General features: G+C 40.4%; 1 protein-coding gene across 12 annotated transcripts; it reads left to right on the forward strand.

Annotated features, from left to right (window-relative positions):
- The first annotated feature begins 2,974 nt into the window (after nt 1-2,974).
- On the forward strand, nt 2,975-97,320 carry dysf (dysferlin, limb girdle muscular dystrophy 2B (autosomal recessive)). 12 transcript variants are annotated; one of them, XM_051400032.1, is made up of 57 exons: nt 2,975-3,272; nt 15,535-15,590; nt 16,170-16,261; nt 18,474-18,579; nt 20,200-20,323; nt 20,414-20,670; nt 21,534-21,662; nt 21,748-21,810; nt 21,922-21,972; nt 22,474-22,504; nt 22,674-22,789; nt 23,109-23,235; nt 23,324-23,427; nt 23,550-23,618; nt 23,705-23,748; nt 24,146-24,228; nt 26,430-26,462; nt 26,708-26,823; nt 28,004-28,117; nt 28,215-28,392; nt 28,738-28,862; nt 29,278-29,384; nt 30,109-30,304; nt 30,589-30,735; nt 30,844-30,975; nt 31,191-31,357; nt 31,958-32,072; nt 32,308-32,413; nt 32,506-32,648; nt 33,381-33,554; nt 34,099-34,183; nt 34,331-34,408; nt 40,264-40,445; nt 40,561-40,701; nt 41,428-41,457; nt 41,560-41,595; nt 42,069-42,110; nt 43,242-43,343; nt 43,559-43,720; nt 48,240-48,414; nt 48,511-48,584; nt 57,732-57,791; nt 67,741-67,839; nt 74,845-74,973; nt 75,899-76,054; nt 76,263-76,354; nt 78,177-78,347; nt 78,597-78,739; nt 82,660-82,799; nt 82,935-83,023; nt 83,789-83,884; nt 83,981-84,122; nt 89,905-90,004; nt 91,593-91,765; nt 91,981-92,090; nt 92,182-92,329; nt 92,448-97,320. In XM_051400032.1, the coding sequence occupies exons 1-57, from the start codon at nt 3,185-3,187 to the stop codon at nt 92,502-92,504; spliced, it is 6,405 nt and encodes a 2,134-aa protein (XP_051255992.1). In that variant the 5' UTR covers nt 2,975-3,184; the 3' UTR covers nt 92,505-97,320. The 12 variants fall into 12 exon arrangements, with proteins under 12 accessions (XP_051255992.1, XP_051255994.1, XP_051255998.1 ...); XM_051400034.1 differs by having other exon boundaries at nt 33,384-33,554; XM_051400035.1 differs by lacking the exon at nt 2,975-3,272 and adding an exon at nt 8,784-9,306.
- Nucleotides 97,321-144,179: the final 46,859 nt, after the last annotated feature.

Raw genomic sequence — 144,179 nt, forward strand, 5'->3', positions numbered from 1 at the left:
CAGGGGTTTATCGTTCGGTCATAGTTTAGTATAAAGCCTCCTTGTTTCTGACCTGCTCCAGTTTGCCTTGTTAACTGTTTGCTATTACATTATGCTGTTCATACAAACTCAACAATTCCTGTATCCCTTTCAAATTAAAAACCCTGTAGCTCAGTGGATAGACTCATGTCCAACCAAGGCTTTTATTGTGAAACATTTGCAGGATTGTGTTGTGAAAAATTAAAATAGCTGTTGCCACCTTGTGGCACTTGTACGTTACTACAAAATGCAGTTTGGCTGGGAAATAATGAACACGCATACACCTGCAGTGGCTGAAACAGGATCATAACGCTTCAGATGAGTAATCCAGAACAACAAAGTTTTGAATTTGAAAAGATTCAAGCATGTGTTTCTGATTATGTTTGAACTGCAGACTGTGCCTTTAAGTCAAACATACCTTAATAATCAGCATTTGTGTGTTATAAATGGCCTCCTCGTCAATGCTCATGCTTTCCTTCAGGCATCTTCCGTCAGCTCTGGAGTCATTTGAGAGGAAATTCGATTACACCAGCGTCTCCGGAGAGGAACATTTATAGGATCAATAGCCTCTAATTGATATGATGGAAAGCACTGTTGTAATGCATGCAGTATCACTAAGACACCAATTTTTCTTTTTTAAACGCTAATAATAAATAAAAGTCAAAATGAAAGTAAATGAATAGATAAAAACAAGGATGCACAACTGTATAAGCACAAAGTCCATGTGACCATTTTAATGATCACCTTCTGTATATAATTTGGCATCAGACTGCTGGGAAGGACAAGTTCTCCACATAATCAATAAAAGGATGCCAAGTTTTGTTACATCTTTTAAGTGATCCACTCAGAGCTGACACATTATGACTTCCTTGATCCACTGTTTTAATTAGGGGGGGACATATTTGGATTAGGATCTATGGTGTTGTTGCTCTACGCTTGAAATATCGAGGTACAGACCAGACCAGCAAATACACTTTGGAGGTGCAGTTTACATGAACACACACACAATCGAGTCCACCGTCTTATTTTTACTCCCCTTGCCCCCGGCAGCTTCTGAAATTAGCATACTTCCAGTAAGTGCATACACACACACACACACACACACACACATACACACACACTCACTCTAAATATGTAGTTGACGTGACCGAAGCCCAGTGGGTCATACTATAAATAGAAAAGCAACAGAAATCACCACATCTGCTCACAGCTTTCACTTATTATTGACCACGTACGACATCTCACTTCTGTTTTAATAAGTTCCCTTTCTTAGTTACAAATCGGTGTTTGAGGATTAGCAGTTGAGGAACCGTGAGAGATGAAACACAGATTTAAAAGTCACATGAGTTTGAGCATTTCAGATTCCTTCACTGCTTTGTTGCTCTTTTGTCTGCCAGAACACTTTGTTTAAACCTTTATTCGTGTGAGGCAGAGATTGGTTTTAACTCTCAGTCACATGAAGGGTCTTAAACTCAGGTTTCATTGTGTGTGTTTGAATGTTTATGTCACTTCAGATCAACTTTATACAGATAAAAAATTAAAGTAATACAAGTTGATGAGTATCCTTTCCATCAGAGTCAACAAACCTGACATAATTGTTGTATTGAATCTCATATTTCTGACTTCTGTCGCTTTTTCCCGTCATTTAGACACTTCATTTCTCTGTTTCGGTTTCCTTTTACTACAAGCTGAGAGAAGTAGAAAACAGGTCCACTTCTTACATCCCTTTATGCTGTTTACAAGGTTCATTAGGTAAATGAATTTATGTGAATTATTAAGGTTAAAATACCCTCCACAATGTCAAACCAAACTGTTTTATGGTTGGGACATATTTTTTTACAGTAATAACTTTTCTGGTTCGCTTTGACCTTCAGTTTCAATTGGCACACGTGTAATTTAGTAGCATCATTATTTAACTTGCACATATTGACTGTCCCACGATTTACCATAGGTTCTGTCCAAGTCAAGTCTGAATCAAAAGAGGTTCAAAACCAGTTCGAGTCCAAATCAAGTCAAGAGGCAGAGCCAAGACCAAGACAGGAAACAACAGGATGAGTTTTGGCAGCTAGGCATATGATTGAATGTAACCATAGCTACCAGGTAGCCAATGTCAATGCCCACTCTCTATGGATTATGAATTAGAGGAATTGTCGTTTTCTATACGAGCGCGTTTCATTAACAGGTTTTGATTTGAAGGAGGAAGTTTGATAATATATATAGAATATTTGGCGAGACCAATGGCCCAGTCCGACTGCAAATACCAAAGAGTCCAAGACAAGTCCGAGTCAACGGATTCAAGTACTGCAGCACCAGTGCACATACTTGCACAATGAAAATGACTGTGGCGGGGTCGTATTTCCATGGCCACCAGTGTGTGACCACGCCCTTAGTCACATCTTACTGTTCGTCTGCTGATGTGTTTTCGACCATGTGATTCATTCATTCACATCTCCCTGTATGTAAAACCCCCTTGGAAATAACACCATAACACCTTGTCTTACATCGTTGTCTCTTTCTCTCTCTGGCTGCACAAATCTGCATCAACAAGCACATTTTCCCCTGACACACTCCTGCCCTTTGTCAGTGTGTGTGTGTGTGTGTGTGTGTGTGTGTGTGTGTGTACGCCCCACGTGTGTTGGTTTAAGTTGGCAGAGTTTGGATTGTTGATTGTGTGCAGGCATGTGTGACCCGAAAATAAAGGCCACTGTGTGCCTCTGTATGAGTGTGTCTGTGAGTGTGTGTGTGTGTGTGTGTGTGTGTAGGTGTGTGTGTGTGTGTTTGTGTTGCTGGCCCTTTAAGCCCGTTGTGATTGAAGGGACAGTGTGTGTGTGTGTGTGTGTGTGTGTGTGTGCATGAGTCAGCCAGTGCACCATGCTTGCTCTGTGTGTGTGTGTGTGTGTGAGAGAGAGAGAGAGAGAGAGAGAGAGAGAGGTAAGGGGTGAGAGAGACAGCTGAGAGCTGCTACCCAGTCCCTATTCGTCTTCTGTGTCTCTCGTCCACTCTTTCTCTGTCTCTCTCTCCCTCTTTTGCACTGTTATGGCTCTCCCCTCACTTTAAGGATATTTTTTTGGGGGATGAACTGACGCCCATATATGGACCTCACGCTGTGTGTCGGTGGGATTTAACAGACGTCTGCTGTGTGTGTGTGTGTGTGTGTTTGTGAGACATGCTGCGTGTGTTCATTCTGTGCGCAGAGCGTCTGCATACACCGGACGATGACATCAGCGATGCCTACTGCACCGTCACATATGAAGGTAGGTGTGGGTGAGTGTGTGGGTGAGTGTGTGCGTGAGCGAGCGAGAGAGGGTTGAGACACCATGAGAGGAAGAAAAGAGGAGATTTGGGTAAGAAGGGAGGGAGAAATTGGGGTAAAAGAGATAAAGTTCATGTACAAATTGAACCCCTCCTCCCCTCTCTAACAGCTGAAGTTATTATTGGAAAGACTCCTCTAGTCTTCTTTCATGGCTTTCACTCTGTTTGGGGTGGGGCAGAGAGAGAGAGAGAGAGAGAGAGAGAGAGAGAGAGAGAGAGAGGGGAGAAAGAGAGGTGATGTAGGGGGGAAACTGAAGCTTATCCTCTGGGGTCATCTATCTCTCTGCCTCTCTCTCGCACTCTGGTGAAGAGACCCTCACTCCAATACCACACAATACATTTGGTTCAGTTATAGAGTTGTATATTATTAGGATGTTCAGATGTTGCACCTTTTGCAGTATTCAAAACTGAAAGCGATGCTGCCGTGGTTTGTGGTTACTTTATTTATCGGGCTCCACGTCATAGGGTGTTAGAGTGGTCTAACTGTATTGGTTTTATCAATTAATGGTTATCAAAAATTAGAATTATCAAAAGATAACAGAAAATGACTTGAATTAATATTAAAGATCCTCGGGGCACCACCCATAAATAAGGGAAACGATAACCAATAATCGATTGATCAGTCTCATAAAAATACACTAAACTATTGATTCAGAAATCAGATTAACAATTAAATTAATAACTATAACCAAAATCATCGTATTAGGATAGAAGAGGTTGGTATCACTCACTCTTGTACAAAATTAAATAGGTCAGCATTTGTAAACCCAAACATTTATTAACCAGATATAATAAAAGCAAACAGAGGAAAATACACTACACTAAAATACAATACAAACTTAAAGGAACTAAGCTAGAGGAAAAAGGAGTGTGTGTGTGTGTGTGTGTGTGTGTGTGTGTGTGTGTGTGTGTGTGTGTGTGTGTGTGTGTGTGTGTGTGTGTGTGTGTGTGTGTGTGTGTGTGGGTGGGTGGGTGGGTGGGTGTGGGTGTGTGTGTGTGCGTTTATGGCCTTTGTCGTCTGACCAGATTTTCCAGGGTATGAAACACGTGTTGGTGAGAGACAGAGCATGAAGAAGCGCGAGGGTTTGAATCCCTGCCCTTGTGTGTGTGTTGTCTGTGTGAAGCATTAAACCAACATCACCTTAGCACTGTCTCAAAGACTACAGTTACTACAGTAACCTCAGTTAATCCAATCAACTTCACAATACCACAGTAACTTGAATAAAACACATCAGCAACATTAACAGTAATTAAATAGTCCTTGTTTAGCCGTTAACTCTGTTGAGCTATCGGTCTATGCCCAGTACATTACCAACGGTCCAAAGGAAGATGAAGAAAAGTTGCGGGTGAGCTGCGTGGGTCAGCTGGCGGTCCTGTAAGCCAGGCTGATCAGAATTAGTACGCACAGGTAGATTTGGTTAAAAGACGGATAATGTAGCACCACCAGCTGGTCAAGATCTTCACTTATCCGGTGAAATATCTCAGCCTCTGCTCTATGGATTGGAAACAAACATATTTTCATGGTACCCAGAGGATGCACTTTACGTTAGAGCCCTCTGGTTAGCAAAAACTAATTCTCTTTCATACCCACTGCCATTTTTCTGCTCAACTCTGCACAGTCAATGCGTACTTGACCTTTTACTCATGTATATATGTGGTTTCTAATATGTGTAGTTATGTATAGGTGGCCTTTTTTCTCTCGTTTTATCAGTAAGTCTCATCCTGTGTTGGGGTTGTTGTTTTGGGACAAATAAAGGTCTTGAACTTTGTCCCACCAGCTGGTCAAAATCTTCACTAATGAAGTGAATTCTGAACATCTACTTTATGGCCCGGAACAAAACTACCTTCAAGACCTTCATGGTTCCCAGACGATGTTTCCTGTCGCACCACCGTGATGTTTTTTTGGAGAAACTTCTTGAATTGGATTGATTGTCATGAAATTTGCTGCACACGTTCACGTCCCTCTCAGGGTTAACTTAAGGGATAACTTTGATCAGGTCAAATTTTTAGTTTGTCCAATATAAGGCTCAGCTGTTCTTTGTGTTTAGTGCTAAAGAATGACTAAATTGTAAACATGATACCTGATGAACATCAGCATGCGACTGTCCTTTCTTAGCATTTTACCATGCTGATGTTAGCTTTTACCTCAAAGCACTTCTGTGTCTGACATCCTCCCAGAGCTCTTGTTTATAGCATATAAACTCCCCTTTCCTGTGCCTCTGAGTTTATTCACTACCAAACTTAACTGTTTGTGATTGAATTTACTCTTAAACATGCAGATTTACAGTATCAGTAAATCTTAGTGGAGGCCAGTGAGTTCTTCTGGGAGTCAAGTTCATTTTCAGATTCACAGTCAAAGTCCAGCTATCTATCTATTTATCCCTTTTGTTTGTTTTTTAGCTCTCTCTCCACATTTTTTTCTCTTTCTCTTGCACTGTGTCAATTAGACTACAACCGACTACAGTAAAATACAGCAGAGTACAACAGTAGAGCTCAGTCTGTCTGTAAAGAAGAAACTGAACTGAGTTTTCTAACTTACAAAAAGTGTGTCATGAACTCATGACATTTTTTGCAGCACAAAAGTTTCCCTGTGTAATATAGGGCAGTGCCTGCAGTGTGTCAAAACACACACACAAACACACACATACACACACAATCAGTAACGCTAGTTGATCAATTTCATGAATAGTTCAACTTATTTTTTGCTAAGTTGCTTAAGATACCAGTGTTTTTACACTCAGGTCACCGTCTTATCAATAATACATCCCAAATGAGAACAAGCATAATAACTTATCCATTATACAAAAATCATGGACAAAGCAGAAGCTGTTTCTTCCCTCATTTACTCTATTAGGAGAAATCAGAGTGCATTACAGTGTTCATCATGGCTATAGGCAAAACATCATCAACAACATCGTATTTTTGAAGTTAGTTGGTAATGTGGTGCAAAGCAAAAAATGTAACAGTGTTAGTTGTGATAAATGTGTGCTGTTCCCCTCCCTCTATGTTCAGGCACCCGAACCAACAGGTAGAACCAGTTCCAGTTATTTTGGAAACATTTAATCTGAGGTTGACGAGATTGGGGAGCACATATTGTCCCAAAAAATAACAGTAATGGCTGACTAGTAGTAATGGTATAATGGGAATAATATACTCCATCTTGTGCAGTTATGAGCAATAACGCACCTGTAATTTTGCAGCGTGATTAGCCTGTGTATGTATGTTATTTTTCAATAACTGCACAGCCTTTGTTTGATTATCCCTAATTAAGAACTCATTCAAAATGTCTCTCATCCAACCTCTTCACAAAACAGACGTATATATTATACTAATTTGAAATTTGCTTTGAGAAAGTTCATGTCATCCAGAGGTTGAGTAGGATTAAATGTGAACCATATAAGGGTGAAACAAAACTACGAGTCTTTATTACGTCATCTGTCTTCCAACATTTCCTTTCACTCTTTACTGTCTACTGCTTTACTTAAAGCCAAAATATCAAGAGTATTTCCAAGAGAGTTCCAGAAATAAAAAGATAAAAATCCAGTGTTGTTGTCAGGGTGGAAAAGCCCCCATTGCTGGCGTTAAGTGGGACATAACACAGCACAGCTGAATAGTCTCTGCAGGTTTCATCAACGTCTCCTCGCTGGCTGATGTCTGATATTTAATCTGTTTTAACTCTTCTGCTGAAAGCTCAACGCTGCCTCTGCTGTGTCTGCTCTTAAAAACTGCTGCGTCATTTCGTCTATTCAGAGCTCATCACATTTAAAGGCTGTTAAAGAAGAAACATCTCGAAAGATCAAAGATTGAAAAGGCAAACATGGAGCAACATTGGCATTCATTTGTCGTTCTTTCTGTCCAACTGATTAATGTAAGCCAGTATTCCCTCACTTTTAGCTCTGTCTTTAGCTTCCACCAACTCCTAAAAGAAATATATGTCTCTTTAGCTGTTAAATGCTCCACTGTGTTCACCAGCTAGTCTTGAACTGTGGAGGTTTGGTGCTGAGCAGGTAGAATAAAAATGAATTGATTTGCAGCCAAAATTAGACACATGTCAGTCAATCCACTTTCACAGTGTACAAATCCTCTAGTCACAATCACACAAGATATGGTCCAAGGTATGATCCTTATATATTGGGCTGTATTGCAGTATAATGTGGGTGCACAAGATATCCATAATGTTCCATTTGATGTATAACTGTGAACAACAGATTTAATTTCAACAGCTGCACAGTACATATGGGAATAAACATAACATTTAAGCCACCTAAAGGGGAAATTTCAGGTTTAAATTTAAGGTTTCAGATGTCTGAAGAGGACAGGAACCAAGGCTAAACTAAACACAATCAGAAACCATACAAAACCAAACAACAGGGCCTTTCTCATTACTCTAATCTGTGCCTGGGAGGAGAGGAAGCGAGGATGTACAAACTGGGAAACGAGAATGGCCTGTGGAATCACCCAGTTTATAAAGGCTCCAAGCAGGTGACACCAATCCTTCAATGAGGTGGGAGGATGCAGACAGATCAAGGAGACCTGAAACAGGAAAACAGTGGCAGGCCAACAACACATACACTGTCCCAAGGCCCAGGGCCGTCACTGTACGAGTGTGTGACAGGATTTATGTCTGCAGGTGGCGCTCTCTCGCTGTGCTTGTGTTGTCATTCATACATCCGTGTACACTGTGTGTGACCTCAGTGCCCTCCTCCCCACTGGATCCTGGTTTTGACTCATATTCTGAGACCCCAGAGACGACCAGTAGTTCAGACCAGGTCTAAAAATCCTTATTCCAATTCAAGAAAAATACATTTAGATCTTGATTTGATTTGTTTTTTATATGTGTTTTATTTGTGTTTGTAGTTCTTTCAGTCTGAAGAAAATCTTGGGATTTCTTGACCCGACTTGATCTTGAATGACACAGCAGGCCTAAATAATCATTGCGACCAAGGTTCACCACAAAAGAAGAGGGAAGAGTCTTTGAAAAGTCTTTGAATTTGATGTCCATGTTGAGCGTTCCTCCTTTTAAGTTTTGGAGCCACTTAGACTTTAGACTGATTGTCTTTTAAACAAGCATTGATTAATCCGTAATGCACATTTTTGTAGGTTCTATAGAGTTTTTAAAGGCAGTTTTTCCCAAAATAATCATATTAAAAGCTCACCTTTGTTGGCAGAACTGGGCTTCAGAGACTTTGACAGTTTACTGAAAACACCAGATTTAAAGACTAAGGCACAAACAGAGATCGACCAAATGAGATAGAGGGATTAGAGGACAGAGAGAGCTGGAGGGCGGTGGAGAATGTTGGAGAGGCAAAGATGTGGGCAAGATAGGGAAACAGCCAGGAGACAAGAGAGGAAAAGAGAACAGGAAATGTTGAGATTTCCTCTGGATGTGAGGTGTGTGTCTGTTCCTGACATGCTCGCTCGATGCCCTCGTTCCCTCCCAGTGTGCCAGAGAGAGTCAGAAAGAGAACGAAGCCGGCTTTGTGAAGGCACTTGGGGGGGAAAAAAGAGCTTTTATTTTGTAGTTTCGGTTTGGATTATTTGTTTTTCACCATGTTTTTGTGATGCTGGGACTTCCATTTTTGCCAAGTTACTAAAAAAATCCTTTAAAATAGCACAATAACTTGATTTAACTCTCTGAAAGAGTTGGTTTTACTTCTTTCAAGCAGTGGATATCGTTTGTTTTGCTAAGAACAGCTTTTTTTACACACTTTCTCCCCTATTTGCCATTGGACTTTGTTAGTCTTGGTGGTCAGGCACACCGGTGGTCATGTAACCAACCGTCCCTTCAGCCCTGGATTGCTCTCACCTGGTGAACTGAATCACCTGCTTCCTCTGTCTCTGAGCGAGTCCTTAGAGCATCGCGGGTTTCAGGACTCGGCTGGACTCGGCTGAGGTTTTCAGCCATGTTGCGTTGCGTTCTTCAGCGAGCCAACAATCTGAGACACTCTGACCCCCTGGCTAGTGTCACCTTCAGAGGTAAGAGGATCGTGAGACATTCAGGGGCTCATTACCTGTGCGGCAAAATCAGACATCGTTGAACCCTCACAGTCATGGGTACCAGGTGGTATGCCTGTTAGGTCTGTAGTTGTCAGGATTGTGGAGTAGCTCAAGTAACTTTAGAAAAAGAAATTAGGATTTGGCAAAGAAAATACATTGTGTTTGTTTTTTGTTGTTGGATTACCAGTTAGTTTGAGGCTGAATTTTAGTATATTTGCTGTTATAAAAGTATAAAAGTTTTTTAGCCAAATACAAAGCAATGTTTTTACCAAATTTAAAGTACGTTTCCATCATTTACTGTTATCAGAATATCTGGAGAATTCTTTTCCCTCCGCAGCCAAACATAAAAACTTTGTTGTGACATTTTAGGACGTTTTTCTGTTTTTTTTGCAACATGCAGTACAAATACAGGCTTCAACTGCAAATATCGACTAGTTCAGGATGACTCCCAACCTTTTCCACATAGCCCTTCATTGAACACTCGTCATTTTCCCAATTGTGTTCATTAGATTTTGAAATGGATGTTTTGAGACATTATTAATTGAATGAACACTGATATTGTTACCATGTATTTAAAGACTTGGGATCCTGGAATTGTCTGTTATTAGGTTTCAACCATTACTTTTCAACTTCATGGTTAGTTTTCAGGTTTCGTTCAATCAGTACTCAAAGTTTTATGATGTCTTTGCTTTGAAAGTCTCATCACGCGAAAATCTGGCTTCGCTCTCTGTGCGAACACGCTAATTAAGGTGTTATATCTGACTCAGGTTGGTGTGGTTTATTGGTTCTTGTGACAACTGACACACATCACTTTGTCATTCGATTTTAATCTATTCTAAATCAGCTGTACTCCAAAATCTTCTTGGCAGCTGCAGAGGTATCCTCCTGGACAGTGGTGTAGTGCGGGGTATACACATGTTATGTTTCAGTAGGCATTGGGTATACAAACCTCTCTATTGCTCATCATTCAGTAGTGATCTGCCAGCTCTTTTTTTCTTTCCCAGGATGGCGAAGGCATGACATAGTTGACCAACTTAACTCAAAATGTGTAATTATGTAAATGTGGTTGTTTCAGCCTTTAGTCTGTGGGCCAGTATTGATCTTCTGTGGCTAATTTCATACTGATTGAAGTCAAGCAGCATATGTTAAGTGACAATGTGCAAATACTACTGGTCCATTCTTGGGTGAGTGAAATATGCAAGAGTAGTCTCATGTCACTGTTTACATCACATCCATAGCTGGACAGGTGCTTTAATATCAAAATTTGGGGCTTAAATTAAGAGTGTATATCTCCAGGTACCACTTAACCTCTGCCCCTCGAGTACCCCTGGTTGGGAGTCAGTGTAGTAGTGTGGGCAGGTGTTCAAGTCCAAGTCAGGTCTCAAGTCTGTCAGAGGAAGTCTTATTGTTCAGTGACAATGAAGTCAAATAGTTTTCAGGTCAAAACTTGAGACTTGAACTCGAGTCAAATCTTTAGGGAGTCAAGTCAACTAAGTTCAGCAGCACTCAAGTCCAAGATGAATGTCTGACGTCCCCTCTGGATGAGCATCTGGTTTAACTCAACTGGAGACAAATGGCACAAGGTGAAGGTGACTTGGCTACCTGGTCTTGTTTTCCATCAGTTTGTTTTTGTACTTTCCACGAGTCAGTGTCTGCCTTCTTAATGAGGTGAGCTCTGCTGTTAACTTCCTGCCTTTGTCCCGACTCTGTTTCCTGGTGCCATCACACACATGCTTGTACTTCCATACTTGTTGTGAGGAGCAGGAGGCACAAATTAAATTGTAAAATGTTGAACCATAATGTAGATTATATTTGAAATCAAACGCCATCTGCATGTTGGTGAAGTGCTATGAAATGTTCAGGGTGGTCTGGAGAAAATGTGATTTATTTGTTTATTGCTGTTGGCAATAATATAGGCAAATGGGAAAGTAATGATCAGTCAACTTTTTCTCAGTTGCAACAACTTAAGGAATTTAGAGCAGAGAGAGAGAGAGAGAGAGAGAGAGAGAGAGAGAGAGAGAGAGAGAGAGAGAGTTTCCTCCCCGCCAGAAGACAGATACCATGTCCATTTATAGAAATTACAGTTGATAAAAAAGCAAGGAAGTTGTGGGAGGAGAGAGAAAGAAAAGAGAGACAATGTGATTGAGAGAGAATGCATGGTTCAGTATGCAACTTGTACAGTGTGATGTAGAAACTTGAAGCCACTAGTGCACGAACACTGAGAATGGACTTTACAATGAAGCAGACATCTTGTGTCCAGCAGGAAAACTTTGCATATTTTTAAGGATTTTAATGTAGAAATTATACTTTTTTTGCAGAAAAACATTGGACAGATTGAATGTTTTAGTGGAAGTATTGTAGGAAACTGGGGAAACTATAGAGCTAAAAAGAGTTGACTAGTAGTTGTTAGTAAAAGTTGATTAGTCACTGCAGATTTATGATATTAATTTAATTATTTAAATGGATATATATTTATAACGAGGAAACAAAACTCCCCATGCACAGCCGACAACTGTCAGGTGCTTGTAGGTCGTAGTTAAAATTCTATATCAACCACCGTTGAATGACTTCACTGTGATTTATTTTCACCTGGAGCTTCCTCAGGTTCGCTCAGCAAAGATATTCATCTCTATCTATACATACATATAAATTTATATATTATCACCCAGGTCCAGTTCTGGTTCTCATTCTCCAATTGCTAGTAGTGTAAACAAACCTCCCCCTGTCCCTCGAGCTCCCAGTCCAGGTAGATACTGTGTTACAATACCATATTAGAGCAGATACAGATGAGTGAAAACTTTTTCATTCACCTCTACATCATGTTTGTGGTCATATGTCCCCGCAGGTGTAGGTAATGACAATCATGTGTATGTGATTAAATGTGACAGCATGTAGGGTGTCCTCGCTGCATGTCTTTCCCTTTCTCCCCCCTGACTCCCTTTCTCTCTCTCTATCTCTCTACTCTCACTTTCCAAATAAAGTGAAATGCCTTAATGGAAAAAACAAACAAAAAAGCCTGAAATGTGTTTGCGCGCTGAGGGAAGGATTTCCGGTCAAAGTGATGTTGTTAGAACAATAAGTGTTCTCCATTAAAACCAGAAATAATAACTGGCCACTTCATCCCAGACCTGTGCTAATTATAGTATGAACACACACTCACACACACGCACGCACACAGCAGTCTCGTATGAGCTCCTTAAGACTTGTTGAATAAGTGATAAAGCAGAAAGGTCCACTAAATTGAACGTCGTGCATCGTGTTTTTATTGAAAATGCTTCTACTGCAGTAACTTTTCTGGCTGTAAATCAGTTGACGTTATCAGGAAATTAACTTTTTTGTAACAAAAATAAATATTTTGTACAAATTGTGTGAGGAGCATATCTTTATATTCTTATAAATATATTTTAAAAACATCTACGTATACATATATATCTATATAATAAGCGGTTTTGCGTTGCATTGAACAATAAATATGTATTAGTTAGGCTTACATAATAGATAATTTAATGAATTAGTTTTTAATATACAATTTAAACTTTAAAAATGCTAATGAATTCATTCCTAAAGAGTAAAAGAAACACTCAAAATCAATATAATAAGAAGCTTTTAATGTTTATGACATTCCAGTTTTTCCTTTTGATCTATCTGCCTTTATTTATTTATATATTTATGTTATTCATATTTATATTTATTTATTAACTTTAGTCCCAACAAAGGCTCTGATTGGCTCAGTTGTTACCGATCGGGGGAAGAAGCCATAAACTATAAATATATATCAAGAAAGCGTCTTTTTAAAAGTGGGAACCAACCAAAAAAACTTAACTTCATACCTTAGATCCCTTTGGACTGGCCACACATACACACACACACACACACACACACACACACACACACACACACACACACACACACACACACACTCACCTACACACACACACATCTAAACTTAGCTTTCCCTTACGTGTTTCACTGCTCCGTGGGTCACAGTTTGTTCTATTCTCAGCTCATGACAGAAACTGTGCCAAGCTGAACCAACCGGGAAGTGAATGCTGTGCCACTTCCTGTCTCCGAGATGCGAGCTCTGATATCAACTCTTGGGAACCACACACACACACACACACACGCACACACACACACACACACACACACACACACACACACACACACACACACACACACACTCTTACAAGTCCACAAATACAGCCTGCCCTCTCGACCCCTCTGTGGAAGGGTGGAGGTGTTTTTTAAGATATCGTCCAAGAACGGAGGTACACTTACGTAGGTATTTGTGTGGGTGTGTTTGTGTGAGAACATACTTGTTTGTGTGTGTGTGTGTGTGTGTGTGTGTGTGTGTGTGTGTGTGTGTGTGTGTGTGTGTGTGTGTGTAAAGGTAAACTGGTGTGTGTGTTCTCACATTGGGTGATGACTGTGGGGAAAACAGGAAAGCAAACAACCATTCTCTGGGTGTGTTTAAGTAGAAGAAGAATTTGAGTGTGTGTGTGTGTGTGTGTGTGTGTGTGTGTGTGTGTGTGTGTGTGTGTGTGTGTGTTAATCAGCGAGTCTGTGGATGAGGCCTCATGTTTGTGTACCACCACTGATTTCTGGCAAAGTGTCAATTCCTGTTATTTCACACACTTTTTACTTTTTAAAGTAAATAATCTCCAGGCTGATGTTTCTATCAGTGATGTATCACGGTTGTTTTAGATATGTGGATCGGTTTTAAGATAAGATGTAGCCTTGTTTGATCACCAGAGTAAACATTTGGTTGTTGCAGCTGCACAAAGACAGAAAAAAGTACATAAAGATATTCATATATCTGTACTTATAGGTAAAAATGTGAAAATATAAGATGTGTAAGATGTTTCCCCAGTAAGGAAATTCAAATGTAGTACGAATACTGAAGAAAAATAGAATATAATGCCACAAAATACAATAAAATATAAACACTATAAACAGTAAAATACAATATAATAAGCCTGTGCAGTGAGTGTGTGAGTGCTTTCAGCCTCCCTCTCATCCACTTCTCTATAAACAGAGAATATTAGTAATAATAATAGAAATATATTATAGTATTGAACAGTTTAACATATCAACTCAATGTAGTATACTATAGTACAGTATGACAGAGTGGCTGGCTGCTCAGAGTGATTTATTAACCTTAAAGGTAAAAGGATCTGTGCCAAACGTTGCACCAATAATCCGTCAAATAAAAGAAATATTTCACAGCACAGACTGACATTGCCGGCTGGAACCACAAATCTCTGGGTTTTGTTCGCAGATTGAGATGCTTCATCGCGTCAAACAAACGTCCCGTAACTTCTGCAACCCTCTGACCACCGTGATGTTCAGATATTAATAACTTTCGTTTGGTTTCTGACCAAATTCCTGCGAAACTCAAAAACATTTAGTGCTATTAACCGAATGTTACTATGCTACATACCCGCTCAATACCATCATGTTACTGTCAGTGTGAGCATGTTAGCATGTTGCCTTAGCATTTACCTCAAAGCACCGCTGTGCCAGACCTCACAGAGCGGCTAGCATGGCTGCAGACCCTTGTTCGTCTATTCCAGACTCCGTCCAGTGGTCATTCCCTGGAAATTAATGAGCAGCTGCTAAAATCAGACAATAGTCATTGTCTCTGTTTCCGTTCATCTGGAAAGAACATCTCAATCTGTGTGTGTGTGTGTGTGTCTGCTTTTATTCCTCTTATTCATCAAAACCTAGTGGAAATGATGATAGTGGTCCTCTATGTGTGTGTGTGTGTACCTCATTCTCAGAGCCCTTAAGCAGCAACTGGTGAATCCTCATTGGTCCGTTTTTATACCCCACTTCCTGTCAGAGAGCCCGACAGACAGGAAATTTAGAGCTCAGAACTCCATGTTACAGGAAGCCACAGAAAGATAACACACACACAGAAAACTAATTGCTCCACTGTGTGTGTGTGTGTGTGTGAAAGGTCAAGTGGTTGCACATTTTATTTTCTGCTCGCTGAGTCATGGTTAGCCCAAGGATAGCTCCCATACCAGGACACTTAGCCGGATTTCTTTTTAACATTAGAATTGTAATTGAAACAGAAATTCGACATCCTTTACTTGCTGTGTTGCTGTTTATTATATTTGGCTCCAGAATAAAGACAGAATTTCTTTGAGGTCTTAATGTTTTACTGTCTAACTCTTGATGTTCCTGTTCCTCCATTTTTTTCAGGGTCTAAGAAGAAGACAAAGGTCATCAAGAACAACCCTAACCCTGTTTGGAACGAGGTACGTCCTCCTGTACACAAACTCTAGTTCATTTTTTGCCATTTAGACAGCTACATATTTGCATATTTTACTTTTACCCAGTGCCTGAATTGGACCAAAGAAGATGTCAGTACCCTATATGTAGTTACACACAACGCAGTTACCTCACAAGCATTGCTCTACACGGGGTTTTAGAAAGGAGAATATGCATCAAAGCATCAAAGTAAAGTTATTTTTAGGCAATTATTTCACAACTTTTATTGTATACCGCTTGGAGAAACTACCAAAGTCTGAAACCTTGGTCACCTCAGTGGTGGGTATGCTCACTGGAGCTCCTGGTACACCGTTAGAAGTAAAGGTTTCTACCGTGCTGGTTCTCATTACAGGCCCATTTCAGGCAGTGCTTTTACTAAAGGATCCGAATACGGCTTACACCAAGTGCCTCTTTTAGATAAATGCATTTACCTCACTTACAGTAAAATGACGACCCTTTCTGTTGGCGCTGTTTGGCTCCCTGAACCTCTCCACTGTGAAAACACATTTTATTTCTTGTAAAATCCATTTTCTTCTAATGCTGTTTGCTGTCCTGGTTCTGTTCAGGGATTTGAATGGGACCTGAAGGGGATTCCTCTGGACTCTGGAGCAGAGCTGCACTGTGTCGTCAAGGACCATGAGAAGATGGGGAGAAACAGGTATTGACTGCTGTGCGTGTGAACTTGTACATCCAGTGACTGCGTTGCAGTAAAAATACAGAAATGACCTGCAAATTGTCATTTTTATTGGACAAAATAAAACACACAAAATCATTTTTGACACATAAATGTTCTTTTTGTTAGTGAGGTCTACTACGCTGAGATATCTCAACAATTAGTGGATTGATTGACATGATTTTCTGCAAGCGTTTATAGTCCCCCGAGGCTGAATCATAATGGCCTTGACCCTGAATTTTCCTCCAGTGCCACCTTGAGGCTGTCATTGGTTGTTGAGTGAAATGTTTCGACAACTATTGGATGGATTGCTGTGACATTTGGTACAAATATTATTGTTCCCCACAGGATACACTTTATATATAACTCTGGTGTTCCCCTGAATCATTCATTGCACTTTCAAACCTAATGAGTTTGTTCAACTCAAACTGTTTGAGGAAACCTTTTAAGTTTATTAACTTTATTAACAATTTAAACCTGGGTTAAGTTAATTTGTACAAATTCCATTCAGTTAATTGAGGTTCTTTAATCGTCTTTATACAAATGTTACCACCAAGTTTTCTTCCACTAAAGCAAATGATTACATTACCTGTCAAAACAGCTAATGGACGATAAAAACAATGTATAATAAAATCTTTACACTTTGGGGGATTATTAAGAATTATTTGGATGCATAAATGGGGATATGATGATTAATACACTGAAATCCTGAGCTATACAGCATTATAGCACTGGCTTACATTTTGGTTAATGATATAACTGGAATTAAATCCCTAAAACTTAAAATACTGCACGATTTTAAGTGCACCTTTTTGGAGGATTACTTTACGTTAACTCTCTTTTATTGCGATGTGTTAGTTTTATCACTTCTGTTGATTTGAAGTCTAGTTATTTTGGTTAAACTTCCTGATCTCATCGGCACATTTTCATACATTCTTTCCATGTTTGCACTTGAATTGTCAATCGTATATAAATCCGTCGCAGAGCTCAGAGCGCACAGGAATTGAGATAAGAACTTCGGCCATTGTCAGACTGAGACGTAGCAGATGGATCGGACCAAACTCAGGACACAGACAGGGGCGTGGCCCACGAGTTGTTTGTGTTATGAAAAACACCCCTTCAGATGGTTATTTTTGGGTCGTTCCGCTTCATCAAGATGTCAAACATGTTGGAGTTCCCTCAGGGAGGAGGATGGGGGAGGGAGGGAGGGGGCAGGCATGAAAGAATCGGGTCATCCTCTCATTGTGGCCGTCCAGTATTTATTCACTCATATTTCCACCAATTGACCAACTGATGCGTCGATTGATTTATTGATCCATTCAGACCAGAGTGTGACCTCTTTGCTTTGGTTTGCTGCACAAGCATGAATGTATTAATATTGTTTGTTTATATTAAAGGTGAGTCATTCTCAGTGTCGGGATTAATGTGTTATAAAGTAGTGTGTTACAGTAATTCCACTACTTTTGGTGGTAACTAATTACATTTTTTAAATGAAATAACTCAAATACTTGTTACATTTGTCTTACCTGAAAATAGTGGACAACTGCAGCAGACAGCAGACGCATGTGAGCGTTGCCACGTTGATTTTCTGGTTTATAATCTAACGTCATCGGACCTTACGGTGGCCCGAGACAGCTCAGTTCATTCATCAATAACAATTATTTATTCACCAGCTAATGTAGCAAAGCTCGGTTAATGTTAATGTCCGTGTGGGTCTTTTTCTACTGAACCCTCCCGTCTACTAACCAAGACAATAAGTATTACTTGCTCGTCGCTGCCCTCTGGTGGTCTTGAGCTGTGTGCATTAATAAGAGAATTGGAGGAAACATTTAAAAGTAATGGAAAAGTTATTTACCTAGTAACTAATTGCTTTTATATGCAGTAATTGGTAAAGTAATTCCATTACTTTTGAGAGAAATAACTAGTAGTAACTTGCAAACAAGGGACCACATGCATGTTATGAATGAATCTCATTTTAACCTGATTATTGCAGAAACTAGAGTTATGTTATGTCCATATCACAAAAATAATCTGTATATATGATCAGAAGATCCCGATATTATTCCTATATTACAATACTGCACATGTGCTGAATACAATGTACTCATGTACCAAATACACACTTTTACGTGTGTGTGTGTGTGTGTGTGTGTGTGTGTGTGTGTGTGTGTGTGTGTGTGTGTGTGTGTGTGTTTAGGTTTCTGGGGGAAACCCGGCTGTCTCTCAGAGATGTGCTCAACTCTCCCAACTTCGCCGCCTCCTTCACCGTCTCCCTGCTGGACACCAAGAGAAACAACACAGGGGTGAGCTCAACACACACACACACACACACACACACACACACACACACACACACACACATAGATTTACAGTCTCATTGTATCATGAAGCAATGACAAATCATAAATCAGAGTTTCCTGTCTGGATCTTGAAATAGATCCAGACTTTCCTGAGTCAGAGCAGAATAACAACCACACACCTCTCAGTCTCTCTCTCATTTTTATCACTTTTAATCTAATTAAATAGTAGTAGGATTTATACTGAAAGTACAAAAAAATATCTGCCTTAACACAGTTATTCAACTTGTTCCACTGCTCTTTAATTCCCTTGTTTAAGTAGCTGGAATAAAGTAGTAAAATAAACTAGCTGAGATCATAACAAGAAAACAAAACACTTGATTCTATAAAAATGCTGGAACTCAGTTTGTTTGTTGGAAACAGTTGCACAAACATCACTTTGATATTTTAGGAACATTAAATTTAAGACTCAATTGTCTCAGCATCTGACCGCAGCGATCCCCTGAACGGACTGTGGTGGTTTTGAAAAGTATTGTGTATATACTAACTAAACAATTAAACCTCTCGGTTTTGAACAATCAAAGGTAATTAAATAGAAATTCTAACTCACATATGATACAATAATTCACAGGTTACACAGTTACATTCATTTTATACAGAAAAGTGGCTAACTGACAGAATAAGATCAACTTTATTTGTGGTCTTTCTTCCTCTCGGGGTGGATTTTGATTGAATCTGGCCGATCAGTAAGTGTTGGCATTGATCCGGATTTAGACAACCATTAAGTTGCATTTAACATGGATAATCTGAGTCAGCTGTTGACTGCTGCACATTCTCTCTATATAGCCCAACATACTTTGTGTTGGGCTGCCTTTGTACATGTTTTTGAAAAGAAATATGAGTGTTTAAACACTGCTTGTCTTTTTCTTCTTTTTTTGTTGGGTGACACCTGTTGTCATCTTCTGTTATCGAGCAGCAGATGAAACAACATTTTTTTTCCCATCCTCCTTTCCTGAACCCAAAACAAACACTTCCTCTCAATGTCAGAGTGGATCTTATTGATGTCACGCGCACACACACACACACACACACACACACACACACACACACACACAACACGGAGGATGGTAGTTTTAACTTAAGACTTCACTTCACGGGTTAAGTAGTTCTTTAAACCCAACACTTCACTCCACATGAGCTGCACGACGAAGAGTACCTGACTGTACCATAAACCTGTTGAACAGATATTGTGGCTACTGTACACACAGACTCTAATATCTTTGTTTACAGAAACATTACAGCATATCACTCAAGTTGCTTTTTCCTGTTAAAGGAAATTGCAGAAGACTACACCTTTTACTGGTCCACACACCCTGTAACAACAGTACACTGCAACTTCTGCTGAATAGTAGAGGATTGCTCAGGGTCAAGCGTGTTCCCAACTGAACTCAGTGGGAATTACTTTGGTAGCTCCATAATCCATCCACTTTTTGGAAACTATAGCTTCATGTAGAATCAAACAGCCCCGTTTTGTTGTCTGTTTCATACACTGAGCTCCTGTCCTTTGCTCTTTCTTTACCAACACTGATTTAAAATCATCACAACTGTGCTCTCTGTCTCCACTAGGCCACGCTCACCCTGCAGGTTTCCTACGTTCCTCCTCCAGGAATGGCTCCAGTCTTCCAGCCTCCTCACCAGCCAGAGGCTCTGGCCCATAACAACCCCAATGTAGAGCTGGACACAGTCACATGTAATATAATTAGTTTATAGTGGATTTGTATTGGCTTGTTCTGTATTTTCCTTCTGGGACGAGTTTCTGTCAACCTGTCTGTCTGTGCAGTGATTTCTCAGGACACTTTGGGTGAGGAGGATACAGAGAGTATGATGATGCTGGAGCCGACAGAGGACCAGGGACCCGATGACGGACGCTCCATGGTCATCATCGGTCCTCAGGGGCCCTCAGGCCATGAATCGCCCACTGCCCAGACACCTAAACGCTCGCCGCCATCCTACAACACCCACGGAGGGCTGAGGAAGAGGAGGAGAGGAGCCAGCAGTCAGAACAAACCACTGCCAAACAAACCACAGGACATACAGGTAGCATGCAGGGTCATAGCCTGGAGTTTAGAAACGTCATCAGTCCTACAAGAAGTTGATTTTTTTTTAAATAAGAAGTGTTCTTTTGCCACCCCTGAAATCTATCTTCACCTCTTTTATCCCACACTGCATTTCAGAGTAGGAGTGAATTCATGGACCATGTCATACTATCATGTTGGGAAGGGAGCTACATAACACTTTGGCTAAATTTTGCAGACGGCCATTTTCAAAGGGATCCCTTGATCTCTAACCTCAACATATCTGAATGAAAATGGGACACTTTATACTAATTCAAACAGTTTTGGGGCAAGAACCATGCAGTTTTTTTCTATGTGGTATAAATGTGTTATTTTATCCTAGTATATTTTAATATTTATGCATACTGGAGTCCATAAACAGTGTTGGAAATGCAGAACTGGAAAGCTGAGACACACACTTCATGTCCCGCCAGTCAAAAAAAGCCCCCTGGCGTTGTCTATTATTTTCTTCTCAGAGAAGCCTTATGGAAATGCTGCAGACTGTCATATCTACATGCATACAGCCTATTAATGATCAAATTTACATTATTAAAAAAAGGGAGAATAAAAATGGCTGGTTGAATGTGTCCCCCTACTGGTAAAGTATATGACAGTTTGTGATGTGCTGTCCTGTATTGTCATGAAAATGTCCTGGAAAATGATTTCTCAAACAGACTGGGAACCATTAAAACAGAGGCCTTCGAACACATCGTTACCTGATCAATTCATGATGATTATTCCAGATAATGAATGTATTGTCTTAGATACTACACACTTAATGTGCTGAATGTCACTAAAAAAGTTACTTTTATACACCTTATATATGCTTATGCTCTCCCTGTCCAGGTTCGTGTGAGGGTCATCGAGGGACGACAGTTGCCGGGCATCAACATCAAGCCTGTTGTCAAGGTAACGGTCGCCGGGCAGACCAAGAGGACCCGCATCAGAAAGGGCAACAACCCAGTCTTTGACGAGGTAAACAAGAAAGATCTGAAAGTTAAAATAATGTGCCAGACAACAGTGAGTGTAACTGAGTTAAATATCTTTCTCCGTCAAACAGACATTCTTCCTGAACTTCTTTGAGACTCCATCAGACTTGTTTGATGAACCCATCTTCATCACTGTGAGTTGGATTTTCTTTAACTTCCATTTTGTTTCTTTCATAATATTCCTGAGTGATCTTTTCCTGCTGTGTTAGTTGCTTTTGATAAAACTCTCTCTCTTTCCCTGACAGGTGTGTGACTCTCGCTCACTCAGAACTGATGCTGTGATCGGCGAATTCAAGGTAAACTTTCCAATCGACAAACAGATACTTTTCATGAGTAAAAGTAGCTATAAAATGTTCCCTGTCAGTGTTTTACTATTATATCTGATGTTTTTGGATTAATATTACAGCTACATTAATGTGTATGTTGCATTTTACTGCTGTAGATGTATAAAGTTAAACTACTTTATATACTTTTGGGTAGTTTAATCTACAGCCAATGCATCATATTATATAAGATCATCATATGTTTGAGAATTATTTGTCTCTAAAAAGTCAACTTCAGCTTTGCGACGATGCATTTTCAAGCTAATCCGAGAGGATTTTTAAATAGTTTATTTAGCTTAAAAAGTAGGAACATTTCTTCATCCTTCAGTATATCATAAACATTCAAATCAGTAAGTTTGATTATACCGACTAGTGCGCTGTTTGTTCTGTAATCAGGATTTCTGGGACATTCAGCCAAGAAAAGAAGCAAAATAAAAAGCAAAACAATGTAAAATCTTGTGATATTTTTTACAGTTGGATGTGGGCACCGTTTACAACGAGCACAGTGAGTTTACTTTTCTGTGTTTAATGGGTGATTTGTGGTGTTTGTGTGTATAGAGGACTCTAATTTTAATTTCTTAACTTCAAGTTCAGAGCTCAGAGAGTTCTTGCTTCCAGTACATTATTGGTTAGTTTGAAGGTCCTGAGTTTAAGCCCGCCCCTCCTCTCTTTAGGACACTGCTTCTTGAGGAAATGGCTGCTGCTGTGTGACCCCGACGACCTCTCTGCTGGGGTCAAAGGTTACCTGAAGGTCAGCCTGATGGTTCTGGCAGCTGGAGATGAGCCACCGGTGAGTTTGACTGGATGAAACAAGATTAGCGAGACAGCACCGGTGCCCCCGAAGGCCCGGCTTGATCTTGCTACCATTGTATTTTGATGAATATTGTGATAGAAACGTGAACCGCAATTATTTTGGACAAACTGTAAACAGTTTAACCAGTTTAAATGTGTTAACTTCAACAATATACAAAAAGACTTGAAACTTACTTACTTACTGGTCCCACCTCTGTTTTTTTACAGTATATTGTATATTCCATGTTTCTTAATGAATGCAGGTGTTTTTTGCATTAATATATGAAAGCATTTGTATCCGTGTGTGTGTATCCCAGGCTGATAAACGCGAGGGTGTGGAGGACAAAGAAGACATAGAAGGAAACCTGCTGAGACCGGCCGGTCTGTCTCTGAGAGGAGCCACTTTTACCCTGAGGATCTTCAGAGCTGAAGACCTGCCACAAAGTCAGTCTCTAGTGTGTGTTTATTGTTTATTCACTTGCTTAAAAGGCAAAGATTGAGAGTTTTTTAATGTTTCTTGACTTGTCTGCAGTGGACGACGCCTTCATGGATGGGATGAGGCAGATTCTTGGGTTTGACAGCAACAGGAAGAACCTGGTGGATCCTCTGGTGGAGATCCACTTTGCGGGCAAAACTGTGCGTATGACTTCCAACAACTTCCATCAAAGTCATTTGATCCGGACAGCTGTTCATCCAAAACTCAACATTAAATACAGAACCTAACCATTTAAGATGTATTGCCTTTTCTTTCTTTTCAGGTCTGCACAAAGATTCTGGAGAAAAATGCAAATCCACAGTGGAACCAGAGTCTGAGCTTGCCTATTAGGGTGAGACACACAAACAGTGAATGCAACATTATATTGTGCTACCGAGACGGACCATTATACATTTCATGCTTTCTTTTCTCCTCCAGTTTCCCTCCATGTGTGAGAAGATGAGGATCAGAATTCTGGACTGGTGAATTCTTGCTGATATATATCTTTATTTTGACATTTTGTTTGATCAAACTAACTAAATATAACAGCAACTTAGAGTATGTCTTTAGTTTAGAGCAGGGGTTTCCAAAGCCTGACGAGATCAAGACAACTGCATTAAGCTGTGGTCTACAACTTTGATTTGAACAAGATTTGTTTACATTCTGGCACCATTAAAAGTATGCCGAATTAGCTATTAGCAATTTCTGGTTGTAATGTATCCATGAATGTACGGACAACTCCTCCTTCAACTCTCCCACGGCCCTCCTGGGCAGTTTGAAAACCTCTGGTTTATAGTGCTACATTTTAATTCATGTCACCATTTGGCTTTAAAATAATCTGTCCGAGCTTTGGGTTTTTCTCTTACTTCCTCCTTCCAGGGACAGAGCCAGTCACAACGATGTCATCGGCACCACCCACCTCTGCATGTCTAAGATCTCGGCACCCGGAGGAGACATAGATGGTAAGTAACTAGTCGAAACTGGTCTGAACTGGACTGGACCCGACCAGGTTGATTTGGACTGGTTTAGACTAGAATTGGCTGGTTTTTGTCTCGTCTGGTTTGGTTCAGTTTGTTAATTGTTAAAACAAACTGGATTTGTGAAACCAAAGTCACATGAATCCAAGGGTAAAGATTTATTAGTTTACATTTGAAACTTTCAGTGAAACTCCAGACTGGTTGGTAGGTCGGTAAGTTACCTTTCGAGTCTGGAACACGTTGGATTGATCTCTACCTGTTCTGTAGCTAATGCTAACTAGCAGCTGTCTGCAGATGTCAGGCGGATGTCTACAAACACAACCAACCAGAGCCAATGAATTCGAGTGCTGACATTTCTGATTATTAAACTTAGCTAAAGCATAGCACTGACAGTCCAGCAGGTCTTCTGTTAGTCTTGCACATGAAAAATATGTTTCAATCATGTTTTAGGTTTTGGAAGGAAAAAAACCTGATGAAAGTCGTGAGCCAACTCAAAGAAATCGAGGTTTTATCTTTTTGGCGATCAGCCTCTTAAAGGGGAATTTGGCAACTATTGGATGGTTAAGTGGCCTGTTCCGGTGTTAATGGTGACTTTCCCCGCTCCCCCTAGCGTCCCCAGGCGGAAAACCAACCTTGCAACTTTGGGACTACTGTCCTGTTAAGTTGGAAATAGGAAGTATTGTGAGAAGCGAGAACGAGCGAGAAACACAAACTGCTTTACGGCAATGCCACATAAACGCAATGTTCTATGAGACTGTGTATAATGTATTACCCACCTCAGTAGACATTGCTCCACACGAAAAAGTTGCCAGGCAACAAATGCACATCAGCAGCGGTAGAAAGGGGGAGGAGGGTGCCGCAAGTGAGTTTTTTTACGACAGTTTTGTGAAATATACGTCCCAGAGCTGTAGGGGGAGCTCGTTGAGAAAGGATGCGATGACAAAAGTGAAAACCAGCGAAGAAATGACTAGAGTTGCCAAGTTCCCCTTAAAGTTGCTGTAAATTCCAAATGTATCTTAAGTCATCAGTTTTGAGTGACTCTGTGTGGTCAAGGTTGACTGCAGACTTTGTATTTTGAGCTGTGTGGTCCTAGAGTGTTGCTTTTAATTAGACCAGTCTGACCCAGTTAAGCTCACAGAACAGGACTGTACTGGTGTGATATGGAGAACAGAAACAGTTCAGATAAACTCAGTGTGCATCCATTTGCAATTCAATAGTTAAAGTCTGTGCGCACCATGTCTGTTTTTAAATTTAAATCTGTGATCCAATAAAAAACTGAGTCGTCAAGCAATGAGGATAATATTGTGGTCCTCTCACTTGAAAGTACAAAAAGGAAATATTGGGTACAAGGTGTCAAGAACAAGGAGAGTTTCACCTGCTGATAAAGGAGCTGTCTTCTCCTGCAAGACCTCCTTTTCCTCCAGAAAATCAAACCTGTTCCTTTAGTGACCGACAAAGGTTTTGGAAAGAAAATACAGACTTAGTGTGCAGTGCCCTTTAGTGATGAAGTCTTGTGTGAGAACTGAGAGTTGGATTTGAATCTATAAATCTCAGGTGTTGAACCAGCAGACGGATCTGTGGTTTCAGGAACATAACAAAGCATGGAGTTTCTACTTTTCAGTGACGTGCATGAAGACTAACTTGTTTGGGTGCTGAACACTGACGCTGCTTGAGTTTTCGGTCCTCACAGTCTTTTGACCCATTTGAAGACGGCATGCATGAGTTTTGCTCACTGTGTGTGTGACATTTCTTCTTTGTCTTGGAAACATCTGGCAGCTTTATTCAGGGTCACCGTGGCCGAACAAGTAAGAATAGGTCTTTAAGTTGTATTTTGATTGGATTTTATTGAATGTCCAACACAAACGAGAGAGAATGGCCAATAATAACCCGTATTTTGCTGATTTGGTGGCTGTGTGGTAACATTAAAGTCCAAAACTTAAAGGTGCAACATGTAGTATTTTTTTTAAATCTTAAAGGGCCTCACCAGTTTTAGTTTTTCAAAGCTTTAGCTCCTGAATTACAGAACAATTCACATACTTCACATGTAACTTAGTAACTTACTTGAAACAAGTACGAGTATTCAGGGTTTTGTGTTGAGTGCATCTGTTTGGGATTGAGTGGTCGTTCAAAGACGTCTGTTTCCTTTCTGTCTGACTCTGAACCATCCTTCCTCTCTACGCATTCAGATGACTTGACTCCACGGACCGTCCATTCTGGCAGTACGTCCACCATCCTCTCTTATTTTCAGTGAAACGGTCAAAATTCAACTGTTTCACTTCATTTTTGTGATGTTTCCACTCACCTTTAAACTCATAACTGTTTCCATCTTGGCTTAATTCTGATGAAACTCTCTGAATCTGAATTTGTGAACATAATTTTAATCAATCAATCAATTAATTAATTTTCTTCATTTTCGTCATTCATTTTTTTTTTGTTTGTAATTGAATCTATTGTGTCATTGCAGTTGATGACAGTCTCGGCTTCCTGCCCACGTTCGGTCCATGTTTCGTCAACCTGTACGGCAGCCCCAGAGAGTTCACCGCCTTCAACGACCCACACGAAGCTCTAAACCTCGGAAAAGTAACTTCACTTCATTTGATTTTCACTTTCACTTTGTAACCATTTTAACTCATTCTCGTTCAGTGTCATTGAGTACCATGAAATCAGTCATCAACTTAAATTAAAGGTAGAGAATATTTTGAAAGTAAGAAAATCCTCCAGAACTCGATTTTAGCATGGTTTGTATATTATCATTAATATGAACATAATATAATAATGTCTACTCTTACGACTGCAACTGATGTTTATTTCCCTGTTTGGTCTACAAAACGTCAGGAATTACTTGTATTGTCTAACCAATGATTGACCCAAACTTTACTTTCACATAAGACAAAGAAAAGGATCAAATCACCAAAGCTGTGAAGCTTTAGATGGATAATGTGGCTTGGAAAATTATTAATTTCCCATCTTTTAACCTGTGAGCTTTCACTGACTGTCTTCACCGGAAACTCTCTTTGTGCTGTAAAGCAGCACGGATTTCTTTCCATATCTGACCGAGTAGAAGCTTTTACAGGCTTCTCACTTTGTATTGTATGTTTTGGTAATAGTACACTAATGTCTTTAACTGATGGTGGCAATAATAAATTGACATTTTATTGATTATTGCACCTTTCAGATGTAAGATGTGTCATTTCTGCCGCTAGTGACATCAAAACAATAACAAAAGGTAACAACAAATACATTTGATGATGTTGTGAAGTAGCGTGGGATCATGGGAGTTATTGTCTTCTTCACCACTGCAGTCAGATTAAGTGAAAATCTGTGTTTCTCCGACGCTGTTGGACAGACAAATGACGTCCCGGAGGGGCTGCGAGCCAAGCTGCTGCTAGCGTTAGCTCAGCTTGTTTCTCCGATAACTTAAGATCCAGACGTCCGATGACTAAAATCCTTCATCCGGTTAAAATATAGAGTTGAAAACCATGAAAATCTAAACAGTTGATGGTAAAAATGTGGCTTAACTGAATAAAAGTAAATGTATGACAGCTTCTGGTAGACAACCAAAATGCATGCACAAAGGGGTATATGGCGATCAATCAAATGCAGAACCTGAAGAAAACGACTGATTTCTGTGAGTTTGAACATTTTTGGAAACAATAACGGAGGTACACAACAAAATATATAACACAACCCTACTGTTTTTAGACATTTTAATGCAGAAAAGCCACATATTATATCCTAAAGACGTCTCTCTGTCTGTCAGGGCGAGGGCGTGGCGTACCGAGGTCGAGTTTTACTGGAAGTAACCACAAAGCTGGTGGACAAACCGGAGCAGAAAACTGAAGACATACCATCAGATGACCTGCTGGTGGTGGAGGTGAGAGGGAAGGACGACATAAAAACACTTGAACACACGAAGAAAAGGTATCATCCGTCCTTCATTCATGTCTCAAATCTTCTCTTCCGTCCAACAGAAGTTCCTCAGGAAGAGGAAGTTCTCTCTCTTCGTCTCGTTCTACTCGGCCACGCTCCTCCAGGACGTCGACGACGCCATCCAGTTCGAGGTCAGCATCGGTAACTACGGCAACAAGTTCGACTACACCTGCCTCCCTCTTGCCTCCGCCACCCAGTTCAGCAGGGCCGTGTTTGACGGTGAGGAAAAGGTCTAAAACTTAGAGATCAAAGGTGACTTTATATGTGTAATAAATCCAGGTACCTGTACAGCACACCTGTGTAAATGTGCAATTAGTTGAGATTCATGTAGCAGGTTCAGGTCATACCTCGGTCTAGGAGTGATGGTTCGGTTAATTTTCGGTAACGGCTAACGGTATACGGCTAAAAGTTTCCAAAAAACTCAACATTACCCCCCAGAATATTTTCTTTTGTTAACCAAAGCTAGTTATCCATTCACAAAGAGTTTTGCTTGCAGAATGCTGTCGATTAATTTGATTATTTTAATAATAATGATTGCATCTGTATCATCTGTGTGTGTTCCAGGTTGCCACTATTATTACCTCCCGTGGGGAAACGTTAAGCCAGTGGTGGTTCTGTCTTCAGAGTGGGAGGACATTAGGCCGAGGATCGAGGCTCTCAACATGCTGCTGGCTATCATAGAGAGACTGGTAGGTGTTGTATCTGCTCTGGTCGGGTCCGCTCTTAAAGGCAAATTACATTTTAACCCTTTAATATTGCACCATCAAGTATATTGTATCCATATTTAACAATGTCTGCAAAAATATTTGACAAAAACTCAATTTCTTTGTATTTTTATGTTGAAAAACAAAATTTTGGGGGAGTTTCCTAATATCATGACATCCACTCGTCAATCAATCCTCAACTTTTAACAACACAGAGTGAAGGTTCATTAGCTATCTAACAGCATGACTAGCTACCGGAGATAATCTAACACTAATGTTAGAGGCCGTTAGGTTGTTAGCTTGTGCAGCTAACATTACTTGACTTATCCCTGGGTTGGCAGGAGCAAAACCCGGGAATTAAACACCTCAGTATTAACCATGTGTGTGTGTGTGTGTCCAGGAGGCCAACCTGCAGCGGGTGCAGCTGGAGGTGCAGGCAGGCGGTGATCTGGAGGAGGTGGAGCTCCGAGTGGTGGAACTGTTGGATCAGGTCATCACAGACTGCAGGTGAACACCTCAGGAGATCATCACCTTCAGGAGAAGTGTATTTTAGGTGTTTTATATGGTGGTGGAATGACATTTATTCAAGTACTGTACTTTACTTTACTGAGAGCTTCTTTTTTATGCTACTTTATATTTACCCAACTACATTTATTTTACAGCTATAGTTAATAGTTGCTTTACACATTCAGATTTGAACATATAATCCATTTAAAAAATAGGACCCACTGGGCCTTATTATTATTATGAAATTTCTGGTAAGAGAAAATAAAAGATAAATAAATGGAATAAAAAAATGGAATTGAATAAATCCAAATCAATTCACTGATAACTGAAGGTGATTACACTCAATTATATATCATTGATATGTAAAATATAATTAATTCTTATTAGTGGAATTAAAAAATATATAAATATAAACAATTCATTTTCATTACTACTCATACTCATATGAAATGGTTAACTACAAAGTTATATTAACTCAGTACCAAATATATTTATATTTAATTAATAATATTGCTTGTAATCTGTTGCCCTAAATGACAAAAACACTAAAACTAAAAGACATTTGCTGTATATTTTTACACAATATCGTTTCAGTTTTATAGTTTTAATTTTATTCCACTTAAATAAAATGTTTTATGTGTTATTTAACTATAATAACCTTGCTTTAGACTGCACATGCTGCACCGTTCATTCTCTCTCTCTCTCTCTCTCTCTCTGTCTCCAGTGAAGAGCTGCCCTCCATCGACCAGTGGCAGTGTGCGACCCCTCTGGATCGCTCGCTGAGGCACGTTCGCATCCTCCACCTGCAGCAGATCGTTGCGGCGGCACTCGCTCTCAAGCACGGAACTTCCACCGAGCTGTCCACAGTGCTGGAGCAGGCAGAGGACTGGGCCAGCAGGCTGAGGACAATGGCCGAGGAGGTGAGAAATATATAAATTTCACTATTATTTCAGTGAATAAAAGTTAGTCTAATGAGAGAGTGTATATACATATAAAAATACTATTCAGTTCTGTTCATAAGTGTAAATCAACTATGTTATGGAGTAACTAAATCTGGGTCTGCGGACTGATGTGGATCAGTCTGGAGGTCCTTGATACCAAACAAGTTGAGAACCACTGGTCTACAGCACAAAACATTGGCCAAAAATTGTATCAAGGCAGCTACTAGCATGACTTTTTAACCCATATCTCCCCCCCCACCCAGCCTCAGAACAGCCTTCCAGACATCGTGATATGGATGATGCAGGGCGACCGCAGGGTGGCGTACCACCGCATCCCGGCACACACTGTGATCTTCTCCCAGCAGCACTGCGGGAAACACTGTGGACAGCTGCAGACTGTCTTCCTCAAGGTACACACACACACACACACACACACACACACACACACACACATAGATGCATTTTGTCTTCTCAAATAAAGTTTGTTTTACTGACCCCCTGCTGCGTGTGCTGTGCAGCACCCGCAGGGCAGCAGCAAGGAGCCCAAACTTCCCGGTCAGCTGAGGGTGAAAGTCTGGTTTGGATTGGCTGCTGACGTCAAACACTTCAACCAATACGCGGAAGGAAAACTGTCGGTCTTTGCTGAGGCGGTGAGATGCTGCTGCTGTCAGAATTTACCTCATGTTTCAGGCCACAAATCACACTCATCACATTTATTTATGTTCAATAAGACAGTTTGATAAGCCCCGCCCCTCTCAGTTACTGTTGCTACGCCGGTCAAGCTCTCTGTTCTCACACATTTGAACAAAAATAAATATGGAGGCCATTAAGCGTCATCTGTCTCTCTCTTTTTCTCTTTCTGCAGTATGAGAACCAGACCCGACTCGCCCTGGTGGGCAGCTGGGGAACTACGGGTTTAACCTCCCCCAAGTTCAGCGACGTCACTGGAAGAGTTAAACTCCCCAAAGAGAGCTTCAAACCCTCACCGAGCTGGACCTGGGCCGGAGAATGGTACATCAGCCCCGAGAAGACGTGAGTCTGTGTCATTTAGTTATTTCATTTTTCTAAATCATTTTTTTCTTTTTAATCTACTTTGCGCCCCCTTTGAACAGATTTTTAGAGTTTTTTTTCACGTTTGCCCCTTTTTGGGGGCAATTTAATCTACTAAAATCCAGTTGTTCCCACTACATACTGGCAAATAATCTCTGGAAATATTCCCTTTTAATTTTCGTTTCATTGTTTGAGCATTACAGCTGAAGATGGAGCTGATGAAATTATTCCACCAGTTTATCCTCCATATCTCCCTCACTGCAGTTTTAAATATTATTTGTCTTAGTTTTTCTTGTTGCTGTCGTCCATTTTCCAACATCTTCCACCTCTCCGAGCTGCATTTTTGGCTGTTTGGTTTCTGTATTCTCACACCAGACGAGACTAGAAAGAATCACCAGGTCGCAGCAAAACTACAGTAAACCAGAGAGGACAATAGTCATGTTTTATCATTAAGATGCTTATTGGATATTGCACTTACTGATGAGCTATAGGTAATTACAGTATCCGTGTGTGTGAGAGTCTGTGGTTGTATCTGCGTGTATTCATGTGCACTGTTGTACGTCTGCGATGATAAACCCTCAGACTGCTGTATGACGTGGACGCCGGTCACATGACCTTCACAGAGGAAGTGTTTGAAAACCAGATGAGGTTACCTGGCGGACAGTGGATTGGTATGCCGGAGGGGTACACTGATGTGGTACGTGTGAATATTGCATCAGAGAAACATATTTCCTGATATTTTTAGGAAATTTTTATACAATTCAAGTCTTTATTATGTGTTTTTACATTTTGACTTAATATGACTCTTTTTTTGGGACAAATTCAGTGTTTTCTTCTCCCCTTTTTCAAATGCATGTGTGTAAATACTGCACCCGTGTTCGTGTTTCTGTACCTTTTATGGCTTCACTCATAAAACTGTGTGTGTGGGTCAGAATGGGGAGAAGGCGGTGCCAAAAGACGAGGTGGAGTGTCCTCCAGGTTGGGTGTGGGAGGAGGTGGAGTGGAGCGAAGATCTCAACAGGGCTGTGGATGATCAAGGTGCGCTCACACACATTCACAAGAAAAACCTCAACAAAAGCTAAATGAAACACAGCATCAGTAAGTCCCGTTCTGTGTGTGTTTGTTTCCAGGCTGGGAGTACGGCATCCCCATCCCTCCAGATCGTCGTCCCAAGTCGTGGGTGCCGGCAGAAAAGATGTACCACACCAACCGAAGGAGACGGTGGATACGAATGAGGCGACGGGACCAGCAGAAGATGGAAGCTCTCAGACGGGTAGAAAGAGAGACAGTTTGGGGCTTTTTATTTGAAACTGACAGTAGAGTGACTGTCAGTGACTGTAAATGCTGGAAAACAGAGAGAGGTATGAAATACAACAAAGGTCAGCAGCTGGAGTCGTACCAGACTTCAAAAATCTGAAAAAACAGATTCACAAATTTGCCTCAAAAATCCAGACTTTCCTTTATTTTTTGGTACTTTTTGTGTTAAAAACTTTAATATTTAACACACTCTTTGTTCCTTTTTTAATCACTTACTTTCATTGGAGTTACTTAGTAAGTGTCCCACATCACAAATTAATCGACACTGTGGTATAGTTACATTTTATGGTACTTTATACTTGTAGTACTACTTCACTACATATTGAAAGCCAACACTGACAACGTTAGTTACTTTGCAGATTGTTGATACAAAATATAAATCAACTACCAAATTATGATGTATTATTATAGAATAATAGTATATTATATCATATTTATCTACTTTTACTTAAATAAGAGTATAAATACGGCTCTTTTACTTGTCTATATTGTGGTGTTACCACAGCTGATAAGCATTTTCCATTCCTGAAGAGTCTGTCACGTCATCCTCTCATATGAGCAGTTTCCTCTACCAACCACTAGATGGCGGTCTAGTTGCACAAATGAGTAAGAGAAAGGCTGAAACACACAGAGGTTCAGAGTGTGTGTGTGTGTGTGTGTGTGTGTGTGTGTGTGTGTGTGTGTACAGCAGCGTCCGGACGAGGCGGAGAAGGAGGGCTGGGAGTACGCTTCGCTGTTCGGCTGGAGGTTCCACTTGAAGCCGAGGAAGACGGACAGCTTCAGGAGGCGCAGGTGGAGGCGCCGCATGGAGCCGCTGGAGAAGACGGGACCGGCGGCTATCTTTGCTCTGGAGTGCTCCCTGGTGAGAGAGAAACAGAGTGCGGAAAAACAGTTATACACAGTGATGCAATCATTTAAGATACACTACATGGCCAAAAGTATGTGGACACCTGGACTTCTCACCAACATGTGATTGTTGAGTTTTTCCCACTAGATGTTAAACTTTGCTGCTCTCATTCAGATATTGGACAGTCTACCAATGATCCTCAGTGATAAGGTCTGACTCACCCGTTCATCTAAAAGTTCAGGCTTGTCCATTTCTTCCACACCAAACTAGAAAAACCTTTTATTTATGGAGCTGGCTTTGTGCATGAGGGAATTGTCATGTTGAAACAAGAAAGGGACAAACATTAAAATACACTGGAAGAGGCCCAAACCACGAGACGTGTGCATGTCTGTATACTTTTGGCCATGTAGTGTTTGTTAAGACTTAGGAAGCTTAAATTAAGTCTTTTATTTTGAAGGCCTTGCAGAAAGAGAGTGATGTGTTTTATGAATACTTTATAGCACCTTCAAATGTGATCTTCATCTCCGTTGTTGTTGGCCTCCTCCTCCTCCTCCCACAGAGCAGTATAGAGGACAAGAACGAGGACAAGTCGGTCACGACCACGTTCGGAGTCAACAGACCAACCATTTCCTGTTTCTTTGACAGTAAGACAACACATTTATTTACTCTTCCCTCTTTCAGCTCCCTTCATACTCTTCATCCTTCCTAACCTCTTCTTCACCCCCTTCACTTTTTTTGTCAAAACACTGATGTGTGTGTGTGTGTGTGTTTGTGTGTTCGTGTGTGTGTAGGCGGCACCCGCTACCACCTGCGCTGCTACCTATACCAAGCCAGAGACCTGCTGGCCATGGACAAAGACAGTTTCTCAGGTACTGTGCAGCGAATTATTTAAAATCTTTGATACGTTTCTCATCATGTGTCTGTCCGTGCAGCTGGTAACTTGCGCCATCTGGTGGCTTGAAAGTTTAAATTGTGGCATTGAGCTCAATGTGGAACAGACAGAAGGGAGGTAACACACAGAAAGTAACTCACATTATGTCTTTCTACAGTGGTTGTGTACTGTTTGTCATCCGTGTTTGGTTGTCCGTTAAAGCAGCGCCTGAACGCAACACTGCCCGTGAGCTGATGAGGAGTTCTCTATTGGTCGAGCTGCTTTACGATGAAGAAAGTTAGACAAAAATACATTTGGGTGGGATGTCATTGTGGTGAGAAAAAAAAGTTCAGAAGACCTGGATGACTTATACAGCAGAATGTATTGAACCGATTCTGAAGGTTTTTTCCTGTTGGGGGATATTTAACACAAACCTAGACCCACAAGATCTACTAGTGTCTTAAATATGGTCCCAGAGTCACACGCATAAAGGGGTCTGCCTGTTAGATTCTTCTTAATCTCTCAACTACGATATGTTGGGTGCTCACTTTCAACCTTATCAGCTGCTCTGCATAGTCTAGTCAGCCAAACCCTCAGAGAGGAGAACAAATGAACAAAGAAGAGACACAGGCTTCTTATTAATGGAACAGCTTTCACGTCTCTTATTGTTGTACTTGCTCCCAGTGGTGCCCTGGAAAGGCAGCTCTTTCACTGCTGCTTAAGCTGTGAACTGCATTGATTTTATAAAACATCAAACTTTGAGGACACAGTGGCATTCAAGACGCACTCCTTAAGGAACTACTTTGAAAAAGAGAGTGTGAAATGTAAAGAAATAAAGTTCTTGCATGGGTGGGAACGCCTAAAAATAAAGATAAAGATGCACAGTACACTACTAGGGCTCACTACACGATTACTGTAGTCCAAATAACTCAAAGTAATGAAACAAAAGCTGTGATTTAATTTAATTTTATATGTGTATTATTAACTCAATATCAATAATTTGTTTTTAAATATCATGATTATTATTACCTGAACCAATTAAAATGAATTTTGGAGTTGTAACAATAACAAAAGTACTAATATTTAGAGGACGTTTATTATTAATAGCTGCTGTCTGAAATGTTTTTATTATAACAATGGATCAAATCACAGTGTGTAATGTGACAGGGTTCAGTCATAGTGACACAACTACAAAGAATTATTTCTTAAATGTCTGTAGATTTAACCGGTAGAAACTGTCAAACCGCGACAGTAATTTGCTGTAATAGTAGAAAAGTTCTACCAGTTATGGCGACCACAGCTACCAGATTTATACAATAAAAACAACATTTGTTGTTGCAGGGAAGTTTACCACATCAACTGAACTGTTAAAGACTAGTTGTGTTTACAGCTTGTTTCTGCTGCCCCTCAGTGGCCAAAAAGAAAAATCAGCTATTGCAAGATTAGGTAGCAAAGTACGTGTAGGTGGTTTAAATTGAGCTTTTATGCTCGAGGACACCAAACTGAGGGCTGTGAATTTACAAATACAGAACTTTAAAAGCAATTAAATAAAAAAATCAAGTATTAGGCTTTAATATTAAGCAGTATTATTCAGATTTTATAAAGGTACAGACAGAGAGAGAGAGAGATAATACTTATTGTTTGAGACAGATACATTTTTAAAAAGCTCAGATTTTGGTGTTACTGCCCGAGGGAAGTCGGGAGGGGGGGAGAGAGAGTGAGGTTATAAAAAGAACGAGTGACACAGAAAGAGAGGACCGAAAAGAGAAAAGAGAAAATGTTTGATTTGAAGAAGGTCGTGGAAACTACGGCTACTGTGCGCGCGTTAATCAGAAACCCACCGCAGACTCAGATGTAAAAACAGAGACGAAGCTTTGGAAAACAGAGGGATGAATAGACAGAGGAAGAGAGGGATGATAGATGATGGAGGGAGGTTGGTTAAAGAGGGTTAGAGAGAGGCAGACGTCCACACACACACACACACACACACACACAGTGTAACGGATGAGTAGAGTTGATGGATGGGCTTCAGTTGTGTGTTAATCTGGTGTTAAACGGCGTCTGGGCGGCCATGATTAAAGGCTGAGTCAACCATCAAAGACTGAGCTCTTTCTTTCTTTTCTCCATCCATCTTTCTTTGTCCACCTTTCTGCCTTTATCCTACCTTTCTAAATCTGATTAGTCTTTTATCTTTTCATCCTGTCAGCCTTTGGAAACGGCGAGTTTTGGCGGCGCCTCGGTTTTTGGATCTGCTGCTTTCAGCATGGCGGCCGCCCCAGAACCGTATTAACATATTACGGCTAAACAGTGAACTAAAATATGTCTCCGAAAACATTTTGAGGCGGGAAACAGAATCTTGATTCATGTTCGATCGGCGCTGCCTGGTTTGACAGTTTGATCGGAGTTTTGTGAGCCCGCTGCGCTGGACGGACTTCATTTGGACAAAGTGCAGCTCACCGCGGCGTATCCATCATGCATCGCGTGGCTGGATGTCCTGCTCCTCCATAGAAAGTAGAATGGATTGAAATGAGTCACTCATTCCCATGAATTCACCCTGACTCAAGAGTGAACTGTCGGAGTAATAACTCGGTTGTTTTGAGTGAACTTGAATGTGTGCAGTATTTGAAGTTTTGGTGATTTATTTCCACTTTGTTCCATCGACTCATTTTCTTTATGTTGACTTTATATCATTACAGAAATGTAAGCGCCACTGTGCGATAATGCTCTTATTTCAGTTTATAAATCATCATATGCTCAAATAATTCTTTATGATCTCCCAAAGTTAGTCACATAAAAAACAAAGTAGGCTAGCAGAACACTTTATAGTATATATTGTTTTTATTGTACGTCAGCTGTTTTGACAGTTGATGTAATCCTTTGCTTTAGTGGAAGAATACATTCAACGTAAATAGTTACTTGTACTAAAATCAAATGTCTTTCATACTAAAATTGTTTGAGTTAATTAACTAAAAAGGTTTGAGGTAGTTTTTCCCCAAACTTTTTAAAAATAACAAACCATCGCGACACCAATTCACAGCGAGAAGAACCATAAATGTGCATAAAAGAACGTTATTGACCTTTTTTACTGCTATTTCTGCATCACCTCATATTTTATTAAACAGGCTAAGCAGCCATTTTGAAGAGATATACGTTTGATAAATCACAACTTCATCATCAGTAAGACAACGTACACATTTTAATTCAGGTTAACAGCTCACTTTCTAAAGGAGACAATTTGAGTGCTTTCAGCAGGAGTTAAAGGACTCGTTTCAAGATCTTTGTTACACCAATAAGATCTTCCCCGATGGGTCCCAGTCTCTCTGGGAATGATGGTTTAAGACAATCAAAAACTAACTAACTTATCAGGTTTTACAGTGTACCATTGATTGATTGAATGACTGATTTTATTTATGGATTATCGGACACAGGAAAAGAAACATGGTCTCAAAACAAGTCCTTACTTTAGCAGCCTGGGCCTTTTACTGTGTGTCATCCTCTCTCTCTCCCAGCTTCCCCTGTCTCTCTCTACTGTCACTATCCAAAAAGTGAAATACCTCCCTCAGAAAATCTTATATTTCATCCTTTATTTTCATCCTCGCCTGTTTATAAACTCTTTATGTCTTTATTTCTGTCTTCTGTCTGTTTTTAGAATTTATTTTGGGTGATGATCTAAATTCCCACATTTAGAGATCTTCCTCTCCCCCTCTCTCCTCCCAGTCTTCACTGTGTTTATGTACCCCTGTTGCTCCCACTGGGGTCCCCCAACTACTGCTGCTTCCCCTCCACACACACACACACACACACACACACACACACACACACACAGAAACTTACATAACCCCCCTGGGCTGTTTGTATTGCTGTTTATATGAGCTAATGGGCTGTTGGGAGTGGACGGTAATTGAATGGGTCACCATGGGTGGTGGGTCTGTACAGTGTGTGTGTATGTGTGTCCAAGGTTAATTGAGGGCTGGTGGGAAAATGCAACTTAGCTTCTGTTTACTCTAATGCTAACGGCTCCATAGAGACTCTTTACTCGGCCTGAAATAACAAACTACTCACTGAGTGTGTCTGTGTGTGTGTAACAGTATGTAAGTGTGTGTTTGTATGCTTGTGTCCACATTGTACATGTTTGTGTGTGTGTGTGTGTGTGTGTGTGTGTGTGTGTGTGTGTGTTCGTGTTAACATGGAGGAGAGTGGTTGTGACCTGGAATAACAAACTTCTCCGAGCGGTGTTCCCAGCCCTCCGTCTCGAGCTCGGCATTCCCGAGATGCTGATGTCACTGTGTGGGACGCCGGGATAGTTTGGACACACACACACACACACACACACACACACACACACACACACACACAAATACATAAGTTTGTGCTGGTATACTTGTGAGGACCGTCATTAAGAACGCATTCTCCAACTATAACCTCATTCTCTCCTCTCAGGACAGCGAAGGAGGGCAAATAAGCGCCCGAGTCTGTTCACTACCAGTTCATCTCTTTTTAGTGTTTTCACTTTAAAGTAACTGTTTATACTTTACCTTTTAAGTTGTTTTCAGCTGATTTATCGACATTTAAAGCACTTTATTGTGTTAAAGGTGCTCAAATCTAAAGGGTACTTGGCACCTGTAGTTGAAAGTGGTGACTCAAGTATGTAGTTAAGTTCAGTTTGTGAGGTACTTGTTCACTGTTACGCTACTTTATACTTCTACTACTGCACTTCAGAGGGAAATATTGTACTTTTTACTCCACTACATTCATCTTTAGTACTTTTCAAATTAAGATTCTGCGTAAAGAAACATATGATCAGCCTATAAAATACAGTCAGTTACAGATGAAACCAGTGGCTGGTGTAGTTTATTTCAGGTGGATATGAGTTGTTGATGAGACTTTTCCTCTCTTAAAATGTCCTAAAAGTGCTCTGACTCTCTGCCCTGTGTTCCAGTGACTTAGTTTGTGATGCCATCATAGCTGGCATTTCTGCTCCCAATCACACACACACACACACACACACACACACACACACACACACACACACACACACACACACACACACACACACACACAGACCCACACGTTCTCACCCCGAACTCGTCAATTATGACAGCCTGGTCAGTGGCCCTACGCTTCAAAATATGATGTTGCAGCTGCCCTCTAGTGTCCAACATTTAATATGCAACTTCTGGTTAGACTTTCAAAATAATAAGCTTTGTCACATTTTATGAGTGTAAACAGTCGCAGTTCGGTTTAGTTCAGTTGGGACTGTTGTTTAGATTAAAATAAGTATAATGTAAGTACTGTTAATTGTCTATTTTTTTAATAATTCTTCTTTTAGTCATACAGATTTTTCTTATCCCTGATGCTTGACCATTGTTCCATTAGAACATTTACTTTGCATTTATTTTTCTTCACACAAGGGATCCAGATGCTGACATATAGGGCTGGTGTGTATATATTTTATACGTTTTCTAACGCGCCTTAAAATCAAGAAGGCCTCGCGTCCCCTTTGTGAAGCTTTGGCGACCCCTAGTGGGGAACCACGGCACTAGAGGCAGCTCGCACACCACCAGTGGTACACTATCATAGTTTGAGAACCAGTAAATCAGATATAACTGAAAAAATGTTGCTGAAAAATTCCCGAAAAAGCTGATTTACTGATGCAGCAATGAGTCGGTAATTACTTCTAAATCTTTCACATCAATTGAATGTTAATTTGCAGCCTGGTTCACTAATAATTTCTTCTTCTACGTGTTTAAAACAAACCAAAATCTCACCACGATTTCTCCGCTTATGTGTTTAAAGCAGCAAATTAAAAAGACTCACAAACACTTTTTTTTTGTTTTGTCGTTCTCTCTCCAGACTCGTACGCCATCGTGTCGTTCCTCCATCAATCCCAGAAAACAGTGACAGTGCGAAACACTCTCAATCCCACCTGGGACCAGACGCTCATCTTCTACGAGGTCGAGATTTTCGGCGACCCCGAGGTCACGATGACCACTCCGCCCAACGTCTTGGTGGAGCTTTACGACTCGGACACATACGTACGTGTTGAGCTACAATTCTGCCTTCCACGCCAAAACAAAGACAAGTGTTAAGTATTCTTTTTCCATGTGTAAAGATTATGTGTGTGTGTGTGTGTGTGTTTTAAATGTCCAGGGTGCTGATGAGTTCATGGGCCGCTGTGTGTGCCAGCCCTCCCTGACTGCCTCCCCGCGTCTGGCCTGGTTCCCGATTCGCTTTGGGGACAAGAACGCCGGCGAGCTGCTGGCCGCCTTCGAGCTCTTACGCAGAGAAAAGGTCAGAGGTTAACCCTTACAAGTTCTAACATCATCATCATCATCATCATCAATGCTTTATTCATTTTCTTTTTATAATATAAAAAGTCTCAATTTAATACTGACCCCTCTAGGGGTCGCCACACTTCACTTTACTTTCACAGTATTAAAAACATTTACACAGTCAGCCTATATCTAAGCATTTCGTTGACTTAAAGTATCAAAAGTAGAAGTAGCCATTGTGTATTAAAGTGTTTTGCTATTATATCTGATGTTTTTGGATTAATATTACAGCTGCATTAATGGGAATGTTGCATTTTACTGCTGTCGATGTTTAAGGTTGAACACACTTTAACTACTTTATACACTGTTTGGTAGTTTAATCTACAGCAATGCATCATATTCTATAAGATCATCATGTGTTTGTATCTCTACAAATTCAAATTTTTATAAGAAAAAGTCTGTTTTCAGCTTTGTGATGATACATTCTCCTATTTTAAAGTAGTTTTTTTAGCTCAAGAAGTTTTCTGAACTGAAAAAACACTTTATCTTTATCACAGTTTATCAGAAAAAAAATCATAATCAATCATCTGTAGATATATGGTTTTCACTGGAGAGGAAGAGTATAAAAGTGAAGTAACTTAAGCTGTCAGACAAATTCTCAAGTTCACGTTCATTAAAAGTACAATATTTGCAGATGTAAATAGATGTAGATGTAGTAATTCATGTCTCCATTTTGTGTCTACAGCCAGCAATTCACCATATTCCAGGTCAAGAGGTCAGTTTATCATTCTCTTTCACTTTTTCCTTTTCCGCTCATTCTCATTAATTTCCCTCTTACGTACATTTTCAAACTTGTCTGTTCCCGTCTCGCCTACAGGGGGACGTCATGACCTCCACTCACGTTCTGGACGAGGTAAAACCACAACAGTCGCACCACCATGTGCATCTACACACATATTAACCCGAGAATAGACCACTGTAACGAGAGCTAAAAGGTTTGACGTATCCATCAGCAGCCAGGGTGTACATTTGTATAAAAAGAGACATGCAGCATCTTGAAAGTCATCTGCTATTTTATTATTGAAAGAAAGTTGATATTATCTCAAAAATGATTATGAAAAAATAATGTTCCCTCTTTTATGTCTGCTCTTGAAATTGGAGTTTTAATTCTATAATGTGACCCGTTCATGGTGATAACAAACTTCTGTGCACAGTTAATGAACTCAGGATCTTGCTTTTTACCCTGAATTATGTTCTTAGTAATTCCTTAATATCTATTCTGATGTTTTACCCTTTGCTGAAATTTGACCCCTGCATTTCTTCCCTTTCATTTCACTGCTCTTGATCCTTTTTTCCGCCTCTCTCGCTTCGACGTCGCTTCCTCAGTTGATGTTTCCAGGATTCCTCTCGGAAAACCTGCAGGAATGGGTACAACGTGCACACAGGCATACACACAAAATGAGCATGCAGTACACGTAGCCATCCTGTTTCATGTTCATGTTCAGCACAGATAACGTCATCATTCATCGTCACGTTACACACTCTTCTGCTTTCCTTTGTTTTCAATTTTCTGTCATTTTTTCCAAACTTCCACAAACAACATTTTGTGTTTTCTTGTATAATTTGTCGATTTTGTGTGGAAGGCCGGAGAGGACATTTGTAAAGATTATATTTACGTCCTGAACGTATAAAAAGAAAGTTTCTGACTCTTTCTTTTGTTTCTTGAGATCACAGAATACATATTTTGTCATTAGAAAATAACAGTTTTTGTTATTCTTTAGTGATCTCAACATATTGTATTTTTTGTTAGTAAGTATAAAAATCTGTGAAAGCTGTTAACGGTCTTCAGAGTTAAATCTTTGTAAATAATTATTTTGTATTTGGTGATTAATCATCAGGAGCAAACATAACAAAACAAGACAAATCAAACCTTTTTGTCCTTCTGTTGCCTGTAACAGACTTGTTTTGTCAAAAACCTGCACCGTTCTTTACTTGAATGTCTCATGTGTGTGTTTTTAACACTCTGAAACTAATCTGACATGTTAATACCAAACATTAAGTCATTTAATCCTCATCCTACCAACAAGGACTACCGACTGCAGCCCCTGGAGACTAAAGTTACAGTTCATTTGCAAAATGTTTAAAACTTAAATAGAGCACATGAGGAAATTTGTGTCTGTCTCTTTAAAAAATGGCCCCAATACTTTAAATTAGGACCCCAATAAATGTATAACTGCAGAGGCAGAATTGGGTGCTTTTTTGAGATTGTTTTTTTTTTTTTAAGCACAAAATAAGCCACATATGGAGCACATTGATTGACAAAGGGAATGAAAAATAGGAATGATAGACTGAAGCACCTGTGAGATGTGACAAAAAATATACCTCAGTGGACCCCAGTCGGTAGGATGACAGTTAACAGTTGTTTAAGTTACTTTAAAAAAAGCCTACATTTGCCTGGCAGTGAACAGCATGGCTCCTTTTCATGTGTTTTCTGTCTCTTCGTCTCGTGTTGATAACCCATCGCTGAACTCATCGCTGTCCTGTGTTCCCCATCGCCAGCCGGAGGAGTCGGACCTCCCGTACCCGCCACCCCAGAGAGAGCCCAACGTCTTCGTGGTTCCTCAGGGGATCAAACCTGTTCTGCAGAGAACCGCCATCGAGGTAGATATTTACTACAGCTTTTTACTGCTTCACTCAACAACCTTCGTCCAAGTAGCGACACATTCTCTGAAGCTTCTAACTTTAAAGGAACATCTGAAAATATATCTTTTGATAAATAAATACTCGGGGTTTGACTCTTGGCAACCAAGCAACTTATTATCTCATTATTTTACGACATTGCAAAGATTAGCTTCTCTTCCTGCCCACTCTGTCAGATTTTAGCGTGGGGAGTTCGTAACCTGAAGAGTTTCCAGATGGCCAGCGTTACCTCCCCGAGCCTGCAGGTGGAGTGTGGAGGCACCGTGGTCCAGAGCTGCGTCATCCGCAGCGTGAAGAAGAAGCCCAACTTCGACATCAACAAGCTCATCCTTGATGTGGTGAGCACACGTACACACGCTGCACCGCTCGTATACACACACGACTTAGGTGTAATCAGCGCCGAGGCTTTCGTGGCTGATGAGGGTTCTGCTGTGATGTGGTTTGCACCAGTCATTTATCTTCATCAGTGAAAGCACAGTAATGGACTCCACTGCTCTCTTCTCTTCTTCCAGAAAAGTAGCATAAAAGCAGTCTGTCTGCAGATGCTGCCGCTGTAGAAGTCACAGATTATAGATGCTTCAGGCGTCTGTTGCAGAGTCTGCAGTTCAGAGCTGTAAAGATGCAGGGTGGGGGACTTGTCCCATGGCTACCAGTGTATACATTACTAATGCAGGGTAAATGCAGGGTGGAGGTGCCGGCTAGATGATTTTAAAGTGGATGTCAAGGCAGAAAGAGGTCATACGTTTCATTGAATCTGATGCTGATAACACCGGGACCGTTTACTTGGATTTAGGCGGTAGATGGCAAACCGGATGTCATTTTAGTGGACCAGGTGGACAACATAAGTCTAGTGTTTATAGACATTTTAATGTGTAAATGTTACATATTATAGCTTTAACATATTTTACTCCATTCTTTGTAAACATAAGTGTTTCGTTTCGCCGTCCTTGCATTGTGCTGTTGTCCAGAATCCACTTGAATGCAGCATTTACCACCGAAACTAATGGCGATGCTGTATGACAGGCAGAGTTGGTGACATATAATCATATTTAGATTTAATGAGTGAATGTTAATATATCCAGTGATAGTTGGACTGGAAAAAAAGAAAACTGGTTTGCTCAATTCATCTGCAGTAGCGTCGCTCTTTTAGATTTCTTAGTGTTGTTTTCGGTTCTTACCGTACTTGTGTGACTCAGAAGCTATCGGCTCCGCTACTTTTACTACAGATGAAACCACAGGAAGCTGCATTAAAGATGGCAGTTTATGTGGCACCCAAAAGGCTCGAGCTGTGGTAACTCAGAGGGAAGATTAGCTTACTCATGCAAACTGAAGAAAAGCTGAACATTACTGTAAGAGCAGCTGCTTTCTTCTGTTCAGCGAGACTCTGCACGCAGTAAAAAGGGTTTATTTGCTTTATTGTTAAAGCGAATAAACTGTTGGAGATGTGGGATTTCTTTTTAAGTGGTTGGTTATTTTGTGGTGAAATATATCCCGGAATCATTATGTGACAGGGCTGTTGGAGCGGGAATCGATTCTTTTGAATCAGTCACACTCATCACTCAGTGAGGCAGTCAATAAGTCGTTGGTGTTGATCATGGTTAGTTTTTAATCTGAGTCAGCAGAAAGCTGCAGAGGCCAGGCAACTTATAATTATCACTATCTCTCTACATAATGCACTTTTATACCATTTTATTCAGATCTTGAAGTATTACCATAAAGTAAAATGTCCTGCTTTGACTGATGCACTATTACACAGTATATTATTCAATATTCCTGTATCAGTGTATAATAATAGCATTTTACAACTGTAGTTGGTCGAGGTGGAGCTAGTTTTGTATCTACTTTATATACAGCTTGGTAGTGTAGTCCAGTGGTTCCCAACATAGGGGTTGGGCCCCTCTAAAGGGTCACAAGATAAATCTGAGGGAGTCTGGAGATGATTAGTGGTGGAGGAAAGAAAAGTTCTGCTTCACAAATCTGTGTTAATCTTTTTTACTTTTTTTATTATCTTTTGTATTATTTACTATATACTGCATGTACATATATATATTTATATGAAACCATGTGAGGAGTTAAGAGATGCAATGTCCCTCATAGACTGCTTTATTGTAAGTCAAACATGTGACTTTTTTGTGGTGCCAGTCGTTTGTAGACGTTAATGGACTCTAAGTAAAAAGTGATTAATATATAAAAACAATATGTAAAATGCTTCAATCTTACTTGTGTAATGTAATTTACTGTTTTAGGGAACACTTTACATTTCTCTCTAGAAATGTTATTAATGTTGCTCAAACATGCAAGAGTGCCAGTCTTTTCAAAATAAATGTTTGTGTTCCAGTCGAAAGCTGATTAGTCAATGTGTAATTTTAAGAAAGATTTTTATGGTCATAAAACTGCTTTTGTGGGCTAAACTATAAGCACTTAACTTGTCTTTAAAGTCACACTGTCAGTGGATACACTATACAAAGATTCTTTGAGTCAGTCATTTATTTTAATCAACACAAAACCACAATATTGAAAGCAAGAAGGAGCCTCAACAGTCATTATTTGTTCTTCAAATGTAAAAACTGTGGATATATTTCCACTGAGTTTACATCGGTGCCATTACATTCCACCTAAGTGTTTTCTTATGAAAACCTAAACTGAAATATGGAAATATTACGCACGTTTTTCCAAACAGCGGCTCCAGAGCGGGCTCGGAGAGTTTTAATGTTAACAATATTAAGGTCTGAAGTTGATCACCTCAGTGTTTTATTATGACAGCTTTAACTGGAGTATGGAACTATTCACATATTTTTCCCTCAAATACATATCCTTGCTTTGGCTCCGGCAGTTTTAATGTTAACAAGATTAAGGTCCTGTGTTGACCACCGCAAGAGTGTGACAGCCCCAACCGGACTGTGGAAATATGCACATATTTTTCCCTTAAATTCGACCCCTGAAATGGGTCCAAGCATTTAATGTTAACAATATTAAGGTCTTAAGTTGACTGCGTAAGTGTTTTCGTATGCCACGGGGGCATAAGAAAATGTCATGTGCATAGTTTCCTTAAATGCAACTCTTTGAAGAGTCTAACCACCTAATGTTAGCTCTCTCAGTTTATTGTGCGACTTTAGCATCATCAGCCCCACTTAAGCCCTTTTTTAAAGCCACAGAGGTTAAATGGATTACAGTTACCAAGTCATTTTTTTTCCTTGAGCCACCCTGGTTAAATGAGACTATTATAGGGATATTCCCTTTAAATGTAGGCTGCCTTAAAGGCTGGAGAAGTTGAATATGAGGTCTGGTTGTCTGTTGTCTGTTTAGCAGCCGCAGAATCAGCTTCGAAATCGACCCCAGCAGGCTACCTAACACCTTTATTATCAGCAGCAGCAAGAGATTTACCACAAGCCCATTTTTTAAATCATAAATATGTATAAAATATATACTATATTTCAAGACAATATCTTATGTAAAGCACTCTCATTAAGCCAGAACGACTCAAGAACAAAACTAAGAAACACATATTCTTAATTGTAATCCATTCTACCTTTCTGCATCATTTAGCACTATCAGCTAATGATGCTAAAGTCAATCAAGTCATTTTTTCCCCCTACTTTCCTTACTTAAAATGGCACAACTTCATAAAATATGTGGTTTAATTTAATCGAATTTCATCGAATTAGCCGCAAAATTTGCACTTTCTAAATTCTGGCATGAGCACGGCTTTACTGTGTTTATGTCGCTCAGCTTTGCCAATTTAAAATGTAAAACTACAACCAATAGCAAGGTTCCCACGGGTCCTGGGAAACCTGGAAATTTACAAACTAGTTTTTCAGTCATGGAAACTCCCAGAAATGGATTAAATTGACCAAATATCCTGGAAATAATTTATATTGTCCTGGAAAATTGTTATTGTATTTTTGCCCCTCATTCAGGTTGCCTACATGAACCTGGGTGTGTATTGTGTTTGAAGCTCAACCGTTGGTAGGATAAACTGCACGGTATGACACTTCAAAGCAGGTTTACAAGACTAACTTTTCATTTTTAATCTATTTTTTCCGAAATTCTCAGAAAAGCCGAGGAGAAATGCTGCAGACGGTCATATCTCCATGCATAGAGTTTTATTTACATAACATATTTATATCATTAGAAAATAAGGAGTATCAATACTAATGTCAGTAAATTATATGACCGTTTGTGAGCAAGTGCTGTCCTGAAATTGTCCTGGAAACGTCCTGGAAAATAATTTCTTAAAAAAGTGAGAACCCTGAATACATTAAAACAACTAGTTGTGATAAAGAAAGCTATTTTAATTAAAGTTTGCATACGAAAGAAGCAAAATTGCATACATTTAGACAGAAACTGGGTCCAGCTAAGGTGCCCAAATAAAGGCAATAGTAGTGAAAGTAGACGTGCGGCTCTAAAGTCATTATAGTGACAATAATTCTTGCTGAACGCGGTGGAAAAGATAAACGTTGCGGTTCGCGGTGTCACCGTACATGTAAACATTTCTTTTAAATCCTAAACTGAGATCTTAACTCAGAGTGGGGTGTGTGCCCTGATTTCCCTTCACAAAGATTCAGAACCTCTACCTCATTTCTTCCTTTGCGTGGGAGGGGTCAGCTAAGGTGTAACGATGCCCTGATTGGACTGTCACCAAGGCATGACCAATCAGCTTCAGACAGTCAGCAGCCATAGCCAATCAGCATCAGGCAGGCAGGTGGCATAACCAATCCTTGTCTGTAGGTCCCTCAGCTTGTCTCTTTGTGTATGTGTCTTTTTCTTTTTCATATTCTTTCCTTTTCTTATGTCTTTCTCCATCTTTCTCTTTTTTAATCCCTCTCCTTCTCTTGAATTCCTTCCATCTCTGCGCAGCAACTTCCCCGCGAGGAGCTCTACATGCCGCCGATCATCATCAAAGTCATCGACAACCGTCAGTTCGGGAGGAAGCCGGTGGTCGGTCAGTGCACCATCCGGTCGCTGGAGGACTACCGGTGCGTCCCGGAGGAGGAGCGAGCGGCGGCGGCAGAGGAGGACGAGGAATGGCGACGTAAGACGTGGATAGATATAAATGTGCCCAAGCAAAGAGCCAGAGGCTGATGATCAATATTAACAAAATGTCTTTCTGCTGTGTTTGTATGTGTAGGTGAGACGCCCCAGTTGATCTGTGGGGAGGTTTTTATTGACATCGACGACGAGGAGCCGCTCATGCCCGACCAGGTAAAACCATCCGGTCGGTTTCTCTGTGTGAACAATACCAGATTATTTCTGAGGAATAATTTCAGCTCATCACTGCCCTTTTCTTTCAACAAATCCCATGAACAATAATAATAAACTTCTATTCTTATACCACCTTTTAAAACCGGGTTTAAAAAGTCAGGGTTCCCACAAGTCCTGGAAAACATGGAAGCACCTGGCAATTTATTAAAATGACCAAATATCCTGGAAATACTCTACGTTGGCCTGGAAATTTTTTATTGTATTTTAGCCCCTCACTCATATCTACGCCACGGATCGTCTTACTTTGGATGACAACTGCAGAAACATCCCGACTGTAATTAGTATTTAAAACAAGTTCAGGGCAGGAAAGATACTATTGGGATATAAACGAATATCTAAAGCAATAACTAAAAACACCACATATACATGCTTCTATAAATGTCTTCACTGAGCTCTTCTCATCTGTTAACAGCAACTGAACCAAGGTATAACCGCTACTGATCAATAATCAATACAGTGCTGTCACAGGTGCTACATTCATTGAGCCGATCGTTCCAGTAAACTTCACAGTAAAAAATGCTGTTTCTTCCAGAAGAAAAACTCCAGTTGAACTTTTATTCCCCAGTTGCTCCTCGTTACAGCTGAACCTACTGTAAGTGGTTTAATACCAGATGATCCAGTGATTTTCCAAATGCACGTATGAGGACCGTGTGTGTGTGTGTGTGTGTGTGTGTGTGTGTGTGTGTGTGTGTGTGTGTGTGTGTGTGTGTGTTTATCTGTGTATGTGGATCTTTGTAGTGTGAGTGTGTAGATGTGTGCTTTTTTTCGGGTGTGGGGTGTTATAACCAATAAGTGTAAAGGGCAAATATGAAACACTCATCTTTCCACAGGGAACATCTGTGTGTGTGTGTGTGTGTGTGTGTGTGTGTGTGTGTGTGTGTGTGTGTGTGTGTGTGTTATGATGACTGATGAAAAGGGGACTCTGAATGTGTGTGTGTGTGTGTCTGTATCTTCATCTGAGTGTGTTTCTGTGTGTGTTCGGCGGCACCAGCAGCATAAATAAACACGTTCTGACATGATGACGTGGCAACCGTCTCTGTGGTCAGTGGTTACCGTGGCGACCGCGAGACCCCATGCTCATTACCAGTCATTAACGTTCTCTCTCCAAGTTTAAGACATTTAGTTTTCTCTCTCCTCCTCCTCTCTGCACTTTCTTTCTTTCTTTCTTTCGCCGGTAAAGGAGGAACACGGAAACTATTTTCCAATCGACACTAATCCTTGTTAAATATTTATTAATTTAAAGTTTATCATGCACACACACATACACACACACACACACACAGACATAACTACACATACATGAACTGACAGTAGTATCACACTGTGTTTGAATGCTAAAGCCAATACAGTCAACAAACTAGGTGCTGTTCTAGGTGCTGTTTTAGATTTGGAGTGATCAGATGTAATAAATAATAACTGCATAAACAAACAAACAGACATTTTGAACTTCCTCGTGTCTAAGATACTTTTAGGTATCAAGGAAATAATATCAAAACCACAAAAGTCGCTGTTTTTCTTAAAATATGTGACAAAAACAGTATTATAGTGAAACAAAAGCACAAGCATGATCTGCCCTGGCCAACAAATCTTGTTCCCAGATGTACACAGACCTAAAACAATGTCACATCATGTTTTTTCTCGGTGAAAATGAAAATTGTGATGCAAAAATTCTCATTTACACTACTTGTAAATCATTTCGCAATCGTAATATTTGTCAAAATAATCACAATATGATATTTTTACCATATCGTGCAGCCCTATTTTACACAGAAACATATTTTCGAACTTATATCTAAAGACTCTGGAGCCAACTGAAGCTGTGTTTGTGCTGCTTTTTACATACATTTTTTTATGTCTGCTTTTTACCCGAAAGTCAGAGATAAAAAGACTGATAGTCTATTTAAACTTCATAACTAAGCCTCTGAAAGGAGGACTGAGTTGCTCAAACATACTGTAAAGGGGTGAGAGAAGATCAGCAATCCTAGAGTGAGCGTCACCCATCGGTTTGTGGAGTATCGGTTTAAGCCTTTTATTTTATTTATATAGCACTTTTCAAAACTGCAGTTCCAAAGTGCTTCACAGTTACCAAAAACAGAGACAGATAATAACAATAAAAGCAATAAAAAAAGCAATGCATGATGGTACCAGTAGAGGCATAAAAGTAAATACTCATCAACAATAAGTGCAATATAACGAAAAACAAGATTAAGATCATTAAAACCAGTAATTCCTCCATCAGACTGCATGGTATTGATCTTCGATTGCAGCCAGTGGAGCTCCCCCTGCTGGTCATTACATAGAACTCATGTTTATGACACTTCTATGCTGGCTTCACTCTCACAGACCACAGATTATATCGTCTACAGTTTAAACCTTAGATGTTGTGAGTACGCAAAACCATAATACAAACCTATTCAATCCAAGAGTTTGTTTCAGTATTGTCCGACACCCGGAGATGTAGCGCTTCACAGTATCGAACAATACAGAAGAAGAAGGCAGAGATTAGAGAATTGTGATTCGGGCCCAGACAGCCACAGTAATTATGACCGGAGGAAGGAAGGCAATGTTTAAAAAGAGCGACAGAGCTAATATTGTCATTCACTTAAATTAGCTCCATGGTCTGATAATTAACCCTTTTTCGTAAATACGTTAACTGAGGATATCCAAGTGAGCACGAACCATACAGTCAGTTACTGTTGGGGGAAAAAATGCACAAAATAACCTCTTATACACACACACACACACACACACACACACACACTGCTGTGGTCCATTAAGTGCTATATTTGTATATATTACTAAATAGAGGATTGTATAGAATTAGGAGACAACATAATTTGGTCTTATTGGTTTGGCAGACTGCATGGAGCTGTCATACACTGTGTTGAGGGGGCAGACATAAATAATGCACACGCACACACACACACAAACACACACACACACACACACACACAGAGACCACAGCTATCCCTTGTGTAATCACGTTTGTTCCAATAAGGACTGAAGGGAGCTGGACTGACTGAGGAATGCAAACATCAATCTGTGGTCCCCGAAGTACATAGAGAAAAAACCCCAAAACATTAAAAACCCCAACTCATTATTGTGTTTATAACCTTGTTGTTGCATTCACTAAAAATAGTACGAGGAGTTCAGGGAGAACGACGATACTGTTAGAAAGTGGAGTGAAAGACGGAGAGAGAGAGAGAGAGCCGAGGACGGAGATGAACTGAGAGATAACAACAAGGAGAAGTGACAGTCCAAGACTTGATGTTCTCTCCTCTTATTTATTTTACATATTTCACCCGATCTCTGATCTTTAAATCCACGTTCAGAGACTTGAGATGGATCCCTCACAGTGTTTTGTTTTCTATATTTTGGGCCAGAACCTGAATCAAGAACATACATTCTGGATAAATCTGTGAAACCCCTGATTACTTTCAATACCAGCATGTAACTGTAAATGGCACATAAATGGTGGTTGAGGTAGCTTTAGGGCCACCCTGTTGCCAAGAATGTCAATATTGGAACAATTGTGTTGGACCTCTTATGAGGTTTGATGATAACTTTGTTTAGTTTAAGCAACTAATAGTTTGCTTACTTGCAGAGTGCACTGTAAAAAACAGATACACTAATGTTTTCAACTGATCAATTTTTTTACTACAAAAAAAAATCTTCTTGATCAAGTAGGTTTAGTAATTTTAAGCAAGAGTAGAAAGTTATTAATCCGGAATGTTTCTGCGACTTATAAAACTAAGTTAGTGCCACTTAAAATGACAAGTAAAATCTGCTTAACCAAGAGTTTATATGGCTTAAATATTTTAATGTAATCAGTTTAAATTATTACTAAACTTCTATCTGCTTTTACAATGTGTCAGAATATGAAGTTTAGCGTAATTTAGCTCAGCATAAAGTCCGAAAAAAAATGGGGAAACGGCTACTTTGGTTCTGTCAAAGGTCAGAAAGAAAATCAATCAGCACTGATTGAAAGTGACCCGGCAACCGGTGGAGACTCCAGGTAGTTCGGTCCTGAGAAATAAAATAATCGTATCGTTTTTGTTCGGGCTGTTTCTCCACTTTCTCCTGCCGGTTGATGTTTATTCTGAGCTGTAATGATTAAAACAAATGGCTGCCTCTTAAGAGATCAGTGAAGACAGTTTCGGTCGATGCTGGAAAAAAAAAAGTTCTGCAGTTGTGTTTGAGTGTACGGGGGTTTGAAGCTAATGGGCTACAGCGTGGAAAACCACTGGATTGGCCCTTTAATGGATACTGAAGTAACGTTCGGAGACAGCCGATCTGCGGAGAAGTGCAGATTCGTCGGGAAAAGAATTCCGAGCTCGTGATTCCTGTCGACCTCGTCTCCGAGGATACGGCGGAATCGGGACTTCTGTTCTGGAGTCCTGCAGCTTCTCTCTTTGACGTCCTTCACTTCTTCTTTTCGTCTCCTCACTTTTTCCCCTCTCCTGTCAGCTGTCGACAGCCTTCTCCTCCCTCCTCATCTTCCCTCTCCTGCACTTCCTCCTCCTGTTCTTTCCCCTCATCCCACTCCCTCTTTGCCTCCTCTCTTCCTCTCCTGTATCTCCTCATCTCCTTCTCCTGTCCTCCTTTTTTTTATCTCCTGTCCTCCTTTCTCTTCATCTCCTCTCCTCATCCCTTTATTCCTCTGCTCTCTCCTCTTCTCTTCCCTCCTCGTAGCATCTGCTCTCTTCTCATCCTTCTCCTTGTCTCTTCTCTTGAGCTCCTCCTTTTCTCTCCCCTCTCTCTTCCTCTTTTCCTATTCTCTTTTGCCTCCTTGTATCTCCTCATTTTTTAGTTCTTCCTCTTTCTCTTATTATTCCTCTTTTCCTTTCTTGCATCCTCACATCTTTTCCTCTCACCTCACCCTCTTACTCCCCGGTCTCCTGCTCCTTTTTTCTCCCCCTCTCATCCACCTTCTGTACTCTCTCCTCTCTCCTTTTCATCTTTCATCGCATCGTGGCCCTCCTCTCGTTCCATCTCTGTTTCTCATCATCCTCCTCCTCTCCTCCTCTTCCTCCCCTCCTCCTCTCTTCTCCTCCCTCTCTCCTTTGTCTCAGTGAAGTCTTCCTCCTGGTGATCACTGAAGGGGAAAATCTGACCCTCGATGATATCCAAGACAGACCCTGTGGTTTCTGTGTGTATGTGTGTGTGTGTGTGTGTGTTACAGTGTGTGTGTGTGTGTGTGTGTGTGTGTGTGTGTGTGTGTGTGTGTGTGTGTGTGTGTGTGTATAAACAAACACAAGGAGTCTGTTCCTTGTTAGTTGTCTTCTGTCTCATTATCCCCACAGGACCACAATGGAACTCTCCCGCCATCTTTTTTCATTTTCGCCTCCTTCCTCTTCTCCTTCCTCGCCTCCTTCCTCACCCCCGTCTTCTCTCCAACTTTTCATCTCTCCTTCCTCCTTTTAAGCTCACCCCTCTACTCACCTTATTCTGACTTTCTCTCCCTCTTCGTTTCCTTTCTCACACTCTCTCCAGCACTCTCTCCTCTGTTCTTTCTTTGGGCCTTCTCCTTCCATCCTTTCCTCCTTATCTCTCTCCCTCTTCCTCACTTCCTCCTTTCCATCGTTTCTCCCTGCACAACCACCTTATCATCCTTCTTCATCCCTCTTTCAGTCCTTCCTCAACACCCAACTTATAGCCTCTTCCTTACAACATTTCCTTCACCTTTTCCGTGTCACCTTTTCTTTTCTTTTTCTCTCTTCTTTCCTTTACTCTTCCCACCTTTACTACTGCACAACCTCCCTACTCCATTCTCAACACCTTCCCTTTCTCTTTTCTCTATTTTCTTCATCCTCTTCTCTCATTCCTCCTTCACTTATTTCTTTGTTCCATCTCTTCATTCATACTTCTCTCCTTATCCTCCCTCCATCTTTCCCTCCTTTTTTCCTTCCACTTGCTTCATCCTTCTTTCCTACCTTGTTCGCTGCACAAGTCTTCCCTCCTTATTTTCTTTCCTTCCCTCCTCGCTTATCTCCTCCTTATGCCATATTTTCCCTACTTCATTGTTTCTTCCTTCCTTCCTTCCTTCCTTCCTTCCTTCCTACATCCCTTCCTCCCAGTCTTTTCCTTGCAGGTCCCCCCTCTCTTTGACTTCTTCCTCTGGCTCCCTCCTTACACCTTCTACACCATCTTTCTACTTTTCCTGTATGTGTGCATCTTCTTTTCTCCCCTCCACTCCTTCCTTCCTTCCTTCCTTCCTTCCGTCCTTCCTTCCTTCCCTGCATCATCCCCTTCTGTCTCCCTTCAGTCCTTCCCTCTCTCCATCTTGTTTCATCCATCCTTCCTTCAATACTACCTGTTCTCTCCACTTTTGCTGCTCTAACTACTTTTCTTTTTCTCTTCACTCATCCTTACTTTTTTCTCTCCCTCTCCCTCCCTTCTTCCATTAAATGTTCCTCCTGTCCTTCATCAGTTTCTTCCTTTGTCTCTCATTTACCCTTTTTATCTTTTTGTTCCCTATCCACCTCTCTTTACCTCCATCATTCTGTTTTCACCTCTCCATTTTATCCCTCTTCTGCCATGCCCATCAACATACTTCTTTTATTTCTCTCTCTCTCTTCCTCCCTCCCTCCCGCTCTTAAATTCCCTTTATCCCTTCAATTCCTTCTCTCACTCTCTATCTATCAAGCTGACAGTTGTTTTAATGTGGTAGCTCATTAAAGGGCATGTTATCCTCCTCCTTTCCTTCTTCTTCTCTTTCCTCACTGTTGTGGTTCATCAACCAGTCATCCCCTCTGTGATCCTTCCATCATCTTTAAAATCCTCGCTGGTCTGTTTCCCTCTCTTTTCAATGCTTTGTGTGTCCCTCCTTGCTATCCCTTAACCCACAGGCGCCACGGCAGCTTCTCGCGCACACACACGCGTCTTACTGCAGCATTTTAAACCAAAAAACAATTTTATATCAATGAGGTCAAAAGCTGTTTGTCACGCTCTCTCACTCTCACACACACACACACATACACACACACACACACACACAGATGTACACTGGGGGGGTTGAAATTAGCGTGCACGCCCTGACATGAACACCCACAATCCAATTAAAGCGCTTTGACATCCAAACAACTCTGCGTGGATACAATAACAGTGATGCAACCGGTGGGTACATCTGCGGTGGCGGCCGAATGTTCTACACGCTTGTCGGAGCAGTTTTGTTTTAAGTGGCGCTGATCGATTAATCATTTTCATGAATAAAAATGTGTGCAGAGGAGCGCAACAGTTGGTCAACAACCACAACAAGCAGCTGCAAACAACAGCTCGGTTTTAATCGTCTTATTTTGGTGTGAAACGGAATTTGAATCACTGATAAGTTTCTGATTTATCGGCACTAAAAACAAGTGACAGATAAAGAAACGTTGTAGGTTAATTATCCGGCTTTGTTGAGTTTTTTCTCTTTCTCTTTGTTTTTCTAGTCTTACGCATTTTTACAGTTGTCTTATGCAGTGGTGGAAATAAGCTCTAATACTTTAAGATATTTATGTAATATATATATATAGAATTAAAGTTATCTACACATTACTGCAACATTAAAGCAATGAATTTATCAATAATTATAATCCAATAATATAATATTATTCTGAAATGGCCCATTCTGTGCAATGACTGCTTTTACTCTTGGTACTTTATATGTTGTGTGGACCTTTTACACCATGGTATTACTATTTTTATTATCTTCCACCACTGGTGTTTCATTTAATTTAACTTCATTATGAAAATATTCATCTGCACAGTTTCACATAAATGACAAAACACAACATTCAACCGCACAACAAAAACAAGCACTACAACATATATTACATCAGACCATAAGTATAAGTGGCTGCACTGCATCAGTTTAATCGCTCCCTTTCACGTTCAGCGCTCAGACCGCAGAGAAACAATGCGGCCTACTTAAAACCCAAACTCTGATTTAACAGTTTGACAGACTGTTCGGTTGAGCTTCTGAGAAGACAAGCGAGCAAAGTTGCTAAAAAAAAAGAAGAAGCCTACTGATGCCTGAATGTAGAAGTTGCTCCATAAACAATAGAAGCCTTTATTTCACTGCTTTAGTTCCATTTAAATTACATTTAAAGCAACATAACGAGAGTAAGCAGTACAAAACAGAACTTGAACTTGAACTGAACTTATTTGGTACCTATTTTATATCAAGTAATTCAATGTATCAATGGATCAATGGATCCTGGAAAATCTGGAAAACCTGGAAGACTAGTTTTCCTGTACTGGACACACCTTGAAATTGATTAATGTGAAATAATCTATGTTTTTAGCGATATTTCAGCCTGTGCTGTGGCCAAATTGATGTTACGGTTAGAAGAAAACTGTGGTTCTTTCAGAAAGTGTCTCTTAAACAATGTTCTGTTTTGTATTGTCAAGAAAAACTCCCGGAAAATGTCCTGGAAACGTCCTGGAAATCAATTTCTTAAAAAAGAGTGGTATACACGTTTTCAAATAGAGCTCAGGCCTTCTATGCTGTAACAAAGGGTTAATAGTCCGACTGCTGATATTAAGGTGAGTATCTACAGTAAACAGCCCCATAAAAGTATCTACTCCAGCTGGCATAGTTTGTGCCCACACATGTTGTTGGTGTTAAAGTTGGTGTTTTACACCCAGCATCCTCGCCTCGCCCTTCCTGTCGTCTTCTGTTCCCCCATGTGCTCATCTCCTCCGTGACCTCATATAAACACTTTGTCTTCCTAATCTGGGCTCTGTCGTGCCCGATCAGCGTTAACCGAGCGCCGCTGTCTGCACCTCACAGAGCGGGACCTCCCGGGGAAAGAAAATGTTTGATTCGAAATGTTCAGTTTTTCCCTCACAAAACATTTGTTGGGCTCAAGTTTTTGATTAATTGTGTCTTGGTGACGACGATGTTTCTGTGTGTTTGAGTCACTACAATGTCTGGTAATGTTAGTATGTAATGTCTAATGATGTTAGTGTTAAAGAATACAGTGTGTTCAACATGACCTTCAAACTCTTTGTTCAGTTTGATGCTAATATCGTGGCTAACCCTAACCAGCTAAATTGTGTGTTTCTATGTGTGTGTGTTTTTATGTGTATGCATGTGTCTCACAGCTTGCAGATGGAACCAGTTCAGCTATCATTAACCTTTCAACCTCTAGTTCCAGCCTTCATGTAGGTAACAGACTCATCTTTTAACTCATTTCATTCATTCACGTTCAAACATTTTCCATTACTTTCCGTTTTCCTACTTTATTCCCTGGTTTGTTTACCATCCATCCAATCTACAGATACACTTCATTCCTTCTTCGTCACACCTTTCCTGTCTTACATTTCACAATCGATAACCTCCTTTTCACATGTTAACAGTGGTAGAGATCAAGTTGATGCTTGTAGATCTGTTCACATTGGCAACAAGCAGTTTAAAAAAAACATTAAAATGTCTGTACTCTGAATGTATCCTTACAAATTGTTTTGAAAAACGCTAGTTATAATCCTTCAATCACGCTCAAAAAAGCAAATTTTTTTAACAGACATCTTATTTATTAGTACGATTCCAGGTGAAAAACTTTAAATTAGCCTTTTATTTCCATGTTGTTGTTTGTGAGAGTGTGTGCTGGTGGTTGTGAATCAAATCATTGTGTCGTTAGGTACATAACTGAAAAGTACTTCTGATTCTGATGAGAAGATTTAAAAGTTAACTATCTATCACTTTACAGATAATTTGACCAAATCAAACTGTATGAGTGGTATTGCATTCTTTGGGCCATAAATCACTTATATATTATGTCACAATTGACTGTTTGGCACTCTGCTGTTGTGTTATCCCTCACACTCATTATCAAGTCGCCATTAAATCTTGTGTCTGCTGTTTGGTCATGTAATGGAGGAGATAATCCCTACGTTTCTTACAGTCTGACACAAAATAGATAGGTGGTGGGAATGAAGCCAAAAGCTTGTGCAAACACAATGTATCTGCACACTTTCTCAAATCAAATTAAATGCTTCTTAAATCAATCATAATGTCAATGTGGATACGTGTCTAATACTGATATGTATTTCCACATAATAAACACACATATTGGTCATTGTGGTACAGACAGTCCGTCCAGATTCTAGCTAATACCAAACAGACATAATAAAACTTTACGTCCTCCCCGAACACTACTGGGGCTCTCTTTAGCTTAGCATTACTGGTAAATTATATGTTTGCCTTGTTTTCCTCGAATCCTGTCACCTTCAGGGAAAATTGCAAGAGCAGAAGTAAACCCAAACATGCTGTGTGCTACAATGAAATGAGAAGAAAAAAAGGGTTTTCTATTTAAATACGTTAAATTCAGAGGGTCGATGTGATTTATATTAGTTAGGGCATCATCCCAAAATTTAAGACTTTCGGAATTACAAATAAAAACATCTAATTGAAGACGTTTTAAGGTCGTTGGACACCCTGCAAAAAAGACGAGACAAAAACGTCCACAATTACAGTGATTAGACACATCCCCTGGAACAAGCCACCTATTTCCCCCTATTTCCAGTCTTTGTGCTAAGCTAAGCTAACCGAGTGGTCGTAGCATCAAACATGAGAGTGGTATACATCTTCTTATCTCAGTCTCTGCATGACAGTGAGTAAGTGAACTTCCTGAAATGTCAAACTACTCCGTCAAACTGCGTTACCACATAATGATAATGTAATGTGATGGAAACGCTAACTGAGGTTCATTCATAGAGAAATGAATAGAAACTAATGACTAATGCCTGGAACTGGATACATACAATCTAAAACTGGATTGCATGTATCATGAAAATGCTCAACAAAAACAAATGATTTGTTTAAGGCACTAAACCATGCAAGCACACATATGATTCTCTAAATGAATTCCTGATGTTCATAGGAACCCACAATGCGCTTTCCTCGCGAGGCAGTAGACAGTAGCGGGGATCTAATTTTAGAGTGCAAGCCCTTTATTGATGAAGTTTATTTTAAGTAAGACACTGATGGATAACGCTGGCTGCAGAGAGATGAGGGTTGATCTGGAAGGAATGAGATAAAGAAGAAGAAAACTGCTTTCTTTCACTTTGGTATGAAACAAGAAACTTTCGCTTTTTTGGTCGTGGCTCAGGAAAATACTTTCTACTGAATAAAGAGAGCGACACACTCCGAGCCGTGTGGTTACGGCAGACATCTGATCCCAGATTTGAACGGGAGACCACGCTCCTTGTTACATTCTTCCATTTTATTTGTCTAAGCCAGGTCAATTTGAAGACTTAGCTTGACCCGGACCAGACTGCGCACACAAACACACACATCCAGTAGTGCTCTCTACCTCCTCGCTCGACAGTAATTGGGGGTGATTTCTTTCTCTCCAAACAAAGATATTTGTTTTATTAAGGGTCAGATATTGAAACCAGTCAAATTAAAGGCTCGGCTTTCTGTCTGGCCGGGGCCAAAGTCAACAGAGCTGCTATAGATCCTCTATACCACAACTCTCTGTAAGCAGACAGTTACTAAAGGCCGAGGGAGGGATGGATAAATGAGAGTGAGGGTTAAGGAGGGAGAAAGTGACTTAAAGAGAAGCAGAGGGAGGGAAAAGAATCAGAAAAAGTTTGACTGAAATGAGGAAAAAGAGAGAGGACTAATATCTCGTGGCACCAGAAAAAGAAAGCTCGCTCTCTCATGTGCTGTAAATCCTGGCTTCTTAATCTCTGGGTCGCAACCAAAAAACGGGTCATGGGCGTATGTCTGATGATTACCAGATTACTGCAGCAGAGTGTGCGCTCAGCAGAGCCGCTTCCAAGGCGGATCAGTCAGATTCTGTTTCAGAGTTGGAAAAGTTTAAGAAGATCGGCTGTCAGTAGCGTCATGGCTCCTCAAACCTCGGAGGCACCGACCCCCCTTCGAGATATTTGAGATCTAACGTCGCTCAGATGGAAAATGAACATTGTGTGTCACGTTTCATATGCGGCATCCAGGCTTGATGGCACTATTTGTCATGGATCAAACCAGCCTCCATCTTTTCTTGTTTTTTTAATCCTTTCCTAAGGAATTTGAAAAAGCTGTCAAGTCACTTCCATATAATGTGGTTTTTGTGTCTATGTTTTCCATTGGGGACACGTTTTATATAAATTTGTGCCCCTCCAAAATTGTGGTTGTACTGCGTCTCTCCTCTACCATTAATTCTCATGAAAACTATTCCAGTTCATCGCCAAAAACCAGTCAAGTTTGGTTATAATCCCACTTTTAAAAATGTTGTAGTTTTCCTCTAGTTCCATAAATCCTCCCTGGCTGCTTTAGAACCACAGAAACTAACTGAAATGGCTACATAAGAGGTGACTTTGTGGCATTTTTGGGGGTTTATGAAACACACATTTATGGCCCTATAATGACACTGTGACCAGAAACAAGATGTCAAAATAGCTTACTATATCATTATTGTTTTTCTTGTTCTGCTAATTTCACCCGCAGACTGATGTAAGCTGCTGTTCACCTCCAGAATCTGAATGCTGCACATATTTGCTGCCCAGAATGTCATCCAAATGTGTTCATGCTCTTCTGGATGACATGGCTGTATTGCTTTTATAGGTCCACCGTTAGCCTTGAGAGGCAGACGTTAGCATATTGGATACTTCAGAATTAACAATCCCTAAATGCCACACATTTTCTTTGTTGTCTTCTAGTTCAAATCTGGGTTACATTTGGTTAAAAAGTTCAAGAATTACAGCTGCTTCAAACAATATTTGTACACTAACTATGGAAATGACTACATGTAATATAAAAATTATCCCTTGCAGTGATGAACCCCCAAAACAATTGTCATCCGACTCTGCAGTTCCCTGTTTTTTTTTTAAACTTTCATTGGTCTCATTAGTGTTATGTTCAGCACTGTCCACTACACCTGCCCAGTATAAATCAGCAGACAGAACATAGTGGAGCATTTAGCAGTTAGAGAGCTATATATTTTTCTCAGGAGTTAATGGAAACCAGAGATAAGAGTGAATATTGGGCACCAGGGAACAAGAAAAACTACCAAAGGGGATAAAGGTGGATATTTCGTAACCTGACTGCGCCAGATGTAAAGTTGTTGTTGGAAAATGTTTGGAAAAGGGCTGCCACTTTCAAAAAATACTTGAATGCTTGGCAGGTGATTGGATAAACTTGGATTGGATTGTCTATCACCAGCAAATTTCAACTAATCAGATCTCCTAACCATATATCGTAGTCAAACACATACCAAAGTAAGTTGGGAGAAGAGCCGAAAACGGCTATTCCGGGAAAGGCCTTCAGTGCCAGCATCTCCCTGCCAGTACTTCCTCAAAGGATGCTGATTGGTCCAGTATCCCTGTAGTTTGGCCACAGATGCCGAGATTAAAGCCTGGCAAGATGGATTGTCGAGTGATCTTGTTTGTTGGCTGCCTGATACCTCAAAGGTATTTATGGTGTTGCACTTGGTTGTTTAGACCAAAGTGACCAAAGAAGTTGAAGAAATCTTGCATCTTTTTTATCGCAGCGCAAACTGGGTTACTGGTTTTTGAAAATGACAAAAAGGGACTTAATCAGACTCCTGGTGAGTCTGACAGAAGTGCAAGGTGCAAATCACCAAGTGCTTACTACGAAAATAAATAAACCCTCTAGTCCAAAGTTTCAGAAAGTGTTACTGGTGGTTGTTCTCCTGGTGAAGTATTTTTCTACAGGTAAACTGCTCCTCAGTGGATCTTTAAAGAGGTAGTCCTTCCATGATTCAGTGGTGACTATCGCTGCTAATGCTGCTAAGTTCTTCGTTAGGTAATTCCATTGCATGCATCATTTCCTGAATGTCAGAAGAATTTTCAAAGAAAATGAGCTGAGTGTAAAACAGCAACTGGAAAAGCTTTCAGAAACTGGATATAGATCGAGTCACTACTGTGTAATGTCAATCAGTGATAGCAAAGAAGACATTTATTTATGTGAAAATGCCACAGATTTTTACTTGAGGTTTGGTGCTCTGCCTTGAAACCACAGTGGAGGGAATGACAAATACACACAAACAGCTCTGCTGAAACATCTATTCCAGTCTTTCCACATTCTTCACATGAACCAGTTTTTTTTGGAGTTACAGAATTGGGTCAAAGAAAGTCAGTGCAGGTTTTGGGCAGAATGGCCCGGTGGTTCAGGAATGTTTCTTTCTCTTCAGAGTCATCTGCAACCTCCTCTGTTTGTGTTGTGTTGAAGCAATAATCCTGCCTACATTGAGAGGGTACTACCTGTAGAGGAAAATTATATCCAGAGAAGTACCTCGTGCCAAAAGAGTGTCGAAATGAGTCGAGCAGAGATGTACCAATCAGTGGAAATAAGGCGTGTCCAGTCTGGTACAATGGAGGGCCAACAGTCTGCCGGGTTTTTTATTCCAACAGATCATTTCAGTTGGTGATTTCTAATTAGTGGTTGAAGTCTTTGGTTGTAAATAAAACCTACAGACTGCTGGGCCTCCACAGTACAATTGGCAATCCCTGCCATCATCCCTTGTGCTCCAGTAAGTTTTGTGATATGGAGCATTCAGGAAATCCTTGTCAACTTGTAAAGTATTCACCAGGTATTTGAATTCAGGTGCTCATCAGTTACTTTTGGTTCCATCTCATAAGGTTGACCAATGAAAAAGCCACAGACAAATTAAAGGAAAAGCGTGATGGGAGTGAGGTCTTCCAGGATGACAATGCCCCCAGCCACAGGACAAAAGGGCTCAGTGAATGGAAATTATGTGACACATATGCTATGGCCTTCACAGTCACCAGATCTTAACCTAGTTGAACAATTATGTTTAAGTCGCTTTTCGCTGTGTCACACCTAGCGTTAAACCATGCCTGTGTGTGCCAGTACTTCCTCACAGGACACTGACTGCTCCGAACCACTGTGGTTGCCTGGCAAGATGGATTCTGACGTGATCTGTGATTTTGTGATCTTGTGAATCAAGCTGCCTCGCAAGGTGATGAAAAAGGTCCCCTAACCTTAACAACAGATTTGTTTTAACCCTATCTTTAGCAATCCTCTTGACTAGTTCCACACACTTAGAGAATCTAAAACAAGTAGCTGTTCTGGAGGCTTGTGTTGGCCCAACACCTCTCTATGACGCCATATGTTGGTTGTCCTTCAACATTTCTCCAAACTGTAAATACCAAGACGTTTGTACATGGTTTAGGTCAAGTGAAGTGACACAGCTCATACTGTAAACTTTCCTAGAACTTGTCACAGATTATCACTGATGTTTACACTTTGTCGACTGTTTGAGAGCAACTTCCTGGTGATAAATTGACTTTATGAGTCAACAAAAAGCTCCCAAACACTCCGTCAGTTTTGGTCTCTATGAGCCTGGACTGTCTAGGCTGTAGCGCCACTTCCAGCTTCAGGGTTGCTGCTTTGACCTCTGACCTCTGAACAGTGCTGTGGAAGGGATTTCCCCACAAAAAGCATTTACATAGCAGCTCAGAGCTCTTGTGCTCGCAGACTTCTTGGCAGTGCCAGTCTGGTTTGGTTAGCCTGGCTTTCCCTGCAGGGCGTAATGATAGACTACAAACCACACTGACACCCTGAACAGACCACTGCATGTGTGTATGTGTGTTCGATCTCTTGAGTGTGTACAAAACACCCGCTGCAGTCTGCAACGCTCCACCGACAGCCTTAATCTGTCTGAATCAGGAGTCGTGGACTTGAGTGAACACACCTCGACGCACACTAGTGGGCACACACACACACAGTTTCTGGCGCCCCTGTCATCAATGCTTGGCACCGGCTGCACACAGAGGGCACATTAACACACACCAGACACTCAGACACGCAGCCGCGCCATGCATGCGTTTGTCATGTCCTAGTTAAACTCCACGTGCTGCCCTTTTCCATGCCATGCTGCCACTTTGGAAAAATTAGGAATTCCATAGTTTTCTCCCCCTCGGTTATGTGTGTGTGTGTGTGTGTGTGTGCCATGAGTCTGTGGGAAGTAGGAGAAAGGGGATTCCACACCAACCCAGTGCCATAAGAGCACTTTTGTTCTACATTTATGCCTACACACACACATAAGAAGGAAAAAGTGGTACATGCGTCATGAGTGTGTTTTAAGCTCGAGTGTTCCTCGGAGGGTTGAAGGTTGCAGGGCGGGGACGGGTCGGACTCAAATGTGTGTGTGTGTGAAGGGGCAGGCTGGTAGTTTGATCTGTCCCCTCGGCATTCCCCATCTTTGTAGTCGTTTCCTTGTTGCGTCAGGGCCAGCAGGCAACACACACTCACACACATACACACACTCGCAAACACTCTCAGACGGACAAGAGTTTTTTATTTCTGTGAGAAAACACTCAAAAATGAACATCAGAATCGACCGCTCGACGTTGCCAATGTGAACAGACTTTTAGTAAATTTGATGGATGAGGCTGCTTCATACTTGAGAAAATAAGTCTTGATAAAAACACACATAACAGGGTTTCATTCAAAGATGTTATATATCCCCCCAAAAATCATATCATATAAATCAAAATGACTCGCATCCAAACCACAAAAGGCCATCAGTCAACATTTCAAAAACAAAGATATTTTATCCTCCAAAACAGAACGACATTGTAAGCGCCGGCCTCAGGATGACTCATAGCTGTAATAGTAAGACTTTAACGGCCTTTACTTTCATGCCAGCAGTCATTTTGTAATAGAGGGATTTATTTCTTTTTTTTTTTTTTCAAATCATGTACGTTTCATTTTGGAATGAAACCCTTAATGTGCAATGAGAATAAGTATTACGAAATGTGTTGAAAAGCTACTTAAAATGTGTTTAATCCTGTTATTTTAGTGTGTGCTTACATGTTGTCAGCGTTTGTGCGTCTGTACTGATTGAGTGCGCAGTGTGTGATGAAATTAAATTTGTGTCTGACCTGCCTTTTGCTGTTAACGCTGACACTAGATGTTACAATGGGTAAGTCTGTGAGCCAATTTTGCTTAATCTATGTACGAAAATGATAAATTACATATTTCTGATGCTTTAAACTCATCTTGCAGCTGTGCATAATGTGTGTAAAGATTTCCACAGACAAGAACTCTTAGCTTGTCTAAAGGTGTATTAAACATGCCATGATAAGGTCTCATATCCCCTCTTTAATTTAATTTTAATTTAATTAAAAATGTTATTTTTTGCAAGAATTTTCAATAAGTTATGCAGCATTGTGTTTAGGGTAGGCCATTTTATGTTTATTATATTGTATCAATTTGTGTCCAAACCCAACCAGATAGCAGTTTTATAAATGCAGATTCCACTGTTCAATTTTCATAGAAATATTTTCCTAAAATTAGATTTTAAAAAATCACAACGTATGCTTGCTTACAGTATCACAATATATTGAATTGTAACCCTTGTATCACGATACGTATCATATCAGCAGATTCTTGCCAATACACAGTCCTATATTAGTTTAGGGGATGTCCACCGTCTTCTACAACAGGCCACATCTGGGCTAGTCTGTGTAATTTAATGCAGTCTTTCATTCAGCATTTGTTTCTTTAGTCTGTCTGAACAAATGAAGCAGGATAAACATACTAACTTTAAGACAAATCAGCTCCACTACAGCAGGTTCAGTAATGATTAAAACACAACACACCTGACCAGTTTGCTTTTAAATGGCATAAAGTTGGTTTTAAAGTAATAAATGCAGATTTAAGATTTAAATTTAAATTGCACTGTGAAAGTCTCATAATGACTTGTTCAGAGTTATTATAGTTTTTGTATTTTTCATTAGTCACTTTTTTTTTAGTATCACTTTTACTTTTTGCTTTCAGTTCAGTTTAGTTTCAGTTCAGTTTCAGTTTAGTTTTTATTGCATAAAAATATTTTATTTTTATAGTTTCAGTATTAGTTAGAGTTTTTGTTATTATATGGGGTTTACAGGATGTGTCAGGGGAAATATTTAATGGGTATTACAACACAAACACAACACTCACAGTCACGTAGACATCCCACTGTCAGTGAACACATCCTCCTCATGCTTGATGTGTTGACAAATTGAAAACTTAAGACATTTCCAGTATATTTTTGTTTCATTTTAGTTCATTTACACAGTATTATTTCACTTAGTTTTCATCCCCCCCTCCCCAAAATCAAGTTTTTATTTTTGTCACTAAAGAAAAATGTTTTTTCATCCCTAATTTTAGTTTTAGTTCACTATATAATAACTTTGCTTTGTGCACAAAGTTTAAGTCTTCTCAATGACGTTGTCCCAGCTCTGCTTAACTCTCTGAATCACATACAGTACATTCCCGATCCGAAGGAGAGCAAACGTCAGAGCCACAGTCTCCAGACAAGTTGAAGTCCACTTTAGAGAACTTGTAGTCCCTGTAGAGAAGTTCTGCTTCCAGTCACTGCTGTTGACCTCACACATCTTCCCCTTAGAAGAAAAATATTATATATATAAATATATATAAAAAATTTCTGATTCTGATCGGCATATTTTTATGCCTGCAGAATATTTATGTACGACAGAGAAGTGATGGAAAAGAGCTCGGAGCAAAGCAGCAGAGGGATTATTTTCATTCATACATAAACATATATTTGGTTTTTGTGCCATAACATGAATCTTCTGACGTCCATGTTGGTTTTGTCCACTTTGTGCCTGTTCCCATCTTGATGTTGCTCGTTTCCATTGCCTCAGAACGCCCATATACCATGACCTTAATGCCACAGAGCCACCAGAGGCAACTTTTACTTGTGTTGACGTGAGTTGGCTAACTCCATGTTGCTATGCGATCACTGGAAAAATCATGGAAAGTGGGTTATTTCTGAGCCCCGTGCTGCGCAGCTCTACAAAGGCAAACAGCACTCAGTACAGGGCTTTTCAGTTGTTTTAGAGGTCAGAGGTCATTATACAAGTTCATTTCAGTAGCCGCAGAGGTTTTGGTGAGAGAGGAGATGAAGTCTGAGGTCATTTTTCTCAGTTTGTATGAAAATAAAGTTTAATCAACGCAAACATTTCAAGAATAACAAGAGTTTTAACTGTAAAAGGTAAACGTACACAGCTTAAATGCATGGATTTAACTATTTTACTGAACTACAGTCTGCAGCTCCAGGACTTCCAGTCTATTGTTAACCTGCTGACTTCTGACCTCCGAATATGTGACCAACAGGAAGAAGAGTTCATGGACTGGTGGAGTAAATTCTACGCCTCGACTGGAGAGAAAAACAAATATGGGACGTACCTGGAGAGAGGCCTCGACACGCTGAAGGTAAGCGGGTGTGTTTAAAGTGTCTTCTGTCCGTATGAAAATCTATGTGCAATTTTCTCAACCACTAACGTAGAAATGTTCTTACAAAATAAGTGCACGCTAGAGCTGCACAATGTGTTACAAAAAGTCTTATTGCAATTATTTTGATAGATATTGTGATATGATTTGAGTGGGAGTGATCGTTTTATATCACAGATTAAATTTTCGTGTAAAAAACTGTATTATTTGTATTTTATTTTTTTTAAGTTATATTTTGTCAGCCTTATTGATAGACAGCTGTAGAGAGACGGGAAAGGTGGGTAGAGAGAGAGGGGATGACACGCAGCAAAGGGCCACAGGTCGGATTCGAACCCGGGCCGCTGCAGCAACTCCATATATGGGTCGCCAGCTGACAGGGGCTCGCCTTCAATTTGTAATTAGCATCCTGCCACACCCTCATTTCTTTATATATATAGATATATGATATATATCTATATATATATATATAGATATATATCACACAGGAGGCGATGGATAATCAATCTTTATTAATATAGCACCTTACAAACAGATCAAATGCAATTGAAAGAATTTAAAACAAAAACGTTGGCAGTTTTTAAATGAAATATGTATGTTGCAGTCATACTCAACTCAGCATCGGTTGAGTGCACAGAAGCCAGCAATTCACTACCTCATTAAAATCCAGATTGCTAGATGGTAACAGCTAATTGAGGTAACAGGGATGGTTTTGTGTTTGGGAAAGTACTGAAGATTGTGTACTTTATGGCACAAAGACAACTCTTCATGCTGTGTCTGATTTACAGTTATTATATTATTTTAATGTTTCTTTTATATTGTTTTCTATCACTCCTAAAGAAAACAACCAGTCTATATTGGTATGAAATAAGTACCTTTACCCCTTTTTTCCAGGCATTCTTATTGTATTATTTTTGATATTTCATAATTAATTTATTAGTGTTGAATTAAACAATTATGAGTAGATTTATCAGTAGAAATTGTAACGTAACCGATGTAATATTTCATCCGTGTGTTTCTGTAAATGCAAATCAAGGCCAAATTCATATTTTGTGTGTCTGCTGTGGAGAAAACATCAGAGAAAGGGGGGAAAAACATGAAGAAGATGAAGATACTAAAGATAAAGAATGAAAAAACTGACAGAAACAAAGAGAGATGAGAGTGATAGAGGAAAACATGAAGAAGATGGAGACAGTGAAGCCCTTTGTTCCATTTTCTTACAATGTTTTGCTCGTTGCCCGAAACTTCACCATTTAAATCACATTTTTGACGTCCTGCCAGTCTCCTCCGTCATTCCGTCTCTTCCATCCTTCCCCCTCTCTTCTCATGCCCTGTCCTCGCAGCCCGGCGCCGTGACATTCCGGCCGTTTTCCGAACGACTCTGATGACTCACCCGTGTTGAATTCGCTTCGGGAACGCCGCAGTGGGACGGATTCAGAGACAAGGCTCGCAGTCCGACGTTGGCGAGTCCCAAAACGAGGGATCACGTCAGCCACCATTAACGTCGGTCTTTAGTCTCGTACTTTCAGGGCCGGCCACGGTTCACCCGTCATCCCAGGAGCCCCTTCGCCATCGCCCACGCTCTGCTCAACCCTTATCCCGATTCTCCCGGCCCAAACGTCGACCTTTTCTTCCACCGGGACTCAAAGCACACGTCACTCTTCTTGTCTGATGCCCAAACAAATGACTAATCATGTCAGAATTTGGTCCTTTTTTTTTATTACTCTCAAATTAGACCTCTAACCTCTCCCTTGAAAGCCATTTCACATCAGTGCAGCAGCTTTAACTCTGTCCTTTCTATTTCATTTATGTCCTTTCTCTTCCTTCATAGAGCTTTTGCTTCTTTTTGCCGCTGTAAAACTTACCTTTACGCAATACAAAAGGCTGTGCAAGAGCTTAAAAGTAATATTTTGATGGTTTAACTGGTGTGAAAAAGCTTTTAAATAAGGGTTTGTGAAAAATCTGATCAATTTTAACCATCATACAGATCAGTCTCATGCAAACGTGTTTTAAAATTACCTTCTAACTACCAGAAATGTTCCAGAAAAGGCCATGGCATACACGCTCTGGTGTAAAAGTACATTTCTTTTGTCTTTTTCTTCAGACGAAAACATTAATATATGGCTAAAACTAAATGGCACAATGGAGAACAATAACAGCTTGCCCAATAGTCTTTGACCCTCTAAGGGCTCTTTCCATTTAGCCATCTAGTGGGTGTATTTCTTTCTTTCAGGAAGCCTATTAAATGGTTTCACCCCTGCCGATGGAAACACATCTAAGTCGCCTTTGAGTTTTTGCGACATTTCAAAACTTTGCTCAAAATTCACTTGACAGTTGGATGGAAACTAGTGAAATGACCAATGTGCCTTAGTTTCAAACCTTCTCCTTGCCTCCTCCCCTCCACCTACTCCGTGCCAGCACCTCCTTTTTATTTATTCCCTCCCTCCTCTTCTCTCCTCGACTCTCCTGTTCCTTTCTTTCCTTCCACAGCCCCTTCAGTCAGATCTGCTACTGTCACAGGGATATGAGCCACTGTTTCCAACCTTTCCAACCTCCTTTACCTTCCTCTCACCTCATACTGCCACCTACTTTCTCTTCGCCCTCCTACCTCCTCTTGCCCCCGCTGCCCTTGGACAGTCTTTGTGTTGCTACTGTCAGCCTTGACACAGTTTCCAACCTTGCTCTGACCCCAAGTAAATTACCCTCTCTTAATATCCTCACCTTTCCTCTCAACCTCGACTTTGCTGACGCCTCCTTTTCTGTCACCTTTCTGTTTCTGTTTCCATCCCCTCCTGCTGCTGCAGAAGGTTTGTAGTTGCAACAGCAGTTTTGCATGGCGCCATCATGGAGGTCCACCAGAAAATGAGCAGTGGAAATGGCTAAAGACAACACAACTAGTTATGGAAAGATACTCTTTTAAGAGTAGCTTGATCCAATTAATCAACTTTTTGAGCAAATAACCTCATTATATTATCAATTCTGGTCAAAGTAAATAGTGTAGAAAGTAAGTCATTTTTCCTCTGGACAAAAGGTAAAAACAGAAATCAGCTCTTGATAGTTTATGTCTGTAGGTGTGCCAAATTAACGTTAAGCAATTCCTGTTTGCAACGCATCAGAGGATGTACAGACAACTATCAGCGGATTACTCTGATGCTGAAGGAAACTTAAAAACATGATGATTGTACGTTCTGGAGTTGTAAGGAACTTCTAGGTGGATTTATTGTCATGTTTATTTTTGATGGACACACATAATATCCTCTTGTGTGTAGGTGACATTGAATCTAAAAATATCCATATCATGTCAGTGTGTTCAGATTTGACTAAGAAAACAGTAGGGTAAGGGTAGGGTCTTCCACTTTAAATAACCTTTTGGTTGCAAATACGTTGTGGTACTGTCATTGTCATTGCTTTTGTATTATTATGAAGTATTAGACATTGTTGCAAGTAGTAGTCATCATATCTTAAGGTGTATTTGTTCTGTCAAATGGACAACTGATAAATGCTAACTAAATAATAATACTCAGTTATTTTATCTACAGAATAAATTTGCCCCTATAGATTGAGATTTGCCTAATGTTGGTGGCTAGGTACTGCAGTGAATCTAGCTGGTTAAAACTTTCCAAAATTATCTAAAAATGAAATTGATTTGATGTATGTTAATTTAATTAGATAAAACCAGAAATCTGCTGTACTGATCTGAGTTACACTTTCATCATTCACGAAGAAGAGTTGTTGACCTTAAAAATGGCTGCCAGAAATTACATGACCTGAAAACCCCAGTTTTCTTTTCTCTTTCCTGTTTTCTTGCCTCAACCTGCTCAATTTCACCTCATTCATCCTTTCCTCCTCTTCACCTTCTTTGCACTGTCCTCTTCAATATCCTGTCTCCACCATCAGTGCAGTCAGAAGCTCCCTCTGTCCTTGGCTCACCCCTCTCCTTCCACACGCTCACCCCCTTTTCACCTCTCTTCTTCTTTCCTGCCTTCAGTCACCTTCCTCTCAATGCTCTCTTGGTAGGATTGGTTGGTTTTGCTTCTGTCACAAAGACACCGCTGTTTCTATCCTTGTTATGACTCGGTTCACCTTTCTCCTTCCCATTTCACCTCCTCCCTCCTTTGACTTTCTCCCCAGCTTTGTACCCGGGTACTGGTTTGGTGCGGGCGTTTTGGGACTTGTTGTGTTCCAGTGAGCCACTGTTTCCAGACTTGTCCTTAATTTGCATCCTGCCTGCTTTCTAAAAGGCTTTCACACCTCTCACCACCTCACCCTCAGCCTCAGCTTCAGCTTTACACAAGTAGTATTTTAAAAAGTAATCATTTCTTTTGTTTTCTATTATACGTCACTATTTCCATTTAGATAAATGCAGCTGTAAGCTTTTTTCTAGGATTAAATGTCTTGAATCTTGAAGGGAAAGAACTGAGGAGTGCAGAGAAGGTACAAGAGCTGATCAAAAACCTTTAGTTTGGACAGTTATGGTTCCATTATTAAATTATTTTGTGATCCTTCCTTACCTCCAACATCGTAAAGATAGCCAAAGTATGCGTATCAACTTACAGATCATTTTGAAAATCTCTTTCCCTCTACAAAATCCCTTCAGGATTGGTAAAACTATCTCTATCTGATCAAAACAGCCACACTTCTATGTAAGCCTGCAAACCAGCAGGATCTTGATCTTCATTGCAGGTTGACTGATCAGGATCAGGAACTGTTCGGTTTCCTCGAGTGAAAGCAGCTCACCAGAAAAGCCGCAAGAATTTGCTATCTTGGGACATCCCAGCTTCATCCGAACTACTTTTTCTACCCGTTCAATACATTCATTGTCTGCTACAGGGTCAAACGATCATGCATCAAATGATGAAACCCTTCTTGAAAAAGTCTTGAATAACAGGCAGGATAACATTACCTGCACGTTTTACCATCGGCATCCAGATTTTACAGTTTCTTACTTTAAGCCAGAGTTATACTTGGGTCAGCTAGGGTCCTTGTGATGTAAATTTCAGAGGTTGTAGAGGCTCTGTGCAGACATCCACGTACCGGCAATTTACTCTACAGGAGCAACCTCTGTGGCTATAAAACGAAGTCAACACGAAAGTGCAGAAATATCAGTTTCTTGAGCGGCCAATTGAGGCTGGCTACAAAAATTATGCATAATTAAAGGCCGTGGCAGCTTTGAGTGACAGGTAGGTGCCGTCACCAGCGGCTCTTTTCAGTAACCAGGCTTCATTCAGCCCGCCTCAGCTCCACCTACGCTCCACGTATTTGCCCATTTTGGGAATTTTGGTGGAGTCAGGACTGCCAAGATGATGACAGCCAAAGCCGACCACACTGAGATTCAAAACTGCTCTTCAGAAACCTGTAGTACTTCACAGAGACTATGTTTTTTATTTATACAGTCTATGGTAGACACGGACCTACTGTGCATGTGCAGAACACACCCTCCAAGCGGATTCCTGAAATAGTTATGGTGTGTCCGTTTGGGAGTATTCAGCCCTTTAGGAAGAGAGTATTATTATATTATATGGATTGTGGGCATCTGTCGCTAAGTGTAAGGTTAACTTTAGGAGTCGGAAGACACATCGAAACTGAGACAAGATATAACCCCCTGCAAAGACAGCAAATTGCAGTTTTCACAATTGAGTATCCTTATGGATTCAATAAACGAGACAAAAAAAGAAGCTTTTTTCAACTCTTGGAAAGTTTTACAAATATAAAATGTTCATGGATTCAAAATTCATAATACAAAAAGTGATAGCTGACCTTGGACTATGACCGGTTTTATTATATTAGTAGCCTATGGGGAAAGTGCCTTTTAGGTGTGTGACTTAGCAAGAAAGCTATAGATTAATGTATTTCTACTTCAAGAAAGAGGTTTTCATGCATATGTCATATATCAACCCTACAACCCCTCTCCTTTCGTCTCCCTCTCCCTCGGCGCTGGGTTTGGTGTTCGAGCAGTGAAATGAACCTCTGTTTCCAGACCTCTCATTTACATCATCCCCCCTCATCACTCTCTCTTTGTCCTGATCCCCATCCTGCTTTCCCAACTCTTTCACCCCTTCTCCACCCAAATCTTAGACCCATATAACCTTCGTTCCTCTCATCTCCCTCCTCCCTCTTGTGCTCCTCATCTCCCCCCACATCGCTCTTTCCTAACTCATTGTTCCCTGTGTTTAATTAAAAGAAGTTAGCCAGTATCCCAGTTTATTACGTACATTACTTACAGAAACCACAAATTGTACATCATATAAGTAATGACAGCTCTATACAGCAAAATTATGTGCCGTCAAATAATGAGATTGCGGCTCCACGTATTGGCTAATTATTTGGGGTGAATGCTCATTTTCCCTCCTCCCCTGCTACTTTCTGTTTTGTTAGACTGATGCTGAAGTGAACCACTGTTTCCAGCTCGCTCTCTCGCTGCAGAGCTGTCATTAGTCCATGATAGGAAAAGAATGAGGGAATGTGTGTGACTGATGTAAACAAACATGGCTAATGAAAACGAATGAATCTTTTTGTGCTTTTGACACATAGACGTCCCTGCCCAGATACAGCACGTACACATTCACACGTACACCCATGCACACACACACACACACACACACACACACACACACACACACACACACACACTCATCTCGTGCCAGCGCCCCTGCAGTGTGAGTGTAATATAGTGTTGAGTTGCTTTTGGCTGAAGTTTAAATCCAATACCAGTGGAATTACGCTGGCCAATAATCAGCTATGATGCCATACAGACCTCCACCAGGGTCCTCTCTCCGCCTCCCTCTCCTGCTGTTCTGATTCACTGCCGGCAGGTACCGCTGGAAGAGCACGTTCTTCCCTCGTTCCTGTCTTATTTTATCATCTTGTCTACAGTCTTTCAACCCACCTCTCATCCCTCTCCCCATCTTTTACATTTTATCTGAGCGTTGCATGAACAATGCTGTCAAAACACAATGGAATAGGGTGTAATAAACTCCTCCTCTTCCTCAGGTGTATGACCGGGAGCTAGAGAAGGTCGAGGGTTACGAAGGTGTCTCAGATTTCTGCAAGACTTTCAAGCTGTACAGAGGAAAAACTCAGGATGAAGGAGAAGATCCTTCAGTTGTGGGAGAGTTCAAGGTAAAAAAAAAAAAGTGCTTTTCTTCTTATGTTATATCCTCTCCAGTTCCGATATAACTGATACTTCTACACTACCTAGCGCCCACCCCTGTAATGTATCTTTTTAATTAACTAATTATAGTCGATTAATTGATTCGTTGTCAACCTGTTAAATTCATTTCCAGCTATTTTGATAATTGATTAATCTGTTTGAGTCATTCTCTGATTTTAGCTTCTCAAACGTGAATATTTTCTGGTTTCTGGTAGTCCTGTTTCCTTTCTTTATTTTGACTCGTGACTTGTAACAGTGAACTTAATATCATCGGGATGTGGACAAAATTAGACATTTGATCAACGTTTTTTGTCATTTCCTGACAATTTCTGGACCAAACAACTAATTGATTAATCCAGAAAATGATTGACAGATTAATCGATAATGAAAATAATCATTTGTTGTAGATCTACTTGAACTGTGTCTATTTTGACCCCACAAACCCCTTCACCTTATACCCTTCTACCCTCAATTCTTATGTTACATACTCTGATGGAACACATACGTGTAGGTACACTATGTAGCACCCACCCCTGTAACTTTTTAATTTCAGCTGAATTTATTTCAACCCCTCTTTAACTAAGAGTTGCAACAATCAGTTGATGAATTGATTTGTTGTCAAATATTAAATTAATCTCCAGCTATTTTGATAATGAATTAATTGGTTTGAGTCATTTTTTAAGAAAAAATATAGGTTTCTTCAGTCCTCTTTGACAATAAACTGAATTTGATCAACATTTTTTACCATTTTCTTGACCAAACAACTAATCGATTAATCAAGAAAATGATCTACAGATTTATTTATTGATAATAAAAGTAATCATCGGTTTAGCCATATTTTAACTGCATCTTGTCTACTTTGACCCCACAAACCCCCTCACCCCCGTTAATCAGGGTATGTTTAAGATCTACCCGCTGCCGGACGACCCTTCCACTCCCACTCCCCCCAGACAGTTCAGAAAGCTTCCTCCCAACGGCATCGAGGACTGTTTGGTCCGAATCTACATCATCCAGGCTCACAGTCTGCAGCCCAAAGACGCCAACGGGAAGGTAGGAAGGAAGGAGGAGACACTTTCATGATAAAATTAAATAGACTACAATTCTGAGGATGCTAAAACGATAAGACAGATGAATTAATGGATATTATACACTTAATTTGTATCAACTTTTTGAGGTAATGGTCAGGAAAGAAAAAAATAATTGAACAATTAAATTAAATAAAAACCAAGATAAACTAAATAAAACTTTGTGTTTTCAGTGTGACCCCTACGTGAAGATCACTTTGGGGAAAAAGACCATAAATGACCATGAAAACTACATCCCCTGCACTCTGGACCCTGTCTTCGGAAAGTACGTAACCTTCACCCTTTGAGCTCTCTGTCTGACTGTCGCTGAAACCAAATGTTCGGACTTCGCTGAACTTGTAGACTCTACAAGCATGTTCCCGAGAGATTCCAGTCCATCTCACATCGCATTTTATCCCCAGCGCCCTCGCAGACGTGATATGAACACGTCATGTAACATATAAACAAAGTCCACAAGGGATTAGTCTGCATTTTCAGATGGTGGATGTTTGGATTTAGCCTGTTTTCTTGTTTTCTTTTGTAAAATGATGACTCACGGTGTCGTCTTTTGCTCTTGTACATGTTGTGTTTCTCTAAAGCTGATTTCCTCTGACTGAAATCTGTATCTTCTATCAAACCGTGAAGTGGTTTAAGCCTCCAGTTTGTCAAAATAACTTCACAGAACAAAACTGAAACACTCCATTTGGTAACATTCGGGGGAATTAACTCATAGCTATGGCTGGATGAACCTACAGAAATTATTTTATTATTATTTTTGGGCCTTGGGTTTGGCTGGTTTTGTGCGGAGGTCATGTTTAAGCTACAACCAGGTGTTTTAGTGGTGCGTATCTCCGTTCCCTCCAGCCCCTGAAAGTCTGGGGCCCCAAGGAAAACCACCTGTTACCTTGCAGGTTTTTGGCTTTGCGCTCCTCTGAGGTCTTACTTTAAGTTTAACCCTGTCACATATAATTGTGGGTTTTAGTTGGAGAAAATGGGGCTGCCACACTGCAGAAAACTCTCATCCTCATTTAACATGTTAAATGATGGGTGGATTTTCTATTTCCAGCCTAAACACATTACTCAGGTTGAAACTAAGGCAATCTTTTCCATGAAGACGTCACATAATGTACAGTGAAACCAAGAGCATGATTGACTGCACGCTGGAATTCGACAAGCTGACAGGTTTAACTCGCGCTCTTTAATATCTTAGTTGCAATGTGATCACTTTTCTTTCTCATTCTCTTCATTGTTTCTTTCTGTCTTTCTCTCCCTCTGAGTTTTTTTTCGTTTCTCACACCAGTAGGGGTCGCTACACTCACACCAATCACAGCATCAGGACAGAGTGAGGCACGTCAGAGGTCAGACTAAACTGCTCTCAGTGACTGGCAGAACGAGCAGTCCTACAGAAAACTCCCGACATTACCTTTTTTTATATTCTTGAGTTTAAATCTTCAGAGGTCAAATTCACCTGAACATAGACCATCTCTTGTTTTCATTATACAGTCCATTACAATATCGCTATAAAGAGGAATGGAAGAGATTTCTTCGTATTCTCTTTTCTTTTGGAATTTTTATCTCACATTACAAAACAGCATCTCTATTAAAATGTGATTATGCTTCAAGTTAAGGAACTAATATGAGTCAAATGGGACGGATTGTTGTCAGAATATACAGTCTTCTAATCAGAAAGAGCTAGAACTTTCAATATGACTACCCAAAGGAGTTCAGGAGGCCTTGTCGCATCACATCACTAAATTTTACATCAAAATGTTTTAGAACCCTGTCACATTGCAGCCTTTAACGTCACAAAATGTACTGTTATTTCCCAAACTGTTACATCACACCATGTCACAAACACCACACACTTATCACATCACAAGTCTCGTCACATCACGCCACAAAATGGCCCGTCAAGTGACGTCAGATAGTTATGTATACACACTTTGTCAAATAATGTCACGTCACTTCTCGTCATGTCTTGTCAAGTGAAAGGCATAATGATATTTTTCTGTCATTATTTACATAAAGTGAGATGTCAGATGTTGGCACTGGAAGGACGTGATCAGAGATCTGACTGTTTTCATTCTGTTGTCTCCTTTTTCTTTCAGGATGTTCGAGCTCACCTGTTCTCTCCCTCTAGAGAAGGACCTTCGGGTGATGCTGTACGACCACGACATGCTGACCAGAGACGAGAAGATCGGAGAGACAGTGATCGACCTGGAGAATCGCTTCCTGTCCAAGTATGGGGCCATGTGTGGCCTGCCGCAGTCCTACTGCGTGTGAGTAGACACCACCGCCTGAGCTAACTAACTCACATCTTCATTTATTCCTAAAATCCAACGAGTTAGAAGAATATTGTCTATTTTTTTATATTATTTTAAATATCTTATTTATTTTTTACTTTTTCTAAAGAATGGCATTTAAATTGCAATATTTCTCTAGTTTTTAGGATCAACCAGGACAGTAGTTTCTTCCTCTGCCCCCCTCTCTTTTTCACACAGTCTCTGTGTCTGTCTCTCGCCCATTAGATCGGGGGTAAACCAGTGGCGAGACCAGCTGACACCCAGGCAGCTGCTGTACAGAGTGTGTGAGCGACGAAACCTCCCAAAGCCAATCTACCAAGAAGACGTGGTCCACTTCAGAGGAAACCAGTACTCCACTGTGGACCTTGGTGAGCGACAAATACTCAGAAATCATCAAAAATAAATCCTAAATATGTGTTGTCATAAATCCAAATTAATGTCACAATACCTCCCAGTGTGCTCCGCTGGCTTTTGTTCAGAGGTCTTGAGAGTGAGGGAGCTAGCAGGATGAAAGTGTGTAGTTACACTACACAAGTAGCTTTAATTTCTGAGGACAAACACTTCAAATGAACGCGGGATAATCTCAGATATTGACTTTTGTAGATTGAATCATTTTAATGTTTGTCCTCTCTCACTTGTTTTGTCTTTTGAAAATATAAACTACAGACAAAAACAATGAAACAACAAAACAAAAATGAATAAAAAAGAAATAATACGTGTGGTGTGTTGTACCTTTAAAGCCACTGTAAATCGAAAACAACACTAGCGAGAGAGTGAGAGGCTGGAAAGTGCAGGGTAGTTCGATTAAAGCATCACTGGCGCCACTGAACACGCACGCCCTTCATTGCTGATTGACTCAGACTCCATCAGACCTTCCACCATTAAAAAAGAGTCACTTTAATGAAAATACAAACTGCACAGACTTATATCATCCACATATCCGTGTGTGTGTGTGTGTGTTTGTGTGTTTAAGTGTGTGCTTAGTTGTTGCACGTTCAGTAAATTCACAGCATATAAATCACTCTGCACTGTACTCCCACTCCACCCATATCTCCCTCTCTCTTCTCTTTTGCTTTTTATTTTCCAGTTTTAAACCGTTTTCTGTTTCATTTTCTCTTTCTTCCACTCCTCCATCGCACTTTTTCCTCCTCTTTCTCCTCCTAATCCCCCCTTCACTTCCCTTATCCCACTCTACACACACACCTCCTTTTTCTCTCAACGTTTTACCCACGCTGCTCCTTTCTTTCCCCCTCTGTCTTCCATCTTTCTCCTTTGATTTTATTATTATTAGACGATTTGATCTTGTTTATGGTATTTACGTGATCCTTTTTTGTATGTCTAGAGTAGATTTACGATTAATCACACGAGTTTCGACCCAGGTTACATAAGGGGAAACTGGGCAGCTGTTGTTCTTTAAGTTGGCGCCTTGTGATTAGGAAATAATGCTGGTGTCACCTTCGGGCCCCATGATTTCAGTTCCCAAAATGCTTTAGTGGTGTAGACTGTCTTAACGAACATATTTACATTCAATTAAATCAGCACAAACTAATTTCCACATGGTGAAGTGGGTTGGCGCACCAGCTTTGCTTTTAGTCTTTAATCCCTGAGGTGGAGGAGTTGGCGTGTCTTGATGAAAAGTTTAATAAGATTCAGCGAATAAATCATAACGTACATGAAGCATGAGGCTTAAACGTCCGCTGATGGGATGAAAACAGCAGATCTGTGTGGAGCGATGAGGAGGCTGAAACCTTCCTCACATTAATATATGAAACAAACTAAAATTTCCATCTCATTTCCTACAGTTGTTTCCACTATTTGAGGTTTGACTGACGCTCTTCGAACTATCACGTTGCGCTCTCTTCTTTTATAATAGTTTAACAGAACCCGACTGGAGAAATGGCGCCACCTAGTGCCTATCTCAATAAACCAACTTTTGATATTCACATAACTGTTGTTGAAGAAAAGAAAAATTAGTATTTTCTTTGTGCAGATTTTCTCAAAATTCTCTAAAAATTTCGATGTAAACCTGGTTTACCCTGAAATTAAACTAGACACGGCTCAATTCGTGCATCTTCAAATATAACTGAGAGCGTTTCAGAAGCAGAGCATCCTCAGAGCAGGTTGCCTGCCAGACGTTGCTTACTGGTGTATTTTGTCCTTAAAGAGGAAACAAAACTTTTCTCTGCTTCAGATCTACTCTAACCTGCCTCTGACTTCCTGTCTGGTGCCCCAATGTTGATCTCACGTGAAATTCGAATCTGCACACTGCATTTTATTTTGAAAATTGACCAGATTCTCTATGCAGTTTCTTTGTCTGACTTCCTGCCAGTGGCGATCTGTTCTGTGCTTCTTGGCGCAAGTGGGTCGCCCCTTCATCATTTCTCCTATCACCAGTCTCTCGTTCTTGCTCTTTACTCTCTTTCTTCCCTCTTCTTTCTCTTACCCCTACAAGGCTAAATAGTTAGAACTGCCTACTTGCCTGGAGCGAGTCAAATGCCCTGTTTTGGGCCTGTAAATCACTTGCCCAATCGGTGAAGTGGCAGAAAAGAATTCTCTTTCTGGAGCTGATGATGGAAGTGAGCCATCTCGCTTCCTTTCCTCCTCTGTTGAGAGTGCAGTGCAGATCGGGCACTCATGAGAAATTGCATGGCAGCTAAGAGGGTCTTGTTATTTGATAGCTGCTCATAGATTTAACCAGGGGCAAGTAAAAATCGACTTCAGACAGGTAGATTTCTGACCTACCCCCTTTGCTCCTCCTGCCCCCTTCCACACTTTCCCCTTTCCCCTCTTCTTCTTGACTTCTCTCCATGTCTTTATCTTCCTCCTCTGCTACTAAAACTGTATAAGCTGCGAGGGGGAGGAAAGGAGGACAAGGAGGATGGAGGTGGGAGGAGGAAAGGGGGGCGGGGGGGGGAGTTAAACCACAGGACCACCTGAAAAGCGGAGCGAGGAGATAAATATTCAAGATTCATTTTCACCCCGACATACACACACGCTGAACCCACACATATGTTCCATGGCTGGTGCGATGCAAGGTCATGGTTGTCGTTTTGGTGATTTATGGTACAACTGTGTGTGTGTGTGTGTGCGTGTGTGTGTGTGCGTACGAGCCAATGTCAACATCGTGGTCTCTCGGTTAGCGAGGAGCCGCCGCCGCCGTTCTCTTTCCACAGTTGCCGCGGTTACCGTGCGTCAGCCTGCTGTCCGTCAAAAGTGGTCGCTAATTGGCCGAGAGGCCACGCTCCTCTTCCTCTCCCACCTCGGATTTTTTTGTTTTGTACCTTCTCTCCGTCTTTTTTTCTCTCCCTTCTTTCTGTGTTTGTTTCAGTCTTCTGGTTTCTTTACTTTTCATTCATCTTTCTCTCCCGTTTCCACCATCTTCTGTTCTCTTTCTCTGTTCCCTTCTTCTCCTCTCTCATCTTCTCTTCTCTCTATTCTTCCCTCAACCTCTTTTCATTCACCTTTTCCCCTGCTTATCACTCTTCTCTCCTTTCCTTGTCTCTTCCCTATTATCTCTCCATCACTTCTTTTTGTTTTTGTCTCAATCTACTTTGCTCCAAGTTTCTCCTGGTTTGTTTCTCCTCTTTTCTCTCCTCTTCCTCTCTACTTTCTTTTCTACACTTTACTTTCTACTCTCCACATATCCTTCTTTAATCTTTTCTTTCCCCCCTTTTCTCAGACCTTTCTCTCCTTTTCTTTAATTCTTTTCTTCCACCTTTTTCTTCATCTTCCTCTTTGTCGGTCTTTCTTCAACTTTCCATACCTCTGTTTCTCCTTATCTTTCCTTGTTTTGTTTCCTTCTCTCCTCCTCTCTTATCATCCTTCTCTTCTTTTGTTTCTTCTCCTATTATCTCTCTTTTCTTTTATTTCATTTCAGTCATTCTTTCATTCACTTTAGCTTTAATTTGTCTCCTCTCATCCTTTGTCTCCTCTCCTCAGTCTTTCCCTCCTCTCCTCTCACAGTCGAGGTGACTCTAAGTTTACAGTCATAAACTTTTGACGTTAGTTTGATAGTTTAGTTGTGCTTGGAAGCAGCACTGATTTTCCTCATTCAGTTGTGATGCAGAAACCAATGAAGAGCTAAGAGTGTGTGTGTGTGTGTGTGTGTGTGTGAATAATGAATAATTCCTATGTGAACCACTCTCCTCCCAGTCCACCCAGTATTCTGTGTTTCCATTCTCCACTCTGAGAGCTTTAACAGTCACATAAAGAGTGCTATGACCTTCACATAAACCTAGACTTGCTGTTTCACATGCCCATGTGTGTGTGTGTGTGTGTGTGTTTTCAGAGGACAAAAATGTGTCCAAACGTCACCTCGGCCCAATTAAGGAGCGACTGTCCCTCCACATCTTGAGGAAACTGGGACTTGTACCCGAACACGTGGAGACCAGACCTCTATACAGCCCGCTGCAACCTGACATAGAGCAGGTAACACACACTCAGTTCTCAGTCAGATCAAATCTGTGTCCCGTTTGTTTCCTCGACTGTCTGTTCGCAGCTTTTTGTTGAGTTTTGTCCGTGTCCATTTCTGTCTTGTGATTGGTTGTTGGTGCTGTCCGTCAGGGTCGTCTGATGATGTGGGTGGACCTGTTCCCCAAGTCCCTGGGACCACCCGGACCCCCGTTCAACGTCACGCCTCGCAAGGCTAAGAAGTAGGAACACACACACATCGAGTGTACTGTAGTTGTTATGAGATCTTTTTCTGTGGGTCACACGCTCCAATCAATCAGTCGATCAATTAATTAGTTGGTCCATCAGTCGGAATGTCAGTAAGTCAGTCAGTCAATCAATGGGAACACATTTGAATATTAGTTAGTCAATTAGTTATTCAATTTGTGAGTCAGTTAGTGGATCAGTATGTCAATCAGTCAGTCCATTGATCAATCAGTGTGTTAATGACTGGGTTAGTCGTTTCAAGATGTCAATCAATCAGTCAGTAATTTAGTCAGTAAATCAATAAGTGTATCAATCAATCATTTAGTGAATCAGATGGTCCATCAACTATTGTGTTGGTTCAGTTCTCAATCAGTCAGTCAAGTAATCAATGAATCAGTCAGTATGTCAAGCAATCAATCAGTGTGCAAACTACTTGGGAAGATATTTAATTAGTTGGTCAAGATGTTAACCAATCCATCAATATGTTAGTGAATCGATCAGTATATCAATCAATCATTTAGTGAGTCATTCACCAATATGTCGGTTCAGTTGGATATTATTCAGTCAATCAATCAACTAATCATTCAATCAGAATGTTAGTCAATTAATTAAGCAGTTGGTAAGTTAGTTTTACAATCTCAATCCATCGATCAATTGATCAGCCAGTCCTTCGATATTGTATCTGTCACATAATAATGGAGTAATGACTATAACTGTAATCAATACACCAGTATATACATCAGTAATTGATTCTTGTTCAGGTTCTTCCTGCGTTGTATCATCTGGAACACCAGCGACGTCCTCCTGGATGACGTCAGCATCAGTGGGGAGAAAATGAGCGACATCTACATCAAAGGGTAAGAGGAGGCAGTTGATCAATACCGTTACTTTAAGAAGAAATATCAATGAGCTCGCTGTGGCTGATCAATAAAATGATTGTGAAATCTTCTCAGCTGGCTCGACGGACACGAACACAACAAGCTGAAGACCGACGTCCACTACCGCTCCCTGGGCGGCGAGGGAAACTTCAACTACAGATTCCTGTTTCCTTTCCACTACTTACCCGCAGAGCAGCTGTGTGTGGTCGACAGGAAGGTAGGAGCTGTCTGTCTGTCACCTGTCGCACACTCTGTAGCAGAGATATCAAACAACGAAGGAAGGAAAGAGTGATTAATTAAATCAAATATTAGAAAATAAATGTCCTGCAACAGTATTACCAGCCCCTTTCTACCACCTCGTTTCATTGATTTCAATGGGAAACCGACCTGGTGGCAGGCAATAAGAATAACTATATTGTTAATGTAGGTCATATAAAGGCATCGGTATTAAACTCATTTTTGTAGGTTTAAGTACCTAAAACTTCACTACAGTACTCGAGTGAATGTACTTAGTTACTCTGAACACAGAGCTCCATTATGTCCAAAAAACTATTAAAAGCACATTAATGAGTCACACTCACTTTCATTACCATGAAAACACTGTATTATTTTTTTCACACGCCGTCCTGCTGCCCCAAATACTCACTAGAGCACCAAATGTGTATTAATCCGCCGCTGAAAATAGTCCTCAACAAATGGACTGTTTACTATTGCTTGAGTAAAGTTGGGTAAAAACAAATGAATGAGCCTTTAAAAAGATAAACTTGTTTATTAGTGAGGGGTTTTATTAAAGATTTAAGTCTTCACAAACACGTTTGTTTTGCTCTTATCGTTCAATTTGTTTACAAAAATATAGAAAATAAAATGATTAAAGTTCAAAGATCGCAAGTTTCAGAAGTTTCTAACAAACTGTCCAATGGAAATCAAGTTTTAATGGACCTGAAATGTTTAAAACAAAGCAAAGACACATTTTCTTATATAAAATAAGCTAAATAATTTGTGTTATTATGTATTTGTGTCATTTCCAATGTTTATTGACGCTGGATTTATAGTAAATAAATCAAAGCAGAAGGTCTACAGACTTTCTGCCCCCTGAATAATCTACAGTGGCCTGCAATTAACAAAAATAATGAAGTGGCATTTTTACAAGAAAGAGGAATGAATTAGATGTTGCTGAATGTCTGAGACTCAACAGAAACATGTAGTGAAGAGCTAAAATAACACCACCCCGAAAACTGGAATAACACCACGGCTGCCATTTGCTGTTCTTGGCGTGAGAACGAGCCTCTTTAGCCGTCCGCGGGGCGACATGTTTTACGACGGCGTTCGCTCGCTCGTAGCAGCATCCTCAATCAGCGAGCGGCTGAAAAGACGAGAGGGAGTTTTAAATAAAAACTCTGCTGGGTGGAGAGCTTTTACACCAAAACAGAGCTGGGGCCAGAAGCGGAGTTTATGATGCCAGAAACCTCAGCGGTCGGTGATATAATGAGTGAGTCACAGGGGCCGATCAACAACACTATCAACGCTCACAATTGTTGTCTTTTGTCAGCTCGATTAGTTCAGCTCAGAAAAGTGTGTTTTTTCCCCACAATTCTAATTATTTCCTCTGAGCTCTGTTTTAAATTGAAATTTTACCTTCAGTCTCAGACTTCTCAGACTCAACTTGTGTTCTTCAAGGCATATTCATACATTAAACAAAGGATTACATTTAAGGCGTCTCAGGAGGTTTTGGATACGTTGGACCTCTAAAAGTTTTTAATTTATTTATACTGTTTTATACTGTAAGTTCATTTGCATGTTGAAAGCACATAATATGACTGACAGTGAAAGGGCTGCTACAGATGCTATCATGGACATAACACAATCACACTCCCTATTAATGTGTGCAAATTATAAATATAGGCTGATACAGTCAGATTCTTCCTGAAATCAATGACACGAGGCGGTGGAAACACTACCATTTTTGTCCACAGGGGCCACCAGAATCAACAGAAAAGGAAAGTGTTTAAGTGTTTAGAGCTACATAAACAGATTTTTGGCCACTTGGGGGCAGCACTATCAACTGAAAACACAACACTGATACATAATATTATCGCTCTATATAAGCCCAAAAATTCATTTGGAGTTTTTGGTCTCCTCAGTAAAATATCTGCCTCTTCAGCTGAGAAATAGTCCACTGTGTTCATCCGCTAGTCGCTATGTTTGTCCGTCTGTTGCAGGGCTGGTAGTTAAGAGCAGATCTGTTATAACCTTATCACTAAAAACAACTGACTACTAAAAACAAAAAGAGGCGAGCGTGAGAAAGCTAATATGTAAGCCCAAGATAATTGTTTCCCACTTATTAGTTGTTTCTTATTAGAACGCACATGTTCATTGGATTCATCAATATGTAATTAAGATTTTGGCAATAACTTATAACATTTAGAGCTCGTTTTGATTTGAGGGGGGGAAAGCGAGATGGAGACAGATGGATGGAGGAAATGAGGGAGAAGACTGAACAAGACTCTGTACTTAGCAATCTGGCAACAAAAAGGAAGTTGATTGATGTTGTTAGATATTGCAGAGAGCAGTTACACACACACACACACACACACACACACACACACACACACACTGGAGTACAGCGTCCCACCCCTGCTTGTGACAGCTGCGGAGTGATAGCTTAATGTGCTTGGACCGAGTTTGTGGATAAAGTGAGACACGCACACACACTGACACTGACATGCGTACATGCTTTAGCAGCCACACACACACACACACACACACACACAGGGTGTAGTGTGTTTACTCTCAGTGTTTGCGTGTGTCGTTATGAAGTGTGAGAGCATGATGTGGATTTAGACTCTGATCTAGAGAGTCGGTGTGAAGTCATAACACACACAGCAGAGAGGAGTCCATTTGTCATTTAAACGTACAGACGCACAGAGCAAGAATCGGATGTATTGTTAAGCAAAAAAGTCAGAATTGTGAGATTCAAAATCGCAACAACACGCCATATGAAGCACATAAAAGTTCAAGGGACGCTGGAAGTCAGAGTTGGGGGTGTTGGGAGGAAGTCAGTCTATATAATGGCATCAAACTAAATGCTAAATGCATGGAATCCATGGCTTTTTGCATTCATTTGAAGCCACGGTAATTTATAGCCTATTTTCGGTGGCTAAAAGGGATTAAAAAAAAACGAGGTAAAACAACTTTCCTGCCATAAATATCAGTGTGTACGTGTAAATCCCAGTAAAAAAGGACAAATTCAAGTTTAAACATTTTTTTCATTATGCCATATTTTAGGGGATGTTGCAGCCCCCACAGCACCCTTACTTCCAGCAACCTGCGAATAGTCCTGTCCTGCTCAAGAGTTTTCTGTGTCACTTAATTTCTCACCTGAAGAGCCAGGAGGAAGCACATACAGCCTGAACTGTGGCCCTAAGAGTTGTGATTTTAAATACTAATGTGACAGTTAGGGGCCGATCAGACAGAGACACATCGCAGCAGGCACATCGGGCTAAACAGCCGGTGCACCAGCAACGTTTGTACTTCCTTAAGGAGTTAAACGTTCTTGTGGACAGGAAAAGTATTTTATTGAATCTGTTCTGCCTTTTTCTGTGATTGCTTGGTACAGTAAACATAAGGGATTAATACCGCCTGAACTACATCGGTAAGGTTGCTGGAAAGGTGATAGGTGTTGAATTTCTGCATCTCTTAAACTCAGTTTTCCTGCAGATATTTCACATGTCCTGTCTATGAGGACTTAAGGGGATGTACTTTTTAGTAAAATGTCCTCCATGCAAGATGATTTCTTTTTGCTTGATGATTATGAAACACTTGAATTGTGCTTCTGCAAACTTTTTTCTGCCAAACTTTTGAGAGAATGTAGAATATTTAGGTGGTTTAATAATCAATAATCTGTAATTTTGTATTGAAATGAAATATTTGATCACTGCAACTGTATTTGTGGTGTCTTGTAAAACCCATGAGGGTTGGGAATGTTTCTGTAACTTCCAAAACTAAGTAAGTGTCACTTACAATTACCAATAAATTCAATAGTCTTTTTAACTTAAAAAACCGAGTTTGTGTTACATAAAATTTTCAGTGTAGTCCATTTAAAATAACTTATCGCATTATAGTGTAGATTGGCCAACAATGTGTGTAAATCAAGATAGAGATTCTCATTCCTGCTAATTGAGACACTGTGGATTCCCCCAATGGAGTTAAAATTCACTAATCGAATTTCTTAAACAGAGACAGAAGAGGCAGCGTAAAGAGAGAAAAAAAATCACTTTTTAAAGTTTTTCCAGAAGCCTCTCTCTCCTCACTTTGCTATAAATCGATCACCACCTGTCCTGATTATTAGCAAAGTCCATAAAATTCAGAAAAGTTGGGCTCCGGATGTGCGAAATTGGCAAGTGCAGCCCTTTGCTTTGTGGAAAAATCTCCTCGCTGAGTATTTTTAGGAAGGTTACAGTGACGTATTGACATTTGCTGCGGATCACAGGGGACCTATTTTATTTCAGGTGTGAAAAGCCATATTTTTTTATCAACTAACCAACAGCCAGAGAGAGTCTCGCACATAGATTGAAAAAAGGACAACTGAGGGAATGGAAAGAGGAAGAGATGAGAGTCAGAGAGCAGCAGCTGCAGAGTGAAGCCCATTAGCACAAAGGTGAGACAGGATCAGATACTGTCTGGCAGTTTAGTGTGAGTTTACCAGAGGCGATAATAGGTCTAATACACACACACACATGGTTGCACCTGTAAAGACGTGTGTGCTCAGATAGAAAGCGCGTACGGGCGCACACACATACAGCTCCAGTGTGGAAGTGGTGATGTAGTGAGAGATGTGTCGATGGAGTGCCGCTCCAAACTGAAAGGAGCCTCCCAACATGTTTCCCAGAGCGTCGCCTCCGTCTCGTCGAGAAGTGCAGAGAAAGAATAGAGACGAAGAGATGAGCCGATGGTTTCAGAAGAGGTTTTAGAAACTGGTTTTTGTCTGAATGCTGTGATAAAGTGTGATAAAGGTAATTAAGCATTCTTCTAGAACACTATCAATAAACATGAACTCACATTTTAAGTAGTGTTAAATCATTTTTTTGGATTAAATCTTTATGTACCATAACACACTTTGTTATGGATGAGGGTTAAAACTTTGGTCAAGGTTTAATTGAAAAGATTTAAGCGACAATGATGGTCTAAGGACACAAGGTGTTGTATGTACAGATATATTTGTATGTACAGATATATTTATATATATATAAAATGACAATATCTCTTGTATTAACCATAATTTATCACAGCCCGTCTCCTAGAAATTATTTATAAACTAATTTGCTAACATCAAATACCCTTAGAGTGCAACATAAGGCAAAGCAAATTACATTTTCTATTAACATCATAAGGAAATTTTGTTAATTAACGTACCTTTTCCTCGAAAATAGGCAATGTGTACTACAGCAGTGACTTGAGACATGAGATTTTTTTAGGAACATTCAACCAAAATCACGATCTTAACAGTTAAGGTCACAATGCAAACCCCACGTTACATAAATGTAGTGTTGTCTCTGAACATAATCCTGGCAGGTATTATCATGCCACAACAATGTCATTATGAAAACAGGGTTGCTTTTGTCACATGTTTGTTTGCTTCTAAGACAAATGATTGCTCCTTGTTGTGTCTCCATAATCGTTTCAAGGTGGGGAAACTTTGTTTAGCTGCAACCAGCAGCTCAACTTCTCGCTCTGTCAGTCGGTCCACAAAGAAAATGAACTGGTCGAGTGTGTGTGTGCATCTATGAATACACATATCCTCATTCTGCCCTGTTAGAGCACCTAATCCACAGCATTTAAAGTCATCTCCTGACAGAACAGAAGTGCTTAAGTGCAAAAGTTGCCTTAAATATATGTGTACATAAGGCATTAGAAGCACATTTTGAGTGAATGTAGATCACAGAACGACAGGACTTGGTGTTAAAACAATCTCTATTCTATTGCCCTCTGTGTGTCTGCAGGAACACTTCTGGAGTATGGACAAAGCTGAGACTAAACTGGCCCCCAGACTGACCATCCAGGTCTGGGACAATGACAAGTTCTCCTTCGACGACTACCTTGGTAAAACACGCGGCTCCGAAACACACAGCTGACCTTTATTCAGTTTTCTTTTTCGCTTGTTTAGACCCTTTAAGAAAGTCAGTGATATATTTTTTCTGCTAGAATTGTTGAAGTTCTTATAACCTGAATAATCTTTAAACAAAATCACTGTCTAATACACATATTTTTACAGTTTTAATCACAATATTTCCAAGAAAAACATCTCTAAAGCAGAATTTTGGCCCTTTTTGGCTTGAATTTGGAACTGCACAGTTAAATATTTAACTAAAACGTGTTAAATGATTGTACTTTGTAGTTTTGTCAGCGTAATTGCAGTAAAGGGGTAACAGAGGAGATTCAGGGATCATAACAGTAAAAGTTTTAAATTTATTCTAAAACAATAACATAGTCGTATGGATCCATATTTCCTAGATTACTACCTATCAAAGTAAGTCAGAAACCAGCCTTGCGGTTGTAGAAATACAGTTAATTCATTTTGGGAACGACGTTTAGACAGTTTTTCTCTAATTTTTGGCCGAGGATTAGGTGGTAAATCCGCCCGGGGAACCACATGTGCGATGTGCCTACAGACAAACTACTGCGATAACATTTATCTTTAGAATTAACGCTCTTCCATTTCCACTGTGTTGGCACATTTCAGAGAGAGGAAGGGCTGATTTTATTTTTTCTGCTCCTGAACTCAAGCTGTCAAAATTCTGCCTTTCCTTCACCCCTGACGCTGCCCCACAGCCCCGGCCCTTGAAATAACTCACCGCCGGGCCTCTCCTCTTTCACTCCCCCTGCCTCACTTCATCTTTTCTTTCCTGTGCCAAAGAAAGGGAGGATGACGGTCTGTAGCGACTGAGCGTGTGCGTCTGCGGTGTGAGAGGAGGAGGAGGAGGAGGAGGAGGAAGATGAGGAATCCAGACTCTGATCCTGTTCCTGTCTGTCACCATCTCGCTCCGCTGCGGCGTTTTCTCTCGCTCGAGTTTGTTCGCCTCGTACAGTCAGCGGGTGTGTGGCCACCTCAAAGCATTTTTTCCATTCCTGCCTGTCTTCAGCTCGTCAGCTCGGACCGCTGACTGTTAATCTTCCTGCACGGTGTGAGGGTCAGACACGAGCCATTTTCCTACCATCGCGCTGTCAAACTGCAGCTAACTCTGGAAAAACACTTCCAGTGGACATCTAGTCTCTCGTCTGTCTTTCATCAACGCACAATCCCTCCATACTTAACGTCAGCAACGATCAAAACTGTACTAACTACGCTTCGCCACAGGATCAGCCATGACTCACCCATAACATGCTCAGTAATTAGTCATTAAGAAAAACTGGCTACACGGAGAGCTGACACTGCAGGTTTTTACTTATCTGGGTTTCCCAAAAGAGTATAGAGGCTAATATCGTCCCATCCATCGTTCGAACCTTCTTTAGAAGAAGATTTACTTTATTAATTCCGATAGGAGATTCTTTTTTCACTCGATTTCAAGCCCCAAAATACAATCGCACACAAAGAGCTTATGGACATGTGATGGTCTGCCACGTAGATCAGATATGTATTTGATCCCCTTTGGTCCAGCCCTGTGTGAATGTACTATGAATGTTCTTTTAGGTCACCTGGTGATGGACCTGAACCACATGCTGCGTCCGGCCAAGTCTCCTGAGAAATGTAACCTGCAGCTTCTGGACCAGCCGACGGACAGACTGGTGTCTCTGTTTGAACAGAAGACCGTCAAAGGATGGTGGCCCTGCACCTGCGAGAAAAACGGAGAGAAGATCATCGCTGTGAGTAAATCAAACACACCCCAGACAAACACGCTAATTTCTTCATCAGTAAACACACAAAGAAAACCAATACAGTCTAAATCCGCTCTTACTTTGAATAATCCTTGATTTTCAAAACAAAGTAAAGAAATTTGAAGAGCTATTGTGACTGTGTGTTCTCGGCTTACTAGCGTGTTAGCAGTCAGCTCACCAAGCGCCCTTTGTCTCTGTTTCAGGGGAAGGTGGAGATGTCTCTGGAGATCGTGACGGAGCAGGAGCACGAGGAGAGACCGGCAGGCAACGGCAGAGACGAACCAAACATGAACCCTCACCTGGAGGAGCCCCAGTGAGTCTCTCGCACACACACACACACACACACACACACACACACACTCCGACATACAAATATGGTTTCTCATCCTTTTCTCTCCTCCCAGTCGTCCAGAGACCTCCTTCCTGTGGTTCTCCTCCCCCTATAAGACCCTCAAGTACATCCTGTGGAGGCGGTTCAAGTGGTTCATCATCCTCTTCATCATCCTCTTCTTCATCCTCCTCTTCCTAGGCGTCTTCCTCTACTCCTTCCCGGTAAGTTTGAGTCTCTGTGTGTGAAACTGATATGGTACATGGATGGAGATATGCATGTATCGGTCCCACCATCTTCTCTTATTTTTCTCTCCTTACTGTTCTTCTTTACATCCTACAGAACTACGCTGCCATGAAGATGGTGGGACCGTTTGGACCGGCCAAGGCAGCAGAGTGACGATGGAAGAAGGAGAAACAAGCTGACACAATGAAGAACAACTTCCTACAAGTGAAATAAGGCTGAATTTTTTTTTTCTTCTTCTTTTTCTTGAGTCTTTAAAACTTGCTGAAGTTGTTCAGAGGGAATGAAAACTGCAGCGATGAACTTGTGAACTGTGTTCCAGATAAGTTTACCCTCTTTTGTACAGACAGACCTGATTAGCAATAGTGCCCAGGGTTCTCAAACGCCTCTGAAATGACGTATGTGTGTGTGTGAGTGTGTCCATTGGTGCCTTTACTGTTAAATTCATGCGTCACTCTCCATTCATCAGAAAAAAAAATGCTGCTTTACTCTACCGGATGCATTTCCAAACTTATCATCAGATCTTAGCATGGGTCTCCCGACGTCCCTCCGTCAAGTCCTTCATCCCTCATTACGTCTCGTCTGCCCTCACGCAGAGAAGAAGGAGCTTAAAAGCCCGTCGGGAAACGCCGCCACGTTCTAAAAAAGCTGAAACAGAATCAGAGATTGTGACTTCTGATCTTTTCACCGCCTGCTGTGTCTGTTTCTTCGACGCGGCAAAGTCAGGTCAGGCAACGGTGACTGGGCGGCTTCAAACTGTCAAACTTTATCGCTCTGAAAATGCAGTCTTTATGAAGAAGAACCTCAAAGCGAGAAGAGGGATCTTATTCCCTCTGAATCATCTCGCGTGCTGCCTTCAAGTGCAGTCAGAAATCTCGGCTTTTGTGTTTTCGGCTGTGATTTATTGTGTGTGTGTAATCAATCAATAGGTCACGTATGTTATCTCTCAGCAGTTAAAAATAGTGTTTAAAAAATCAAAGCTGTGATTGATTTGCCTTCCTCTCCTCTTCTTCCTTTTTTCCTCCCCATTGCTCCTTCTTCTCTTTTGTTTCCCGTATTCTTCCTCCTCTTCTTTGCATCTTCCTACTTTAATTCATTATGTCCTTCCTCCTCTTCTTCCCATTCTCCCTTTATCCTTCCTTCTCTTCTTCCCACTCTCCCTTTATCCTTCCTCCTCTTCTTCATCCTCTATCTCCTCCTTTCTTCCTTCTGCTCTTTGTGTCCTCCATCTCCCATTTTTTCCCAGTTTCTTCCTTTTATCCTCAAATTCCTTTTCCCTGTCTCAAATCGTTTTCTTGTACTCTGTCAAATCCTCTTCTTCCTCCTCTTCTTCCCATCCTCCCCATTTGTCCTTCTTCCTCTTCCGCCTTCTTCTCAGTCTTTTTCCCCCTTTACCTACTCTCCTTCCCTTTGCTCTTTGCGTCATCCCCCCCCCTCCAGTCTTTCAGCACTCTCAGGGTTCAGTGGGTTAAGTCAGGGATTTGTTCTTGTTGATCTTCGGGTTTGAGCTTTATTAGTGCAAAGGATGTTTTTAGATAGATGGATGTTGGCAGATAAGGAGGACACACACACACACACACACACACACACACACACACACACACACCCATAACTTCAGAGGACATCACATTAACTTACATAAATTTCCTGGAGACTTACCCTAACCTTAAACCAAGTCTTCACCCTAAAAGACTTACTTGTGGGACTTGTGTTATGTCCCCAAAAGGATGGCAGGTCCCCACAATGTGAGTGCGTAAACAGATTTATGTCCCCACAACATGAGACTTCCACATCCAAACACACATGCGTACAGACCTGAAGAAATTTAACAAAGAACTTGAGTCGTGTACATAACCTGCATTCTCATTTTCTCTGTGTGCACACATTTACAGTATTTTATGTATGTGTGCGTCTGCAGACATTTGTGAGTGTGTGTTAAGGTCAGGCAAGGGTTGGGATCCTGATCCACACACACACACACGCACGCACACACGCACACACACACAACGTCAGGACAGGAAAGATTAGACGAGAGGGCCTAATCCACCCAGATTCTATGGGATTTCCTGAAGTACAGTACATGTTTATACATATAAATGTGTGTGTGTGTGTGTGTGTGTGTGTGTGTGTGTCTGACTTAGAAAGCAAAAAGAAACTAAAGGGAAACAAGGGTGGACAACACAGATGAACCAAGTCGTAATTAAAAAGACAAAAAGAGAGAGATTTAACTCCACTTTCTTGTTCTTTTATTTATTTTTTGCACCTTCTTTCCTCTCAGTGGTTCCTTCTAAAGTCTAACGATTTTAGTTTTTTTTGTTAGGTTCGATCACGTGTTCGGTTAGTTTGCTTTGGTCCGCACCAGAGTGGAAAAGTTGACGTTGTCCCTTTTGGTTCGTTTTAAGTTCACACCAGCCAATTACGAGCCAACCTGGTCTTGTAAACAAGAGTCACATGGACTCACAAGGAGCTTATTTATTGGACAGAGGTTTGGCAACCTGTCGTCCTGCCAGGTCAGAGAGGGTTTAACTCCCACACCGCTAACCTCGCCATATATCACAGCAATTTACCTCCTTTGGAGTTTGAAAGTCAGTTAACAACATATTAAAAAAAATCAGAATTGGAGCATCAGTCAAGATTTTTAGTCCAGGATCCAGTTAGTTCTGCTCCACTTTCCAAACTTGCCCGCTATCAGATGTCAACATTTGTCTCCTTGTGCTCGTAAAATCTTTTATTTTGAGTTGTTTCCCGCAGAGTTTAGATTACATTTTCGCTCCTATGAAACCACTGTGAATTTTGCTTGGACGGTTCACAAAAACTGAATGAAAAGACATGTATTTATTTGCAGAACACACAAAAAAAACGTCCCAAGTAGATACATTCTAACTCAGATGAATTGGATCAAGTGCTTCTTGGTTATTTTCAAGGATTAAGAGTATCGCTAAACTGGTCTAAGTTGACTTAACGCACTATTTGGCTTCTCTATTTGAGTGTAAGCAATTCTTACTAGTGGTCCAGTGGCCAAATTACAGAAACTTCCTATTTTAAGTTAAATTCAATTCAATTTAAGTCCTTACTCTAATTACCATGGTTAACAGATAAGAGGCACACTGTGAACCTTGCCACCACTGCTCACTGGATCCGGTTGTGCTGCGGCTGCTGGAGATCTTCTACCATTCCAGTTGGTGTGGCAATGTACCGGCTCTTGTCGACATTCTGCTATCTTCATGTGCTGGGTCTGTTTTCTTTTCTCCAGAGCAGCATGTGTCTCTGGAGCATGAAATTCATATTCAAAATAACAGATCACATACAGTTAGAAAGGTTGTCAAGTTGAAGTGCAGCCACAAGGCATCTGTTACCACATCTAGAGCTGCAAATGTGTATTTATGCTTGTAAAACAAGAAAGAAGCGCTGAAGTGCTGACGAAAAGAGACTCAACTGGAACGTGCCACAGCCGAATCCATTGGACATTGGCCGTTAAATACACCAAAGCTGGTTGTCTGTGAGACACTAAAATTCACTGTAAGTTCTTGTGGGAAGTGTTTCATAGCTGCCTTTAGGACTCATCCAAGTCCTGCTTTCATTCTAATATCAGTTAAAAAAAAAAGTAGGCCTATTTGTTATTTTATGTATTCAGCTGGCATCTTGTGCTTCAGGTTACCTTTCTGTGTGGTTCTTCTAGCTGTTTACGTTAAAAGAAATTACCTTTAAGTTTTGAAGAATGAATGTTACCACCTGCTTTTGTCTAATACCTGCTGAAAAGGTGTCTTCATACACAAGGCGAAGAAAACTTCCCAGGTTTCTTAGATGAAACAAATTGATGCTAATAGGTGACAGTTTGACTTGGAGATGAATCAGTGAAACATTTAACGATAAATACCAAATAGGCTAGTCATATAGACCATGCTTGTTGTCTTCAGGCTAAATATGTAAATACGATCAAATTTCTGCAAAAAAAAAAAATTCCCAGTGCTTTGAGTCTGAATGCTTCTGATGCCTGTTAAGACTGTTTTGTGTTAGTATATCAAAATAGTTTTATATATTTGAAAGAGCTTTAAACATCCTGCTGATGTAAATCTACAGGCCTCAAAATGGAAAAAGCTTTATTTAGACAATCCTGTTGTCAGTTGCTGTTTTCAGTGATTGTTTTAGTTATTTTCCAAAAATGCCTTAGTACTGCAAATTTGTCTGTAAAACACTGACTCTGACTCTGTTTTTGCCCGATGTTATTGCTGTAAGTAAATGTGACGTGCCTTTAGCTTTGCCGCCTGGACATACAGTAACACTTGCTGCTGCTGAAATGTTGACTAGTGCCTCAGCATGAAACTATACAGAGATCAGTTGGGTATTTTATATTCCAGTTGCCTTTATAAAGCTTAAAGCACTGTTGCTGTGGAAGTAAAGGCAAATATTACTTTAATGTTTAAATGTTTTAAATGGTAACTGAATTAAATGGGAAAAATCTACTGCTGCACCGATCTCTGATAGGTTGAAACTTTTAGCCAACTTTCACTTCTGGCCACACCCCAATCAGTGATGTCACAACACATTTTCCATCAGCTGCAGAGGGCAAAGTACCTGCTGTGACATCACTGATAGGGGTGTGGCCAGAAGTGAAACTCAGAGTTCCGTTCAGAATATGTTTCTTTCCATTATCTTGTGTTAAAAGTGAAATACTCTGCACTACGCTTCAGCTTTAAACACAAGCATCCTTCTGCTGTTGACTGTAATAAACTCCCGATGCCATGAAACTGCACTAAACAAAACATGTAGGGACACATGTCTTGGTGAAACTGGTTTTAAATCCAGTAAATGGTGGTTGATCATGACTGCCAGTATTGGTGATATTTTCTGGGAGGCACAGACTGAATGTATTCTAAACACAATGTGTATTTGACTTCTTATCTACAAAGAGCAATACTGTGTGCACTGCATTATGTGTATTATCAATAAAACTGCATTTCTGATTAGCAAATAGTGTGTTTCTTTACATGATTCTGTATTAGTAAGACTACCTCGAGATTACTTCAATCACTAAACTCAACCTGCTTATATTTGGGACAGACCTTTAATTACGCAAAGATGATACAAATTTATTTAGACCAGTATGAATATTGGTTAGAATTAGAATAACAGCTACGAATCATTAATTCAATTTTATACTTTGGTCCTTAAACATCACGCTCAAGGCGATTAAGGAAAAAGGTTTGTCCTCAAAAGTCAATCAAATCTGAATATATAGACAACTGCTATTCTTCCTCTGCACTTCATTTTACAAGTTAGTTAAAAATGGATTGATAAGTCATAGAAATAAAGAAATTACTAAGTAGCATGAACAATATCTAAGTTTAATTTTACAACCCTGCTTTGTAAATGACAATATCTTTAATCATTGAATTCTCAATTTTTCAGATGTCCATTGAGAATAAATGTCTAAATATCCACTTACGAAAACAGAGAAAGTCCAAAACTTGCCTGAGATTTTTCAATGCAAATGTTAATTTTCCCATAGATAACTAACTTGAAAGTCCTTTTAGCCACTGGCTAAGAGAAATCTTTGGAGTATTTTTCAAGAATACGGTTCCCACAACTGACATACAGTAGGAAATAAACCAAATAAATATAACTTGGGACACAAAGAAAGATCATCATTAATCATAAACCTCAAAAATCTCTGGTAACAAGATTTTCCCATGAAGTCCCTTCATCACATTTAGACTGTTCAGGGATGTTTGGAGAAAACTAATGTAACTAACATTGAGTTCAAGTTCTCATTAACAAATTATATTACAGTAGTTTGAACCTTAAAGCTTGACAGTGTAAACAAATATGTTTCCACTCTTCCTTTATTATTTCTGCTCCAATATTATTACTCCAACCTAGTCCTCTACTTCCTGATGAGTGAGGGAGTATTGGATCATTTTAGTTGGCGCCATGATTGGTAATTTCGGTTCAAGTTCCATTTAAATTGCATTGGTTTGGTGAAGTTCCATTCCAAGTTGTAAAAACCAGATTAAAATCTACCTACACCACAGTTTAATACACTTATAGTGGTGTAAAAAGCATTTATTTTCTTGCAATTGAGTATACATTTTCCCAGAGACTGATGCGCGTGTGTTGAAGGTATATTTGTGTGTATTTAAGATAAAGACTTAAATAGAAAAGTAAAAAGTAAGTATGTAGATTACACGTGTGTTAAGTTCACTGACCTTGGTGCGAACCCGCAACGTCTGCAGAAGTCGGACCGAAAACTCTCTAACCGACTCTTCTCCTGAGCTCCCACAACCCTAAATTATTACTCAGCCGTCCCACCTCTCCCTCGTTTCCTCCCTCCTTCCACTCTCCGCGTCCCTCCCGATACCACAGAACTCCCATCCTCTCATCTCTCTTTTTTCCTTTACTTGTCCATCTGATGTTCTCCCTTCTGCTCCCTTTCTCAGGGGTGTTGTTATGGTCAACGTGAACTGCAGGTGAACCTCTGACCACAGTGTGTGTGTGTGTGTGTGTGTGTGTGTGTGTGTGTGTGTGCGTGCGCAGTGTGGGTGGGCTGTAGCGGTGGTCTGTCCTCGCTCCTCAATCTCTCTCTCATTTTCTTTGACCTTCGCTGTCTTCCTCCTCTTCCTCCCCCTCTCCAAACACACCTCTTCTCCTCCTCACCCTGCCCTGACCTCCCTCCCTTTTACCTCCTCCAGTATTTTCACTCCTTATCACTTCCTCATTTTGTGTTCTTTGGCCGTGTTCGCGCTGCAGCTGATTTCAGTCTCTCTAAACTTTGATGGTTTTTAATCTGAAAAGCTGCATTGAAAATCGAAAGAAAACTTCCACAGACATGAAAGTTATTTTAAGAAAGAAAATCCATCACATTGAATAGTTATTTGCCTTTCATATACAAAAAAGACGTGATGAGTTGTGGTCTTCATTGTTAAATAATCACTATTACTGATGAACATCTCTTGTACGAGACAAGGCAAAAAGTATTTGAACAACAAACAACTCAGACAGTAGACAAACATGATACAGCATAATAAAAGATAAAACATAAAGTATAAAGTGCTCCAGGCTCCAAAGTATCATTCATGTTATGTTTTGTCACGTTCTTCGTTTCCCCGGGGAGTTAGAGCGACTAGAGGTATGTAGGAAACCCACCGTTACTGGAATAAAATGACAGATTTCTCTGGGTTTTTACAGAGTTGTTAACATTTCAGTTCATTAAGGTACACAGCTTAAGAAAATATATAACAGGTCTGGCGTTTTTAAGAATGCTGTCCCTAATTAACTATTTTCCTAGTCGACTAGTGGTTGTTAAATAAATCCAATAGTAGAATAGTTGTTGCATGTTTCTATTATTAATTTATTAATTTAAATACATATATCTACATTTTATAAGTCGCCTGTTAAAAAGCGGTAATGATTCTGAATGTGTCAGAGCCAACAGCGAGGAGACTAAACATTTAGTTTACTGATTTCATCCCAGTTTAACATCATCTCGTTGTTCAAAACACAGAACAAATCATTTCCAAATTCACAAAAACTAAACTCCCGCTGTCATTTGAGCTTCCAGTCTGGGTACAGACAGCTAACAGGACCACTGGGTAGGTGACTCTCAGAAAAGGTCTGTGTTGCAACAATCCCCTGAAGCTTTCGTCCCAGGGACAAGAAAGTATGTCGACTGAGACTCTTTACATCAACCTGGTTTTTAATGTCAATGTTACATATTATATCTTTAAAGTGTCACTACGTCAGTAGAATCATTTAAGAAAGCCAGAATTAATTCCTGTTTCTCTTTTTCTTCACTTCTTCCCTCTGCCACCCAATCCCTCAATCACATCCACCTATCCATCATCAGCCTTTCTCTCCCTCCCTGCTTAACTTCTTTTTCCCCCCTCATCCTGTTGCCTCATCTCGCTGCTATGTTAATCAGACTCAGTGATGAAATAAACAAGTTTTTCTCCTAAAAATGTTTTGTTTACAGCCGACGTACATATGTGCATTCTCCTACTTTGTGTGTGTTTAGGATAGCTTTGAACATGGAGGGGTCAAAGTCCGCCTCATTCACCAGATGTGATGGAAAATGACCGGAGGGGAGGCTGGCAAACAGGATTCTAGTTGTTTCATTATCACCTCAAAAAAACACACACACACACACACACACACACACACACACACACACGCACAGGCCTGTAACATCAAACACTTGCAGCAAGTAAAACCACAGTAGCCCCATCTGTACCTGTGAGTCTATCCTTCACACTGCCAAAGTTCAGAGCGGTGATATCAGCTTACAAACTCTCTCTCTCTCACACACACACACACACACACACATGCAGACATATGATATCAGCTTGCAAACACTCACACAAATACTCACATGTGTACAGATGTGCGTTAACAGCTTGCTCTGACACCTCTGAGGCCGTCCAGAGCTCAAATCCCTGCCTTTTGGGTTTGACTCGATGAAGCTGTCTGTCAGTGAGCGCTGATGTTCACCGTTTGGCTTCTAACTCGAGTTTACATGATTTTTTGGATGAAATTTAGGAAACTAAATGAATAAATGACTCCGTTGTTGTAGATCCAGCTGCACAAAACTGGTTTGTGGAAGATATTGAAGAAATACAGAAGTTGATCCTTGGTAAAAGAGATATAAAAGGTCCTCCAAGTGGCATCCTGACAAATGAGTAACAAAAACTGCAGTTCCTCTAACAGCCACTAGAGGCTGGCTCCAAAAGTGACTGAATCTCCAAGAGGCCCCGTATTAAAATACCCAACTTTATTGCTGAAATCACAAGCTGTATTTTACGGTGTTTTCTGGTCAATTTCTTGCATTTTCCCCTTCATGAACAACAACTTTTGGTACTCGATAAATGTTCCTCGGGGTTTCTCGGTTTGATGGCGTCACAAAACAGGTGCTTTGACAGTTTATTCTAGTGCTTCCAATGTAGAAAATAACTTCCTGCCCTCCATCTGCAGTTCATGTCGCAAGTGCAGCGTCGTGTGCAAAGAAGCTATTTAGCAGTTTAGTGTTTAGTTACAGCAATAACAGTTAGGCTAGCATTAGCTAACAACTCTCCATAAGCTAACACAAACACATGAGTGATCTTTTAAAACCTTTTTTGGCACCAGGGTCCATTGAATCTTGATAATGAATGTCTGGTAATCATTTACTTTTACATAACAAACCATATTTTACATGCACGTTTGTCAGGATTATAATACATTTGTATTGTGTGTCTGTGCAATTGTTTGTTTTCTGTTGTCTATACACCACCAACACACGGTTGTAAAGTCATTTTTACACGCCATGCTCCTCTCATTAGTCTTTGTGTTAACTAGCAGTGAGGAATGCAGTTGAACAGCTCAGTGGAAAAAGCAATATAATTTAACAAGATGCTAATCACCAAATTGTTGAGGTGTTTAGTCACTGTGTAGCTGCACGCTGTGACGTCTTCCAGAGCTCAGGTAGGGAGAGGGTGGTCTGCTCTTTACCTCATCCTTCGCTTCATCTCAAACTCCTCCGATTTGAACAGCTGGCAGGATGATGTGGTGGTTAGAGAATGTCTTACAACGGAAACACGCGAGGTCCGTTACAGCCATACATCATGGTAAGGAAAATAAACTCAGCACACAGTCCATAAACCAGTAATCATACATCAATGTGGTCAAAAGAAGGGTAAGAATATATATGTTGAAACTGGGCTAAATATGGTTGAATTGTGAATATTTTTCTAGACATTAAGGTAACATGCAACCCTCTATCATCGACAATATTAGAAATGTCGTAGGGATCGTCTTCACACTACAATACACAGTAGACTAGCCTTTGACATTCTGTGGAAGAGTATATGACAGTATGGCTGACAACTGAAGCCTTAATGCAGAGCTGCCAAAAACTGCAGTTCCTCAAACAGCCACTTGAGGCTGGCTCCAAAACCAAAAGTGAGTCAGTCATCGTAAGCCCCCATAATAATATTAGGGCTGTGTGTTGGCAAGAATCTGGCGATATGTATCATGATACAACAGTTACAGTTCAATATATTGAGATATATTATGATACTGTACGCTAGGCGATATATTGTGAACATTTTAGGAAAACTGTCATAGCATAGTCGATGTAACGTCCAACATTATAGTCCTCAGTTTATGTTCACAACATTGCTATCAAGCGGTTAGGGTCTAACCACAAAAACTGATTCAACATCACAAAACAAGCAGTACCTGGTACATTTGAGAAAGAAACATTAACCTGTGGATTGCAGCACGCTTGATGTTGGAAGCACTCATCTGATTGGGGGATACACGGGCCCAAATCTGGCAGTATCGCTTATACTGTAAGGCAGGTCCGTCCATCCATGTAATGTCAGAGGTCAAGCAGTAAATAATCGAATGAGATAAAGACAGAAAGAGCTGAGTTTGAACTCAAAATACAAATTAAATGATATTTATCTTCTATAGTCAGAAATCTGCCCCTAATAGGTCCCATGTCATGTGACACATCTTCAGTCATGAGCCTTCGAGCCTGTTGTGGCAGTAATGCACCAACAAGCTGAAGAAGAAAAACTATCACAGCATCCAGAGATCCATTAATGTGAAGGTTTTCAAAGGGAAGTGTAGAAGATGTGAAAAATGAGGGAATGTAGGAAGACTTTAATTTTCTAGATACAGGATTAGATCGTACGATATAGTTTGTATATTTATTTGTTTTGTTTTTGATAGAATGTAACCTGAAGTATGTAAAGCACACTCCGGTATACTAGGTGGAGGTATGCACCTTTTACAAGTTGGTTTGCAGTATGCCATTAAATCAGAGCAGAAGAAGAAGAAGTGGAAGAAGAAAAAGAAGTGGAAGAAGAAGAAGTACCAGGAAGTTGTTCTCCGGCCTCACAGAGATATTTTGTGTGTTTGTGCTCACCTGTTGAAGCTCCAATCTGCAAACATCCACTGCTTTAAATGTAGGTATCCCAAGCGTTTTATACTAACATGCAGTTATGAATCAATTTTGAAGAAATTGGTGTGATTTTGTGTCAAATAAAAATGGTTTCATGTAGAGGTTTTAATAAGGATTTAATTTTCAGTTGTTGCACAAAGATGAGGATGAAACCACACGGGTATTTCTGCAGGATGTTGATTTGGAAGTCAGTTCTTAACAGAAATATTTAATTCCAATATTAGACAAACATGTGTGAGAAACCTGCTGATGCTGTTTATTATGTTATTAGACTTTTACTTAATCATTGCTTTTCTGTGAATAAATGGACAGTCCTACCAAACGTTTTCATATAAAACAAACTGAGAAGATAGAATCAATATTTGATGATTTTTTGACATGTATATGTATATACGGAGTCCTAAGTAGCCATTAGTTCAGTTTAAGGGGCTATAAGGTAAAAATGTCACTGACCTGGAAATCAGTACAATCTTAAATCTTTAAGTCAGTGTTTCCTGACTTAAAGAACCATTTTCTATCATGGAGCAAGCTGGAAAATTCACATTCAGTGAATAACAGTAAAGAACAACTGATAGACTACAATTAATTAAGTTTGTCTACATTTTTAGCAAATTAATTTGATCAGAGCTTTTCGGGAACCTTTTATACAATTCTGTCTCTGTTATGTATTTTTTATATATATATATATATATTTTTATATATTACATATATTTTTGACACATTCAGTGTTTTCTTCTCCCTGACATTTGACCATTGTTCTATTAGCTCTTTGGTTGTTTTCTAATGCAGGACGAGGCTTCAGAGAGTGAAGGCTTTGGGGGACTGTATGAAAATGATTTGGTTGGGGAAGTGGCCTGAAGCTAGGACCTTCCCAGTATTATTATACATTTCTTCAGATTTTTTTAATGTGATTTCTGTCAGGTTTCATTCATTGTCACTGGAACAACTCAAAATAAAAAGTCACAGTCTCCATTGTTCTCCTTTAAATGATTAAATAGGTCTTCTCTGTCTCCATGTGTAGATTTTAGATTTTCGCATTAAATTTCGCAGAAAAACGGTTTCATCCACCGAACCTGACCTCGCAAATCTCAGTAAAGTCACAGCACATTCCTGAAATTTCCCATGATACCTTTCTCTAAGTGTTCTGTCCTTCTGTACCTCAGATGTCCCGACCTTTTGCGTGGAGTTCAAACAACCTCCCAAAAGTTACGAGGGAGGAGGGCCGAGCTGGAGGAGGAAGAAGAGCGTGAGAGGGAAAGAGCGGACGTCCAGCCTTATTCTGAAGGGACTTTTAAAGGAAACGGCTTCGGCATTGAGAAGAACAGTAAGTGTGAAGTCACAGGGCACCCCTCGCACGTCTTCAAGGTCGCACCACGCGCTTACAAACGCTCCCTACATGTCAAGGAGAGGCTCCTGACATCTAACACTCAAACCGCTTGTCCATTTCCTGTGCAGGACAGGAAGTCAAACAGGTCAAGGAGACAAAAAAACGCCCTGTTTTTCATGTTTTTCTGAACACATCACCACCATTACTGTGTGTGTGTGTGTGTGTGTGTGTGTGTGTGTGTGTGTGTGTGTGTGTGTGTGTGTGTGTGTGTGTGTGAGAGAGAGAGTGTGAGTGTGGGAGCTGTAACTTTGTCCTGTCTCACAGTTCTCCCCCCCCACCACAACAAAACAATGCCTCTTTATTCAGCCTGCTCGACTTCTATTGTTGTGTTTCGCTGGTCGTGTGTGTGTGTGTGTGTGAGTGTGAGTGTGTGGCCTTTATCACACTCACTCAATCGCTCACGCTGGGTGAGATTTTACCCAAAACAGTGGGACGTTATGATTTCAAATTAGCATCAGTGCTAATAAGATTTCAGGGACTTTTATTTTGTCTCGTAAAGGTGGGGGAATGGGGAGGAATGGGGGGTGGGGGGGGTGCTTTTATTTTGCTGGCTCGTTAAAGGCAGCCCTTAACGACCTTTGAGGCTGACAGTAAAAACAGTGATGAAGTGAAATGAAGTGTGCGTTATTGCTGTGGCAATCTGAGGGAGATGCTGTGGAGGCTTTTTGTCTGTGACACTGAAAATAATTCTGTTTTCTGTGCCCGCTTTTGTTTTTTTTTGTCTTCAAGCATGCATGTCAGTCTTTACGTGTGTGTTGGGATTCCTCTATTTGCTTCTATGGTTGCGCGCTGTCAACCCGCATTGCTCTTTGTGTTCCTGAACATCTTTGTATTTGTGCGCGTGCCCATTGTTTGTGTGTTTTTGTTTGTTTTACAGTGTGTGTGTGTGTGTGTGTGTGTGTGTTTCCAGCTCTTTCTGGTGGTCACAGTTACACAATATCCCTCTGTGTTGTTGGGAGCAACAACAGATAGTAAAGTTAGTTTCGTACTGTGATGATTGCTCTATAAATATAAGTGCGCGCAGTGTGTTTGTGAGAGCAGCTCATTGTTCATTGTCTCGTGTGAGAGAGCGCCGCGGGTCGGTCACTGAACTCTTTATCGCTTAAGTTTCGTCCTCGTCTGCGCTTTAACGTGCGTGGCGAGCCCGGTTGTGGTGCCGCTTGGCGAGGCGGAGTTTGTGTTGGTGACACTTCTGAGGAGATACTGACTTACATTCAGGGTAAATGGCTCATAGCTGCAGCCCAGACCTCTTTAGTCCAGTCTAGCTCACTTCCAAGACCAGGTTCAAGTGAAGTTCAGGTCAAAACTGAGTCCAGAGTGGAGCGACACCAGGTCAGGAGAAATAATTTGAATAAATCAAGTTGTATTGAAGACCATAGCAGGATTTAAAGAATGCATTTTCCAGAGGAGTTTCTTAAAGTAACAAAGAAAAGAAAAGAGCATAATTTCCAGCTATAAAGAGGCCCTTAAACCTCAAGGCTCCACAGAGTTTTTATACGTAGGCTTCTTTAAACTGTAGTTGAAGGCTTTAAATGTCTGAGAAGCAGGATTACACAAAAGACGTCCAGGGTTGGGAGGCTTCCTTACTTCATCAACAAACTTCACAAACATACTTTACATAATTACAGCTTGGTTCATAATAATAATTTATTTATAATTCTTATGCAATCAGCTGTTATTTCAGTATCCTGATGTTTCATAATAATATAAATGTCCTATTATTGGCTCATAAAATGCATTCTTATGAATTACATTAAGGCCAGCTATGGTCATACAAGCTGAGATATGGCTATGTCATGGGCCTACCACATCTGGACCACCTCCGGACCATCATTCATTGCTATATTTTGGGCCGAGCGTACAGGCCAGTGTATCCATTTTTGCTATGTAGGAGCTGTTTCCAGTTTTTCATACTAAGCTACATTAGCCAGCTGCTGGGGTACACATATGAGAGAGCGGTATCAATCTTCTCATCTAACTCTCGGCAGGAAATTTGCACTTTTCTTGTAAGGAAACTCAATTAACGCAGAGATGACAGCTCTGATAAGGACGTGGAGGAGTCAAAGACACGGATAATATTGCTCATTAGACCAGGTTTCTATATGGAACACGTCATGTGCTGAATCTGATAAAATGTGATTTTAAAACAGGGAGACACTGGTGTCCTCCCTGAAACCTCAATTACCAAACTCTTCCACCACCTTTTTATGTCTTCTACATGAAATTTGAAGCCCATTTTTTCTCTACATCTCTTGCACGTTATTCAGATCTGTCAGAGGGCCACCCTGGGGCCACCCTGCCTCCAATATTCCCCTCGTCTACCTTTTTTATACCTCGCAACATTAAACCCTTCCAGACTCCTCAATGTCACAACCTTTTATTGATAGCGCTCGATGCCAGCAGCAGCCCCGGACCACCATGACGGGTAGTGAAAGAGGTTTTCAGGACCGTACTGAACCTGTCTGCGTGCATTCGTATGAGTTAAATATTCTGTGTGAGATATTTGCGTGTCCTGACTCGGGGGTCTATAACTCTCTAATTGGTTTCTGTCTGGCGAGAAGCGGGGCCAACACGGAGAGAAGAGCGTCGGCTTAATGTTTACATCCAATCATATTGTGGTTAGCTTCCTTGTGTGTGTGTGTGTGTGTGGGTCATCTCCTACCTTGTCCTGAAACATTAGAAGGCTGCAGAATGTCGACGGGCTTCGGAAAGCAAAAGTTGGAAAACCGTTTCCAGCCAAAACCGATTCCAAATCCATTTACTCTTTAGCTCTTTTTGTTCATTTTCCTCCTTTTATTCCCTCACTTCACTGACTCCAGTCTGCTTGTCTTTCATTTTAAAGTGGCATAACTCATGCTTTTTGCTTTTTATTCCTTATTCCCTTCCTGCTCTGAGCCGTCCTCACCATGCTCCTCGCTAACTTTATTGGCCTTTTGTTTCTTACAACCGTTTCTTCGTCCTCCTCGTTGTATTTCTTTTAATTAAATGCTCAGTTTATGTGTAATTCCTTAAAGCCGGGACTTATAGCGGCGTAGTAAAAGTTAAATCAGTGTGGACTACATGTTCGGAGTCACCGTGATGAAAACGACCAATCAAACGACTGGGATGCCGGCCAGCTTCATGATGTAATATCCTGTTGGGTTAAATCCTTTTATTTGAATGTAACTTGGACTCTTTTCTTTCTTTTCTTTTCTTTTCTTTCTTTCTTTCTTTCTTTCTTTCTTTCTTTCTTTGCATCCTTGAGTTAATGCTAAACACACACACACACGGTCTCATATCCTTTCACTCACCTCTGTAAATGTGAGCAGGAAAAGGGGGTTTAGACGTCAGAGAGGAAACGGCCAAAACATTATTCCAATATGTTTTTATTGCTGCGATTATTAGATTTCATAAAATAAATCCATTTTAACTGAGTTTACCGCTTGTTTTCTCAGCCTGTTTCAGAATGGAGGGGTGACGGTGTGTGTGTGTGTGTCTGTGTGTGTGTCTGTGTGTTGTGTGTGTCTGTGTGTTGTGTGTGTCTGCTCCCAAACTTTAACCTTTAATCACCAAATCTTTTTCGCATCTGTGTGTTCAGATACTTAATGACATTTGTGCCAGCTTGTGTGTGTGTGTGTGTGTGTGTGTGTGTGTGGGGGGGGGTGTTTGCATGCTCAAAGGCGTCTGCTACAATAGAGCTATACATTGGTGCTAATTCTGTTCCACAGCTTGGCTCGGTTTCCACTGGCGACCACTTAACATTATAACTATTTCCCTTACTTCAGCGTAGGCCTAGTCTACTCTAATCTGCTGACTTACTCTGTGTGTGTGTGTGTGTGTGTGTGTGTGTGTGTGTGTGTGTGTGTGTGACAGGAGGGTATTAGCATGTATTTTCCACATGCAAGTGCGGTTTCCATCATGCTTTCATTTTAAATTATGCATCCAAATAATGTTTTAGTGTCTGTGTGTCTCTGTGTGTGTGTTGCATTGCCTGGAATTTTTACCTTTTGAATGATAAAGTCTGTACAATCTGTATTTTCTTAAGATCATTTTTCATTCTTATTAGGAGAATATTAAAGTTATTACATTTTAATAAAGTTAAACCCCTATTTCCGATACCGTTTATGGTGGGTGATTGTATGTATTTACAAATTGCCTCTATATATAGTCTTTTTTTATTGTTAAGATAATATAAGATAAAACAATCCTTTTCTTGATCCCACATCGAGGAAATGTACAGTCTTACAGAAACATCAGTAAAATAACAAAGGTCAAAAGCAAGATACAGACAGAAAAACAAGTAACAACATAAACAAAAACAATAATATATAACGTTACTGGCGGAGTCCGCCATACCCATACTGGATTAAAATTACCTACAGGAGGGAAAATGTAATCCAGTGTTTGTAACTTTATCTCATTGATATCAGCCTCACTGTTGCCGTACAGTTGTAAACTAAAATGTCCTGCTGCTGCTTCACATTAAAAGATTTCAACTGTTGAAACACAGTGTGGCTTTTACTGTGAAAGAGTCACTAAGCACTATTCATCCAATATTATTACCCGATAAATACATGTTATATAATATAAAATAGATAAAATTATCATATATAAGATAAATAAAGGAAACAAGTGAAAAAGCAAAGCAGAGTCATCTGCTGACTGGATATAGTAAATAAGTTACACTAAAATATACAGTCAAGGCAAAACATAAGCAGACTAATGCACATGTTTGAGCATTAGTGTGTGTGTGTGTGTGTGTGTGTGTGTGTGTGTGTGTGTGTGTGTGCACGTTTTCATCAATGTGCGAGTGTGTGACTATCGTATAGTGTATGTATGTGTGTGTGTGTGTAATTACGAAGGTGTGTCGACCATTTCATGTACGCAGCGCAGCAGCAGTTACATTACAAGGACCATTGTGGCTTTAAAACCTCCTAATGTGAGTGTTATGACTCTAACACATGTGGCTGAGACACACACACACACACACACACACACACACACACACGGATGTTTGACATACTTTATTAATTTAAGGTTTTATGGTAAATGTAGACTGTAATCATGCAGCCATCAGTACAGTAATTGTGTGTGTGTGTGTGTGTGTGTGTGTGTGTGTGTGTGTGTGTGTGTGTGTGTGTGGAATGTTGTTTAAATCCTTGACTAAGGTGACCACACACACACACACACACACACACACACACACTGCTCTCCTGCTGTTTTAGGAGCCGTGGTTTTGATCGAGCAGACCGAGGCCTCTCACTGGTTGTTGGCAGATGTCCAGCAGCCAATCACAGGCCTCCGCCAATTAGAGTGCCAGAGCTAAAGGTATAGGGAGCAGAACATTTTACAGGCTGCTCTGTGTGTGTGTGTAATGTAACTGGTACTGTGAAGTGTGTGTGTGTTGTGCAGAGATTGTTTGTTATCATTTATACATGAAATGTATATCTATATAATGAGTGTGTGTGTGTGTGTGTGTGTGTGTGTGGGGCTTTCACTGACTCAACTGCACATTCACCCATTAAGATAACAGCACTGTAGCACTGCCAAGTAAGACTTTAAGGCTATTAGAGGAGTGTGTGTGTGTGTGTGTGTGTGTGTGTGTGTGTGTGTGTGTGTGTGTGTGTGTGTGTGTGTGTGTGTGTGTGTGTGTGTGTGTGTGTGTGTGTGTGTGCGTGTGTGTTTTGTACCTGCGGCCTTCATCAGTCCCACAAGTTGATTTAGTGTTACCCCCCTGGTGGTGTGTGTTTTTTAAAGCAGCACAGAGATTAGCTGACTAATAAGGGGTGTGTGTGTGTGTGTGTGTGTGTGTGTGTGTGTGTGTGGTGTGTGTGTGTGTGGGCGGTCTAGACTTCAAACCTCTACCTCAGCATATTAGGAGTAATCAGTAAAACCTTAAATTCAGACTCGTATTTCAGCCTCCAGTTGCTCCTTACGCAAACATCTTGTTTTACTTCCTTTTGTTGTTTGTGTTGCTTTTTTCTTCCTTTGTCTTGTGAAGTCTTTTCATCGGCTGTATCAGGTCTGTTCACATCCCGGCCATTACAGCCCCGGTAGCCTTTTAACCATGAGCTTGCTGTTTTACCTGAGACAGTGAGCAGGTCCCGCTGCTTCCTCCATGTTTTCCAGTGTAAACTTAACAGCATGCTCCTCCGGGCTGCATGTAAGTGCCCGCAGTGGTGATATGTACCTAAGGACATTTACTCAAGTACTTAGTGTTTTTATCCCTATAGGCACCAGTATCTGGCAACAATGACAAAAAAAGCTGTTCTTTTTTTTTTAGGTATTTTCTGGTATTCTTATCGGTATTTTACAGTTTGTAATTTCCTGTAAAATGACAAAGAGTTTGTTGTTGAGTTATCTACTCCGGGGTGTATACTACTTTTGTGTCCAATGAAACACTTTCTCTTTTGTGATGCTGCCGATGTATTGCTCACCTCACTGGTTACTGTACAGGAGCACAACTTTATAAGTTTATTCACTGATTGTGTTAAAACTGAATCCAACTGGTTTCCCCCTCTGATGTCCAGATAGCTTTAACTATTTGCTGAAGTAACTAACTGCTGCTAACTGTATCTGCCATTAGTGCGCAACAGAACCAGGTTCAGCAGCCGGAGACCGTTGGGATGTAAATACAACTTCCACCAGCTGTGTGGCTGTTTCTTTTTTATACGTTCGTTTTCGTCTCTGTTCTGAACCCTCCTCCAGATCTGGAGATGAATCAACTTGAAGACACAACGCGTAGTTCAGATTCTCTGCATACCGAGGTGGATGTGGTTCATAGCAGCCACGTGTAGATGGATCAGATGTGTCTGAAGATGCAGAGGTTACCGCTTGCTGTTTGAAAGCACCTTCAATGGACACTTCTTCTGTTTTCTCACTTGTGCAGATTCGTCAAAGTTGCGACCACAAATGGTTCTTTAATGATGATTAATCTTCTCTCTCCGCGTTCCAGGAATTGCTCAGAAAACATGCACATAACTATAAAAGAAAAACAATATTTTAAATCAATTTTAAACGTAAGGCAAGAAAATGTACACAAACCTCCGACACACACACACACACACACACACACACACACACACACACACACACACACACACACACACACACACACACACACTGACTGCTAAAGACCATTTGTATAAAGAGGGAGGAAAGAATAAATAAATGTTTTCAGTAGCTGGAAAGTTATCAACTCCTTAGTTGGAGGGCTACACACACACACACACACACACACACACACACACACACACACAGTGAGTCTTGCTCCAGTACCAACACAAATAACAGAACAGAAAAAAGAAAAATTCTTAGTAAAAACGTAGCATAGACTGCCAAGGCCACAGTCCTCCCTTTTATCACAATAAATCATAGCAAAAAGTTGGAGGTGTGTGTGTGTGTGTGTGTGCGTTAGTGGGCGGCTGTCTAAGCACTGCCTTTGTTTTCCATCCCACTTATAAAGGTCGGGGCCCTTGGGAGTCATTATATCACCCCTGATATTAATGCCTATGAGCTGAGATTATAACTCTGTGTGTGTGTGTGTGTGTGTGTGTGTGTGTGCTTATAGCCACGTGTTTTCACTAATATAATTTGTCTAGTAGAAGTACAGCTCATTACTTTAGTGAATGCGTGTGTATTACACATTAGTACATTTTTGTTTATGATTACACAAGCTGAACTGTCTCTGCACCAGTAAATGTGTGTGTAGTAATTAAAATACACAGCTGTCACCTGTTTATGTGAGTTACTCAGTTAATCAAAGCATATTTAGTATTTTTATGATTAATAAATATCCGTGTTTGTGTGTTAACCCTCGAATCCAAACTATAAGAGCAGGTCTGCTGGCCTTTTGTCCGTCTTGATTGATCACTACACTGTAATGTGATTTTTGTGAACCTTTTATGTCCATTTAAATTCAAATCACAAAAAGAAACAAAAAATTCTAACAAGGGACTGAAGAAGAAATCCATATGGCCTCACTTTGTCATGCTACTACATTTTAGCTGTCACCTGTAGCCTGAAAGCTGCCCTAATCAATAACTGTATGTTATCAGTACAATGAAAAACTATTTGTAATGTGAAAGTTTTCTTTTATACTTGTATGTTGTAAGTTTCTCTTTGTTTTCATCTCTGTTTCAAGCTGTCCCTGAATTGGAAAGTGCCAGTACCCTAATTGTATTAATAATAAACACCGGTCCTAAACGCAACAGAAACCTAATTCTTTTGGCATTTTTTAACAAGGACATTTTCGGTGCTGTTTTCTTGGCGTTAAGTTAGCCATGTGTTTACACTGCGATGCAGTTACAAAGGCATTTAGGAGTACCTCACCAGCATTGCTGTCTGCAGGGTTTTAGAAATACTGATGTCCAAAAACTGAAGTTTCTAGGGAGGTTTCGGGGCAACAAAGTAGTTATTTCAGGACTTTTACTCTATACCCCTTGGAAAAAATGTCCACACCTTGGTTACCTCAGTGGTGGGGTACGCCCATGCTCGACAGAAGTGGCAGTACCCAACACTGGTAAGTACTGACCAATTTCAAACCTGCTGATTCAAAATACAGAACATTAACCTTGACAGGCAGAAGATGCAGAGGTAACTGCTCGCTGTCTGTCAATGGGCACTCTTAGGATCTTCATTTTGGGACAATATTCCTTTAGAAGTCAGTCCATATTCTGTCACGAGGATCAAGACATTGTCTCCAACAACCAGGTGAAACTACAAGCTTCAGGCGATGTAAATGGAGGAGCAGGGTTTTCATTATATTTTAAGAGTCGCCCCTGTTATGTTTTTACAGCCCGGTTTGCTACAATATAGTCTTTCTCCACAGCGAGTGAATGGGAGCCATATGGAAAACACGGCACTGTACCTGAGCTGCTATTTTAGTCACACAGACGGGGTATTGTACTGTAAGGATGGAGAGAAAGAAAGAGGAGGTAAAAAGAAAGGGAGGAAAGAAATAAATAGGTGCATGAAAAGGGGCTGCAGGGAAGGAAGAGAATGTAAGTAGTGAGAAGGGGGAGGAAGAAATGATGGGATGGGGGAGACGGAGAGGGGGCGGCTTCTCAACCTGAATATGCACTGCAGCCGTTCAAGTCCCGTGGAGATCCCTGACTGCCCCGAGCACCCATCAGGACTCCCCTACAGCCCTCAAAGTCATGGGATGAGTGAGCCCTAGTGCCACCTGATTCTCCTTACCTCCTTCACTCACGCTGTCTTTCAGAGGTTGCAGCGAATTACTGTATTAAAGCTAGAGTAAAGATACTGGTATCATATGAAACTAGATGCTAGCTTGTCGAAAAGGGGGGGCTGAATAAGGCTCCAAAGTTAGGCTAAATTTTGGAAATAGAAAGACTGAAATAGCCATTTTTTGAGGGATCCTTTGACCTCTGACCTGGTTCTATGGTTACCCACGAGTCTCCTCTTTTTAGACATGCCCACTTTATGGTAATCCATGTCTCCTCTCACAGATGCAACATGCATTTCTTTCAGGTTTAGTGCATGTGATATGCATTTTAAGACTTCAACCTCATTCCACAAACTGTTCGGCCAAAGACACAGATACCCGACGACAGCAGCAGCCCGTTCTGCAGATTCAAGACGAGGCCAAGGATTTGGTGAAGTTGTGGTCCAGCTGTGCGACACATGGAAGACCACGAATACATTAAAACACACACCACAGAGAAGTGAGAGCAGGAAGAGACCGTAAGAGGTGGAGACGGGGAAGAAGAGACAAGGAGGGTAAAGAACCGAGGTCGAACTCTGCGGCCACCAAAGACGGAAGAACGAGGAAGAACTCTGACTCTGCATCGATTAGAGCGATTACCAAACGGAGGCTGACGCAGGATTGGATGGCAAATTTTTCTGAAATACAACCGTGAAACACCCACATCGCTTTCACAAGAACAGGAGCACATTAACGGGAACACACACATTATGCAGTGACGCACACACAGATCACAAATACACATAATCACACACAATGACGCATGCATGCATAAACATTTCCCAATGCAGATGCACAAATACTTGACTCGCTGAAACACGCTGGCAGCTGTGGTAACGTAGCAGGAGTGTTAACGTAGGTTTGGGTACACACACGCACGCTGTAAGCTTAATGCATTTATGCCCTTGATCCAGTAATGTTAGCAGATTGACGGCCTCCACTTAATGGTCATTAGCTGTCAATCAAGAGTGGAAAGTAGAGAAAAGAGTGACGTCTGTTGACAGAATTGGATCCGAGCACCGCAGATTGAAGTAAAACCAAAAAACTGCCGCAGTAGATGTTCTCGCTTTCACTCTCCCTTCCACAAGTGATTTATTAATGTTGAAATGCTTATGGAGTATATGTCTCGACATCACTTTTTCACATGGAACTTGCCCCCTTACTGCAACTGAGTGGCAAAACAAATATGCAGTAGCGTAGAGCTGCAATACCGGTGGGGGGGGGGGAACAAATGTCTTGTAAAAGGGCAAGGGGAATTAAAAATGATCCTTAAGTCACACTGGACAGTGGTTAGGGGGCAGAGATTCGTTGTTGGGCCCTTGTTGCCTCCACATTCCCATTAAGCGCAGTGTATACAGCACGCTAGAGATGGCAGCTTCATCATGTTTTGTATAGAGATCCGGAAACCAACCATTACTCCCATACACAATATAAATCTGTCTGTCAATTAAAGGTCCAGTGTTTAGGAGGATCTATTGGCAGAAATACAATATATAATATTCATGCTATGTGTTATTCATGAGTGTAAAATCACCTGAATATAGGAATCATTGTGTTTTCTTTATCTTTGAATGAGCTGTTTTTATCTACAGACCCATGGAGTGGACACCGGCTCTAGACAGGGTCTTTTGCAAGTTTTGTGGCCACCATAGTTTTTCCGACACACTTCACATTTCCATGTCATCAACTACTAGTGTTTACTTAGTTGCAGTCTGAAACTTCACCGCTAGATTTCACTAAATCCTACACACTGGTCCTTTTAATTTTTAATAATTTAATGAAATTGAATTAATTCAGAGACGAGAAAGATGCCTTGTTTGGTGGCTTTAAGACAGTCGATTGTTGAGTCTCATTCCGAGCACTGGTATTTAACATCGTAGGAATGAGACTCATAAGACTCAACTGTCCTCCTTGGCTCTGATTGGTTGTTTACGTTAAGACCTGGTACATAGTTACAAATGCATTAGGTGCACTAGGACGAGCCAGAGGAACCTGATTCTTTCACAGATTATCTGTCTCATGTACTGTGAGGATATAGTGAAGGTTTCAGTGAATATTACAAAACGTTATTTTTTGTTATGTTAAGTAACCTACTGCAGCTTTAAGTTCTGTACCTGCCAGTCTAATTCTAGCTCTGCTTAGTCCCGTCAGACAGATTTATCCAGACCCACACAGGCTTTGATGGCTCATTACAGTATGTGTGTGAAACAAACTTGATAAAAAAACAAGAGCAACTCCCCCAAAATGCACTTTCGGGAGTTTTTCCACCTAGACAAGAGAAGTGAACATCAGCCATAAAAATATCAGCCTGTCCCACACATATTCATCCTCTCATACTGGGATTAACCATCTGCCAGATGTGAGTGTGTTGAGGTCAGGAGGACATGATGGAGGGAGGCGGAGGAGAGAAAGAGGGGATAGAGGTATAATTTCACACCTGTCAGGTTCATGGCCTCAGAGAAGATGACAGGCGAGGGAGATGAGGGAGAGGTGAGAAGTCCGAACAACTCTCTTCTTCCTCTCCTTTCTGCTTTTGTTTAAAGAACATGTGCAGACGATCCTCCAAGCAGTCTTTGAGTGTTTTTAGGAAGGTTCCAGCAAGGTTTACTGGGACAAAAACAAAACATGTTTTGCTATGTTTTTTTTTTTTTAAATTTGCATCGAATGTTACTTCGTAATGCCTCTGTGGTTTCAGTCTGTGGTGAATTTTTCCAAGGCTGAGGCAGTGTTTTAGACCATTTTTAGACAGTACAGGGCTCCTTTTAACAGGATGAACAGTTATAGAATAACAGTGAATGAATGGATTGATCAGTGAATTCAAATATACACAATGCAAATATTTTTAGGCACACTAACAGCTCTCGTCCCCTGACTTTTCCTCTAGCGCCACCATTAGGTTGAAATTTGTGTGTGTGTGTGTGTGTGTGTGTGTGTGTGTGTGTGTGTGTGTGTGTGTGTGTGTGGTGTGTGTGTGTGTGTGTGTGTGTGTGTGTGTGTGTTGGGCTTTTATGCCTTTATTTTGATATTATTTTTGACAGGTGAAGATAGACAAGGAAACAATAAAGGTCCTATCTTTTGTTTAAAGAACAACATTTCTATCACTTGTTCTTCTTGTAATGCCTCAGTTGTGTCAGTCTGTGCTGTATTTTTTCAAGGCTAAGGCAGAATTTGATATAATTTTATATATGTATAATAATGTATGTGTAGAGAGTAACTAAACCCCTAAACCACATTCGTATGACTAAAAACCTAACGTTGATTGATTCAGATCCAAATATTAACATTTAAGTATTCAAATTCTTCATATTTTGTTATAAATATGCATAGCCACTCCTTTGTACTGGTTGAAGCTGTTGCAATTGAATTTCACTACCGGCTGATCTGGATGCAGGTGCATGTGCATATGGGGGCAACTTTCATCACCAACCAACCACCCCCTTCCCGTCCTCTCTGATAAAAGCTCTCTGTACTCTGCAGAAGGTGGCCATCTATGTAGTCGTAGCCTGACACTTTCCCCCCAAACACCGGAGAGTTAGCCTCTTTGTGCGGCTGTGAACGTGTTTCTAGTGACTGTCAGAGCTCCACACTGAGAAAAAGAAGAGTTGAAAAAACCCAAGGCAACTGTCATTATTTTTTTACACACTTATAATTTATTACAAATAAACAAGTTTTGTTGAACTTCAATCTTTGGATGATATAATTTACAATTCGTCTTAAGAGAAACTTTTAGAAACAAATAATTCTGCATTAAAAAAAAATGTTTAGAGTGAGCTCTATACACTTTTTTTTTTATTATTTGGGTGCTTAAAAAGTTAACAAGTTGCAATTGAAAATATTAAATGATGTAGTTTTTCACATGAGTTTTAACGGTGGCCGCCAAACCCGTGAAAAATGCTAAATGCCCTATCTAGAGCCAGTGTTGGATTTGTCTGATCTACCGTAGAACATGCCGGTTCAACATGTTGGCCTCCATAGAGGAGGATCCGCTCCCTCTGTAGATAAAAACAACTCATTCTAAGGTAACGAAAACACATTATACGCTAATGAAAACCTATGAATATTGTATTAAAATTTCTGCCAATAGATCCTCCTAAAAGTTACACACTGGACCTTTTAAAACTGTAAAAAAGTTACCAATATCGCTCCTGATCAATACCACAAAACACAAATAAATTAGGTACTTCTGACTTCGGGGCTTACGGGAAAATCTCGTTTTTCTTTTAAGTTTTATAAGTCGTCTAAGCTCTCTCTTGCCCAATTATTATATATATAAAAAAAGGCAAACAATTCCTTAATCTTTCCAGTCCTGCAAAATGTGCTGCACGTTTTATGACTGCAGCTTTATCATAAATACGGCTTTCATCTTGATGAAATGAAAAAAAAAGAATACATAAACACAGCTCAAAGGATTAAAGGTGAACCTCCTTCAACTAAGGAACGAGATTATTTTATTAAAACATTGGCACACGAGATAACGATATAGTTTTCAAAGCATACAAAGCATGACACGCTTTGAAAATTATTCCGCTATCGTGTGTACAAATGCTCCAGCAAAATATGCTATTGAATAGTATAAGATGCTAATAAGAAAAAGATTTTAAAGTAATGAGAAAAAGATATCAATAAGAGATTTTTGTGATGAAAGCAGTGTGTTTCTGTGTTTTGAGCCTTGCCCTGGTGTTGAACTGTGGGGCTGTGCGTGATTATGAGAAGAGAGAAGAATGTGGTTCACTAACAACACGAGCCCTGAGGACGGTGCCTTCCCAGGCTGTAAAACACATTCTGGTGCTGTTCACACACACACACACACACACACCTACACACACACCTACACACACACCCACACACACACTCACAAGATGGACGCCCTGCTGGTTTCAAACTCAACAGCTGTCGGGGTGTGAAACCTGATAAAAGCTGAAGAGACTCAAGCGTCGGCCCAGCAGAGGGATCGTCCAACTTTTGATAATAAGGTGATACTTTACTGATCCAGCAGAGGTCAGGGGTCAGAGTTAAGCTACGGAGCAGCACCCCTGGAGCTGGAAGAGATTTAGTGACTTGCTCACTAATGCTTCACTAATCGATATTTTTTTATATGAACAGTAAATCAGAATACTTAGGAGCAGGGGCGTAGCAAAAAAAATCTTGACCCTGTACATAGGCATTCTCTATGGCCCCCTGCCCACATACACGGCTATTTATTCTAGCATCTATGAGGACCCTTCTCACACGAGGACCCTGTATACTGAGTCTACTATTTACCCCCAGTCCGACAGCGCTGCTTATGAGTAATGTTGAAGTGTTAAATCTACACTCAGTGGAGCTTTTTAGCCTCCTTTTGCTGGTTGTTTTGGCTTTACGGCAGAATTGCTGTGCAGCTGAGTCATTGCTCTCATCAACCAGCTGTTTTCAACAGTTTAGCTCTCATGAACGCTACCTGCTCAGCACCAAACGGCAGACAAAGTTGGTAACTATAGCTAATGAAGAACATTTAGCATCTAAAGAGTCTGAGCCTTTCCTCTGGAGTTGCTTGAGACCAAAACATAGCTTAAAGGAGTTAGAGAGAGACATATATTTATCTGGTGGACAGAAATGCGACTAATAAAAGTTGCTGCATGTCTGCTGGAAGCGTTAGGCTAATGTAAATTCTCAAATTGTGGCAGGGGCCTTTATATGTGGCAGAGAGAACCATGCCAGACTTATATTAGACACAGTCCTTTATTTCTGTTTTCCCCTGTTCCTCAGTTCATGCACACTCCCTCCATGTTTACCTTTTGCCTTGATATATTCATTGTGTCCATTTCCACAGCACTTATTCCATTAGTACAGCAGGAGCCTTGTCAGAATTTTTCCCCCTGAACGATATTAAGCAACGTGAATGCTCTCAAGTTTTCACATTAAAAGTCCTTCAAATGTAGGCTTTTAATGTGAAAAAAACAACATTAGGAAGATTGTGAAAAAACATTTTCGGTTTAAAAAAAGAAACTCAGACTCTTTTATAGTGTTAGTTTAATAAATGCCTGAGAGTGTACATACATATGAGCTAGTAAGCAACAGATAATCTCCCTCAATGTTTTTTTTATTTTTATTAGTGACTGGACTTGTCTTAATGCTAACCACGTCATGGCTTCAATACGAGAATTTAGAGCCATTACAACTTTTTAAGGTGATAGCATGTCAGGGCTGTGTGTCTGTTAGCTTGTTTTGGAATATTGTCTGCCCCCTAGTGGCAGAAAATGAATTAATGCAGCTTTAAGTACACTTCTTAGGTACTACTTAGGTAATTTTTACACTTTCACATATACACTAGTAAATTCATGCAATAGCTGACTTTACAGATGAATATTTTCCATTTAAAAGAAACACGAATCTCCCAAAAATATGATTTATTGTACGTGAATTAACTAGTCTCACTGCTATTTGGACAATTATACATACACTCCACTCTCCACTGCATGAATGAATTCAACTTGAGTTCATTTATTCTTTATATTCCAAACACCCTACTGACAATAGTTGGTGTATGAGTCATGGTTTATCTGAGCTGTTTCTGCAGACATTCAAGTGAAAATGTGTAAACCGCTGACACAATAGTTTTATGTTGATGCTCCATTTACAGCTGTGAACCCTGGTCATTATGAGCACACCTGCCACTTTAGGAACCATTAAAGTCCTAAGAGCAGATCACAACATCCCAGTCATTAAGCCTTAATGATCTATAAATATGACTGACTTTTATCACTACGTCAATATGTGAATTAATGCAGAGAGTTGAATATTTTTATTGCATTATTAGACATGATACCCCATAAACAAGTAATATAAAAAGCCTGTCTCCTAAAATGTGTTTTAAGATCTCTCTCAGTTTATATCTGATGACGCCATGCGCCAAGAGTCAAAGAGAGCACATGTCACCTCGGGCGCCGCAGGGCAGTAATGACCTGAAGAAACTGAATTCATCAACCGGGGCGATATAAAGACTAAGTGGAGGGTCGGGGTTAGAGTCTGAGAGTCTGCTTTTATTATTCAGTATTTGATATTTATGAGATGGGTGGATTGCACTGTTCTTGAGGCAGAGAGACACAGAAAGAGCCTGGGAGCTCGGTGGTGTAATTTACAGCTCATCAGAGGTCAAAAGAGCCATCAGGACATGGTGACATCATGCAAATAACAATCTGTGACATGGACGGAGACTGAAGAACTCCTACAGTACGTAGAAAACCGTGTTTTAATCTTGGAAGAGAGCACAGAGTGGGTTATGCATATTGTTTATCCGTTTCATGATCATAAACGTGTGCGCAATGAAGTGCAATTCATATGTAGCCAGGTGAACATGGGTTACACAGGGGTTTTCTCCTTAACAAGTGCTTTGTAGTTTGCTTGTGGGATTAGTACTGCAGTAGCGTTCTTTTTCCCTCAAGGGGGCATTGTTATGCTATGGGCAGCGGAAAAGGGAAATCGCGTGTGAGAGAATAGTTTTGCCGAGACACCAGAAACAAGGAAGTGGCAGTACCAGGAGGTGACTGACTGCCGTGGTGTGTATCTTTGTTTATGTTTCAGATAAATATCCCTATAAATTTCGGTAAAATATGAAAATGGTTATAAGTGTCAGTAGATGAGATAACGATTAAGTTAGAAGACTTAAGGCTGATTAATGATGATTTTGTATTCCTGACGATTTCTGTAGATCTGTAAATGAGTTTGTGTGCGTATCTCCGCCACGCTGAGAGCAACACTGAACAGCGGGGTTAGCGTGAGTAATGATAAAGCACATGTATAAACAGAATTATCTCATTTCAATGTATGCTGACTGATTAAATAAGCTATGCCCATTTGTATGTTTTCTGCCTAATTTAGAGGGGAGATATATGCGTGTTGAATTCCAGGTGTGTGTCTTGGAACACAGGCTGCACACTGGAGTGAAAGTGAGTTAATTGTACTACTAAATTGTTTCTGAATTGTAAGAATGTATAAATGAAGAGAATATTTTGTATTGAATGTATTTTTATATTTCTCATGGAATTGAAGTATTTTATGTTGAAGTGACTATGAGTTACGTGGCTTAACAAATGTTTTTATTTTCTTTATTTAGAGAGGTGCCACTACTGTTGTCTAGAGTTAGCTAATGTCTGAAGTTCAGTTTAATGAAGTAAATGAAGCTGTATGAGTTTGAGCCTGGTAACTGTAGCTGGGGGTAGTCTACATACACCATTGTTCATCAAGGAGAACTGTTAAAGCAGATGCTTGTTACCAGACAAGGAATAGGGAAAAGTTCTCATTCCGTTTTGTTATATCTGTCCTAAATCCTCAAGATACAGTATTAATGCTGTTCTTTATTAAGCTCAGTCGGGGAATAAAAGAACCCACAAAAATAATTTTATTTGTGTTCGGTCTCATCATTCTTGACCAGGCCACACATATAATAATGGAAAACACCATGTTACTCCCAAATGTCACACATACAGTAGAGGTAACTAAGCTCATGCCTTGTGTAATTTAGGGCAATTCTACAAATATGGGCAATTTCAGATTTCACCGTGGCTTTCAGGGGGGAATTATTTTTCTGGTTGAGTGGTGGGAGTGTAATGTACAATTACACATGCATACAATGTGAATTATTATTATTTTTTAAATCACTCTGCTGCAAAACAAAAACGCCAATGCACGGTGTACAGGCAATGGTTTGTGTCATCTTTTTCAAACAGAGAAGATCTAGGTTGAATTCCATGACACAACCTCCCATGTTGGTCTTATGGCAAAGCAAGATAACTACCACAAAATATGAATCCATACATATATACACAGATACAGAACAAAAAACCAGTGGCACCAAAAATTACAATCTCCCTGTATTTCAGGAGAACCGAACTCACTGAATTAAGGTGTCCACACAAGGCACAAGGATAGAAATAAGCAGTACCTGAAATGGGCCAGTACTCACAGGTGTAGAGTACCCTTACTTCTCACTGCGTACCGCCACCACCTGGTGACTCCACTGACAGGGTAGTGTTCATTGCCTTTGTGAGGTTGTTGTTAGGTTAAAGGGATGATGAGTGAGACCCTTAGGGTTAGAAAAAAATGTCTGGGTCAGAGCCAATCAGAGGCAGAGTAGGCCGCATAACTGCCTCTCTGTGTAAACACATAGCTGGCTTAATGCTAAGAAAACAGCGCTGGAAATATCACCTTGTTAGGCATTCAGGAAAAAGCAATACTATCTCAAGCAAAGTGATTTTAATTAATTAATCTTAAATCTTCAGTACCTTAAATACTGTCATTATCTGAAATCATTTTAAATATTGAGCAATTGACTGTTTATTTCCAGGCAAACATAACGAAAAGTGAGACTTTCACATCAAAAGATACATAAATAAATAAACCCTGATCAATGGACTGAAGGAACCAAGTCAATGTCGACCAAACCAGAAGAAGCCAAGAGAGAAAAAGAGATTCATCAGACAAGTGTGTGGACAGAAAAATGGATAGAGCTGTCAGCTTTTCCAAACAGACAGATCCCCGTCCTCCAGTTCATCATTAGAAAGCATACCAGCGTCTCCACACACACACACACACACACACACACACACACACTCTCTCACTCTCTCTCTCTCACTCTCACTCTCACTCTCTCTCTCTCTCACACACACACACACACACACACACACACACTGCAGGGGTCTTGATATACGAGGTTGCGGTCATGTGCTCGTCTCGCGGTTGCCGCCGGTGACGATTGAATCACAGACCACAATGATGTCATATCTGTCTGGCTTGATAGTGAGTGAGTGTGTGTGTGTGTGTGTGTGTGTGTGTGTGTTTGTTTGAAAGTTATAAAAACCGACTGACCTCAGCTTTACAGTAAATCTCTCCCATTTTCTTTTCGTTGTCTCAATTTTTCACCCTAAAGATGAGACCTGATGCCACATGTGCAATTACTGGCAGTGAACTCAGCCTGGAGGGTTGATAAATGGAGAATTACCCAGGATTACCTCGGCTACCATTACTGAGGGCATGAGAAGAGACGTCGTCATATTTAATAATGGAAATCCTGATGTGCAGTCGTGATTTTTAAATAAGGGTTTTAGGGAAAATTAATGGAACGACCAACATTTATTACCTTCCTTTTAATAAATTGGCCAAGGATGTGTTCATGTGATGTCAGATGAACTTGTTTTTAATCCATCAAATTGAGGAATGATGTCTGGAAGTTTTTGATCCAGGTTTTGGTGAATTGTGGGTCTTTTAGTCTCATGTTTGCACTTCCACCACATTTAAAACAGGGAAAATTTGGAAAACTAAACTGATAACAGCTTTAAAAAAGCAATCACATTGTTTTGAAGATGCACTTTTTACATGCAAAATTAACTAGATACTGCAGTCTTTAAGAAAACTTCCACCACTTTGTTCCTTATTGAAATATCTCAACCACTATTGGATGGATTGCCATGACATTTCCATTGTGCATATGCTAGCATGCAGATGGTTTTTAGCTCATAGTGCTGTTGTGCCTAGCTGCGAATATGGCTGTAGGCTCTTGGTCTCGTTGACCAGTCAGAAACATTCAGTAATGCTAACTTTACACGCTTGGTTTGAAGCACACAAGGAAGTACTGTACTAACCTTTGAGCTGGAAATTTTTGGGAAAACAAAGGCCAAAGCTGGAACGTGGTTCCTGCAGTTAAAACGCAGCCTGATTTCCTAAATAGTTCCTAGAAAAATGGGCAAAAAGATGCTCAGTGGAGTGGAAGGATGTGCACAAGGCTCTTTGGCTGAGCTGCTCCTCTGAAAAGTACGAGAACCCCATAATTGCTAAAGTTAGACCAATTTAATCGCCATATAATATTATAATATAATAACTTTTATTACTTTTTGATAGACTTGCCTCCATGGGACACAGAGATTGGACAGCCCAAAGGGTTAGGGCTAGGGTTAGGATTATTATTTTCAGGTTAGAGCAAGGACAGCCACTCAGAATGTCTGTGCATGTCTCTGGTGGGACTTGTTTGCTTTCTCTAAAAAATAACCAGTCTTTAGCAGTTTTGAGTTTTACCTGAACTCATTGTCTCAATACTTTATCCTGAGCTGCCCCAACAAAAGGGACACATCACTGTCTATCCATCTTTCAGCATTCGGCCCTCACCAGTCCGTCCTTAAATATCTTCCTGCAGGTGGTCCGCCTGTTATTGTCTTCTCCAGGTGTCTAAATAGGAATATGCTGAAAGACGTGACAGATTCCTCGCGGGATGAAGGCTGTTATAGATATTCAGAGCCAGATGCACGCACTGATAGATGTCACAGAGGCCATTTGCAGGTATTAGGGTCAGGTGCGGTGGACAGATGCGCCATTATCCACCTTTAATCAGAGCGTCACTCATCCCTCATCCTTTTCTTTCTCTCATCCCTCTTTCATATCCCTCTCCTCACCTCGTTGAAGAAGGAGACAAATTATTATGCTGGACAAAATCTGCACGACTGTCAGGTGATAGAATGAGCAGGTGAGGTGGAAAACGAATGAGATAAAAAGACACACAGAAACAACATGTTCCTAACTAGTGTTGTTCTTTAGGTTAAGGGTTAGGGGTTCTTTGATATGAGTTTCTTCCCATGTCTGGTATGAAGGTTTCATCTTTATAGACACATCTTTTCCTGTCTTTTCATTTACTCAGTCATGACTCTCTCTTGCCTTTTCTTTCCATTCAGTCTTTCATCGTGGTGTCATCCATCTCTCTGCACCTCTGTTTTAACATTTTCTCATCGATTTTCCTGACACAAAAGTAATATGTTCTCTCTTTTAAAAAAAAACGTATTATCTGACACACAGTGGCGACAGAGGCAGTGATTGTCAGAGCAGTTGAACTTTTACAGAAATGTCTTTCAGCGACTTGAACTTTCTCCTGCTGTTTGGCCCACATGTCAAACTGTTATTTCTGGTTTCTCAGTACAAAGAAAGCTCAGTGAAAGCTTTTCTCTGCCACTTTGATCCCTTTTCTCTACTTCTCTCCATCTAGTTTTGCCTCTGGTCGTGCATGTACGGGTGCAGAACCCACAAATAAGTCAGTTTCCATGCTTGTGTAAAGCTGACAGGAATCTTGATGAAATATGTTTGTCGAAGATATCACAAGAGGCGCCTGTGAAGAGCACAAACACGTCATATTAAAGCAGAACTAATGCAGAGAAATCCAATCTGTTCTTCAAATGTGAATCTTTTTACCACCCTATTATTTGTCATCAGAACAAGTATGTATGTTTTGGCAATGTTAATCTATTTAAACTGACTGGTTGATAGCTGCAAAGGCAAATTAAGATTATATGCAGTAAAACAGAGAATGAAGGAAAGAAAGTTATATAGGGACCAAAGGAAAAGCCTAAAATAGGTCCATCTTTAGTGACAGGATATTCCACCAGGAGTTCTGCTTATACCAGCTCTGACTAAAGCTCCTGAGCTGGTTATACAATTTTTGTGGGCGGTGTACTATCAAGGCTGGTCATCGCAGTCCTTCCTCTGGTTGCTGGTTAGCGAACATCGCTAATGGCACTGCCTCAAGTAAGTGGCACCAGAAGACCTGGTCAGATGGGCTCTCCAGGATTTTGTGAGCCTTTTGGGAGTGTTGTGGCTAATATGCGTGATTTCACTGCACTTTTTTAATAAAAATTACAATGCATATTGCAGCGTGTTGTTTTTTTGTAATGAAATTGCAAATATAGTTAAGATTTTGTTTTTATAATTCAATAAAAATTAAAGGCGACTTGTTCCAGTGAGAATAACATTGCTAGTAGTGTGGTGATGTAATGCTTAATGTTTTGCATGGGGGACTGCTATAATCGGTGAAATTTTTGCAGAAATTTGCAGAAATGTTGTGGTGAACAAAATTGTAAGAGTGCGGAATTCATGGGGATTGGTTAAATTTGTGTTAATTGTTGCGATCAAAACATTACAAGTTCTTGCAGGTCAGAGGTTGTCTCCTTGCACTGTTCAAACTCTCTCTCAATGCCACTATTTTCTCATTGTCACTAGTTGCTGGTTCTTGACGAGGTCGTTTGACGATGAAAAAATTCACATTTTATCAAACTGCAAGCATACCAAAGCAAACTCAATAACAGATCATTAAAGTAAATGCATCTCACCCTGGAGATCCATGGAAGGTTGTTTCCCCAACATTGTCTATGGTTTGACATCTGAAAGACTACTCCAGCAATTTAGAATTAAACTTGCATAACTTTGGGGGACTTTGGGTGCCCTGGTGGCCTAGTGGTTAAAAGTGCTGACCATGAACTGAAAGGTTCCCAGTTCATGTCTGGCCATTTCCGCTATCTCATTACAGTTTGATCACTAAAAAAAGCTTCAAAATTTACTTGTGAGAGACAGATTTGTAAAAGAATTATTGAAATCGAAGCAGCAGACGAAGGCGTTGCGTAGTGTTGTATTGAAGATCGCTTGTGATAAACGGTATTTTTCGAAAGCGCCTGCTCAGCTTCCAATGACTACTTCCAGAAGGTTCTTTGTAACAAACCATCTGGCACAGTCAGGTTTGTGGGATGTGCTAAAACTGCTGCTCTTCTAGAGAGTTGCCACATGTCGACGCTGGCCAATCCAGTAGGACAGTGACACATTGACCTGTGTCAAGACGTGCATGAAGACAATCGCCATTGTGTGTCTATTGTCCCTACTGGCCATGTTCCAAAAAACTACATGCTACCCTTCACGTAATGCAACTTTCAGACCCTCCCCTGCATTGTAAAAACCAACTTCTTTCAAACTCCATGTGCACAAACTTTCTGTAACAAGATTTTAGTCTCCAAGCCCAAGTCGAGATACCGAGAGTGGTGATGACAAAGCTTCTCCAGAGCCACAGAAGACATTATACATCTGGCTGAGTACAACTCTCCGTGAACATTACATTGACTTCTTCTTGAAAATCAAAGTGAGACTTTTATATAATGAAGAAAAAAAGGCCCAAGAAAGGTTAAAAAAGCAACCAGATGGCAATCAGTTGTTGCCACTATAGAATAAAATGCTCTATGAAGATGATTTAAAATGTTTTGGGTGAATATTTACCTTGATCAGCCACTGGAGGTCGTGTAGTCACCTTCTACTGCTTTCATCCTTCCTTGCCACCCTGTACCCAACCATCTTTGAGGGTCAGATGCTGGTTGTCGTTTTTCGGCCCCTCGCTGCCTCTCCGCCCCTCTTTTCCATTCCATTCTTTCTCTCTCACTCTCTCAGCAGAAATGCTTTATTGTGGTTTTTGGTGTTTTGGTGGAATTATTCCTCCTTACCCCCCGAGCTTTGGCAAATGACGGAATAAGCCCATGGTAATTCCTCAGCCCTAACCACAAACATGTTCCCCCCTCCCCTGCTCGGAGTGTGTGTTCGTACATGTGTGTGATTGTGGGTACTGTTTTCTCTCTGACGTCTATGGAAAAGAGTTCCCTCTCTCCTCGCCCCCCTGAAGCTTACGGGGTCATATGTGTGACAGAGAGAAAGAGAGAGAGAGAAAGAGAGAGGTTACTCTAGTGCAAGGAGAGACAGTGTGAACTGCTTACCTTCAGCAGCTGGTTACAGAAAAAACAACTTTGCATTAACAGCATGTAGCACCGTGAGATTTGAGCCAGTATGACTTTATAATGACCACTGCATGACTGATCTGACTTTTTCCACTTATCTCCCCACTTACTACAGAACATGTAATTATAGCTTTGTCAAACAACCAGAATTTATCCACAGTTGAGCATTCTTGGTGCACGTCCCAGAAATCACCTGTCAATCAAGCAGCATGCAGAGGTTTCTTGGCCTGCTCAGCCGTGGTGGCTATCGCTGTCCATGCAAACGGTCCAAGTTCTTGTCTTTATTCCAGATAAACAGGTAGCGGCTGAGAGCAACTGGACAGAGCGTTTAGAATAAGCAAACAGAAAAGCTTTCATGACCTCGATGACGTGTCCTCTCTTACTATTGTGTTACACACGTTAGCAAAATGTTAAACAGAGCGTATTTTTAGATTTTAGATTTACCTTGTTGTTACAGTAGTAGTGAGACATCGAAATATATTTTAGCATCTAACCAGAAGTGCAAAAAGCAACAACGCAACGTTTTGGTAGAAAAAAAGCCTATATAAAGAGGTATAATACAGTGCTACCATCAGTGTCTGATTTACTAAGAAAATAACTTAAATACTTCTAATACATCTCTAAACATATTGCAAACCAATTTTTGGCCTCATGCAATCACACTAAGACGACATTGAAGTTGCATGAGTTGAACTTGAAATAGGCAGAATCTGCATGACATGATGGTATGTGCATCTTAAATGCACATACTAACTGAGAAAGTGGCAGAAAGTTTCATTAAAAGCACTGTAGTTCAAAAATGTCTTTCATTGGCAAACAGTTTTCTCCTAATTCCCCCCAGGGATCAATAAAGTATTTCTGATTATGATTCAGAGGTATAAAAAAGGACACTTTGGCAGAAAGCAATCCAGAGCCGAGATGAATCTTTTTTTAATGTGCTTATCCCATTTAATTTCAATAGTTTATTCAAATAAAAAATGTATCTGCTTTATCGTGCTTTTCTGGCTAATCATGAAATCAAAATTAAGGCACAAAATAAAATAATATTAAATGCTCGTACCTATGCATGGTCTAAAGGACTCGTCACACTAATTTAAGACATCAAAATCTATTCATTTCAATGGAGTTGCTCTCAGGGGAAATACCGGGGGTAAGTAGCGTGCTAAGTGACTGTAAGTTAGTTTGCTTGGAGAGTTAGCTCGTGACTGACTTGGATTTTCTGATCTCCCAGCCACAGCAGTTAGCCAACCAGTCCTACCAGTAATCACGACACCAACGACGGATACATTTTGTGGCCTTTTCAGGTAGTCGAACCTTAATTTGAGGGGGTCTCCAAACTTTAGTCTCTTACAATCTCTTACAATTAACTGCTTTCACTCTTTTTGCTCTTCTTTTAGTCTCACTAGACGATAAACAGTTACCCACTCATGAACCGGAATACAACAACTATAAAGTATAGGCTACAATACAAATACAGTCAAAGACGTGGACTGAAATACAATCAATGGTTGTCAGTGGGAACTGGAGTCATGGGAGTGTATTTGAGGGCACACGTGTATAAAAATTTGAGATGCATGTCTCTCCGATTTGTTTATTGTGAAGCTGAATTCCACTTCACGCCTGCAGAAATAGATTACACGCTTCCATTGTTCTATTTTGTTACACAACAGACATTTTAAAAGTACACATGAAAGTTTACGGAAAAACAGAGCAAAAAAATAAACGCTTCTCACAGTTTGTTTCTGCTTCTGGGACAAACCCACTGTGGCCTTTTCTAATGAAGAAACACACACTCGTTCAGCCAGTCCTGAGTGTGACCCCGTGCCCCCTGCGTGTACATGTCACAGGAATGCCTTGTAGCCGAGGTGCTGAGAGCTCATTTGTGACTTTGTATGTACGGGGTTGTGTGTGTGTGTGTGTGTGTGTGTGTGTGTTGTAAAGGTGTCGAAAGATCAGTCACAGGGTCCGACTGCACCCTCTCGTGCTAAACAATACCAGCTGAGGTACCAAGGTCACATCACGTCTACACATACACACATGCATACACACAAAGTATGCATCCACACGTACCCAGATATTCCCTTACCACCACCACCACGGTTTTTGACATGTACAAAATACACTCATGGCATGCATGCATACGCAGCCTATATATAGCAAATGGAGAAATGAGTCTTAAAACTAGTGGCAAATGTTTCATGATACACAAACTAGACCATGATTTGTACATAAAACATGATCCCAAATGCATGTTTCTACAATCAAAACCCGATAAGTTAGTTCAATTCAGACTTTTTGAGGAAACCGTTTGCCTGAAACCATTTAGGTTAATTAACTCAAACTAATTAAGTATGAAAGATATTTGATTTGAGTACCAACGATAAAAACAATACATAATTAATCGATTATCAAATTGTCTGGTGATCATCTAATCTAACTGTTCTTTACTTGTTTTTATGTGACTAACATCTAATCTTACACTTTGGGGGATCATTAAGAATTATTTGGGCATATGATGATTTATAAACTCCAATAACACAATACTTAAACAAACAAAAATCTGAGCATTTCTGTAACGATATAAAGTCAACTTAAAGAAAATAAGTCAATGGAACAAACTGGAATTAAATCACCAATACTTAAAAATACTGCTCAAATTTAACTAAAACAACAGTATTACTACTTTATACTAATTTATTTTTGAGTTGCATTTCATGGGGATTTGTGACTCCTCATTTTTAGGAAGACAGAGTGTGTATGTTAACTTACTTCCTTTACTAAGATTTGATGTAGGGTTTTACGGTGTTGCTACATGCACATTTAAATTGCGTGTAAAAAAAAACCTTAATGTCACTGAACCTGCTTCTGCTTCTTTCCCTACAGACAAAGCAACCCACCTTTCTAGGACCATAGCAAACAACAGAAACACCACATTAGTCACAAAGATCAAGAGACAAATTCATGTATTATAAAAATATACAATGTATTTATTTTATGCAAAATAGATTAGATTAGAAATATCAGAGGGAGTCCAAGTTGGACACTTTCTATTTAGAACACATTCATTCATATAATTTGTAAACCATGAAACATGTTTTACACTTACACTGACACTAATGTATCCGTATACCTCCTTCTCATTCAAAGGTAGAAATATGTTCAAAGTACTTCACCTCTGACCTTTCACCTTCCTTTTTGTCTTCTTTTAATGATGGAGCTGCAGCAGTTGAAGCTTGTTCTGCTGTTTCACTCGCTGTGAAATGTAAAAATGTCAGAACGTTACCAGACCGGTGAGCTGGTATTGTGATCCTCAAAGTACTGGTCTCTGGGGCTCCATTTGAGTTTCCCGAGCGTTCAGAAGTTGGTTTTCATTTTACTGTACGTGATCTCTCTCTCTCTCTCTCTCTCTCTCTCTCTCTGTGTGTGTGTGTGTGTGTGTGTGTGTGTGTGTGTGTGTGTGTGTATGTAAAGTTGATTGAAATACCATATTTTTTACTGGACTGCCCTACAACCAAACTCCACCGCTCAGGGAGTGACATGAACCAGCAACTTTTATGTAAGAACATGGGTCAGTGTCTGTGTATGTGTCTGTGGTTTATGTTATTATTCATTCAAAGACAAAGTGTTATCATTTTTTAAGGATCTTTTGCTTTTGTAACGTGACCTGTTGCTGGTTGAACAAGATTGTGAGCGGGATTTGTTTTAGGATCTGAACAAAACGTTCAAGGACTTTATCCTTTTAAGATCCAGTGTGCAGACACCATGGGTTACCTTCCATGGAGGCCACCATGTTGAGCTGCCAACCAAACACTGGCTCTATTTAGGTACTTTTGCGTTTTTATGCATGTTTTGCGACCACCATAGTTTCACCTTCACACTTGGAAGGGGAGGGTGAAGCGACTAAGTTGCAATCTCCAACTTTACTGCTAGATGCCACTAAATCCTACACGCTGGACCTTTAGGTTTTGGAAATGTAACTACCTTCCACTTATCTTCTTGTTCTAAAATAAACTCTGTCTAAAAATTGTGTTACATTTCCATCGCAACTTCTTAAACTACAAGGTGAGGTCCTCACATTGTTTGTTTTGATTGTCCATTTGTCCCAAACCGGAATATATTTTGTTTACATCTGATATAAAACACATAAAGGCAGACGATCTTCACAACTGAGAAGCTGGAAGTAATAAATGTCGGACATTTTTGTTAGAAAATATTATTCAAATATTTCCAACTGATATTTACCTGCCAACTGATTTATTACTAAATAATTTAAAAAGAACAATTAATAATAAACCTAAATAAATCTTCAGTAAGGCAGATTAACCACAGCCTAAAAACCTAATTTAATATTGTGCTGTTAAAAGGAAAACCTTACCTTAATCTTTCTCAGTTGACATCGGTTGTCAACGAGAAACATTATTCAAAGCACATTTGGACTGTTTTTTTTTTTTTTTTCTTGTGTGAAAATCATATTTCCCATTTCCTAAAAATGACTTTTCCACCTGTGAACAATCTTGGTACACATGAAATTAAGTTCTCACATGTCAAACAAATGCTCTGATGTAAAACCCTGCTAGGATTCCCTAGAAGCTACAAGGGTCTGGTTGCATTTGGTGCAATAAAACTTAGGTATGACTGAGAATATTTTAATGCTTTATAGCAAGAAAAACAGGGGTAATTCTAATCCATAAATACTCTGAGATAATTTTCTTGACATACAGTATACATATTTATATCTAGGAATGGTAGAGCGTCCCCACAAGAGTAGAAAAACAGGACAAGTTGTCAGTTAGAGGAACTGTTTTTAAAGTGAGTGGTCAGGAGTGGAGTTAAGGTCAGGTTCAGGTCAGGTTGAGGGTAAAGGTCAGCCATGCGGTGGTGAATGTTAAGGTGATGGTTAAAGAGTTAAAGACAGGGTAAAGGTTAAGGTAGGTCATGTAGTGGTGAGGTCATGAGGTGAGGGAGTAAAGTGTGTGTGGGTGTATGATATGACATAATTTGTTTGTCCAAATTTGTCCACGGGATTAGTCAGTGTGTGTGTGTGTGTGTGTGTGTGTGTGTGTGTGTGTGTGTGTGTGTGTGTGTGTGTGTGTGTGTGTGTGTGTGTGTGTGTGTGTGTGTGTGTATGGGAGCACCACCAACCTCGCTCAGCCAGTAAATCTGACAGAACATTTGTTTGGCCTCTGAACCGTGATCACCCCTCAGAGTCCTCTTTCTCTTTCTGTGTGTGTGGAGACATTTCACGAGGCCTGCTTAAGCCATCAGTGAAGAAGAGTAGAAATAGTGAGAGAGGAAAGTGGAAATATTTCATAGTTAAAACTGAGCTTGTAAGATTTACGCTGGTTTGACCCAAAGATAGGGAATTCCTTTATGTGGCAAAATGGTGATTGCATTTCCTGAAGTCAACCACGGATGAAATAGATTTATAGCCATACTACATGAAAATATTCCCAGTTCTTTGGTTTATGTCTTCTGATGAAAGTATAACCAATATAAACTGATTCCGACTAATAATAAAAACTTGACTTGTGCCCCAAAAACATCTATTAATTGAGTGGGCTAAGAGTTAATTTGGGATATAGCTGCATTCCCTGGAGCAGATTTTTCAGCTTCAATCATTTCCAAATACTTGCCAGATATCATTTCAGGGTTCATTTAAACCTCAAAAGTGGCACTGAAGAACATCAGTGCTATGGTGGTGACTGGAAAAAGCTGATAATAAACACATTTATTATCCAAGTCGGGGGTTGGGACTCTCCAACCAACATGTTCTGGCTTTTCTCAACTGTTTTTCCCTGCGAAATATAATGACTAAAAAGTAGACAAAGAGTATGGGACAAATTTAAATTTTTACTTCATTCTGGTTTGAATAATGGTCAGAGGGTCACCAAAGCTCACAAAGGTCACACAAAACTGTGTGGTGATCCATCTATCGTCTGTGGAGACATTTCCCTAAGAACCACCATGATCAACCTTCTGGTGGAGCCAGAAGAAAGAGAGATCTCTGAAGTCATTAAGATTCCTCTTGAGGGGAAAATGAATGGCTGTACCAAAATGTGTGCCAATCCATTAAGTATATGTTGAGATATTTCACTGGTTAATTGAAACCTTTGACCCAGAAGGTCTAATGTTTACAAGGATCGCCATCTTAACTACTTGCTAATTGGCACTGAACACAAATTACAGCTGAGGCTGATGGGATTGTCATTTGTTTGGCAAACTTTGGTCCACTAAAATGTGACCTGATGATGGTGCTTGGCAATAAGTGAAGGGATGTCTAAAATTACTGCAATCAGTCAATAGGATTCATTCTTTGAGTAGCATGAACGTCTTTCCAAAATTTTGTGGCAATCAAGAAATATTTCAGTCTGAAGCAAAGTGGTAACTGACCGACAAACTGACATTGCCATACATCACTAACTTGGCTAAAAACTATAAAACACAACCCTTCTGCTTCCAGCTGGTAGACATATCCAACCTGTGATGAGGAGTCACAAGTAGGTACTTTTTGGCTATAAAAGGTTACAAGCCAACAGGCTTTGGATCCTGTGACTTACCTAGTTAGTCCTAGTTAGTTTGTCCTTTTAAGCTTCTTTCCCTCTTCTCTTTGTTAGTTAACTCTATAAAATGGCAGTTCTTTGGCTCCAACTATATTTCACTTAACCAATTAGATAATCTTTTTTGCCATGGAGATTAAGTTCTGTTGACATGTTTTGCATTCATGACGCCTATTTTGGTTAAACCAGGTTGTTGACACTTCAAACACACAGTATAAAGCTTAAGCGTCCAATCTTCCTCCAAGCTCTTTCTTCTCCTCCATCCCTCCTTCCCTCTGGTGATCGTCCATAGCTCAGTAATGACCATGACTCCCACAGCAAAAACACTTTCCTCTGCACTCTTCACCCCTGGGCTTTTAGATGGAGAAAAGGGAACGAAGAGAAATTGCGAAGCGGGCCATGATGGGAGGAAAGTATGTGGAAGGAAATGAGAAAAGGAAAGTGCAAGACAAAAAGAACGTCAGTGGCATTTTTCCTGTGCACTCTTCACCTCCAGGATGAGAGAGGTGAAAAGGGCAGCGAGAGAGGGCGAAAGCAGGATGAGAATGAGAAGGAGGTAATGAAGAGGGGCGATAAAGGGCGGATGAATAAGAAAATATGAAGGTACGGAGGGAGAAACAAGAAAGACAAAAGGGGGAGAGGCAAAGGAGGAGCGTTTGAAAAAAAGGATGAACGGTTATGGGAGGATTTTAACAAGCATGTTGGAGTCTCAATAGAAACAGGGGGCCCTCTTTAGAAAGAGAGACCGTATATTTGTGGGTGTGTTAAACACATTGACCCTAAGCTTCTCATCGAGAGAAGAGGGTGATGAGGGGAAGAAAAGAGAGGAGAGTGGCTGGGAATAAGAGATGACAAGATGAAATAAACATGTAAGGAATTGAGTGAATGAATCAATCAAAATCAGAAAATAATGAGGTTAAATGTTAAATTCATGAATTGCCACTTTTTCGCCAAAGTACACCAAACCAGGCAGTTGTTGCTGATAAACGTAATGAAGCGGAGGACGACAAGGATGACTTTCTCTAATCCTTCTCCATCAGGTCAAAAAGAGGCTACAAGTTGGAACCCACCATTAGCTTCTTGCAGAGTTCCTGACCTTCCTGTGCCTGTAACACCAGCCTTATGAACCCTCATCACTACATTACAAACCCTCTGCACCACGGTATGAACTCCCTACGAGCCCATCAAGGACGCTCTTACGAGCCCCCAAGCGCTATTTAAACTACAATTTCCCAGGCAGGCCCTAAATGCTGCACAAAGGCCCTCCTGTCACCCAAACTGACACCAAAACCTCTCCAATCATACCACTACACATGGAGGAGTGGCCTTGTGGTCTGGAAGCTGTGCTGCAACTGCAAGGTCATGGGTTCGATCTCTGCAGTGGTCAGTCAATAAGACACTACCCTTTCTTTGACCCTTTAGAGGCCTTTAACTTAATCATTTCCCATAGCAAATGCCAATAATGTAATAAAACAAAGTGCAATGAAGCCTGTAATGTAATAAGAAGGAAATAATGCAAGAAAATGTCAAAACAATAATGTAATGGCATTGTTGCCAGAACCGTTAAACTAATTTGTTGACGATTAACCCTATTCTCAAGCCAATTTTCGGTTTAATAGGACATGAATATTTAAGGCAGCACAGCGACCTTGACAAAGAGATTCATTTAAATCAGACCATCAAGTATAACCTGAAGGAAAAGCATCTTACAAAAAAGTGCAGTGAGTTTTCATAAGTAAGTGAAAAGCCCCTGACTCTGGGCCGAGGCCTGACCTTTGACAGCACCTTCTGAAATGTCAAAAATGCAGCGGCATCGATGAGAAAATAAGCCAAGTTTTCTCATTTCCTCAAAAATTGCCTCTTCAGAGTCATATAAGATTTTTGCAGGATACTAATGATTTGTTTTAGCAGTGGGGGGGCTCTATGGCAGCATGTTATAAATACCTTAAGGGCCCCTTAGCAGCATCTTACGAGGGCCTTATGAACTGCTCATGAACCCTGGGTCTTTTCCCAGGCACCTTAAAGTAAACAACACAGAGGCTCCTTAACCCCCCAAAATGGTCGATTTACTTAAAAATACAGACACATTAGCATTGGTCGGTGCTTAACAATCCAGCAAATCTTACCTGCCTTTATTTACATGGTTATTAACAAATTGGTATGTTTAATTACACTTTGACCTGGAAAATCCATTCAGACTTTATTGTAGGTATATTTACAATGGCTTTAATACGATGTTGTCTGGTTATTTCTAGAAACAATCAGTTTCAACTTAAGAAACTTGTATTTGTGGATGTAACGTTCACAAATTCAGACATTTTTTTTCAAACTGTCTCATCTTTGAGATATTGTTGGCAACCTTTTAGATTACGAAAATTGGCCTTGACCATTTTACAATTGTGGCAGTCATCCCAAAATTAAGTCTTTGATTGATTACTATGTTTTAAATATGTTTTGTAATGAAGGATGGACCATTTTGTGTTAAGAAAAATGGACATCATCTGACATTGTTCCTAGAAAGAGAAAATTCAAATCTGCGTTCATCAATTTTTGGCCACTTGGATGCAGAAGTATTCCAAAACAAACTCATGGTCACACATCCGTACTATCAAGTAATGATGGCTAACATGTTAGCACACAATTGCCTGTTCAAGTATACACGAAGCAATACTATTATGCATTTAAAGTCATGCGTCTGTTCACCTGATGAATGTAAGTTGATTGGTGAGTCTCCTTTTGCCTCCGGTTTATAATAATAAATAACAATACTTGATATTAACCATTAGACGCAGCACTAGATTGAACCATTATCTGCATCCGGCCATTTGTTCCACTGTGCCTCCATGATGGCGCCAGATGTCATTTGCACTGCAAAGAACCTTATTGGTGTCCTCTTGCTTCGACTGCAGTACCGATTTTCCATGTTACAGGCTAATTAGTTTGTCACAGTACCCGTAGCCGTCTCCTCTGGCTCCCATTCCTGTTTAATACGCCCTGAGAGCCTTTTACATGCATGTTCTTTTTACAAACACATGAAGAGGGTGTGAAAGTAAGAAAAGAGGATGTGAAGTCCATGTTAACAGTGTGGGAGACATGACTTTTCCCACTCGTATATTGACAGACTGTCAGGCGAGGGTCAGTGACTTACTGTAACACGAGTGTGTGAGTGTGTAGGTGTGAGTCACCCAGCTAAAGGCCGATCCCTGTGCCAGCTCTCTGTTCTGTGTCACTATTAGAGAGCCGCTCAGAGTGAACACATCATTAAACCTCAATAAAAAGCCTTTATTCACCCCCAAATTATTACAGGAACATGTGTGAACCAAGCGGGCAAGAGAGTGTGTGTGTGTGTGTGTGTGTGTGTGTTGAGAGAGGCAAGTTGTAAATGAGTGTGTGTTAGTAATGCACGAGGAAAGACGGACAGAGAGTTCACAAAGAGTACTGTATTGCTCATATAAAAGCCTTTGTATTTTGTAATATTCTTGGAAGAAGCATGTGGGTATGTGTGTGTGTGTGCACAGTGGTTGGTCCAGTCATGTCAATGTAATGGAGCATGATGACTTGTTACTGTAGGTGCCAGGGAAAGAGAGAAAGACGGAGTATGATGGGAAGAGAAACCTAGAGAGACACAGTAACACCAGAAAATGCTACAGCAAAACTCATCCATGTGTGAAATACTTTGTTTAAGATGCTTCGTGGGATGGTTGCTACACACTGGGCTAGTTTGTGGCTAACTACTAAAATGCCATAGAAATACAAAGCTGCCGCATTCAAGGTTCTGACCTGTACAAATAGTAGAAATGCCAGATTTCTGTGCTGCTTTTGGATGTACTATTGAAAGAAATGTAAAAAAAAAAAAAAAAAAGCAGCAGGGAATGATATTTTCTAGGTGAGAAATTGTTTTTACAATATTTTACTGTTACAAAAGTGTTGAATTTGATATCACAATAAGTAATACAGCTTTTAAAGGACCAGTGTGTAGGATTTAGTGGCATATAGTGGTGATTGCAACTCACTGTACACTACTCATGTCAGTATTTGACGACCTGTGAATGAAAATGGGCTGTATGGGCATTGGCCGCGATACTCATGAATATCCCAAAAAGCCATAGACATGGTCAGTGTTTAGTTACTCCATTCTGGGCTACTGTTTTTGTGTTTTAACATGGTGGACTCTGGCTCGCATTAAGGTAACAAAAACACAACGATCCCTATATTAAGGTGATTACACACTAATGAAAACATACCTAGGAATATTATATTCCATTTCTGCCAATAGATCTTCCTCAATGTTACACACTTACCTTTTAAGCTATAACATAAGTGACTGTCCTGATGCTAAATAAACTGTCCGTTTCCTCTAAGGTCAGTACTGTTAACCCTTTATCGGGCGAGGAACCATATACAGTTTTTGTTACACTTCTATGGCATGTTTTATAAGTGATATACTAATATACACTTCACTGTTACTGCTTTCTTTCACATATAACTCAAAGTGGGCTTGATCTTGATTTTCTTATGACATATTTTCATAGTATATTGATGTGGCGTATTTCTTTTGCAGTAGCTGTCTGCTCAGTCCTTCTATGGGAAGAGGAGGCCTGCTGTGCCACAGACATCATTGACTTTGATTTGCAGCCTAAAACTGAAACTTTTTAAAAAAGTTAAAAAAGAAAAAAATTCTTCTTATATCCACCAAATTTCAAATGTCCAATGATTTCAAAGAGTGCCCTGTAAAGGGTTAAGACTGCTTGTTTGCTTGTGTGTTTATGTGCTTGCTTGGTGATTCCAATGAAACGAACTTTTAGCCACAAAATGTTGCCATTTTTTAATACTTAATTACGCATTACTTCATGGCACATTGCTGTGTGTGCTTTTGTACTGTCTGTGTGCCTAAATTTGGCCAAAAGTATGTAGACACCACCTGCCTAAACCATTTTAATTCCTGTGTCAACAGGACAACTACCCCTGTGCACAAAGTCAGATTCATAAAGACAAGGTTTTCCAAGTTTGGTGTAGATGAGCTTAACTGGCCTGCACAGAGTCCACCCCGACCTTTCAGCCCCATTCAGCACTTTTGGGATGAACTGGAATTGTGAGCCGGACTTTATCATCACCCAGCGTCAGTGTTGGTCCTCACTAATGCTCTTGTGGATGAATGGGAGCAAATCCCTGCAGCCGGGTTAAAGTGGAGCAGATTTTTGTTTTGGAATAACATCATCACTTTTGGCCATGCAGTGTAGTAGTTTGTTCAAAGTGTACATGTCTACATTAACATTATTTGTTCATGTTTTAAAATGGCAGGCCTATTCATTTACACGTATTAAACAGTATAAATGTCTGTGTGTGTATACTGGCATGTACCTACTAGATGTTATTTAAAAACATGTAGCCGTGCCCACCTAGGTCACCACATTTAAGCTCTGTGTGACGGATTGAGTTCTAGTGAGAAGTTTCAACACCAACGCATTGTGATTCAACTGCGCACACACACACATACACACACACACCCACACACACACACACATACACACACACACCCATACAGGACAGTGATCTGCGTCACAGCCCGTACTGTAAGCTGGATCGGGATTTGACCGCAGCCTACGCAAAGTGGCTGGCTGGGTTCACACACACACACACACACACACACGCCCAGCAGGGTCCGTGAAGGTCTGGTCCTGAGCCGGGGTTTGTGTTTTGGCTTTGGTGCGGTCATCACTCTTCAGCTCTGCTCGGTGACTGAAAGTTCACCTTCAGCTTTCTGCTTTTTACACACGTTTTTACTCCTTTTTATTTCACTCTTTTGCGTCGTGTTTTTGACTTGATTCAAGTCTTTTAATTGACTCGAGACTTGACTTGGACTCGGACCCAAACCCACTTTAATCCAAGTCAAATCTTGAATCAATTAGGACATCAATTAAGACGAATCTAACTCAATCAACTGAAAAGAACTGGTTTAAGAACATGAATTAATATGTATTTAAATTAATGATTATATGAATAAATCATAGTAGATGTTAATGTAATAAATACATGATATATATTTAATGCATTTATTTAAAAAATACATGAAATAAACAACAAGCAACAATTGTGAAAATTATTAAGATTATCATATATAGTAGTTTTCTCAACAAACTTCAGTGACAGATTAGTGAGATTTTGCTAATAAAGGTATTCAAATGTTTAGTGGATGGTACTTAAAAGTAGATTCATTTCACTCTTCTGTAACAGCTGTGAATTTAAATTAACCAGACGTGGCAAACCTCACCCATCTATCCATGCTACCTGGAAAGCTTTACATCCACTGTTGTCAGAGTTACATTATAATGGACTCCAGTGCAGAGCTAGAGCTGTAGTATAAACCACCTCATCCAGGAGGCCCGTCTCATCCAGAGGGCCCAACGCTGCTCGTCCACAGGGCTCACCTCCACCAGGAGGGTGCGCACTGACGAGCTGAGTGTGTTACTGCTACCAACCAAATCATGCGGAGCAGACGCACACACAGAAACACACAGGGGCACGCTAATGCATGCATGCAAACTGGCAAACAGTGTCTCTCTCTGACCCCGAGGCAGTCCCAGTCATGTGGTTGTGGGAATGTCGCTGGGATTTGTGTTTCAGTGACTGCAATAACAGGGATCAAATGGGAACATGTGGATAGAATTCCAAACCCGGGGCAGAACACAGCGGTGCTTGTTTAGGCCCATTTTGATGTCGCTGCCTTTCATGAGGATTAGTTTTATGGCGTTTTTGTTTATCATTAGAGAGAGAACGCAGCGAGGACAGCACGGGCCAAAGACATGCGACAAAGCTCGTATAAGAAAAGATCTGAGGCCCAAACACACCACGGCCTCTCTGCTACCCAAAGCTCCCAGAATATCCATGAAAATACAGAACTCCAAACGACTTCAATAATAATTCGTAATGAGTTTTTATTTTCATGCTGGTAACCAAAGATTGTTTTCACACGTCATTTGGTCTCGTTTTTTTAAAGATCTATGACCTCTGTCGGCCCAGTCATTCCTATTACTGTGAGATAATGGTTTAATTGATTTAATTTTCATTCATTTTTGTTGACACATTCTCACACTTGCTACTAATATACAGACATGTGATAAGGTTTTAATTATTTATGTATTTAATTAAAGGTGAAGTTATCCAATATTTCACAAAAAATCTAAGATTTGAGAAAAGCCTAAATATATAATAATGTCGATCACTCTCAGAGGACATTTTACTGCACCCAAACACTACTTCTGTACTTTTATTAAAGTAGGATTTTGAATGTAGGACTTTTACTTGTAATGCAGTACAAGTTTTTATTTTTAATACTTCTTTTTATATGTGCATATGTACTGTTTTCTGGGTTGAATCAACATTTCAAGCTCAAAATGTCGAGCCTTATGTCGCCAAACAAGTTTCACATCTTTGTGGAATATTTGTCTGTTTTGTTTCATATCAACTAGGTTACATTATACTTTATCATAACACAGCATCACACATAGGAAACCCTGCCTTATTTCTTTTGGTGAAATCAATATTTCTGTCAAGAAAATCCACTACAACAATAATATAGTCATACAGTAATGTTACATTCTCCAGATCCCCACGGTAAAATCTGCCCCTACATAGAGGTCAAAGGTCTGGTTCGGCTGCAAACAGGAGTCTAGAGCTCCTTCCACGAGGAGAATCCTGCATTATTCATAGTTACACAGACGCCAGATTGGCTTAATTCCTCAAATAGTTTGAAGGATTGTTCAACGTTTTCAGCTGACAAACCGTGTAGCATTTTCATTTTTCTTGTATTTTTCAGATCAACTTTGAGGTTTGTTGCTGTCACACGGCTGTCATTATGTTTCGGTTGCTTTTGTGTGACGGTGCCTTAGAAAATTGTGGTTTTGTTCTGCGGCTTGTTTTTACGTGACAGAGCTTATTGCCTCCATCAGAGGTGTGTGTGTGTGTGTGTTTACTAGTTGTCATGCAGAGGGAAGCTCACTATACAGTTGTGGCCGTGAAATGTTTTATGCATGAACAGAATTTGTAGGAGAAAGCTGGTATTTCCTGTATTTGTACACACACGGTCGCGGCTGTCCTTTTGCCCTCGTCTTTTTTAAATTTCCTGCATTTACTGTTTGTGATGGCTGGATGCTTGTTTGGTTTGGTGGGGAGGACGGGGGATATAGGGCAGTTTTCATAAAGGACTACACTTAAAGAATCCTTCAGGCGGGGTGCATGGTGCTCAACTTTTCTCAAAAATCGAGTTTTTTAACATCTGTGACCTGTGTCTACCCAGCCGAACCTCTTATCGCTATGAAATGGTTCATTTTATCTGAATTCTTGAACGAAAATCGACTTTGCACCTGTTCCACTGTGCAAGAGACCTGCTATGTTTCTGATATATGACACCTGATGAGTTGACAGACCTTTGTTGTCCCACTTGAAATTAATTACTGGTAACTTGAAGGTTTTTTTTCCATGCAAGCATGTTGTCAATGAAGCATCAGACGAATGTGAGTCTGCTACTGTTGAATGCAGCATGTGGATTTCAATCAATAAAAAATAACTTGGATGATGAAACAAGTCTGTGAAGTATTGCAGAAATATTTCACATATCTGTTTTTTTTCCTCAGGGCAAAATATTGATTGAGAAAACAACATATGTTAGAAATTCCTGCAGAAAAAAGTTGCCATTGACCTTGTGCTGCCTTCAAACACGACTCGTAATTCTGTATTTTCGACATGGGAAGTCATACACGATATGCTCCGCGAGTCAAGAGAACATGTTGTTAGGTGACTGACGAAAAAGTGAACATTGTTTTGTTCTATTTTCAAAAATAGAGACAGATTTTTTTATAACGGGTCAGCAACCTCTACTAGAATGTTAATTTCTCGTGTCAGATCAAACATACCATGCACTATAAACTTTTCTTTTACTTTCTTTAAGTTTTACTCCCAGAATTGGCTTTTTTTGGATTTGGAATCTGTAACTAACCTACCTAGGGAGACTTGTATGGGGTGACTGTGGCTCAGGAGGTAAAGTGGGTTGTCCATTAATCAGAAGGTTGGTGGTTTGATCCCTGGCTCCTCAGTCAAAGTGTCCTTATTTAGGTCAGAAAATATCCTCCTAGGCAGTTTTGAATACCAGATCAGTGTGTAATTAATGTCATTTACCCTGAACC

This window comes from Dicentrarchus labrax, unplaced genomic scaffold (genome assembly GCF_905237075.1).
Source record: "Dicentrarchus labrax unplaced genomic scaffold, dlabrax2021, whole genome shotgun sequence".
Lineage (NCBI taxonomy): Eukaryota > Metazoa > Chordata > Actinopteri > Moronidae > Dicentrarchus > Dicentrarchus labrax.

Coding starts and splice junctions, on each gene's coding strand:
- dysf (XM_051400032.1), top strand. CDS start 3,185: ATGCTGCGTGTGTTCATTCTGTGCGCAGAGCGTCTGCATACACCGGAC. Junction 30,736..30,843: donor TGCAGACTGTCTTCCTCAAG/GTACACACACAC, acceptor TGTGCTGTGCAG/CACCCGCAGGGCAGCAGCAA. Junction 48,415..48,510: donor GGAGGACGAGGAATGGCGAC/GTAAGACGTGGA, acceptor TTGTATGTGTAG/GTGAGACGCCCCAGTTGATC.